Genomic DNA, 114,198 nt, shown 5'->3' with positions numbered 1-114,198 from the left:
AACCCTCGCAAGCGTCCCTCCGCCCCCCTCGGCTGGCCGGCCAGGAGGCGCGGCGCTCGGCCGCTCGCTCGCTCACTGGCTGGGAGGGCGGGCGGGACACTGCGGGGGCGGCCCCCGCTCGCCCGCGGCAGCTGTTGCTGGCTCTGCCTGATGGAGCGTCGCCCGCCCCGGTTTCAAGGCCGCCGACGCCTCGCTCCGACGGCTTCTCGTCCCAGCCCGCCAAAGCCCTCGGCTCCGAAACCGTCAGTGGCCGAGTTGGAAGGAACCTCGAAGGTCTTCCTCCAACAGCCCCCCCCACCAAGCAGGCGTTCTTACCCCAGCCCAGTCCAATGGCCGTCTAATCTTTTCTTGAAGACCTCCAATGATGGAGCACCCTCAGCCCTCAGTTCTCATTGCCAGAAAATTTCTCCTTAGTTCCAGATAGGGCCTTTCTTTGATAAGTTTCCATCTGTTATCCCAAAGGTGCTTTTTCAAAAGGCAACTATATTTTCTTGTTTTTTCCTTAAATATGTTGTGCTGCTAATCTAATAAGCTGCTTCCGTTTTGGAAACAGGACAAACATGATCTGGATGACTGAGAATCTCCATAGACGCTTCCCATCCATTACTTCATATCCTGCTCTCAGGTGCTTTGGAGAATAGTCCAGCCCGTAGTCTCTGTGATAGGCCCTCGAAAACAGTTATCATGTCCTTCCTTTGATAGGCTAGGCCAGGGATAGGCAACCTTGGCTCTTTTATGACTGGTGGACTTCAACTCCCAGAATTCCTGAGCCAGCCATGCTGAGGGGAAAGGGAGAGTTTCCAAGCTGAGCCATGCTGGCTGAGGAATTCTGGGAGTTGAAGTCCACGTGTCATAAAAGAGCCAAGGTTGCCTACTTCTGACCTAGAGGAACATATGAAGGCATAATTAATGTTAATTAATGTAGACTTTATTAGTTTAGATCAGGGGTAGGCAACCTTGGCTCTTTTATGACTCGTGGACTTCAACTCCCAGAATTCCTGAGCCAGCCATGCTGAGGGGAAGGAGAGGTTTCCAAGCTGAGCCATGCTGGCTCAGGAATTCTGGGAATTGAAGTCCACGTGTCATAAAAGAGCCAAGGTTGCCTACCCCTGGGCTAGGCCAAGGGCCTTCAAACTTGGCCCCTTTGTGACTTGTGGACTTCAACTCCCAGAATTCCTCAGCCAACATTGTTGGAATTCTGAGAGCTGAAATCCACAAGTCTCAAATGGGCCAAGTTTGAAGACCCCTCGGCTAGGCAGACCTAGCTCCCTCAACCATTCATCATAAGAATTAATTTCCATACCCTTTATCATCCTTGTTGCTCTACTCTGTATATTTTCTAGGGTCTTAGCTTCTTTTTTAATCATTGTGACCAAAACTGTATGCAGTATTCCAAGTTTGGTCTTATTGGTGCAGTATAAAGCGGTATTAGCACTTCTTATATTCTTGATGCTGTACTTCTGTTGATGCAGCTTAGGACTGTGCTGTTTTTTGGGGGAAGCTGCGACACACTGCGGGCTCCTACCTAAGTGGCTGTCCACTAGGACTCCTTGATCCCTCTCCCAATTACTATTGTTTAGTCAGGTACCACTGTTCTATACCTGTGCATTTGGTTTTTCCTACCTAAGTGTAGGACTTTTCTCACCACTGAATTTCATTTTGTGGATAAGGGGTTCCAACTGTTCAGGTCTGTCAAGAGCTTTCTGTATCTTGTGTCTTATCTTCTGAAGGGTTAGCTATTCCCACCAGCTTAGTGTCACCCACAAATTTGATGAGTTTCCATTCTATCCCTTCATCCAAATCATTTATGAAAATGTTAAAAAGTACTGGGCCTAAGACAGAATCTTGGGATTCCCGTCTGCATGTTTCCCCCCATGTAGATATAATAGTGCTACAGAAGACTATCCATTGAGTGTGGTTGGTCAGCCAGTTACAAATCCATCTGGTGGTGATGCTGTGTATCCTACATTTTTCTGTCTTACCAAGAAGGTGGTTATGGTCTACTTTGTCAAATTTTGCCTTACTGAAATTAAGTATATTGTGTCCACAGCATTTCATTGGCCAATAATCACTAGTCAATGTGTCAAAGAATGAAATAAGATTGGTTTGGCATGATCTGTTTTGGACAAATCCATGTTAGCTTCTGATTATAACTTTGTTTGCTTTTAGGTGTTCGCCTATTAGTTGCTTTTCTAGGATCTTTACCTTTTCTTTACCTTTTCTAGGATCTTTCAGATATTGATGTTGGGTTGATTAGTTGTAGTTTCCTCGATCCGTTTTTCCCTTTGCGAACATTTAAAAGTTATTTTTGACACTTGTTGCAAGGCCTTGGCTTTCCTAATTTCATTGTTGCAGATTTGGGCTATTTGATGGTATTCTGCAAATACGTTGCCATTTCTTTGGGTTCCCTCCTGCAGGCATTCCAGTAGCCAAGGAGAGGGGGGGGCACTAATGTGACTTTTGCAAGGCCCACGCAACGTCCAGCCGGAGGCCTGCTCCGCCGACAGCCAGCCCTCAGCGATTTATTTATTTATGAGACTTATATACCGCTTTAAGTGCAAGCACTCTCTAAGCGGTGTACACCAGTAAGCAATGTATATATATATTTACATTGCCCCCGACAATCTGGGTCCTCATTTTACCTACCCCGGAAGCGATCACTTCTGCCTGGCCCGCCAGCGGGGCCCGACGGAGCGGGAATGGGGAGCTCGCTTGGCGGGAGAAGCACCGCATCTGTAAGAACCCCCCCCCCACTTTGCATCTTAAGAAGACAGAACTCTTGGAATAATTCTTCCAACAGGAATCCTTTATTAAGAAGAAGTGGTTGCAGGCGTGCTAGACAGGACTTGGGGTCCAAGCTCTCCCATTCAAGGTTTTAAGGGGTTCCCCAGCAGTCCCACCCAATCACCCCCCCTTCCAGTGATAGTTTCAGGCATCACAATTCCACCCCTTTGATCCTTTCTTCCGTCTGGATGGAGACTTCAGATAAACTACATGAAAGGTAAATAGCCCCTTTGTCATGGTAAGGTTCTTTGGTGCTATTTACATTCAAACTCTTTGAGGTTGCAATAAACACATTCAAATCCTTAGAAGTATACTGAAGGAAGTGAGGGCCATAAAGCCCCTTTGTTCTCCCCCTTCTCTCCCTCTTATGGCAGAATCCAGAGAAGGCAGAATTGGGGTTTTCTATGTTTGATGATTAAAGATGAAATATAATTGGATTCTGACAGCATCCCAGCGCAATGGCAGAAGAGGGGAAAGCGGTATCTTTGCAGCTGGGAGGCCGCCCAAAGGGCTGAGCCAGGCGGGGCAGAGCGTGAGGCTTTAGGGCCGGAGGGGTCACGCTCAGGCCACACCCACCCCGGCTCTGTAATGGTAAAAACATCACAATGCATCACATGACGCAATGGAGCTTGACCTCCGTGCATGGGAGACATCGGTCAGGCCAGCGGTCGCCTCTGCAGCTGCTGCTACGCTCCCTGTTGCAGCAGCTCTTAAAGGGTTGCAGTGCAGCTCTGAAATTAATGCAAGGCAGACCAAGTTTGTTACACTAGAATAGGAAAAAAATGAAGAAAGCCGTTATTAACTAGAGCCCAGAACTGCAGTGAAACATCAACCCAAGGAATCTTTGCACTTTCCTGCTTATAAAAATAGGAAATTGGTGAATATAATTGAAGAAAGGAAGAAACTGGCAAAAAATATGTGGTCTTCCAAAAGAGGGGGAAAGGTTACATAAAAATGAAAGCTGGACTTGTCCAGAGAAACATACAAGTATTTATTTAAAACATATTGTTTTTTAATCAATATGTTACTCATTCCATATTTAGTATTTTATCTTTGCAGCTGGTTCGTTTAAAAGCTGCTTCCAACTGCAGCAGCAGTATTTTGAAGTGGACCAACAGATGAGACTTCACTGGCAGCAGCCTCCCCTCCCCCCCAATAGGAGACCATGGACAAAATCTGTCAAAATGACTTAATGGCACACAATCAAAAATAGGTAACAAATCTGCTGCGTTCAGATGTCAGATGCCCCAGGAAACCATGTAAAAGGAGGGGAAATTCTCAACAAAGGAAAAAGTGTTTGGTAGAGAAATTAAGAGACTTCTCTAAGAAAAAGTATTGGGAATTGAGGATATTGTGTATCTAAATATATTACAATTTTTCATCTCTTCCTTCCTGGCCCCAGTTTAGGGCAGTGCAAAAAAAGAGAGACCAATACATCAGAATGTTGTCCATATTTATTTTCCATTATTATATTTCTTTTAAAAATGTTTTTGCAAAATCAAAATATATGTACAATATTTTGCCTTCTTAATAAAAAATCCTTTTCTTATTCACAAATAGGGTGGCTAGGGAGAATAATTAATTACAAACCAAGCACCTCCTGGGGGGAAAAGAAATGTTACATCAGCAAACAAAAAACAGCCTTCCTTTTTCCAATCAAATATTTTGATTTTCTCCAGAAGGACCATCTTATAGTACAATTGCATTGTGGTCCCTTGTTTTTGAGAAGAAATGCCTCTTCCAACTTCGATGGAGTTTTGTAAGGGCTGAACCTCTGCACGTGCTCAGACAAGTAGTGTCTGCAACAGAGGCAGCCCTTCCTCCGAGCCACGCCCACAGCACCGGCTCTTCTCCACAACAATCCTGCACAGGCATATGAGTGTCCTCGTCTCCCAGAGCTCCCTCAGCGAGGAGTGGGCTTCACCCTCGGCCCCCCGGGCCTGGCCCAACAATTCCCTCGCTTTAACTACTCCACCAGGCCAGCTCACCCCTCACTTAGTTTACAGAAAATGCAGTCATGGTGACTCAGTGGTTAGCTTTCTTTTGTTCTGTACTTCTCCACAGAGAAGGTCGCAATCCCCTCCTATTCCTCCTGCATCTTCCACTACTGCATCCACTGGGGGGGGGGGGGAATTCTGGAAGGATCCAGAAAGAGGGAAAAGATGCAACAGGTGGATAGCAGGTGCCTCAAGCCTAGACCCTGGACCGTTCCTGGCAACCTCTACCGCATCTGTAGCACAGAAGAGGCTGTCTTCAAGATGGAAAAGGGACCAGCTGATCAGGCCTGGGTAGGGACATACTGCGTGTATTGTCACTGGATGTTATGGTGGGTCCTCCCTGATGCCTGTTTCTAATTCTGACTTCAGGAGGAACTGGCAAGTGGTCTGTCTGGGAGATACGAGTAGCATATTTTTCTGTTCTGGTTTTGCAAAGCACCTCTCTCAGCCCCAGCTCAGAGCACTGAATCCTATCCAGCCTCCTAGAGAAGCAGCAAAGAGAGAATACAGAAACTCCCTCTTCTGCCATCTAGTGGTCACTGGGATTTTTTGCAGGCCAGACAGACTTACTTCCTTTCTACCTACCTACCTCCCTCCCTTGCTTCAGTGTGGGGGGGGGGGTGTTTAGGCAGCTGAGCTCCCTCACTTAGGGAAAGATTTGCCTGATGACCCAAAGAGTTCTACAGGGATCCACCCAGCTGCTGATCAATTCTATTGAGATCAGCCATGGGGGTGATTTTCTGCCTCTCCGCCACATGTAGGTATTTCCGTACGTGAAAAGAGGAACGATTGGAAGATCTCCCTGCTCTCTGGCCTAGGGCCTACCCCATTTCTGAAGGGGCATCCACATCAGGGAATGTGAGCTTGCCAGGCTGTCTGCAATGGGTGAAAGGGCAGAAGCAGCCTGGAAGAGCCAAGAGGAAGTCAAGGCTGATTTCAGGTGAGGCTCTCTGTAAAATGGAGGCAAATCTGCTGTGGGGCCCAGGCCCACCTGGGCACTCAAATGCAGATCTGCTGGGAGCAGGCAGGCAGAGGGGCTGCTGTGCCAATCTCAGGGAGCTTTGGAGCAGCAGATGGCCCTCAGCAGCCTCCAGGAGACCTTGGACTCTGCCCCCTGGAAAGGCCCTGCCCCACATGCAGCCCCTTGGCACCTAAGCCTTTTGCAAAAGAGCTGAGGAAAGCAGGGAAGTCGCTCAGTGCTCAAGAGGGCTCCCTGATGTATGCTTGGAAGGAAAAGCTGCCTCATGGCCTAGACACGGCCAGTGGATCTCCCCAAAGTCCGAAAGGCAGAGCGATTCCTCCTTTGTGGCAAGAGATCCTTGCCGGGGCTCTGCGCGCATCTGTGACATCCATGTGGACAGCATCTGTTCTATTGGACACTAATCCTTCTCCGAGCAGAAGCTCCTCCAGCCCTGAGGGCCACTGGGTGGATGGAAACCATTTTGCCAGCAGGATGAGCATAATGCAAAGGCTTTCTGGTTAACTCAGAGGGCAGCAGCACCACCAGGAACCGGCAGGCCCTGAGAAGGCCAACCTTGACTGGTTGTGTGACTAGCAGAGGCTCCTGGAGTTCACAGGGTCCATTTGGCAGCCAGCTCAGACAGGCTCCCAGGACTGATGGAGGAGAGACTCACACAACAGAGGGAGAGGCAGCAGTGGGGCCCGTGGGGTGCGCCCACATAGCGTGTACTTCCTTCTTTCCAGTCCCAGATTCACAACAGGCTCAGGAAGAACCCCAGCAGTCTGGGGATCCTCTTTCCTCTGGATCATAAAGGGGCCCACTCACATTTAGGGCAACTTCGGTCGGTCCACAGCCCACCACCATGGTGGGCGCTGGGACTTGCAGAAGCCCCCCCTAAAGTTCCTAAGCCAAGGGCACCCCTTGCAATGTCCTCCTGTGACTCCCAAACCCCCAGCATCTCTTCTCGTATCCCACCCAAGGATCAGACACCACCAAGCCCATCTTCCACACCTCAGACGGCTTGGTAGTGCAGCCACTTCTGGCCAGGCCATTGGGTCCTGCCTGCCTTCCCCAGAGGCTTCGTGGTTTTCTGCAGACGTGTCTCAATATCCAGCGTTCAGCTCTTCTGTGTCAGGGAACAGATGAGAAAGAAGCAGCTGTGCTTCATGTGCCCCCCGTGCACTCTGCCCCATGGACTGGGGAGTGGGCCACAGAGGCGCTCTTCTCGGTGCTGGAAGAAGAACAGTCCTGTTTTCCTTGGAGGCCCAGAGACGGCCGGGGCTGCCCTCAGGGACAGTAGCTCCTGCCAGTGTGGGCATCACTGCACCCCCTCCTCCTCCACATAGGTCGAAGGGAACCAGCCGATCTGCAAGAAATCACAGCTGAACATAAGGACTGAGGGGCAGCCACGATGGAGCACGGGACCAGGCCAGTCCAGGAGGGAGGGGGGCTTTTATGACTGCGGGGGCTTGAGAGAGCAGGGCCCGGCACTGGATGCATCGCCAGTCCTTGTCTGGATGCCCCCTCCCCAATTCAGAAAGGAGCGTGAACGGCTGTGCCCAGAGCTCTGCAAGAAGGGCCGTGCACCTTCCAGAGGCCACTTACTCGGCCATTGGCCTCTCCCTTCCACCAGCCTTGATCCCCGCCGATCCGGCTGTAGATCTTCACCACGTCCCCTTCCTGCAGGGAGAGCTCCCGCATGTCCCGGGCAGCAAAGTTGTACCTCGCCACTGCAGTCCCGACGGCCCGAGGAGTGAAGACTGGGGGGGAGGGAGATATAAAGCAAGAAGAGTGAAGGAGCTTCCCGTGGCGTGACCTGTCCAGGTGCCAAGTCAGGCGAGAGCAATGTCAGCACGTTCCGCGACTTTCAGCCTTATTTTTTTCTTTCTGGCTAAAATGGGGTGGTCCAAGTTCTACCTGGGCACCTCTTTGGCCTTTCTGGCCACCAGGAGCCTTTCTCAGCTGCTGTTAAGCTGCTCCGCCAAGACTGGGCTAGGAGCTGGTGGCTGATCTGCCAGCTGTGGGTAGAGGGTCACACGGTCCTTTCTTAGATGACCAGCAGGTGTCGCTGTCCTTCAGCCTTTGCATGCATATAGATATTATTCATCTGCTACGTTTATTATATCGAGAGACAGAGAGAGAGAGCTATATCTACCTGACCAAAAAGGAGTGGAGGGATTCTGAGAAGTGAAGTGGTGGCCCTGAGGACTGAGAAAGGAAAAATTGTAGGAAGCGCAGGCAGCTGCAGAAAAGAAGTTAGAGGGAAATGGAGGCAGCAGGAGAAAAGGGAGGGGGAAGACATTATTAAAGGGGGACATTTATGAAACGGGAGAAATCAGCAAGGCAGGGGAAACGCCCACCCAAACCACACGGCTCTTCACTCTTTGACCCAACGGCAAGACAGAGCTGGTCTGTGTGGCTGGTCAGCCACTCGACCCCCACTGCCTCCCCAGGCGAAGACCCTGCTGTGGGCTGATCTGCGCAGAGGGAGCCAGGCTCTCTCCTGTCTGGAGGGGAGCAAGCAAAACATCACCCTGGGAAGGGTGCCGGTCCCCTACAGGGCCAGGGAAGGCGCCAGGGGAGCAGGCCCAGCAGACTCAGCACGCAGGAAGGATTCAGCCCTTTTCCTTAAAGCACTAAATGGCAGGTTGCTCTCAGATGCAGCTGCCCAGGACTGTGGAGCGTGGCTCAGGGCAAGCGGGCAGCATCTGAAAGAACCACCAAGGACGTTTGGAAGCCCCCCTGCTCAGAAAGCCGGGATGCAGGATCAGCGTTAGCCACAGACTTTATCATCATCATCATCATCAAAATGAGCTTTGGAGATGAAGCCAGAACCACACAGAAACGACCACCCAGCAATCCTGGCCCGAGTCATAAAAAACTCAGATGGAGCTTTCTGGTGCATTTGGTCATGCGGAGGCCACTTGCTTGTCCACACTCAGACCAGCCCCTTCATCACTCACCCCTCACCCAGGGAAGGGGGAGGCCTTTGTGGTCAGCTGGGGAGCCTGCATAAATTTGGATGGAGAATTCCTGCTTTCTCCTGGATGGGGGAGCGATTTACTTTCTCCCAATCGAGGCTCAGATATCTGGCAAAAACCCATCCCCTTCCAAAGCGACTCCTCCAGTGTTCTTTTCATAAGCTCAGATTCGTTAAATTGTTTTGTTTCAGCCTCAGGACAGTTTTAGAATTTCTTCGGCATTTCTGCAGATAAGCTTCCAAAGAGGAAGGTGGGGCATTGCTGTCTCTTTCCCAGCCCCTCCTTGCTGGGGGGGGGGGTGGTCTGCTCAGGGCTGAAAGGAGGAGGCTTGTTGGAACCCATTGATCAAAAAAGCCAACCCTGGTTAGACTGGACCCATCGCCCTGCTTAGCTGAGCCACAATGGTGGCTGCTCTGGGTGGAAAGCCATGGGGCACTGGGGGAGGCTTTGAAAGGTTGGGGAGCCTGGGAGTCCCATCCCCATAGCAAGAGTCTTTCCACTGCGGGGCTTCTCTGCTGGCCAGCTGGTGGGGACTGGTCCTTTGGCTTGTGGGAGCAAAGGTGGGGCTCCTTGTGCAAGCTCTCCACCTGCTCTGTGACCCCCAGCAGGACGGAGACAGGCCTTACCCGGTGATCGAGCTAAGGTTCGTGAGGCAGAGCGTTCCCGGGATTTGTATGGATACTTCAGTGTTGTGTCCAGCTGTTTGAAGCTCTCCTTCAGGGAATGGCCTTGGTAGTATTCCACCAGTTCCTGCAGAAGAAGGGCAAAGCCAATGAGCCCCATGAAGCCCCCAGAAAGATCAGGTTCAAGACAAGACTTGTTTTTTCCAGAATACCATACCAAGAGGCTTTCAAATTTTTTTGCTTCTGTGATGTGGATCCAGTTATCTTTTTCAACAACTTTAATATGCTTGACTTCATCATTAAACCTGCAAGGGAGAGGGCAGAGGTTTCAGGAGATCACTGCAGGGATGTTTCCTACCCAAAAGCCCAGCCCACCATCACCCTCCAGATTTGCCTTGTGGGAGAGGCTGGCAAAGAGCTGGGCTTAAACCGGCCAGACTTTAATAGCCAAAGGTCCATCTGGTGTGGGTGCCCCATATGCTGAAATGCTGGAGGCCCACTTGAAGGCTTGCTCCACCTGAGGGGTAAGCACACCCCCCCCCCTCTTGGGAGCTTAAGATGTGAATGTGGCCTCCCAAGGAGGACCGTGATGCCGACTAATTTTGGACCAATTATTGGAAGCAGAAAAGTTATCTCTGCCAGACTCTAAAACAAGAACTCTCCCTCAGCAAGTCCCAAAAGGGGGAGAGGTTTGCAAGGCATACCAGGCCAGTTGGAAAGGGGTGCTTCTCCCAGGGCCACCCCCCCTTAAGCTATGGGTAACTTTTGGGAATATGAAGACAGGGAAGGTCTGGAAGCTAGCTGGGGTCCAGCGGGGCTGTGTGAACCCATCTCCTCCGTGTGCCCCCCCCCCCCAGGGGTGGGAGGAACTGCCCTTAGCCAGCCACTGACTTGATGCTGATGGCAAAGCGCTCGGCCTCTGCTGGCCTCTCCCGGATCAGGTAGGTCCCACTGACATGCTGCTTCAAGAGGTTGTCTGTTTGCTGCCTCTCCATGTTACCTGCAAACCTAAAATCCACACTCTGGGTTAGGAGAGATCCCCCTTAGATCCTTCAAACGTCCCTTTGATGCTCTGAAGCTGCAGGAGCCTGCAGGGGGACCCTTGTGCAGAGAGAGGAGTTGGGAAGCCGGGCTCAGCCTCAGAGGCAGAAGCAGCCGCCCCTCCCTCTTGGCAGCTGGGTATCCCTGCCCCCAGGGCTTTGGGGAGGGCTCCGAAACAAGGCCTGGCATGGCGGAGCCCTTGGCGGCCCCGATGCCTTTCCTTGTCTGGTAGGGAAAGGCCTGCTAGCCAAAAGCCCAACTCGGGGTGCACAGTTCAACCCTGAGTTGCAGAAATTCTCCTCCATTGATGACCCTTCATTATAGGGCTCCGTATCTCAGCTCTGCCTTGCTCACAAACCCCCGAGTTGGAATGGAAGGCCTGAATCCAACCCATAATTCATGCAGTAATTCAGCCCCTCCTTCAGGGGACAGCCCCCCCCCATCCCTCCAAATCACTGAATTTACTGTCCTTAGGAGTTTCTCCTACCACGGCCTGCACTCTGTAACCAGAGAGAACCAGTTTTTTCCTCCAGTGTGACATATTTCAGAAAGTCGGCTTCCCCCCCCCCCCTCTTAATTTTTCTCTTCTCAAGGTCCAACCTCCCCACAGGATGCTCTACTTAATGCCTTTCTTTGACTCTCTTCTTCTACGCTCTCTGAATACTTCTTGAAGCTCAGCACACAGAACTGGTAGCACCAATGAGTGGAGATCTGACCAAGGAGGTTGCTTCTTGGAGTTATTCTCTGGAGTTATTCCTTCACGGGATCTGTAGTGCTATTGATGGAGCCCAGCACTCGGTTTGCCTTTTTTTTTTTTTTACAGCCACATCACACAGTTGCCTCATATTTAATTTTCAATAAACTATTATTCCAAGATTGTTTCATCAATAACATATTGAATCAGCTACATCAGCTACATCTTCCATTTATTTTTTGTTTCCTAGCTAGTAATTTAGTATCCATCTCCGTTAAATTATATCCTCTTAATTTCAGCCATTCTTTAACCTAGCAAAATCAATTAAAATTTTATTTCCATTCTGAATCAGCTACAAATGGTATGATTGGAATCATGCATCCGATCACGAAGAGGAAAAGGCCCAGGATGAACCTCGCAGCCTCCGCTGGTGACCTCCCTGGAAGGGTTGAGGAACCCACAAGGGTCATCCTTGGGAGAAGCTGCGTCTCATGCCAGAATCCCCCTGGAATCCTTGGTCTTTTATTTATTTATTTATTTATTTATTTATTTATTTATGAGACTTATATACCGCTTTAAGTGCAAGCACTCTCTAAGCGGTGTACACCAGTAAGCAATGTATATATATATATATTTACATTGCCCCCAACAATCTGGGTCCTCATTTGACCTACCCCGGAAGGATGGAAGGCTGAATCAACCTTCAGCCGGTGAGATTTGAACCGCTGACCTGCTGAACACAGTCAGCTAAAGTGGCCTGCAGTACTGCACCCTAACTGCTGCGCCACCTCGGCTCTTCCCCTTCACAGCTCCTGCTTCTCCAATCCCAAGTCTGCTCAGCCACTTCTTCTTCTCCAGCTACCCTCAATCTGCAGTCGTGCACCTCTATAAACTTGGGGGGCAATGAGAGCCTCTCCTGGGGCTCCAGGCTGTGACCTCAGGCAACACCTTCCAGAAGTGGTTCAACCCCCAAATGAAGAGAAGGCCACTTCAAGTCCTCTGCCATCATGAGGACAATAATCCCTTTCCCTTCGGATGAAGAGGCAACAGCACATCAAAAGCTACAAGGAAGCCTTCCCAGCATCCCTTCTGAGAGAAACAGCTCTTTATTCTTTTCGAACAAGACTGGGGGGGAAAAAGCCCTACAACAGGTCTCCAGCCTGTGGGCCGTGAGGGGTTTGCAACTGGGCTGTGGAAATGGCTGGTGAGCCCAAGCGGGCTCCATTTGCATGAGGGGCAGGTGCATGTGCAAGCTGCTTGCATAAAGGGAGTTGCGCGCATGGGCTTGCCAGCCGCTTGCATGAAACCATCGCCCCCCCCCCCCGCCTGCTGGTCCACAAAGCCAGAAACACTGGGGAACAGGACAGGGAGGGATTTTTTCAGATGCCTTTTTCCTTCTCATAGGTGCAACTGGGAAAGTTTTAGAAAACCACAAATATGACTCTCCAAAGGAACATTGTCAATTGGGCTTGGAGAGAAACTATTCACTCTGACGGTCTCCATTTATAGAGAGCAAGAAATTGTCCCCCGCATCCCCCTCACTTGGACTTCCCCCAACCTTTACCAATGAGGAGATTCGAAATGAGGAGCCCAGCCAATCCCACCCACCCAACTCACCAGGGGTACACGGAATAGTCCATCTCTCGCGAAGGAGGGCGGCTGTTGGGAGGCTGCAGCAGAGAACAAAGTTGTGATTTGGGGTGGGAGGGATCCTAATGAAGGCCAGTCTTCCCAAAGGCATCCCCTGCAGGGGTGGTCTGAGCTGTGAGCAGTGGGACAGAAGACCCCCAGTGCCAGGAGGAGGCAATCGGTCCTCGGACTGAAAGAAAGGGGGTTAGCCACTGAACGCAGCAGCTGTTAATCCAGGCGCTCAATCACTGGGGGGCGAGGGGGGGGTGTCATAGCCTTGAAAGTGGTTCCTGCAGCTCCCTGCCTCAAGGACTCTTACCCGCGCGTCCACTGGGCAAGGCTTGACCAACGAGCTGGGGAAATAGCCAGATTTCTTGGACACGACGAGTCTCCCCTGGAAGAAAGAGAAGAGTTCCTGCCATGTGGGGCGGAAACCCAGGCATAAAGGAAGAAGCAGCGCCAGCGACTCCCTTGCCCACCTTGAGCTTAGGTTTCTTTGTTCTCTCCCAAATGAGGCGGTTTTCACTCTCTCAAAGATTCATACAACACCCTTAACGCAAGTCAACAAGACACAACAATGGTGTCTCTGTCATGTGAACAAGCTAATGTGATAGGCTGACTTAGCAAATGTGCTAAGGGCTGAGTTCCCACAACCTTGCTTTGCTTTGCAACCTGGTAAGCTACAGCCTGGGGTGTGGAACTTCTTCAGCCAACGTGCCTTGCTGGCCACCCAGAGGTGACCCAATTCTATGGAGAAGGGGCTTAGCCCAGGCTACCTCCTGTTTGGTGCAACAGCACCCAATGGGGGGTCTGAGAGACTTGAGGCTCAGCTGGACCAGCAAGCCAGGATGCCGGGCTCCTTGAGTTCACCACGGGCAGATGGCAGAGCAGGATCCTAGATTGGCCAAGGGTGCTGGGTCCCACAGGGGCTGCCCCCAATGCTGGTGCTATTGAATAAACCCAGCAGAGGGAGAGAGGGAAGGAGGGTCCTGTCCTAGCCAGCCTCATCTCCTGGGTGCAGTTGAAGGACTTCAGGCTCTTGTTAAAATGCCTGGCAGGTCCAAAGCTGAATTCCATGGATAACGAGCTGAGGAAGGTTTGGTCTTTTCTGCAGATTCCTGGAGGATCCACTCACCTCCCACCACTGGGAGTCCGGTTCCCCTCGGAGCAGCTCAATCACTTCACCCATTTGGAAAGTTAACACGGGTTTCCCTGGTGGAGCTGGGTTCCCATGGTAATTCTGGAGGGCCACCATTTTAGGACCTGGAAAGAAGCCAGGAACAGCAGGGGCCTTGATGGATCTCTTAGCAGGGGTTGGCAGCAAAGGATGAGGCTACATCGCAGACCCCCAGGAGGAGGTTGTGGTGGAGGTTATGGTGAAGGAGGAGGAGACGGAGGAGGAGCTTGTGGTGAAGGAGGCGGACAAGGTGGTGGCAGAAGTGGAGGAGGTGGAGGTGATGGATGAGGTTGTAGTGAAGAGGAGATGGAGGAAGTGGTTAAAGAGGAGGAGACGGAGGAGGAGGACGCTGTGGTGAAGGAGGAGGCTGAGGTGGAGGCGGTGACGGCAGAGGAGACAGAATTGGAGGATGAGGTGATGGAGGAGGAGGTTATAGTGATGGAGGGGGAAGAGGTTGTGGTTGAGGAGGCGGCAGAGGAGGAGGTGGAGGCAGAGGAGACAGAAGTGGAGGTGGAGGTGGTGGATAAGGCGGCAGAGGAGGTTGTGGTGAAAGAGGAGGAGGTGGAGGAGGAGGTGGTGGTGGTGGTTAAGGAAGAGGAGACAGGAGGAGGAGACAGGTGGAGGAGGCGGAGGTGGTGGATGAGGAGGCAGAGGAGGAGGTTGTGGTGAAGGAGGAGGAGGCAGAGGAGGAGATGGAGGAGGGGCAGAGGCAGAGGAGGAGAAGGAGACAAAATTGGAGGAGGAGGAGGTGGAGGTGGTAGATGAGGAGGCAAAGGAAGAGGAGGAGGAGGTTGTGGTTAAGGAGGAGGAGGCAGAGGAGGAGATGGAGCAGAGGTGGAGGAGGTGGAGGAGGCAGACGTGGAGGAGAAGGAGGAGGTGGTAGTGGAGGAGGAGGAGGGGATGACTTACCTAGATTCGGTGTTTCCTGTCCAGAAATAAAAAGAAAGAAGTTTCAGATCTCCTGGGGCGCTTTTGTTCACACCAGGAGCTAGTTTTGCTCTTAGAACTGCCCCCCCTGCCCCCCCCCCAACAGCAAAGGTCTTACAGAGATGCGACAGTTTGGATTCTTCCCTGCAGCCCCTACCCCCTTGCATTCAAATTGGGGCAGAAATAGTAGCAGAAAAAAGGGTGCCCCATCTCAGGACCAACCAAGGACTCGGCCTCACTTCTAAGAAAGGGGGTGGGGGAAAGGGGACCCCCCCCCTGTCTTCCTCGGGCACCTTGCTCCCTGCGTCATTCCCAGAGAGGAAGGAAGAACAGCTGCACTGCTTACCTGCTCAGCAGGAGAACCTGGAAGGCAACATGAAAAAGTGGCTGGTTAACTGGGAAACCGCCTAAGACAGGGGTTCTCAACCTTGGCAACTTTAAGACTTGTGGACTTCAACTCCCAGAATTCCTCAGCCAGCTTTGCTGGCTGAGGAATTCTGGGAGTTGAAGTCCACAAGTCTTAAAGTTGCCAAGGTTGAGAACCCCTGGCCTAAGAGGAACACCTCGGTTCATCAGTTGGTGTGTGCAGGTCTCACGACCCCCTGAATCCCCCTCCTCATTTCTTGCTATTCCAAATTCTTCCTTCTCTCCCTTTTCTCGCCCTTTGACCCACCTTCAAAATTTAGAATGCCCTTTCACATGCAAATATATTTGTTAAGCGATGGTGACGGGGATGTTACAGGAGGGCAAAATGTATTTTTCAAAACCATTTATGACGTGCAAAATACTCTAAACAGCTGCAGAACGGAGGTGTCTCTGCAGCTGCTCTGCCCTTCTGGACGGGTGAGAGGTTGACAGGGACCCCCAATGAGGAAGCTGCCCGGGGGGGGGGGGCTCAGCCAGTCTACCAGGATCAACAGGCGGCCACTGGAGCGAATCGTGCCTTTTATTGCAGGAAAACGTGTTGATTTGGAGAGCACCGCCCCAAACCTGTCCCCATGGGTGGCCCGTTGATTTGGAGAGCACCGCCCCAAACCTGTCCCCATGGGTGGCCCACCAGACTTTCCTGGGGCAGTGGACTGGACAGCCCAGGCTCTCTGTTTCACCCGGGGACACTAACGGATACCCTGGCAGCAGACACAGCCCTGCTCTGTTTTCTGGGCTAGCTGGCCGCAAGGGGCTTTTCAGCCCCCCCCCGCCGCCCTGTGCTTGGAACACTTACTGAATTTGCAGGGTGGGATGACCTCCAGGCACTCCTTGTGGGCACCCGCCTTGCACTTCAGACACTGGTAGCCTTGGTAGAAGGTCCCCCTGCAGAAAGAGAGAGATGCTGCTAGCCCAGCATGCCTGCCTAGAGCTGGACCCCTGAGAGGCTGTACTCCTTGGAGCAGGAGCAGGGAAGACGCCCCGATACCCGGAGGCCCCTGTGGGCTCCATATCCCTCTCCTCAGATGCAGGGAAGCCCTTCTGCTAGATTCTGAGGTCAGTCCCGAGGTGGCGCAGCAGTCAGAGGGCAAGTACTGCAGGCCACTTTAGCTGACTGTGTTCAGCAGGTCAGCGGTTCAAATCTCACTGGCTCAAGGTTGACTCAGCCTTCCATCCTTCCGGGGTAGGTAAAATGAGGACCCAGATTGTTGGGGGCAATGTAAATATATATATACATTGCTTACTGGTGTACACCGCTTAGAGAGTGCTTGCACTTAAAGCGGTATAGAAATCTCATAAATAAATAAATAAATAAATACTGAGCTCGGCCACATTTACTACTGCCCCTCCTGCTGCCCTCCCTCCACCTGACTTTCCTTGCGGTCTTCACCTGCATCCCGTTCCCTGGGCTTAGCATTCTGGCCATGCGTGGGCAGGGGCTATGGAAATAGGCTGGTGATGTCAGGCCCGGGTGCAACAAAACATCCTGGAACCTGTGCTCATGAGAGGCCCACCAGATTTCCAGGGTGGAGGGGGTGGAGGAGAGAGTCCAGGCAAAAGTTCCCTGCTTGGTCTGGGGGACCAAGTGCCAGTTCCTTGGCAGCACACACAGGCATGGCTCTTGGAAGGTGGAGGAGCCTTGGCCAGGAGGGACCCTGGCCAGCAACACAAGGTGCTTTTCTTCCAGTAAGCTGCTGATGGGGCACTGGAAGGGGTGGGCTCTGGAGCAGGTGCTTTTTGCCATACTGCAGCTCAGAGGCTGCTTGCAGCAGGAACTTCAATGTGCCAGGAAGCCTCAGTGTGGCAAGCTGCCCCCGAGCTGTATGGCTCCAAGGGTGCCTGTTGCACGGCGGCTGGAAGACCTTTTGTAATAATGCACCTTTACAGTAAAACTAGCAGCAGTGTTTGAGAAGTCTGTGTGTACCCGAAGAAGGAAAAACATTCACCTTAAAAACATCTTGCAGGCTTTGCAGTTGGTGGTCTTGTCAAAGGTGAACATCTGGAACTGGTGGTTGTTTGCCGTGGCTTTCTCGGGCTTAATGTTGGATCTGGGCAAAGAAAAGGAGCAGCACTCAGCTCAGGCCAGGCAAAGCAAGTGGCAGCTCCTCTTTGGGGACATTGTGAAGAGGGTCCACTTTGCACCGAGGGTCTCTGAGGCTCAGCCCTGCACTCGGGAACCTCTGGGTCAGGGCCAGGCCAGGCGGCACCACTTAGTCCTGCCTGCGCATCACGTGTACCAACGCCTGTGTCAAGACCACCTGCAGGAGCCAGCCATGCCTGGCTGTGTCTCGACCATTCAGCCTTCTGATCTGGGCCTGGACACTCACATGGCCATTTCAAACTGCTCCATCCACTTCCGTTTCATCTCTTCCGTCTTGCAGAAAAACTGGAATCCCTGTTTGCCTTGAAGGTGAGTGAGGTAGAAGCCATAAGACCACTGTGGGGAAAGAGAGAGGAATGGATGGAGCCAGACGCTGAGGCAGGAGAAGCCCATGGCCAGTGCAGGCCAGGAGGGCTGGGGGGAGCCATCGCGCCACCCTGAAACCTGCCCTTAGGAGGCACCCTTCGGCGGCCGAATTGCAGCACCAGAGGCAGCAAGCTTGGCCAATTGACCTCCATTCCTGGCCACGAGGACTGGGAATTCAGTGCCGCTTCGGGGAGGGCTCACCTTCCCTCTCTTTGCCAGCATGCAAGAGGCTGCCTCTCCTTCAAAGACGCTTTAGCCCCATCTGCTCCACTCACCCTCATCGGGCAAGCCTACCTCACAGGGCTGCTTGTAAGGCTTCCTGCAGTAACTGCAGGCCCTCACGCAGCCCACTGGACGATGCCCAATCAGCCCTGTCTAGAATTAGTACAGCAGCAGCAAGACAAAAGGGCCAGAATTGCTAGAGACGGCTTACCATTTTTCCATGCGACTGAGAAGCAGAAGGAAGCGAAGGGGAGACACAGCTGGTTACAACAAGCTCCAAATCCCACCTGTTCAGACTCTAAATAAACAAGGGCCCCCCTTTCCCCCCTCCCCATGGCCCCCCGTCCCAGGTGGCCCAGATGTTCTGGAACTGCACCCTCCAGAGCGTGGGGGGGGAATTACTCTAAATAAACAAGGGCCCCCTTTCCCCCCTCCCCATGGCCCCCAGGAATTCCACCTGCTAAGGCCCCTAGAAGAACAGGGATTCCTTCATGCAGGGAAAAAACTGGCATAAAAGAGGGGCTGGCTTTCCTGGGATTTCCTTCATTGCTTCAAGCAAGAACTGTCCACGTGGGAAGCCTTGTTGACCAGAAAGGGGCTTCTCCTCGTGGTGAACGTGGTGCTAGATGGGCAGTTGCCAGGCCAGCTTGCCAAAGGACACAGCATCCTGGTAAACCCCCCAGTGAGAGAACTGTGATTTCTCTAAAGGGGCCAAGAAGCACATGGATACCCCCTGGCCCCAGGCCAGTGGAGAAGGATGAACTCAGCTTCCAGCCCCTGGACGGCCTGAGCACCCCAGCTCTTTTGGAGCACAATCAGGCTAGGTTGCCCCCAGGGGGAACAACAGGAGGTGCCAAGTGTGCTTCCAGCGGCTACAGCTCTCCCCCCCCCCTTGCAGTGTTCAATGTTGGCCATGAAGGGAGGGGAAGCGAGAAAAAAGAGAGGTATCACCTGCATCACCCACCTTCTTGATATCTTTGTTGTTGGTGGGATCATCGGTCATCTTGTAACAGAGCAGCTCAAGGATATCCTTTTGCTCGTAGCTGTAGCCTTTTCTCTTGCAGACAATCACCACTTTATCAAACAAAAACAAATACCTGTCCCAGAATCAGAAGAGGAAACCGGGACTCAACAACCATGTCTGCACATTCCCCCCCCCCCAGGCCTTGGGGAAGGGGCTTCCATCCTCCAGTGACTGGGAGAACCAGGCCAGCCAAAGGGGACAGCTTGTGCCTAGATGTCCCACCTGGAGGCTTGGTCAAGAGGGTTTATCATCTCTGGCCAGAGTGGTCAATTTCTGGCCCCAAGAAGTGGCAAATGGCTGCCTGCCACTTCCAGTCAAGGGAGCTCCTCCCCTGAGATTCTACATCTCCAACAGACGCAGCCAGATGCCCCCCCCCAAGCCCTCCTGCTCGTCTCTTCCTGGGCCCCCTTTAAAAGCCGCCTCCTCTCCTGCCATGGGGCTCAGCGCTGGGCCAGGAGCACCTGGGGGGCTTGGCCCACGGCTGAGTGGCCAAGGGCAAGCCATCACCCTCCGCGTGCCCCAAGAAGGACAGGCAGCACCCGCCTTTTGCCTTGGGGGGGGAGATGAGCCAAGGCAGGGGTCTTCCCTATTAATGCCGGAAGGGGAGGCAAAGGGTCCGTCTCTTTGAACCCACTTCCAGGGTTCAGCTGATGGCTGCCAGGTGGGCTCAACCCACCTGGCAGAGCAGGGGTGGCAGGTAGGACCCCTGTCAGCTCTCTTGCACCTGCTGCTGCTGCTCTCTAGCAGGGAAAGGGGCTCCTGGGGAAGGAGAGGACAGGTGGGCCGGGCACAAGGGGAGCGGGATCTGAGCTGAGATGTAGAAAAGTGGAATTTGCTTCCAGGACTGAGGTGAGCCAGGGAGGGAGCTGCCTTCAGACAACATGCTAGCCGTCCCTGGTTTGCTGAGCGGAGTGCTGTGGGTGGGGTTCCTGCCTCTGGAAGTCAACCCACTCAAGCCTCCACGTCATGGGAACTCAGCCAGCTGCACCAACGTTGCTCTCAGGGCTTCAGTTCAGCCAGGACCCCTGGAAGAGGCTTTTCCTGCTCCACTGCTTTGCTCACTCACCGATCTTGCTTTGTGTGGTTGATGATGGACCGGACCTTCAGTTCCCCATCAATCTTTGGCCGCCCGTATTCTTCCAGCTTCACCGGCTGTGGCAAAGGTGACAAAGGTTAAAAGAGCAAAAGCTCCAATGTGGCATCTCAGCTGGCAAAGAGGGGGGGGGACAGGGCACTTCGGGGGTTGATGGCAGCGAAGCCTCTTCCGGGGTGCTGTGCGATCCAGCTCTGGGGACCTGTGAGCAGGTAAACGAGACCAGAAGCAGAGGCAGGGGGGCCTAGCCCTAGGACAGTGTTTCTCAACCTTGACCATTTTAAGGCATGTGGACTTCAACTCCCAGAATTCCACAGCCAGCAACGCTGGCTGTGGAATTCTGGGAGTTGAAGTCCTCATGCCTTAAAATGGTCAAGGTTGAGAAACACTGCCCTAGGACAATCTGCCACGGCCAACTCGCCACGGCTCGCTGCGGGATAACTTTCCACTTGTTGCCAGACAACAGTTATATCAATAACAAAGAAATGGTGGAAGAGAATAATTAAGGAAAGGATGCAAAAGGAGGGACAGAATGAAATGATATCGACAAAAATTAAAATATTTATTTATTTATTTTTAAAAAATAAATAGAATTGTTAAATTGTTCCGCCGTGGATTGTCCGGCGGCAAGTTGGCCCGTGGAGAGTTAGCGGTGGAGAATTGGGTCCCGCCCTGGTTGATATCACCTGTGCCCTTTGGCTGGCTAAGGCCATTTGCAATCACTGCCTCGTAACAGCCATTATGGGATGCCAATCTCCTGAAGGAGGAGGAGGAGGAGCCTGTTGCCGGTCACCGAAACGGCTTGGCCTTCAGGAGAGGAGACTGAGAAGGCCTCTCTGCCGCTTATCACCAAGAGCCAAAGGCTGCTCCTTTGATCTTACCAGGTTTTCTATGGAACTCTGAAATTCACTTATTTTCTTCAATGTTTCTTTGTCCCGTTTGACTTCATTGATGAACATGGCCAAGTCCTGAAAAACGAAAAACAGGCCTTTTTTGGTCGAAGTGGCCCATCAGTGGCATAAGAGACGAGGTGGCGCAGCAGTTAGAGGTGCAGTACTGCAGGCCACTTTAGCTGACTGTGTTCAGCAGGTCAGCGGTTCAAATCTCACCGGCTCAAGGTTGACTCAGCCGTCCCTCCTTCCGGGGTAGGTAAAATGAGGACCCAGATGGTTGGGGGCAATGTAAATATATATATATATATACATTGCTTACTGGTGTACGCCGCTTAGAGAGCGCTTGCACTTAAAGCGGTATATAAGTCTCATAAATAAATAAATAAAATAAATAAAATAGGTAAAATGAGGACCCAGATTGTTGGGAGCAATGTAAATATATATATATATATATATATATATATATATATATATATATATATATATATATATATATATATATATATATATATATATATACACACACACACACACACATACACATACATACATACATACATTGCTGACTGGTGTACACCGCTTAGAGAGCGCTTGCACTTAAAGCGGTATAGAAGTCTCATAAATAAATAAATAAATTGCAAGCAGAAAGCCCCGGGCAGGGATCCGCTCCGAGAGCGGAAAGACAGGCCTGCTTCTGGGTTCAGCCTCCCTTGCCCAGCCACCTGTGCAATTCCCAGCCCCCCCACTCCCCCAGGGCAGAAGCAGAGCACAGCCAAGTCAGGCTGAGAAAAACTGGGGGGGGGGGCCTTTGGAGAGCAGTTCTTTGTCAGAGACTGGGCCATGCCTCTGTGCAGTGATCCCCAAAAGGCCTCCCTCAGGACCTCACCTGCATGGCCTCCAATGCTTCCTTCAGCTGCTGTTTCTCTGGCCGGTCGGATGAGTGACTGAGCAGCTCCTAGAAGACAAACCATCATCCTGGGTTACTACAGCCACTGCCGGCCTGCCGGCTTCCTGCTCCACCTCACCATGCCAGGGGTTCAAGGCCTCTGCAGTAGGTGGCAGGAGAGGTCCTGCTAAGGAGGAAGTGTTGGAGTTGTTTGCCCCAAGGATAATGGCCGTTGGGGGTGGCCACGCAGCATCAGATGATTTGGTGCAAGCTTGAGCGAACAAGCCAGAATTAATCAAGGTTTGTGAGAATAACTGCATTATCAATTTCTGGGTGGAATCAAAAGCATTTGCACGGGAGAGAATCTTGGGCAAGGGGGGCACAAGCAGAGTCAGGGGAGGCCCAGGCTGAAATTGTCTGAAAGATTCCCTGCCCCTTGCCTGATGCAGAGGCTCAGGATCTCCCCTGGACTCCAAGGGCCAGGTGGGCAGCGTGGGGCTGGCTGTTCTGCATCCCTTTGGCTCTACCAATCCAACTGGAACCGGCATTAAGGAGATCTGTGCTGTTGTAGAAGCCAAAGCCAGATCATGCCAGACAAACATTAATGCATTCACTGACAAAGTGACTAAGTAAACAGCGAAATGCTGTTTACATAATTTCCTTGGGCACCAGGGAGGCCTTTGACAAAGCAGAACGCAGCCTTCTTGGCAAGACGGGAAACTGTGGGACAGACGGCATCAGCACCAGATGGATTTGCAACTGGCTGACCATCCGCATTCTGCATGTAGTCCTTAATGGAGCTACTTCCATGTGGAGAGAAGTAAGGGGTGGGGTAGCCAAGGTTCTGCCTTAGGCCCAGCACTCTTCAATACCTTCATAAAGGATTTAGGTCAGAGGATAAAAAGGGAACTCAACAAATTTGCAGACGACACCAAGCTGGCAGGAATAGCCAACACTCCAGAAGTGAAAGGCTCAAAGCACAGGAGGATCTGGACAGACTTGGAACACTGGGCCCTATCCAACAAAATGCATTTCAGAAGTGAGAAAAGTAAGGTTTATCCTTAGGCAAGAGAAACCAAATGCACGAGTACAGAAAAAGTGGTACCTGGCCCAACAATAGTAACTGTGAGAGAGATCCAGGCTGCTGCCAAAAAAGTTAACGCAATCCAAGACCACACTTGGAATGCTGCATCTAATTTTGGCACCATGATACAAAAAAGATGTTGAGACTCTAGAAACGTAGAGTGCAAAAAAGAGCAACAAAGATGATTGGGGGACCAGAGGGTAGGTTGTGCAATGAACAGTTGTAGGAACTGTGTATGTCTAGTCTAATGAAGGACTAGGGTGACATGATAGCAGTCTTCCAATATTTGAGGGGCTGTCACAGAGAGGAGGGGGTCAACCTATTTTCCAAAGCATCTGAAGGCAGGACAAGAAGCAATGGTAGAAACTGATCAAGTAGAGATCCAATCTAGAACTTCCTGCCATTCAGAACAATTAATCAGTGGAATGGCTCCCCTCCAGAAGTTGTGGGTCCAGAAGATTGAAGAGCCATTTGTCCAGAATGGTATAAGGTTCCATGTTCGAGCAGGGGGGTAGACTAGAAGACCTCCAAGATACCTTCCAATTCTGTCATTCTCACCTGGGATGCTCTGCACTGAGAGCAACTGAAGCCCACCTGCCCACTGCAGAATGCATCTGGGTTTTTCATCCCTCTGCAAGGTGGAGAACGACTCACTTTGAGCAGAAGGTGATATTTCAGGACTCTCTGCATCGGCACCACCAGCAGGTCCTGGAGCTTGAACTTCCCCTCCTGGACCTTCAGAGTACATTCCTTGAAAGGAGAGCAACAAAAGATAGCCGTGAAGCCCACCTTTGCCTCCAATGAAGGTCCGTCTGTGGCAGCAGCAGTGCTGCTTGCGTAGCTGGACCAAGAGCAGCAACCATCTCTGGTGGCTAAAGACAGACTGTCCAGGGCCAAGCAGCCAAGTGGCCCATGGAGCCATCCTGCCCCAGGACCCAGCCAGCTCAAAGGGCTCCTGGATCTGGCCTTGCAACAGTGAGGGCCCCCTGTGTTCCCCCCAGACCTGCACTGGATGCCCGCTGGATGCCATGACCCCTGCCCCCTGAGCTCCCACCCAGGCCCTGGCAGGCCACAATTCCTGAGAAATGGACTGGTCTTTTCTTTACCTTTGGCTGAGTTCCCAAAATATATTTTGTTGAACATCGTAAGAGAAAAGATATAAACAGAAAAGAAAAAAAAAACCAAGGAGGATAAAACAGTAGAAAAAAACAGAATCAGGTGAATAAAGAAGAGGTTTTAAGGGGTTTAAAGTATTCTCATGATTTTGGATTTTCAATATTTCATTAAGTGATTGCAGATGTTCTTTTAGATGCGTGTATTTTTATATTGCATTTAAAAAACCCTAAAAATTGCTCTTCAGTTCTAGGCAGAATACAAATATGAGGAGCAGCAGATGGTACAATTTGAATCACAAAATGAAATTAAAACTGTGATCAATTCTCTCCATACTGTTAGAAGTCTGTTCTAATTTAAGAAGTCCTAATGAACTGAACCATTAAGGCTTTCTATAGAAAGAAGCCCAAATTTAGGATTTGGTACAAATCCAGGTATCAAATTGCAGTCTAAGCAGGGCTCTCAACTGCAATTCCATTCTGGGCCAGATTTATCTGGAACCAGCACAGGAGGGTCTCCAGACCCAGTCCAGCTGCTGTCCGCTCCTGTTTTGCGCTGTCAAAGAATGGAGACTGTGGCCAGGAGCTCTTTCTTGCAGCGCCATATCTGTGGTACCCAGCGAGCAGTTGTGGTCTGCAAATCATCAAAGTGCATCCAGTGTGGGAAGCAACAAGCATCAGAGAAGTTTGTGAATCCCAACTTTGGCAAAGGGATTAGTCTAATTGACTAATTTCAACCAGGTGCGCCATCCCCACTCCAAGTCTAAGTAAGGAAGGACAGTCCTGTTGAAGGAGCAAAGTATGAGCAGGATTTATTCAGGGCGAGTAGAGCAGATCGCTGATGCTAGATGCTCAAAGAAAGGTGGAAATAGGATGAACCAGGAGCAGCTGGGATCAGTCCCACCATCTGCCAGCCAGGTTGCTCTCACCCCCACAGCTCTCCCCACAAGGGACTCGGACTCCTGGCCCATGAATTGCTCCTCTGTACCTCTGCCACTTTGGCTGCGGGGCCAGGAAAAGCAGCACCCGGGAACTCAAGGAGACCCACTTCTGACCTGCAGACCGAAGAGATAATTCCTCTCCTGACACTGGAAAGGAAGCGTCTTTTATAGACAGGAGTTGCGGGAGTTTACCACCAATATTTTTGATAAGATTTGACACTTTTCCTGACATGGCACCAAGCAAGATGCCCAAAATTATCTCCAAAAAGAGGGAGATTTAATTTCACATTAAATTATATTTACCCGACAGTGTCCCCTCCCCCAACTGTGATAGGTGTTTGGAAAGAAGGGCCAGAGCAGTCTGACCAGGGATTCCAAAGAAGTAAATCAAGCCCCTTTACGGCCCTTCCAAAGGAGAGCGGCAAAACAGCGGCAGGTCCCTGTAATCCCAGAAGGGAGCCCGCGAGAGGGATCCGATCTCCCTTGTGTCACTTGGAGGACCTAGATGACGTTGAGGGTGAGCGTGTCTGAGTGTAAGTCCAATATGCTCAAGTGGAGGCTGCTGGTGGATAACAACACGCTGTGCAAAGGTGGAGAAACACAGTCTGGCCAATGTGTTGGCCTGTCCATTGCTACCAATACAGTGGTTCTCAACCGGTGGGTCGGGACCCCATTTGGGGTCGAACGACCATTTCACGGGGGTCGCCAAACAATGCAGTCCGCCATTTTTTCCCCCTTTTCCTTAGCTGTGCTACTCCCTTTTATTCTATTGGCTTTTGAAAGCCAATAGAAGAGACTCTCTTGAATAGAGTCTAATTCTATTGGCTTTCCAAAGCCAATAGGAATTGTCCAGGCTGTCTCTGCCCTGCTGAGCCCACCAAAAGCCCCAGTCTGCAAACGGTGCTGCACCAGATGAGCAGTCCTCGACTTACGACCGGTTGAGTAGTCCTCGACTTACGACCGGTTGGGGGGGGTCACGGCATTAAAAAGGTTGAGAACCACTGTACCAATAGGATGCACCAAAAGTAATTTGTTTCTGGCCAACGATAAAGCCAAAAAGGCAAGCTCATGTTGGCAGTTTAAGGTTTGATCTGGACACGAAATAAATTAAGAGGCGGGCTCGAGTGGAAATTAGTCAGAGACAGAGGCCATTTTTAAGCCTGAAGACCAATGAGCGACTTGAGGACGGTGGCCCCAGGCGGGTCTGTCCCACAGATGGCCCCTGCGTGCCTGCAGAGATGGGGCGGCCTTTGAGAAGGCAGGGATGGTTCTTCTGTTTCCTATCTCTGAGCAGCACCCTAACGGTATGAAAAGAGCACGTGGTTTCCATTGGCGGATGAAGAAAACCGACATGCTACATTGTAATTATGCTCTAATTATCCATTTCTAATTCCTTGCATGCAAAGTGGTTTGCAGAGGTGATTGCAGCATTTACTTGGCAGTTTTCAAGGAGCAGCTGAGCATCAGCTATGACATAAAACAAAAATTGTGGTTTTTAGTAGGAAAAAGCGATCAAATAAAAGTCACTTGAATGGGATTAAGGCAGTGGTTCTCAACCTGTGGGTCGGGACCCCATTTGGGGTCGAACAACCATTTCATGGGGGTCGCCAAACCATGCTGTCCACCATTTTGTTCCCTTTTCCCTAGCTGTCCTACTCCCTCTTATTGGTGGCCACACCCACTTGGGGTCACTACAACATGGGGAACTGTATTATGGGGTCACGGCATTAGAAAGGTTGAGAACCACTGGATTAAGGCAAACTGTGTCACAAGCTTTAATTACTCAAAGATTAACATGGCAAATCTTAATAAAATTTTGAAAGAGACCGAGCTGCAGAGATGCTTACCTACAGCGAGGCCAGAAGGGGCTTCAGGGTCACCAGCCTGCAAAGGCTCAGCCCCTGGCCTGACCCCCTTTGCCACGCCTTTCTCTGGGGCTCGCTGATTCAGGATTTCAGGGGTGGGGGAGTTTAGGAGAGAAGACAAAGGCTACTGGGGGGGGGACCCAAAATGGCATTGGTCACCCCAGAGTTGTAATAACACCCAAATATGACCCTTGTGGGATTTGGGCTTCTCAGTTTCTGTGGGAAAAGCCATTTCAAAGCAGGCAAATGGCAAAGCAGTGGGAGGGCCGGGTGGCCTGGGTGACGGTGCTGGGCTCTGCTAAAAGGAGCACCCCTGACTGCCCCAATGGGACAAGAGGGCGCTTCTGCCTGTGCATTTATTTGAAATAGCCGCCCATCTCCCAGTCGAGTGACTCCGCTAGAAGACAGCAGAGGGAACTGTCAGGAAGAACAGCGAAGCTGAATGGAGTGGGAATGGACTGCTTAGAAAGCACTGACGGAGGAGAATACTTGCAGCTCAGGGTTGAAATGAGGGCTCCTTGGGGCTCTCTGAGCTTAGCTGCACTGACGATGTTACCTGGTTTGGGTGATGAAACATCTGTAAGAAAACCACCAAACCCGGAGAGCACCAAGGACTCCTCAGCCAGCGAGGGCAGCAGAAAGAAGGAGGGCGGTGGGTAGGAACCAGTTGCAAGCAAGAGGGTTCCATTAGGTCAGCACCAATCAAGTGCTTTTCAAGGCCATGAAGGGAACGGCTGAGCGTCTGTTGACTCGGGACAGACAGAAGAAAAAGGCTAGAATTTAAATTTGGGAGCCCTGACTGATATCTGGGTTTCATTTTTGGGCACTGGAATGAGAAAATCTCATTCTATATGGCTCATCTATATGGCTTCTTCCTTCTGCCAGAAAGAGACTAAACATGCCATGCCACATCTGAGGACGTAGGAAGGAAGGAGGAGAGTGGCAAAGTCAGGGTGGGACTGGTGAGTTAGGAGATCCCGAAGACAATACAAGAAGTGGATTCTCCGTGTGGTAGAAGAAATGTGGTGGAATATGGTTCTGGTGAAAAATAGTTTTAGCTCTATTTCCTTTTCCTTTTTTTTGCCTTTAATTTCTTCTGCTCTGGGCTTCCCACTCTTTCTTCTGTGCTTTGCATAAAGTTGCAGTCAACTCTGCCTGGTTTGGCTTGACGCCTCACAGGCACCCTGACATCAAATGAAGAAGGGGCAGAAGGATGAAAAGGGGGAGAAGGGGGAGGAATTGAAAGGACAATAAAGCTTTGTATGTATGTGACAGGAAATGGGGAGGTGAGAAGGACCAGAGCAGCATCCCAAGGCCAGGCACCTGAGAAATAAGCGGAGTACCCCCAAACGTGTCAGAGTTCTCAAAACGTCTTGGCCAGTTCCGGTTGGCTGGAAATGGACGGGTCATGGGGGAAGGGATGGGCTAGGGGGGCAAACCTACACCTTATTTTTGTATCCAGCAAGCGTGGATTTCAGACCTGGCTTGACTTTACTGCAACTGACATCTTAGTAAAAAAAAACCCTTTGCTCTCACCAAATGGAGTCGAAGGCTTTTCTTTCCTAAGGGATCAGATTGGGGCAGGCCTGACATTAAGCCAGCTGTGCAGTTGTGGTCAACCCAGAGAGGAAACTGCCTCTACCGTGGGGATCGTGAAAACGATGTTGGCTTAAGGGAGCAACCAGGAAGAGATCAAGGCCTGGGGGAAGCATCCTCGAAACCCCCTCCTGGAGGCTAGATCTAGCCAGATGGCTGGAAGAGGACAACCCACCAAGACCCCAACGGTCCCTCGGAGTCTGGAAAAAGAAATGGGAAGAGACATTCACTCGTGGGGGCTGTGACAGCTGCTGGTGAGAGACCCAATTAGAGCTGGAGGAACTGGGGAAAGAATTGAGCGCAGCTGAGCCAGAGCAAGAGGACTAGATGCTGGAGCAAGCCATAAAGTTCCTGAGGGGGGCTTTTGGTAGCTCAAGAAGCCCTAGCCCGGGTAGAACATCCTGCTGACCAGCCAACTCCAGCCACTGCAAGCGAGGGGGCAACTACTTCTGCCACCGCAGTGGCGGCAGCAGAGACCTTCGGCAATTGCCACCCTCCCAGCGCCTGGCCCCACAGCCCAGACTGCCCCGGCTGCAGGAGCAGCACCAGCAAGGCAGAGAGGATGCAAGACACCAGCTCTGGGAGTAAAGTTCAGTGGAGACCCAAAGCAACTGGAGTTCTTCCTGGCACAAGTGTTAGACATACATGCAAGAGTATGACCCGGAAATACCCACCGAAGGGGCTGAGGTGCAGTGTGTGACCATGGCATTAGAGGGGGGCGCAGCTGAATGGATGGTCAACCTCCACAACGATGGCGCCTTGGAGCTGAGAAACCTCGACCGTTTCATGGTTGCACTCTGGAAGCACTTCGAAGCCAAAGATCGCATAAAAGCCATCAGGCAAGGGGGCGGGAGGGGGGCAAGTACACCCAGCAGGTTCGCGACCTGGCCTGCCGACTGACTGACTGGCAGAAGACATCCTGATTGGATGTTTCTGAGACGGGCTAAGAGATGAGGTCTACCACACATGCCTTTCCAGAGGTGCATCCAATCCATCCTCAATCTCCATGGCTGGTATGTCCTAGCAGAGGAAGTGGAAATCAACCTGGCTTGATCTAGATACCAGCAGAGCCATGAATATGTGAAGATTGCCCCTGAAAAGAAAGAGGCCCCCAAACTGGGGCCACGTGAGCAGAGCCCACGCTGATGATCCACTGGCTGCTTCAGGTGTGGGAAGGAGGCGCACTGAGCTGCCAACAGCCGAGCTGCCAGCACAGAAGGCGACCCAGGGTCCTGCCCCAAACCAGCAAAACCACCACAGTGAGCCTGTGACACTGCCCTGAAGGCAGCTGGAAGCTGTGGAGTTCATCCCATCCCCCAAAGAGAGTGGGAGAACTCCGAGTGACCCGGGGAGCAGGTCTACGCACCGGTTTTTCAGTCCGTCATAGTGGTTGACTTCACTTTTCATGGAGTGCCTTCATTCTGCTATTTCTTCACTAGGAGCCTCTTTCTTTCTTTCTGTTCCCCTCTGGGTTTATTTCCTTGCCGTTATTTTGTTTTTTTGTTTCCATTTTTAAAATTGTTTTCCTTTTCAAATGATCTCACAATTGCAAACCACTCAGAGTTGCTGGGAGTTGGAAGGCACATTCATTTAATAAACTACTTTTCATAAACTTATTATTTTGATGGGTTTTCTTCATTGGTTAAGCAGCCACGAGACAGAGGAAACACAGAGAGGACTCACTGCTCAAGAGTCACCTTGTAGGGGAGAGGGGAGGCATATAAAGGCAGTAAATACTAATAAAAATAATTTAGAGGGCCTCGGCAGTTTTACAGAAAGAATGAAATATCAGAAATGAAGCGAAGTGCCATATGGTTCTGCTTCCCAGCCCTCAGTTACCTCAACTTTTTGCCGGACATCCTCTCGGTTGGCCAGGAGATGGTTCAGGGTGCTCTGGGCGTGCTCCATCCGGCTGCAGTACTCGCCATAGATCAGAAGCCTGCGAAGAAGCAGAGCGAGAGGGCTGTTGTGCCTCTTCCCAAGCCCTGCAGCCGCCATGCGTCGCTCAGGCCGTTGAGCACAGCGCTGCTCAGGGCAGGAGTCGAGGGCTCAAATACCTTCGCTCACAGGAAGCCCCAGTGGCATCTGCACAGGGTGTGTGTGTGTGTGTGTGTGTGCTATGTGTGCCTATATGACATCAGGGGCATCACGAGGCAAACCCCCCTCCCCCCATTTTCTACATGCATCGCAACATCTCACACGTGGCCCAAAGGAGGAGAGACTGAAGTGCAAGCTTGCAATGCTTTTGTTTTGGTTGTTTCGGCAAGAGCGGTCGGCTCCCTGGCAAAGCTGCCAGGTGGCGGGTGCCATTCTACGGCTCTTTCCATCAAGAACTTCATCTCCCTCCTTGCAACTGAAATCACTGCTCCTGGCCCGGACTGGTTCCCCCTTCTTTCGGCCCCTCCTATCTCCCCTCAAGGCCAAGCACACTCCAGGTGCTCTTTGGGCTGTTCTGGATCTTTCCTGAAATGCCTCCGTGGACAAGATTCCATGCAGAATCAACAGGAACGTCCTTTCTAAAAATTTGAAAACTGCAGCCTCTGCGATGCACTTGAGATGCACAGCACGGCCTTTTCCAACTACTTTAGGAATGTCATGTCTTTTCCACAAGTACAACTGGCAGACTGGACCTTGTTGCATTGTGTCCCTCATCTGGGGTCTTTTTGTTTCCTTCGGAACTACAACACAGTGTCATACCTCCATCATACCTTAATCTTGGGAACATTCCTGGAAATGGTCTCCCAGGACCCTCTCCACTAGAAACACCCCACTGGGCTCACCCCTTCCAGCCCAGCACCTCTCAATTCCCTTCTTACCTTTCTTTGAATTCAAGAAAAACTTTGGCCAAGGTGCTTCCGCCAGACATCATGGAGACATCAATGGATCTGAGAAAGTTGAAGTGCACTTTAATAAGGTCCTGAAACAAAGAAAACACATTAGGAACATATTTTAAATCTGAATCCTCACCTACTTAAAAAAGAAAGTACAGCGTCATTACTGACCAGGATTCAAAAAACCAATTTGCTGGGGGAAGTATGTATGTATGTATGTATGTATGTATGTATGTATGTATTTATTTATTTGACTTATATACCGCTTTAAGTGCAAGCACTCTCTAAGCGGTGTACACCAGTAAGCAATGTATATATATATATAGATATTTACATTGCCCCCAACAATCTGGGTCCTCATTTGACCTACCCCGGAAGGATGGAAGGCTGAGTCAACCTTGAGCCGGTGAGATTTGAACCGCTGACCTGCTGAACACAGTCAGCTAAAGTGGCCTGCAGTACTGCACCTCTAACTGCTGCGCCACCTCGGCTCTTTTGGAAATACGGCTGGTTCCCAGGGCTTGCTGTAAACCAGAAGCTGCTGGTCTGCAGTGCCCAGAGCCTCGATAGTAAAGCCGAACAGAACCCCAGGGACGTTACCTCCAAGTTGATGAATATGGCTTCCATGTCTTGTGGAGTCAAGATCAGCCTTAATGGATTCATGTAGTTCTGCAAAAGCAAAGTAGAACACGATCAGACCTTCTGCTTACAACGATCCCTTCTGTGTGTGAAAGTGTGACCTTTGCACTCTCAGAAAGCAACTCCACTCCAAGAGTCAGCCGGGAGCCTCTGCCTGCTTGAGTCTTTCCTCCAGAAACAGAGGAGCCCAGAGGCTGACCCAGGTCTGCTCGGGAAGGCTGACCTTTCAGAGGAGCCCCACACTCACCTTCTCTATCTCCTCCAAGGTCTTGTAGTACTTGGCTTCGGTTTCTTGGATTTCTACCAGGCAGCAGTTCCTCTTGTCATCTTCCGTCATGCCCATTTTCTATAGGAAGCAGCACAAAAAATTGGCGCCCCAATGCCCAGGGTGGGAGGGGCCAGCATTCCGATCAAAGCGTTTTCCTCCAAGGACACCCAGCTCTGAACTGGCTCTGGGGACTGCTCCCACCCCGCCTGCAGACACGGCCCTGGGGTGGAGAGGAAGGACTTCCACATGGACGTCCACTGGTCCCTGTCTGCATCACTGGAACACTCTTGGGTGGCAGGCAACGATGCTGGGCCAGCTATCGAGTCGAAGGATCTCCCTGAACCTTGGGCTGCATCTTCTAAAGCTGCAAGACCCAGCAAGGCAGGGAAGATCTAGACAAATGGATCTCCAGAAGCTCACAGAGATCCCAGAAGGGAGAGGCTGCTGCCAAATTACTTTCTACTGAAAGATGGATGGATTCCCCAAGAGGGAAAGAGGATTGGACAGCCTGAGGCCACGCTGGGGAAAGGCTGCTCCCCCCCCCCGCCAAGCCTGAGCCCTGAGAGACCCCTCCTGCCTGCTTGACTTCCTGCTGTGTCTCCCTGCCTGTGGCCTTCATGATGGGGGAGGCACCTATGAGAAGGCCAACCTATATTGTCCTTCTCAGCAAGGACCAAAGCTGGACCATCTGCCTGGGGCTGAACTCTGCAAAGCCACCCAAGATTTGAGGGTGCCACCATGAAACACCGAGGAGGGTGAGAAAGATCAGCTGAGTTCCAAACTCATCCTCAACTGTCAGGAGGGGGGGGGGGAATCAGGTGTTTATTTGTCCACCACAGAGCAAGCTGTGCTTTCAGCACCTTCTACCAGAATGGTGATTCTCTCCCCTCCCCAAACCGGGTTTCCCCCCCAAATTCTTGCAGGCCAGCTGTCCAAAGATGGGGAGAGACCTTGGAGAACAGGCGAGTTTATCAATGAACAAAGCAATGCTCCAAAATATTCGGTAGAGGCCAGTGCTTCTGCTGCTTGCCTTGTCTCTCTGCCGCATATAACAATGATGTTGTGTGAAGGGGAGAAGAGACAGAATAAGGGCCGAGTCCAATTCTGCACACCAGGAATGGTTCTCGCGGCAGCTACCAATAACATCGAGGAGGCGAGTGGAGAAGGATTTCAAACAATCCTTTCAAGAGGGTGAAGTTGACTAGGTGACACCCTTGTGCCTCCAGCACCCCTAATTCTTGAGGCAGGAGCTCACTGGATTCATGGGGCTGCATGAATGGTGGGCACAGAGCTAGGAAGTGGGGCTTTTTTTAGCACCCAAAGACCCGGGAAGGAGAGAGGGACCCTCTTCACTTACAGTGAGAAACTTACCTGCATATACCGGATCTGAAGCATGTATAGATAACAAGCAAAGTGAAGCATGGTTACGTTTGGCATAATAAACTGCCTGCTTACCTTCCGCTTTTTTAAAAACTGAAGGAAGTATAAGAGGTCTTTGTGAAATGCAAGAGAATCTCCCTGGTCTTGCTAAATAAGCCGCTTTCCCTGCACCTCTCCCAGGAACCGGGTGGCGCAGCAGTTAGAGTGCAAGTACTGCAGGCCACTTTAGCTGACTGTGTTCAGCAGGTCAGCGGTTCAAATCTCACCGGCTCAAGGTTGATTCAGCCTTCCATCCTTCCGGGGTAGGTCAAATGAGGACCCAGATTGTTGGGGGCAATGGAAATATATATATACATTGCTTACTGGTGTACACCGCTTAGAGAGTGCTTGCACTTAAAGCAGTATATAAGTCTCATAAATAAATAAATATTCTACCACTGCCAGCTAGAAGTACCTTGGAGGATTCTGCCCCTCCGAAGACCCCCTGCAGCCCTCCTCTGCAGCTAAGTGATGGTTGTGGAGAATGAGAATCAAAGACCTGGTTCCCCATCCGCTGGGGGCAGCCTTTTTTTCCATGCTGCTTTTGGGCCCACCTGCCCGTCAGATGAACGAGAGAAAGAGGGCGAGAGAACCCCCCCCCCCGTGCTCAGAAAGAGAAGCAATCCACCCAGGAGCTGACAGGGAGCACCGTCTGGGTTCATCTGACATGGTGGGTCTGTTTCTCCCCCAACTTTCAGAGCACGAATTCCCTACAGTGGGCCGAAGGAGGGAAGGCTGCGTTTGTGGCCGATAGGCACCTCTGGCTTTCAGGGCTCCTTCTCTAAGCCCTCTTCTGCCGATTCTCATGCTTATTCCAGAGCCACGAAGACAAGAAAGTTCGTTCTTGCCCCCAGTTTTAGATAGCTTTGCAACAAGAGCCTTAGATCTCTTTAATTCTTGGCAGATCGGAGACCCCAGGGGTACGAAACAAACGCATCTTACTCCTCTTGCAAATAATTTGGTTAGCTTAGCCACCGATTGTCCCCGTAGCCTCCCCTACTGGAAGGCAGACGATGCATCAAGGCAGCAGCCTGTGATCTGCTTCCCGTTTGATGCATTCTTCCCAAATTCAGCTTCTTAGGACATTTTTCCTCTGCCTCAGGGATTCCTCCTCCTTGGAGGCACCTTCAGCACTAAGGGTGGATCAGAAGATGGGGAGAGGGCACTGAGCAGGAACTCTGACAACCAAGGGAGCTCTTGGACGGGGGTCCAAGGACGACCTCCCCAGCCCAGCCCGCTCCCAACTTCCAAAGGGGCTGAAGGAGTCCGACTCTTCCCTCGCCCCTTCAGCCAGGCTCCTCACCATGGGCTGCTGCACCTCCACTTTGATGATGTCTTCGTAGATGTCGTCTCCTTCATCTTCACACGGGACACAATCGTAAATGTCCTCTCCCAAATCATGCTCGCTAGAATAAAAGGCAGAGGTTTCAGGCCCTGACGGGAACTGGGGGTGGGGGGAGATCAGGGGTCTCAGAAAGGAGCTGCTCCAGCCAGGCTGTCAAGGCCAGAGACTGGACCCTTCCCACCTCTGGCTTTGGTCAAAGAAAATGGCGGCCACGCAGCTGTGCAGCCTCCAGGGTTCTCCCTTCCGTTTTCTATAATTGAGCCGAGGTGGTGCAGCAGTTAGAGTGCAAGTACTGCAGGCCACTTTAGCTGACTGTGTTCAGCAGGTCAGCGGTTCAAATCTCACCGGCTCAAGGTGGACTCAGCCTTCCATCCTTCCGGGGTAGGTCAAATGAGGAGCCAGATGGTTGGGGGCAATGTAAATATATATATATACATTGCTTACTGGTGTACACCGCTTAGAGAGTGCTTGCACTTAAAGCGGTAGATAAGTCTCATAAATAAATAAGTAAAATAAATAAATAATCCTGAGACTTTAACGCCAACCTGGGACCCAAGAGGCAGGTTCCATCTTATTCCCCTTTAGGTTCATATTTAGAACGTCAGAGTTTCTTATGATGGGAAAGACGTAATTTAAGAATTAATCTGCCTGCTTTTAGCACTGATTATGCCTTGACTAGTTTCTGATCTACCTTTTACTCAGCACTCTTCCCTTATTGTGGTTTAAACTTATGTTCTTCTGGTATTATGTTTCCGCTGTTTTTCTATGATTTATCATTAATTTGTTGTTAATATTTAATAGATCTTAGATTTTTCTTTCTTGGTGCTGTCTTGATTTATAGCCATTCTCTCACTAGAACAACAACAAAGTAAGAGAACAAGCCACTTTTAAATGCACATCCGCGACAATGAAAGATTAACCAGGATGCAAATCTCAAACATGTATTTTGGGCAGAAAAGGGGTGCGGCAAAGTCCAGTGGCTGCATGACAAAGGGGGTTGTCACCTCAAAGTAATCTGCACTAATTTTTTAAAGGATGGAGGGGTTGACCCCCTATTGAATATTGATGCGAAATAAATCTCCTTGAAGTACAGAAGTAGCAGAATCTAAATCTTAAATAAAAACTCACTGATAAATTATGCATATATCCTTTTATATAATGTACCTTTTATAATATTGCCTGTTAAACTGTCTTCCAGATGGACATCACAGCGCAACCACTAAAAACAGCCCCAGCTGCTGACCAAGCAAGCCCCCCCCCCCCGAGGCCGCTGGCGTCCACTGCCATGCAGGCCCCTTGCTCAGTCCCACTCGCCCAGCACCTTTTCCAGCCACCGAATGAGAGCCAAGCTGACCTGGGGAGGGAGGGGCCATGGCAGCCTCTCTGCCCCGTTCTGTGCTGCCCGGGACTGTCAGGTGGCCCTGGGGACACCCCCCCACCCAGGGACCTCTGAGGACTGCCACAGCGCTGGAGAGAGGCCTTCCAGGAGAGGGGCTGATCTCGGTGAGAAAACACAACACTTTGCAGAAGGACACCTGGGGCCAAATCCCTAATCCGGTGGGGACATGGCTGGTGCAGCAGCTATCTTGGCCCCAGGGCCTCCAGGTCACTCTCGCAAGGAGACTTACTCCGCCAGTTCTTCCAAACTGCGGTAGACATCGTCCTCGTTGTCAGTGGTCTCCTCTGAAGGGAAGGGCCTGGAGGAAACAGGAGCAGTGAGTCAGTCGCACTGGTACGAGGGAGGGGGGGCTTCCTTTGGCAGATTGTGTCCCTGGCCTTTTTGGCTTTCACCCTTGGTGCCCTGGCCCCTCCCTGGCTGGACGTGGGCACTTAACAGGCAGCCAACCAACCAACTGAAGTCCCTGCAAAGAGGCTATCTGATGGAGAAAGGCATCCAGCCTCCCCCCCCCCCAGAGACGATGGCGCAAGTGCTCAAGATGCCTCTGGATGTGGGTTCCGCTTCTGTGCTGTTCAAGCAAAGACGCACTTTCCTTCCATGCCAATGAGGACAAATAAAGATGTAAAAATATGCAGACTCTGTTCCAGCTTCCAACAAGAAGCAGCTTTTCTCGGCTTCTTGCTGGCCACCAAAACCTTCCCTCAGGGAGAGAGTGGAGGCTGGGCATCTGCTGCTGCTGCTTTGCTTGGATCCTGGATGGGGCAGAGCCGGACTCCTTGGTTCAAGGGGGGCTTTGGAGTCCTGGTCTCTGTAAAATCCCGAGTGGGCAGCATCCTGAGCTGTGCAGATGCTTCAGCTTTTGGCTGATACGGCAGAAGACATTGTTCAGCCCTATTCACATCTTTATTGTGGAAATGGATGACATAGCAGGTGGTTCGGCCTCTCTCTCTCTCAATGCTTAGTCCTGAAGACCACCCCTGGTAGGGATGAATGTATCCTAGCAACCTTTGCTGGGAAGCCCCTCACTCCCTTGCTCTGGGCCAGTCTGGCTGCAGCAGAGGCCACCCACTGGATAGCCAGGCAGATCAAGGCCCCCCCCCCCAGGCCTCTGTTGCAGGCTGCATGATAGTTTCGCCCCCCCCTTTCTGCAGGAAGAGTTGTGAGTCCTACTGAAGCACATGTTGACTTTCAGATAAAGCTCCAAAGCAGCCAAGGGGCCCTCAGGACAGCTGCCCCCATCCCCCTGCAGAACCAACCTTCTTGCAAGTGCCAGCAAAGCCCTGCCTCTCTGAGCTGCTGGTCCTCAAGATCATTGCTAAGCCAAACTATGCTGGATTTTAAAAAACAGCCACTCAGCTCCAATAAAAGCCCAACCCATCAGTACCAAACCTCTTAATTAGTAAAAAAACAAACAAAAAAAAACCCTAAAACCTTTGGGTGAACCTGAGGTCTGAGTCATTTGCCCTTGCTCTGCCTTACACAGAGCTTCATTGTGCCACTTAAAAACATGCCTTGGGAGTGGGAGGGGGAGAGAAGCAATTGCGGCTGTTGCTGCTGATCCCCCTCCCCAGATTCACATCTGCCCCCTCCTGCCTCTTCTCTGAGAACCCAACCGGCACTCATGCCCTTGTCACCTCAAGACTGGATTACTGTAACGCGCTCTACATGGGGCTACCCTTGAAGAGCGTTCGGAGGCTGCAGTTGGTTCAGAACGCAGCCGCGAGAGCGATTGTGGGCGCGCCAAGGTATGCCCACGTGTCCCCTATCCTCCGCGAGCTGCACTGGCTTCCTGTGGGTCTCCAGACGCAATTCAAGGTGTTGGTTATCACCGTTAAAGCCCTTCATGGCACAGGGCCAGGTTACTTACAGGACCGCATACTGCCGTACAGGTCCCAGAGACCGGTGAGGTCCCACAGATTGGGCCTCCTTCAGGTCCCGTCGGCCAGACAATGTCGGCTGGCGGGCCCTCGGGGAAGGGCCTTTTCTGTGGTGGCTCCGACCTGGTGGAATCAACTTCTCCCCGAGGTTCGAACTACTCCCACCCTGCCGGCCTTTAAGAAAGCCGTTAAAACTCTCCTGTTCCGGCAGGCCTGGGGCTGATGTCCCCGGGGGGCCGGGATATGATCGGACTCGCGGTATGACTGGATTATTTTACTGTTTTACGACTGTTTTTAACTTTGTACGCCGCCCTGAGTCCTTTGGGATTGGGCGGCATATAAATAAAATAAATAAATAAATAAATAAACCTTCCTCCTGTCTTCCTGCATGCACATAGGCCTCCCACACTGGGGAGCTTCAGGCTTGGCTCCAAGGGACTCCTACCACGGGCGTCCCTAAAGGGAGGGGCATCCTTGTCTGGGTAAGGAGCAAGAGCTCCTGGGGGGTCTTTCTCAGGATGGCTCCTTGAGAACTCTCCTGCACAGAAGCAGCCAAGGAGCAACTTCCTGGAGAGGTTCCATTGTGCAGGAGACAGACTGGCAGAGGCAGGAGAAGGAGTCAAGAGAGGAATCAGCTTAGAATCACTACGCAGTCACAAGAGAACAAAGTCCACCACCCCCTTGAGTGCTTTGAACCTTATCTAATTTGACTGTTAGTTTAAGAAGATTCCTTTGCATAGGCTGAGCAACAAAGAAGTAATTTTGAACCCTGGGTCTGTGCCTGACAACTGACATGTTAAGGGACTGAGGTTAGAAATGGATGTTTAGGGCTGATCTATGAAACTTAACCTATTGTCTGTAGAGAACATAACCTTATGTAAATGAAGTATCAATCATCCAGGCCCAAAGTATCTAAAAAGGTGAAATCATGGCAACGGGACCAACATTTATTAAAGCGTATTACTTTTGGACCAGATGACTGAATCTTCATTTACATGTTGCTTTTCATTTTGGGGAGAAACCACCTGCAGTCTATGGCAAGTCGGTCATTCCAACGACTCTTTGACTCTCTGCCTCTCTGCCTACCCAAGAAGTTATTGGATGAGTAATGTAACGTCTCAGTTTTAATAAACTTTGGTCCAGTTGCTATATGATGTAACCCAGTGGTTCTCAACCTGTGGGTCAGGACCCCATTTGGGGTCGAACGACCATTTCACAGGGGTCACCCAACAACGCAGTCCACCATTTTTTTCCCCTTTTCCTTAGCTGTGCTTCTCCCTTTTATTCTATTGGCTTTTGAAAGCCAACAGAAGAGACTCTCTTGAATAGAGTCTAATTCTACTGGCTTTCAAAAGCCAATAGGAATTGTCCAGGCTGTCTCTGCCCTGCTGAGCCCGCCAAAAGTCCCATTCTGCAAACGGTGCTGCACCAGTTAAGTAGTCCTTGACTTACGACCGGTTGGGGGTCGCGGCATTAAAAAGGTTGAGAACCACTGACCTAAGCTTTTTAGAAACATAACCTTATATCCTCTCCACCTCTCCTGCAAGAGCAGACTTGAATCATAGAGTTGGAAGGGATCTGGGAGGCCTTCTGGTCCACCTGGGCAAGAATCCCCACCATCGAGGGAGCCCCACGACCCCAGGAGCCAGCTGGCCACTGCAGAGGAGCTTAGGAGGTCCTCCTCCGGCAGGTCCTCCTCTCAGGCACTACAGAGAATAGCCCACCCCCTCTTCAAGGACGAGAAGACACTGCCACACCTGCTTTGGGCTCCCCACACATACACACACACACACACACACACACACACACACACACACACACACACACCGTTCTTAAGTTCCTTTCAGGCTCCCTTGCAATAAACGCCTCCTCCGAGGCAGCCAACCGAGTCCCTTTCCAGTAAGTCTCTGCACTGCTTTCCCGCTGCAGATGCTCAGCCTTGTGTGGCCACTTGGGGGTGTTTATTTTTCTCATTAAGAAGTTTCCATTCTCTAAGCAGGTCTTAATCCTATTTCTCAGTGGCCTCACTCAGACTCTGCCTACACTCACAATTCACTGGTGGAAGTGAATCTACGCCAAGGCTTGCAAAGTTGAGCCCCCAGGGCTAACCAGCTGCCAAAAAACCCAACAAGCCCTTAGAAGGGAGCAGGAAACTCTGGGTGCCCTGGGGGGGGGGGGCTCGTGGGCATCTGCAGAGCAGAGATCCCAAACAGAGCAGCACAGAGAAGCCATGTAATGAAATGGGAGCTGTGGGTTAAGGAAGTCATAGATCACCCAGAAATTGAGGCGTACAATGGAAAATTGATTTTGTAACATCTAAATGAAATATCATCTCTCTGCATTATTAATAATGACATATTAATAGTTTTGTTATCCCAAATCATGATCCATGCAGGAATGGGCTGTAATTTTCCATGGTGGTCCAGCATGGGTTGGGTCATAAATGTTTTTGGGACTCATACTATATAGGGCTGAGAGGAGGGGGGGCGGACCAAAATCACCCTTGGTCCAGCAACTTCACCATTCATGATTTTCACACTTGGATAATTCAGTTGTTTTACATTTTGAAGGAGATATCTGCAATCCTCAAATAAGCCTCTGTTTAAAGCAAAGTATTCATTTATCTGTTGCGAAAAAGTAGCTTTTTATTAAAAAGGAATCTGGAAGTGGAGTAAGAGGGCGGTGTTTTACCTGATGCCCTTGTTCTGAGCGATGCTGTGGTGAGAAAGTCTGGAAACAGCTGAGATGACCTGATTGAAAAAAGAAAGAGAGAAAGGAGAAAGTTCAAGGTCAGAATTTACAACCTGTTCCTTATCAAAAGACACCTGAAGTGAGGCCTGGGATGCTTCGTTTCACCTATGAAGGAAGTGACCACCGTCCCTCACTCGGACGGCCTTCCTGCCTGAGGCTGTTCCCACTGAGGATGCCGTGGCTTTCATGCCAAGAGCAGGGCCGGGCCCACAAACAGCCGGCAGATATCTGGCTAAAAAGTGGCACTGAACTTGGACTACAACCCCCATCATTAGCATCACCCAGAAACCATGGCTTGCCTCACCACAGAAGTTGGTTGGTAATGCCCCCAAACCCTCCCTAGCCACCAGCTGCAGGGCAATGTATGCGAGCACCTGGCCACTCGGCCCAAGAGGGATCTCTGGCCACAGGTTCACGTAGAAACTCTGAAAATACAAACTGGAACTGGACACGGGTGGGCTAGTGCTGCATTTCTCAACCTTGGAGCTTGGACACCAATTCTCACAATTCCCTGGAATGCTGGCTGAGGAACGCTGAGAGCTGAAGTCCAGCTGAGACATATTCCTCTAGCCTGCCCGAGGATTTAGCCAGGATTTGTCATCAGGGCCTTCTGTTCACACCTGGAAGGCAGCACCAGAGTCCTGTCAGTCTTCCTCCTGCTTTTGTCCATTTACCGGAGGGGGGGGCTCCAAACTCAGCTCAGCCGGTTGGGCTGATAGGAGAGAAGGACACGGCGAGTGAGGGGCTGCTCCCACTTCTCTCCCTGGCTGGGTGGTGTGTCCCACAGAAGGATGACCCTGATCCTGGGCAGGGGAGGGGGGACACCTTGTTTCCTTTAAGGAAATCCAACTGTTCTGACTTCAATGGGGGGCACGACTCTCACTGGCTCCAGGCCCCTCCCCAGGTGAAAGGGGGAGTTCCTGGGAGAGGCTCAACCAGAGGGATGGATGAGATGGGCAGAAGGAAGGATGGTGGACACTGAGGCCAAGAAGAGTGGAGGGGGAGGGAGAGCAGGTTTCCTTCTCAAAAAGAGTTTCCATCCATCCTTTTTCTGAGAGACATTTATGATCTTCCAGGAAGGGAGGGAGGGAGGCAGAGAGAGAAGGGGATGGACAGGAGAGGAGAAGGGAAGGGAAGGGAAGGGAGAAAGGCTACTGTAACGCGCTCTACATGGGGCTACCCTTGAAGGGCGTTCGGAGGCTGCAGTTGGTTCAGAATGCAGCCGAGAGAGCGATTGTGGGCGCGCCAAGGTACGCCCACGTGTCCCCTATCCTCCGCGAGCTGCACTGGCTTCCTGTGGGTCTCCGGACGCAATTCAAGGTGTTGGTTATCACCTTTAAAGCCCTTCATGGCACAGGGCCAGGTTACTTACAGGACCGCATACTGCCGCACAGTTCCCAGAGACCGGTGAGGTCCCATAGATTGGGCCTCCTTCAGGTCCCGTCGGCCAGACAATGTCGGCTGGCGGGCCCTCGGGGAAGGGCCTTTTCTGTGGTGGCTCCAACCTGGTGGAATCAACTTCCCCCCGAGGTTCGAACTACTCCCACCCTGCTGGCCTTTAAGAAAGCCATTAAAACTCTCCTGTTCCGGCAGGCCTGGGGCTGATGTCCCCGGGGGGGGGGGGGATATGATCGGACTCGCAGTATGACTGGATTATTTTATTTTATTGTTTTATGACTGTTTTTAACTTTGTATGCCGCCCTGAGTCCTTTGCGATTGGGCGGCATATAAATATTTGTAAATAAATAAATAAATAAATAAATAAATAAATAAATAAGGAAGGAATGGAGGGAGAGAGGGAAGGAAGGAAGGAAGGAAGGAAGGAAGGAAGGAAGGAAGGAAGGAAGGAAGGAAGGAAGGAAGGAATTTCAAAGCTCGGCTCTGAAATCTCTGGGGTTTGAGCTGAGAGGAGATCCAGGACACATGGAAGGAAGGAAGGAAGGATTTCATACACCTTCCAATATTTGAAGGGCAAAGGATTTATCAGTGGCCCCCAGAAATGGGTGCCAGAGGAGTCGGGATCCTCCGCCCAGCTACCTCTCAGGATAGCCTTGTTGGCTGTCTTGAGACTCCATTGCTGGGGAGGAAAACTGGTGGGGGCTTTGCTCCCCTTCACCTTTTGCTACTTGGGAACCTGACTGTGGGGCAGCTGGGTGGCCTCTGCGGGAGCCATTAACCTCCTCCTACCAGGCTCTTCCCGTTTCACTTTCATCCCCATCTTTTCAAGGGGGTGGATTTGTCTGATGGGAGAAAGGCACAACAGAGACTTTTGGGTCAGAAGGCATCTCTGGAATGTTATTGATACATTAATAAAATGGCTGCATTGATGCAGGCAGAGACGGTCAGAGGGGCAAAGAATCCCTGAGTCTGTGCTAACACTGCAGGACGGTCTGTAGGGTGGGCGAGACAGATGGGAAAATTGATGCCCTAGGAATAAGGGAAATGTACTGGACAGCACCTGAAAGAATAAGAAATAACAGTAATGGTTAAGGCACCAAGCTAGGAACCAGGAGACTGTGAATTCTAGTCCTGCCTTGGCATGAAAGCTGGTGACTTTGGGCCAGTTGCTCTCTCAGTTCAGAATGTCAGATTCAGCCCACAAAGAAGTCAGTCAATTTCTAATGCAACCAATAAATCCGGGTGGGGGGGGGAACTGAGCCTGAAATTGTGGGAAAACAGTAGGAAGAAAAAAAAATCATAAGAGAGTATACTGTAAGAAAATAATCAGTATGAAAAGCAATCCATAAATGGGATCACATCCTGACGTCATAACGTGTAGCATCTCTAGAAGACAGTTCCTGGGCATCACCTGCAGGTATGTTAAAATGCATTGTCAGAAATCAAATATATTTTTACTGACATAAATGTTAGAAATCATGTATGGAGGGTAAAGACAAACTCGTGAGCTTGGTTCTATGTTCCCTTGGTCCTTCTAGGTTCTAGCCACGAGACAACCGACATAAGATGCAGATTCAGACACCACACAGAAACACCAGAACCAATAAGAACAAGCTGCAGGATGATCCAGGAATGACCACAGAAGGAAAATCAAACCAGTGGATAAATGATACGAATGAAAGCCAGAAATGGTTAGTGTAGACACGTCAAACACAAGGCCCGGGGGCCGGAGGCGGCCCACGAAGTGGTTTCATGTGGCCCGCAAAGCCATCCTGGAAATGGTGAGGGAACGGCCCCCGCTGCCTTGGCCCTGGCCCAGGCCGGCCAGGAGCCAATGAACAATTTTGTGGTGGCCATCTATGCTGAAACGCATTCAGTCTTAGCTCCACAAGGCCGTCTGGAAACAGCGAGGAACCAGCCCCCTGCCGTGTCAGCCCCACCCCCTGGTGCATGCTAGGGAGGTGTCACCCTTTGTGAGGAAGGAAGAAATGCACCATCGCCTGGAAGTGCCTCGCCTACTTCACATATCTGGCTTGATGGGCTCTGGGGGAAGGGTCTCGGCAGGCAGAGGGGCGCTCTCCTCACAGCGCCGAGAGGCTGAGCCAGGCAGTGCGAAGCTCACCAGCTTTGCACCTTGCTGCCTGCTGAAACTGGGCAGGCTGGGGGCTAGGCAGCATTGCACTTCTCATCAGATTCGCGCCGCCCGGCTCAGCTCTTGGCGCCCCGCTGCCTGCCGAAATCGGGCAGCCTGGGGGCTTAGCCATATCGTGCTTCTTTCGGGGTTTGCACTGCCCGGTTCAGCCTCTTGGCGCTGTGAGGAAAGCGCCCCGCTGCCTGCTGAAAATGGGCAGGCTGGGGGCTGGGCGGCATCACGCTTCTTTTCAGATTCATGCTGCCTGGCTCAGTCTCTCGGCACTGTAAGGAGAGCCCCTTACTGCCTGCCAAAACCGGACAGGCTGGGGGCTTGTGTAAGTAATGTTGACTCTCACGCCAGAGCCCACCAAGCCAGATATGTGAAGTAGGTGAGGGCCATGTGCTGGCCACTTCCAGGCAATGGTGCACTTCTTCATTCCTCACGAAGGGTGACACCTTCCCAGCTGCCTTTCTTGCCTGTTTTTCTCCCTCCCTCATCTCAAATATTTTCCCACCACTCTGTACAAAGGAAGGAAAGAAGGAGAGGGAGGGTCTGAGAGAAGTCCTGCCTTAGTCCTGCCCTGATGCCCTTTCACCATCCCCTTGCCCCCTCCTCCTGGCCTATCCTGGGGGTCTCTCATCCTATTGCTAAGGAAGCTTTGGATACAACGCTGGGTCTCCTCCCGTGGAGATGGAATGGGCAACCTGGCTAAGGACAGCAAGCATAGCAGCAGCAGCCTTGAGGAGGAGGCAAGAGCAGCTGGGCGCTCCCTTGGGGAAGTGGGGCTGGGCTTGGTGCTGTGGGTGCTCAAGGGCCAGGCTGGGCGTTTGACCTCTGCTGCCCGGGGCTCCTGCAGCCTGTGCCACCATCCAGCCACTCTCCCCACATGGCCTGAGAGGAACAGTGAGGCTCCTCCAGTGGACCATGCCTTGGCACTTGCCCCGGTCCCACCCCCTTCTGCCAGAGACCCTCAGATCTGTCCCACTCCTGCCCAGGCCCCCACAGGCACCCTTGACGTGAACGATGTAGAGCTGGCCACGCCCACCCCATAGGCCACACCCACTCCATCCATGCCCACCCATAGGCCGCACCCCCTGGCCACACCCATCCCCCCCCCAGGGCAACTGCAATGCTGATGCGGCCCTCCATGAAATTGAGTTTGACATCCCTGGGTTAGTGAATCACTGATACAAGTTTCCAGCAGAAAAAAAATCAAACTGAAATCGATGCAAGATAAAATGTTAGAGCTAGTAGAAAAATACTGTCAAATGAAAAACATAAATAAGCAAAACTTTAAAATATAGAACAATCAAAGAATGCTGGGAACTCATGGCATCTCTGCAGAATTATTAAAACTAATGGACAAAGCTGGCACTGAACAAACATTGTCCAACATAATCTATAATCCAAGGGTTGGGCTGACATCAATGGTTATTAAATCATCTAAAACTAAAGCAAAAAATGCACTGAATAGCTTCCAATAAACCTTAAAATAATACCCCAAAGGCAGCTCAGAAGTGTGAAGCTGTTTCGAATCTAATACGGATTCATATATTAGAGTTGCTTTTTTCCATAGACCAAATCTGAGGGGATTGAGTTGAGGCAGGTGGATATTTGTGCAAGTTTAGGAAAAGCGTTTGATCCAGAAAGCTTTGCAAGGGTGCTCTATACTGAAAACCACTGAGACATATCATGTTTATGAACTTACACTGAAGCAAACAGCAGCTGTTAAAGGAGGAGGAAAAACAACAAAATCATTTCTAATATGATGATGAATGCAACAAGGCTGTGATTTCACAATATTATATATTCTGAAACCATTACAAAACTTTTCAAAATATAAGGAAATTTCTTTGCTGCCAAGTTTCATTGGGACTTTGCTGGTGGAACCTTTGCTCTTAGTCTTGCCAGATCTTTGCATGGAGCAGAAGAGCAGACAAAGGCCCCAGTGACAATCAGGAGACCGAAGTCTTTGAAATGCAGATTTACACAGGATGACTTAAAAATGCCAGGGCTGACTGTGCAGAAAATGGCACTGCCTTTCAAGGAACAGGCATAGGATACGACATTCAAGAAAATGAAATTGGAAAATTAGGATAAGTTGTAAGTAATGAGAAATATTACAGTAAGTACTTCAAAGTCCAAGGACAACAGTGCTAGAAGAAGACCCATATCTTGGCAGAAAAATACATAAATGCTGGCAAATATACAATGGGAGGAGGAGGAGGAGGAGGAAGATACCCAGAGAACCACCACCCAAGCACAACATAATTATTAATAATTGCAAGGCTTTACCTTTATTTCTTTAAAGTGATACTGAGAGAGGATGTGTTTCTGGTTCCTATTTTCCATGCAGTCAGATTATCTGACTTGCGCCCTTGTCGAGCAAAGAGTGCTTGGAAGCCCTAAGCCAGCGGTTCTCAACCTGTGGGTCGGGACCCCATTTGGGGTCGAACGACCATTTCACGGGGGTCGCCAAACAACGCAATCCGCCATTTTATTCTCCTTTTCCTTAGCTGTGCTACTCCCTTTTATTCTATTGGCTTTTGAAAGCCAATAGAATAGACTCTCTTGAATAGAATCTAATTCTATTGGCTTTCCAAAGCCAATAGGAATTGTCCAGGCTGTCTTTGCCCTGCTGAGTCCGCCAAAAGTCCCATTCTGCAAAGGGTGCTGCACCAGTTGAGTAGTCCTCGACTTACGACCGGTTGGAGGTCGCGGCATTAAAAAGGTTGAGAACCACTGCTATAATCAGTTCCCAGCTTCACCTATAATCATATCATCTATAATCAATTCCCAGTGCCTATAATTGCCTAGAACCAATTCCCAATATCACCTTTATATAATCACCTACAATCAATTCCCATTATTGCCTATATAATCGTATAATTACCCAGCACCCATAATTGCCTCCAATCTGCTCCCAGTTTCACTTTTAATCATATATTCGCCTACAATCCATTCCCATTATTGCCGATAGTCCAGTGGTTCTCAACCTGTGGGTCGGGACCCCATTTGGGGTCGAACGACCATTTCACGGGGGTCGCCAAACAACGCAGTCCGCCATTCCCCCCCCCCTTTTCCTTAGCTGTGCTACTCCCTTTTATTCTATTGGCTTTTGAAAGCCAATAGAATAGACTCTCTTGAATAGAGTCTAATTCTATTGGCTTTCAAAAGCCCATAGGAATTGTCCAGGCTGTCTCTGCCCTGCTGAGCCCGCCAAAAGTCCCATTCTGCAAACGGTGCTGCACCAGCTGAGTAGTCCTCGACTTACGACCGGTTGAGTAGTCCTCGACTTACAACTGGTTGGGGGTCGCGGCATTAAAAAGGTTGAGAACCACTGCCCTAAGCCAAGGTGAGACTGAGGGACAATCAATTCCCCCCCCCCCACAGCCAGGCTGTTGCATCAGCAGGAAACGATGCTGTTGGTCATGGATGGCCCTGGGCACCTCGCCTGGTCCTGCTTATGACCAGGGACCTTGTGTGAGCCCTTTCAAGGCTGGGGCTGTGGGCAGCTAGGAAGGCAATCTGAACTGAAGGAGCCGGGGAAGATGAGCTGAAGATGCCCTCACCCACCTGGGCTATTCCTTTGCAATTCTGGGCCTCCCACAAAGATACAGGCACTTCCTTCACTTCTAAGCACAGCAACAAGAAAAGCTGCAAAAAAACCCCTCTCCTATGACATTGTATCATTAAATTATTAGCATTCATTGAATGAATAATAGGACATCCTTTGCACAGTCTAAACAATCTTCCAGAAGAGCTTCCTATAGGTCAGTGGTTCTCAACCTTTCTAATGCCACGACCCATAATACAGTTCCCCATGTTGTGGTGACCCCCAACCTCTTATACATCACCGGGTGCCAGGGGCGTGGCCAAAGAAAAGGGGGGGGAAATGGCAGACAGCCTTGTTTGGCGACCCCCGTGAAATGGTCGTTTGACCCCAAATGGGGTCCCGACCCACAGGTGGAGAACCACTGCTATAGATGGAAGCTTGTTTGAAAGATATAAAAAACAGGCTCTTTGGGCAACTGCATAATTCATGGAGACAAGTCCTTCTAACCTTGCCTATCAATGTATTTGCAGCCATAAAAGCATCCCATCATCTTGTTAGTTTGCAAACTACTGGTACGTCTTCACAAATCCCTAAGTCTCCTCCACAACAGAGTCAATATGTGAAACCGCCCAAAATAAGCCATACACAACCCCGAGGAGGCTGCCTTTTGAGCAGCCTTCTCCACTTAGGTAACCAGCCATCTCTTCCGAAAAGGATGTGCAACGATAGCCATTGTACTAAGTGGACTTCCAGGACAAGCAGCTCCGTCTCCTTCCTTTGCTGCCTGCCCTCTCTTCTTCTTCCTGCATGGGGCAGGTCCCCACCAGCTGCAGATGTTCTGCAGAGTCTTGGGGTGGGGGTGGGGGGTGGGGTGAGGCTGCTGCACAGCTCATTCTCAGGCTGGTCAAGATTTACAAGTCTTGATAAACTTCACTAAGGAAGAAAAAAAAAGGAGGGTTTATATTGAATTGTAGACTGGAAATAAGTCATCCTGTGACCCCTCTCTTTCTTGATAATCTTCACTAAGGAAGAAAAAAAGGAGGGTTTATATTGACTTGTAGACTGGAAATAAGTCATCTGCTGGAATTCCTGTGACCCCTCCCTTTCTTCCCAATCAATCTTGCTAAAAACATACTCTGCGAGAGCCGCCACGCTTACAAAACAATCACATTTGGTTTTAGGCAGACCTGGCAGGGCAGGGCTGATAACCGCAATCCCCCCTGCCCCCCCCCGTTGCTCCCCAGGATGCTTCCGACTGAACTTAACTGCCTCCACAACTCAATCAATTCCATCTAGTCTGCTTTGGGGGGGGGGGGCAACTCAGGTAAGCAGTGTTTTTAAGTGACCTTCAGATGCATTTTGGGGGATATGATCTCATCCCTGAATCCAGCAAGCTACTCCCAAAGGAGAAATTATGGAGTATCCCCCAAAATAATTCAGGGTAAGTTCTGAAGAAGTCACTTCATCAGAAAAGGTGCAGGATGTCCCCCCCCCAGGTGATCTCCTTGGGGCTCCCCTTTACAAGAACAACGCCCCTTTTGTTCCGTGCTCCCTCTTTCCCCCTTTCTCCGCTGTTCCCTATGGTTTGGGTGGGTGGGAGGGGGGGAGCCCAGCTTTGCCTCTTTAATTGCCTTCCAGGCACTCCTGGACTGCTGGACCAGGCCCCGCCCCCTCGCAGCTTCCTGGGCTTGAGAGGAGGAGCTGCCCAGGGCCCCCCACTGGCTCTGGCCTCAGACAGGACTAGAACCGCGGTCTCTACTTTCTAGCCTGGGGCCTCCGCCACTGGATCAAAGCGATTCCCCTTAATCTACTGGAGGATCAGTCATGCGGATGATTCTGCCTCTTTCAGATGGAATTAAACTTTTCTCTCCCTAGGTCCTAGGAAGAGAGCCTCCTTTGCAGCTGGCGCTGCCCTGTGGAACACTCCAGGTGAGATGCCCCCCTCCTGGCCTTCCACAAAAGGGGGCTGGCATGGGGAGCCCACAGGGGAGAGCGGCTGTGGGACGGGCTGGTGCCCTGAGAGCCCTCCCTTCCCCTTTTAACCTAATTTCTAATAGATTTTAATTTCAATCATCTTGCCGCCTCCTATTAGCCCAACAGGGAGAGAGATGGGCTGTTGAGAAAGGTGATATAGATAGATGGGTGGATGGAGAGGGAGGGAGGGGGAGGGGAAGGGGAGGGGGAGAGGGAGAGAGAAGACTGCTTGAAATTGGGCCCAAGGGGAAAAGCTAAATTGATTTTAAAAAAAAATCATTTAAGTCTCTCCGAGCGAGGGCCAAGCTCTGTTTCACAAAGGCTAGCAATGAGTACAAAGTTTTGGCAGGTTTAATCCTTTTAAACAAATGTAATTATTTTTAACCCCCTTATTTTGAGTCTGTCTGTGGCTTTTAGCAAGTTTTCTTTGAAGGTAAACAGGCTTAATTTAAGGTTATTGCTTTTTGCAATTGAGCCGTTCAGGCCCCAGTTGCTACAATGTTTAAACTGAGACAGGTCTGAGGCAGTTTGAAGGGGGGAAAAACAGAGTTAGTATTAGTATTTCTTTATTCTGGGAGGCTGTTGTGAGTCTTTCTTGCTTTGTGCTTGATTCCTGTGTTTTTAGGGGTACAGTGAAGGGGCTGGGGGGTGCATTCTTACTACACTGTGGAAGGAGGGGAAAGGGAGAGAGGAAGAAGGGCCGACCAGCCAGCTGGTAGTGGTGCATATTAATAAATATGGATAAATTCATCATACATTTGTCAGTGAAAGGGAAAGTGATTCAGCAAAGAAACTGCCCCACTGAAAAAATTAAAACTGGTACTTATTTTTTTTATGGTTTGTAACATTTTATTAGATTATAGAAGAAAATACAAAAATACAAAAGCAAATAGTAGGACACAGAGGGGAGGAAAAAGGGGGGGAAAGTGAGGGGGAGAAGGGAAAAAGAACAGACTTCCTCTGTTGCAGTAGAAGGAAACATTAACATCAAGCCTCAACTTTTTACTTTTCCATAATATTATAAACTAGCCGTTTCTATAACAAATGAATCTAATCAGTAAAACCCAAAATCCCCCCCCCCCTCTTTTTTAGTCATCAAGTTTTTGACACCTTGCTAAGCACTGGTGGTACTCCTAAAAGTATTACAATCTATGGAAAGGTTGAAAAGCCCTGTTTTAGATGAGCAAGCGGAAGGACTTTGTGTCAAATTTACAGATGATGTAAAATTGGGTGAGACAGCCTACTCTAGAAAAGGAAATTCAAATGATCTTGTATAAGAGAAGTGGCCGAAAGTAACAGAATGAATCTCAAGAGAGGCAAGTGCAACATTCTTAAGTAAGTAAATGAAAATAAAATGCACCGATACTGGATGATGGAGGGAAACTGGTAACAATATTTGTAAAACAGAATTTGGAGCCACAGACCGAAGATGAACCAAGATGAATCAATATTACAATGCGGATGTAAAACAGGCAAATTCAATTTTAGGCTGCAGGACTGGAAGCATGATGTCTAGATCTCAGAAATGAATTGTTTATGATAAGCATTTGTAAGCATCAGGAAGACAATAACAGATTACGTGACACAAATCTCATTTCTTTCTTTGACAAGGTGACCCATCTGAGTGAGGGGCGGAAGAGGGTATCCACAGCGGCTGTGCTTTCTCAGTCTCTGGGGGTCTTTAAGGAGAGGCTGGGCAGCCACCGCTCCGGATGGTCCCCCTGGCTTTCCTGTCCCTTGCAGATGGCTGGAGATGACTCCAGCTTCAACTTGGTTCTGCCTGGTCAGATCCCACACGGACAGTGGCCAGAAAAGCAGACGCTCGCTCACCAGGTCCCAAGCAGGTATTTGAATAACAGGATGTGCATCTGATGCCAGTATTTCTCTTCCCACTACAGAGACTAAGAGAATGGTCTTCAAGCAGGATAGCCTTAGTCCAGGGCTGTACGTAGCTCCCATTGGGGTGGCCTGCAGAGCCCCCCCCCCATAGCCATTTAACATGCAAATATTATAAGGCTACAGCAGGGGAAATGGAGAAATGCGTGGAATTGATCCTCGCAAGCACTACGGCTTTCCACTGCATGACAAAAGTTGACGTGTCCAGCCCACCAAATCACACATGCTGCAATTCAACAATGAGACTTGCTTCAGTCCAGCACAATTGCAGCTGCAGCAATTAAAGGGAACAGCTCCAAATCACGCTGACCCATGGCCTGCCAGTCTGGGGCCATCCATGGCCACCCACCCCTTTGCCATCTCTCCGAGAACAGAACCGCTAGTTTGCAGCTGCTTCCTTTCAAAGTGGTGAAAGGGCCACCTGAGGGCAGGGGATGCTGGGTTCCCACACACATCAGTTCCCCAGCACTTCCCACATTTTGGGGTGCTAAACTGGGGGGAGGTCCTGATGGAAACTGGCAACTGCAGCTCTTAGCAGGAATAAATAAATAAGCAGCCTCAGGATGAGCAACAGCATCTTCCTTGTCAATGTCTTCCCTCTTTCCCCTTCCTGCAGCCACTCATTTTCATTCAGCCTCTGGGGAGCTTCTGAGCTTCCTTGGCTGCCACCACGCCTAAGCCAGAGGATCTGGAAGCAGAGTAGCTCAGCCTGGAAGGCGTCTCCTCTGAGTCTAGAGCAGTGGTTCTCAACCTTTCTAATGCTGTGACCCCATAATACAGTTCCCCATGTTGTCGTGACCCCCAACCACTTATACATCACCATGTGCCAGGGGCGTGGCCAAAGAAAAGGGGAAAAAATGGCGGACAGCCTTGTTTGGCGACCCCCGTGAAATGGTCGTTTAGACCCCAAATGGGGTCCCGACCCACAGGTTGAGAACCACTGGTCTAGAGCCCCATTTAAACTGCAGCAGCCTCCAGCAGTGCTCCCGACCCCAGCCTTGGTTGGGGGCAAAGAGCAGCTGAAGATCCACAAGGGACTAGGGCAAGAGAGCAGCAGCTGACTTGCTAAAGGCTCCATGTGTATGTCAAGCAACGGGGGGGGGGGTGCGCACCACACACTGGAGTAACTCAAGCGCTGCCACCCCCATGATCACAGCCAGGGACTGCCCAGTCAGTTGATGGCTTTGAAGGTAGCAGAGTCTGAACGGCTCCCCAATCCAGGCTACAATGAAGGTCCTCCGGCAGGATGGTTCTAGGGTTCTCTGCAATCACCCCCACTTTCCCACCCACCCCCTTCCCCAAAAGGGCAAAAGCAAGCCAGATCCAGGGGGATCGTCTTCAGTCAAGGACTCACAACTCACAACTTTAAAGCAGACGACAGCTTCAAGGAGATGTTGCTAATCCAGCCACTCAAGCCTTGTGCCCCTATTCCTTCCTCAGAAATAACTATCTCAAAAGAATCCCAGATAGCAGCACTAATCCCAAACTTGCTCAAGATGTCCAAATCACATCCAGCCTGGAGGGACTTGAGTGACCCCGTCTACCCCAGCAGAATCATCCTGTGTCTCTGCCCGTTTCCCCTAAAATGGTCTGAGGGGTAACCCACGAAGCAGAGCGAGGTTGGGCCACTCCTGCTGCCCTGGGCTCAGCTCGGCCAAGTGCTCGGCGGTGCCCATCACTCCGGGCAGGAGTCTGAGCATCCATTTCTCTAAGCAGAAGACCTGGAGCATGTCCTGGCTGCATTAACATGAGGCGCAAGTACATTAAAAATAAAATAAAGGACACAAGCTACAAATGAAGGGTGGACTCAATCCCAAAATTAGCTGCTGGGCAGAAAAGACCCCCAAAGAGTTGCTTTTTCAGCAGCCTGGAAAAGATTCCTGAAACGGGAAGGAATTAATATAGCCTTGATGGGAAACTGGGATGCTCCCCATCCGCTCAGATGCCCGGGGAACCTCCCCCCCCCCAAATCCAGTCCTCAGCTTCTCTCAGAAGAAAGCTTTCTAGGACACACAGCCTGCTTTGTATGGCAGGACATGCCTCCGTGGTAGGAAAGATTCAGCCGAAGAGTTCAGGCCTTTGTGAACAGACGCTTCTTGTTCAGTAGGACAATCCTCCTTCATTTTCACAGCAGGCTTGGATGGATATGGAGAGCGAGCGCTATGATCAGCCCTGATTCCACATTATCGGAATGGCGCAGCAGAGCACCCCAAGGCCCCCATGCAGCTCCCCCCAAGAGTTCTGCACAGAGAGCATAAGCACCTCTGCCTTCAGCTACTGCTAAGCACACCTTGCAGCTCCGTTTGGGGATTGAGGACACAACACCCCCCTTCAACTGCCACCCTTTGGTGTACTCTCTACCACCACGTTGCCCACATGGTGACTGAACAAGAAATGCAATCTCTCGGTCACCCACTGAACAAATACAACTCTTAGAGAGAAATAAGTTACCTCCATCAAGTGGGACTGCTAGAAAGTCCCAAGTGGATCTAGTGCCTGCATAGTTTCCGAAAAAAACAAGCTGTTTATCAGATGACACAATTTTGAAACGACAAGGCATAGGACAGAATGCCAGCACCACAAACCAATCTGGATGCTCAGCTGGAAGGAGAGCCCTCAAGTTGGCCTACAACCCTTTTAAAAGGACAGAAACGCTGACCCAGGAGCAGGACTGGCCCCAACGCGGACTTCAGCTGAGGCTGAAGGCGGGCCAGTTCAGGGAACAAAACCAACTGGACCCTCAGAATGATACTGATGGCTGATAAGGTAACATTGCCCAATTGTTCCCATCTGCCTAAGCCTTCAGACCCACAGATACCCAATACCATCTAAATCCCTCCCCTCAACTAAGGCATCTTTTCCGTCATGGCTCAGCTTCTCCACCAGGTTCCCCAGGTGGGCTAGACTTTCCAATACACGGAAGATAAAAAGTACTGAAGAAGAAAAAAAAGGGGGGGGCAGTGACGCTGTCAGAGGCAACTCCCAGACATATTCTGTTTAGCTTCAGGCACAATCGATCCTTCTCAGGTTGAAAGTAGTCATTTTGGTGAGACAAAAGGCTGTCTACAAAAAGGCTTGCTTAAAGCCTGCTTGCACGATTGATCGCTTCACCTCTGCTGCCACATGAACAAACATTTCTGGACAATCAGGGGTCTTCTCCGGCAGAGATGCCCTAGACCCCAAGATGAAGACCCCCCTGAATCCCCCAAATGGAACAGGAAAGGCACATTCCATATGCAGGGGATAATGGTAGAAATTCTTCTTAGTTAATTACATTTCATTGTAATTATGCTTAGATTTAAATTACATGAAACCAAACTGAATCTCTTTTTTTGGAAGTGAGGCTGTCAGCCTCTGCTCAGTAGCCAAGCGTAACCCTCAGCCTTCCTGCCCTGGGTCTGGGCGACATACGTGGGCAGGAAACAGCTTTTTTATGAAGTTCTGAGATGGTTTTCAAGATCATGAAAAACAGGTTCGCTCAATCAACTCCTAGGCTTAAAAAAAAAAAAAACCCTTCTGGGGTTTGTTTAGTATATTCTGGTTTGTAAGTGTGACTTATTTCTTCAGACAAGCCTGATTTGGTGGTTCGCCCACCCGGTGAACTGAGCCGCAGGAACGTCTGAAGCTTAGTCAGCCGCTGGCATCGGCAGGAGCAGCAGGCCAAGGCACCTTCCCCGGAGCCGCCTCTGGATTCACAGGATGTCCAAGACTAGCCACACTTCTCCGCCTGCACAAGGCTGGAGATTCCCCAAAGAGAGGCCTTCAGAAGATCTCTGGCTCAGCAAACATCGGACAACTTTAAAATGCTGTCTGCAGAGCCCCTGACTGGACTGACTGCTCTTTGTTCAATTAATAAGCCCCCCAATCTTCCAAGCAACTCCAGATCAAGGTATCGGGGAAGGATAAGACCCGAGCTGATCGCACAGAAATAATGGCAAGACGCAGCCAGCAAAGGTCTGCCACGGGCGTGGGCAGGGCTTAGCCGAAGCATGAGCCGGTCACACAAATGCACACTGAACAAGCCGCTGCCCTCATTCATGAGACAGTTACAAAATGGGAAAAGAGAAGTTTATTTTGGCAAAGAAAGAAATCTGCTAAAACAGATGTGTCTCTGTAATAAGTACTTGGTTTTGACAAAGGTCAGCAGTGAACCAGGTTTCCAGGAGAGGGGTGGGGAAGGGCAGACCAGACAGCTGGGCTTCAGACCAAAGGGAGCCATGCAGGGGCTTTTGGAGTGGGGAGCAGAAGGGCAGCTGAGGTCACAGATGAGCTGGGGGGGGAGGCCCAGCCAACCAGTAGGAAGAGGGTTTCAGGCCCAGGGCTGGGATTTTGGCCCCAAGGTCACATATACTGACACTGTGCAGAGCGAAAACCACCTTTTTGCAGCTGGAGAGACCAGTAACTCCAGGTGTCTCCCACCATTGGTCCACGCAGAGTGATAAACAGACCAGGTATAAATGCTTGATGGGTGGCAAAGAACCCAGAAGCTTTAAGGTTCCCGGTGCAGAATTATGAAAGCCAAGAAGCCCTGCTGGGCCAGGCCAAGCGCCCCCTCCCTGCCCCCTCTCTCCCCCAGGGCCTCCAAGGGAGAGATGGAGAGCAACTTCCCTCCTGTCTCCCAGGGGGATTGGCAGACCGGCGGATCAACCCACAGGGGTGGGGTGGGGGCTTCAGATCTGCTTGCAAGGAGAAGGCACTGCCACCTTCAGAAGCAGCAGCCACTGCCGCAATGAGAGGAGAAAAGCTTCAAGGCCCTCATGGGGGTCCTGGGAGTGATTGTTCTGGAGAGCCCCCTCTCCCGGCCAAGCCCCAAGGTCCAGCAGGAATTCAGCTCCGTGTGGTGGTCGTGGTGAGGAGGAAGCCCCCACTTTCTACACGGCTTTGAGGACACTTTCACTGTTGGAGGGTCCCTCTCTCCAGCTGAATTGTCACCCCGACCCAGGAAAGACAGGGGTGGCCAAGGGCGTTTCGTCCTTCCCCTCACGATCCAATCCTGCTTTGGCAGAGCCTCAACGGTAACAGAATACCAGGGTCGGAAGAGACCTTAGAGATCTTCTAGTCCAGCCCCCTGCTCAAGCAAGAGTCCCTATACCAGGGGTAGGCAACCTTGGCTCTTTTATGACGCGTGGACTTCAACTCCCAGAATTCCTGAGCTGGCATGGCTCAGCTTGGAAACCTCTCCCTTTCCCCTCAGCACGGCTGGCTCAGGAATTCTGGGAGTTGAAGTCCACGCGTCATAAAAGAGCCCACCCTTGAGCTATACCATTCCAGATAAGTGGCTTTCCAGCCTCTTCTTAAAAACCTCCCGTGATGGAACATCCACAACCTCTGGAACAACTTCTGTTCCACTGGTTAATTGCTCCACTGATTAACTCATAGCTGCAAGAGGCAACCCCTTCAGCCAGCTGGGGGTACAGCTGGAGAGGGAGGGGCAGCCACTTCAGCAACAGCCAGGCTCTGGCTGTCCACCTTCATGGACCATACTGCCCCCTCCTTTCTCCGGCAAAAGAAGCTGGGGGGGGGGGGAAGGCGGCTGTTCCTGGGCTAGAAAGGGAGGCGAAAAGACTGCCCTGATGAGGACTGGCAGGCTGGCTGCACCAGGTTCTTCAGGAGGCCCCACTGGTGAAATGGAGGAGGGGAGGGGGCAGTCAGAGATTCCGTCAGGACAAGAGGGGGGAAGATCTGGAGGGGGGGCATATCTCCTCAGCTCCAGAGTTGAAAGCTGGTCCTCTTATTAAGGGGGGGGTGTTTCCTGACAGGCCTCTTATTAGGGACAGCTGCTCTGCTCCCTTCCCCACTCCATCTGGGGTCCCCAAAATGCCTCCCACAACTTCAATTCTGCTGTGATTGCAGAAATCCTCTTTCGGGCAATCAAGGCGGTGTCTCCAGAGACCCAGAGGGAGCAGGGAGCAAAATCTTATTTATGTGGCCTTAAGAAAAGGAAACGCTCATTTCTCTTTTCCTGCCGAAGACCAAATAACGGTAATTTCAGGTCACAAAATAGTAACTGCAAGGCAGTAAGTAAAATTCCATTTTATAGAAACATACCTACGAAATTAATTTGGCTTCTCTCCATCCATTAGTGGTTTTTACAGGCCAGAAACCTCACAGGCTTTCCTAGATATTGCTTGACATTTTAATTGGGAGATCAAAGGTGGCAGCCATTAGGAAGATTGAGCTGCCGAAGCCAGGCACAAGGAGATGACCCTTTCTCCTGCCGCTTTAAAGGACCCAGAGGCACAGCGGGCGTGTTAATTATTAATTCTCAGTGCTGGAACAAACAGCACTTACAATCCCATTGGCTCAGCAGCCTCCACACCTTTAAAGACCCATCTCCTGGCCTCAAATGGGGGGGGGGCTTCCAGGCACCCCCTTGCCTCTCTCAGCTCAATTAGGATCCATGGAAACTAGGAGCTCTGGGTGGCCCCTGGCTTCTCTCAGGGAGACCCGTGCCCCATCCCGACTCTTTCTCACTGGTGGTTATTTTGCTCAGAAGACCAAAAGGAGCCCCCCCCCCCAGGTGTCATCTCCACTCGGCAACATCCAGCTCACTGGCCAAGGAAAGGGCCAGCCTGGCAGACAGGGCAGCTCCAGCCCCAGGAAGGAGGTCTCTGCATCCTCTTACCCCCTTTGCTGGAGCTGGGGGTGGGATGGGAGGGGTAGGCAGTTGCAAGGATGCAGATACAGCCTCCCGCCCCCCTCAGCCCGGGCCCTTGCTGCTCCCCCAGGCTCTCAGGCACTGTGCCGGTGGGACCTGGGCGGTGGAGGTCCTCTCCTTAAGCTCCATCTGCCTTCGGAAAGACCTTCCAGGCTGGGTCTTCTCCAAGCTTTGGGGTGGAGTGGGTGGGCTGCCCAGGGACGGTGAGTGTCCATGCATTGTGAATGCTAGCCTAGGGGGCTGGGAATTGGGTTACTTGGATTTTATTCAAATGTTTATCTCTTTTGTCACTGAGCTGCTCAGAGTTATGGTATATACTGGTAAACTGGGCGGCCGTAACCATGCAAGGCAGAAGATTTATTTATTTATTTATTTTATGAGACTTATATACCACTTCAAGTGCAAGCACTCTCTAAGCGGTGTACACCAGTAAGCAATGTATATGTATATATATATATATATATATATATATATATATATATATATACATATACATATACATATATATATATACATATATATACATATATATACATATACATATACATACATACATACATACATACATACATACATACATACATACATACATACATATATATATATATATATATATATATATATATATATATATATATATTTACATTGTCCCCAACAATCCGGGTCCTCATTTTACCTACCCCGGAAGGATGGAAGGCTGAGTCAACCTTGAGCCGGTGAGATTTGGATGGACCCAGCCCCTCCTCCCCCCGCTAAGGTTCGGGAGCAGATCCCAGCAGAAGCATGAGGTGGGCTGGGTGTGAGGGGCTTTGAATGATGGTCAGAGATCTGGCCCTTTGGGGCAACCATCCCAGACCCCCTGGGACATCCAAGGGATGCGAGGGGCTCTCTTCTCTTTTTCAGCTGCTCTTGCTCTTGCAAATGGCCTTCCTCTCCAGGGGAGGCACCAAGGGAATGGCCGGAGGAGCGTGCCTCCGTTTCTGAAGGAGTCTCGGAGACGTCCCGAGCCTTCTGCACCGCACTGCCACAAAGAAAGGAAAGCCTTAGACCGCCATTCAGTATTGTTCATTCGGAAAGCAAACGCCAAATTCTACTTCCACAAACTTTTGGAAAACGCTGCTCAGCACTTGTCTCCCCTTCTCATTGTGGCCAGAACTCCCAAATGCGGTGATAAAAATTACACATGATTTTACATCTGTTAAGTACAAAGACAATAAAATTCTGGACAAAGAAATTCTAATGAACATTTGTTGCTGATTATGTTATTGTCACCAGTGAGCTCAAATTGTTCTTGGCATCCCGCTTCTCTTTGCACAGCAGAGTATTAATTATTTCCAATGAATAATACATATCCAAATATAAACTCTACGGAGTGTTGGGAGTGAGGGAGGCTTTCTGGGAAGCCTTGTGCTAGCCCGCCTCCCCCGAACCCGAGGGAGGAAAAAGGCCCTGGTGAGCAAGGGACATTTTCTCAGCACCCCATAGCTGACCTCCTCACCCCCTCTGTGGAACAAGGCAGCCTCCAGGCTCTGCCCCTGCACGGAAGGCCACCAGTCCTTGGACACCTTCAGGCTGGACAAAGAGGCAGGCGTGGTTCTGCTCAGCGCCTTTATCTCTCGGGGCATTGGAGGCATGGAGAGGAGCTGGCCGACATATCTTCATCTTCTCCATGAGGTCACTGGTGAGGGCCAAGACAGAACATCCCCCTTTTGGCCAGTGGGGAGATTTTGCATTTTCTTCTCTGCAAGGAGAAGAACAGCTAAAGAAAGTGACCCCTTTCTAGAGTCACATGGTCCTTGGGATGAACAGCCACACCCTCCTGCCAGGATTCAGCTCAACTTGTGTCCCATCCTGGCCCTTGCAGATATTGATAAGGGCTTCCACCGCATCGCCTATTCACCTCTGGACGGTGCTGTACAAGAAGATTCTGACATTGCCGCACCTGTCACTAGGGACCATAATGGTGTGGAGGAGAGCATCCCACATCAATATCAACTCTCTGATCAACAGCAGGAAGGAGAACCATTGTGCCCATCACAGCCAAACTCCCAATTTCCACAAGAGAATGCCATGCTCAATTGTGCCAGAAGATATGAGCGATCTAAGAGGGGCACAGACCGCTGCACTCCCACTTTCCAAATAAATAAATAAATTTATCAAACAATCAAATTTATTGGCCACTCACAGGGTAACTCAGGGCGGCTTACAAATCCTAAACATTTACCTGTAAGAGTGACCATGTCATTCCTGACCTACTCCCTGGTCTGAATCCTAACTGAAGGGGATCCACATAATCAGTTCCATGCAGGATCCTTTGCAGTTGCAGGTCTCCAAGATCCTCCTGGGGATTGGGTGAAGTCTTCTACGACTGTGGAGTCCAGAGATGGCTCTTCAACTACTACTTCTTAAAGGTGACACGTGTCTCTCGCTCCCTCCATCCCAAGCCTCCACCATTTCCTCCCCTCTGCCTTTGGCTGCCCAAAGGATCCTGGAGGGTACGCATTAAGTATTATATTTGAAAGTAGCCTTCAACCCAGCATCTTTTTTTTGGAGTTCAAAATGTTTTTGTTGCATGCAGAAATAAAATATCTGTTTTCTTTGTAGCAGTTCATTGATTTCATAAATGCAATACACTATAGTTTTTTTATACATAGCATAAAGGTAAAAATGATATATGCAGTGTTATCTTCATTTGAGATGTCAAAAGAGTTTTGTGGCTCCCAGTGTTTTCTTTTCTGTGGGAAACGGATCCAAGTGGCTCTTTGAGTGTTTAAGGTTGCCGACCCCTGACCTAAACATTTAAGGCTATTGAAACATGTCCTCAGAGGTTTAATTTCAGCTTCTATTTCTTCTAGTCCACTATTTCTGTTGAAAAATTTTGCATGTAAGTTGAAGCCAGTAAGGTAAGATTATGCATGTGTGTATATATGTATGCATGTACAGGATGCGTTTTATATGGTTGCCCATCTCATGAGTCTTAATTCTGGTTGGCTCCTAGCAACAGTGATAAGATCCTTAAAAAAACAAACCATCATACCCAAACCCCAATTTGCCCCCTAAATCAGTGCATAAAGCCCACAACTGCCAGGCTCCAAGCCCCTCCTGTCCCAATGCCAGTGTACAACTTTGTTGCCCTCTCTTTCCGATCCTGGACCAGCTGCTCCAGGTTGCACGAACTTGCCCCCTCCTCTCCCTCGTTGCCAATTCCTCCTGCGGCAGGCAAGGCAGCCTTGTGTAGCTGCCCAGCGCTTGTCCTGGCCTCTGTAGCCCAAAGCCAAGCAGGGGGGGTGCCCCAGGGGAGCCTCCCCTGCTGCCCATGAGCAGAGGCTGCCTGGCTGTGATCCTGGGGGCCCTGGCAGCAGCCACAAGTTCCCCATCCCTGAATTGCTGGGCTCAGCCTGGCCGGATCGTGGCCTTTCTCTTCCACGCACGACAGGCAAGAGCTTTGTTGGGCAGCTCCAGGATCTTTCGCACTGGCCTTTTGGGCACTGAATGATAAATGTGTCTTTTCCGGCCCTTTGGCCACTGCTCCGTTTCCATACTTGCTGGCCAACAGCAAACAGCACTTGCTTTTCTCTGGAAATCAGAAATTTAAATGGATGCCTTTTCCCGCCTCTCTTGCCTTTAGGGTTTTGCTTCTCTTCAGCTACTTTAATTTACCAGCGCTTAATTTTCTGTAGTCGGTTTTTTTGTTTGTTTCATCTTCTGCGATGTCACAAATTTCAGTCCAAAGTTCTTTGGTCACCCCATTTATCAGTTCTAATCCATCTAATCCACTCTTTTCCTTCACCATATAATCCTGTGGAACTTCCTAAGGTTGAGCCCATTTAGTGTAGTTTTTTTTTGTTGTTGTTTTTGGCTTAGGAGGCTCTCTTGCGGGGCGATTGTGACCCTGAGGTCTCCGTCCACCCAGCCCGCCAAGCCCAAACCTTCATGGCAGGCCCTGGGCCAGGCTGAAGTGGGTTTATGCTCCGAGGGTCTTGTGGAAACCCTCGTGAACAAGTGCTAGTTGGTTGGGCGAACCCACCCCACAAGCTAATTTGCCATCCATTCAGATCCATCATCAGGCAATTTTATGCCAAGTGCAGAAAATTTTGAAAAAAGAGCTACCCACAGAACTTAAAGGGCCCAGGAAAAAAGAGAACAAATCCACCTGAATTTCAGTTTCATCCCGCTGTTCTCTGCCCCCTGCACATCACGCAGCCCGTCCTCCTCCTCCAGCACATCCCTGCATTATTTCATTCATTGCCTTTTGTTCCTTAAACTAAGGGAGAAACGGAGAAGGGTCAGTTTGTGTGATCAAAGAGCCTGAGAGCAAACAAATCCTTCGTAACAACAAGGCCCAGATGTCAAGTGGTTTCCCTGCTGGGAAACATCTGGCTCTTGAATATTATCATAAGGTTTGCACAGGAGCAAAAAGGGCATAAAATACAAACTTTGAAACTGTTATTCATAGATTTACTTTAGGCTTATTGGTGTCAGTTTTCTGCTTAATTATGATGGGCCCAGATGATCCAGAAGCCCCCTGACCAGCCCCAATCTCTGCCTCTGAGTCTTTGCATTCACATCCTGGTCTTGGGGAAGGTTGAGACTTGGCCGGGCTCTGAGAAAAAGCAATGGCAATTCTAGGACTCCAGATGGCAAACAATAAAATATATTTGTTTGGATACTTAGAAATTAGGATTAATCAAGAATACGAAATGAAAACATCAAGAGCAGCGGTTCTCAACCTATGGGTCGCGACCCCATTTGGGGTCGATCGACCATTTCACGGGGGTCGCCAAGCAAGGCTGTCTGCCATTTTTTCCCCCTTTTCCGGCAGGTGCCTTACCTCCCTTGGGCTGGGCCAGCTGGTGGCCCAGCCGGTGGTCGGCCTGCTCCGTCTCTGCCGCTTGCCAGCTATGCCTCGGCCGGCGCAGAGGGCAGCACCACGCATGTGTGGTGCTCCCGGGCAGGGAAAGTCCTCGACTTACGACCGGTTGGGTAGTCCTCGACTTATGACCAGTTTCATCCTCAACTTATGACTGGTTTAGTCCTCGACTTACGACTGGTTGGGGTCGCGGCACTAAAAAGATTGAGAACCACTGATCAAGAGAGTCTCAGGTGTGGTGACCGTGTTGGCCAAATCATCCAAATCAATAGATGTAGGTGTTGATGTTGATTGAACATCACACACATAGGAGAGGACAAATGGTTCAACTGCTTTTGACCATCAATTTCAGCCTCTCACACATGAAGGAGCAGAATCACTTAAGACGGTACCATCCACCCCAATACTTTGCAGGCCCACACCATGACTGATGGCTTCAAGCTCCAACAAAGATAATTCACTAAAGTAATCAAAGCCAACTTGGTCTGAGCTCATACACTGGTACCAGTCTGGAAGGGAGCGCGACAATCCGCTTAATCTGGAATTCTCTGTAACTGATTCCCTGTAACCTTCTCCAAAATCTTCCTCTTTGGCCACTGGGCAGAAGGTGTCCAAATCAGACAGATCCAGAGATAGCTTCTCCAGGAGGAAGTGTGCCCCTGCTTCTTTCAAAACAGTGGGCACTGTCCTTTGTCTCAGTAAACATCGCATGGATCCAGAAAGCCACAGTTTTCCTGACAATCTAAAGGAACCTAAAGGCCTAAGGGTCACGGATCTAACTCACAGCTTGCAAAGGTTTCATTGCAGAAAACTGTATATACACCTACCTACATCTACAAGTTCACGTTCACCCCAGATTGTAGCCCAAGATGATGCCCCTGTTACTCCTTCAGATCTGCCCATGTCAGAGACCTTCTGCTCATTCTTCCCCAGCAGAAAACAGGCCCCCCAACCAGCACCAGAACCAGATGACGTTCTCCTGACCGGGTGAGAGCTAGAAAGTGCGGCCCTTCCCCACTCAGGCTACTAGTGAGGGCCCAACCCTGGGCGTCTACCTGCACCTGGTTAACTAACCTCATTTTCCAAGACTGGTTTTCTAGGTGCCATTTTTTCGCTTCATCTCCAGGACGTCCTCAGTCCTCAAGAAGCATCCATGCATCATTATTTTGAGAAAGACTGCTTGGTCTAAGAAATCACACGAGAAGTTCCACATTCCTTTTTGCTCTATTCCACTATCCCAGTTTTAGTTTTTGATTATCAGAAAACATTTTCCGTATTAAAAATGCCTGTAGAATCAGCACTGCACTTTTTTAGTTTTCTGGTTTTGGTTTCCTAAATGTGACTTCAATAAGCCTACAATTTGGAGGAGGAGGAGGAGACAGTTCCAGATTTTAAACAATGCCACTTCCAAGCCTGGCAGAAGAATGTGCACCGTGCCCGGCAGGCAGAGGGGAAATGGGATGGGCGAGGGGGATGGGGAATGTCTCCCCTCAAGAACTGACCAACCAATTTAAATTCTTCCCAAGGATCCCTTTGCCCCTTTCAACTTTCAGAGCATTCCGCTGAGTTGCTTTCAATTTGCTTAAGTCACCAAACCAAAGAGCGATTATACTTCCTTCCCCTTGGAATCAAACCGGACACTGGGGCCCAGCGCAAGCTTTTGAATGAGAAAGTAACTAATTTTGCATTTTTGGAACAATAAACAAATGAAGCCATACGCAGAAGGAATGTCATTGTTCAAAATTCCCAGTTGTCCACATTTGCAACTCAGTTTGCCAGCGTGTGAGTAGTTGAGAAAAGGCTGATGAAAAAGAAATATGTTAATGAAAATAATAAGCATTATATTTAAAACATTGTTTACAAAACTATGTACATAAAGCAAGATTGTCAACAAAAATGTGCATAACAATTCAAATATTAGCAAAAACTTTAAAAACATTTCAAATTCAGCCCACTAAATCTGTGGACTTGAAAGGTACTTGGCCTGAAAGACATACTACTTTGGCTTGGTAGTGTTTAAGGTCCCAGGCTGGAAACCAGGAGGCGGGCAGTTCTAGTCCCTCCTTAATAAGCACGAAAGGTGGCTGGAATTTGGGGTCTGCATTTTCTCTCAGCCCAGCTCACTTCACAGGGCTGTTGTTATGAGGAACTAGGCGGAACACTAGGCAGGTTAGCTGCTTTGAGTTATTTATAAAAATAATAGTGGCTGGGTAAAAAAATATATTAAACAATCACGACTCCTCCCATCAACGGGCAAAGTACCCGCTTGAAGGCGAGGAGGGTCAACTGGGGACCCAACCGGAGGCTGCATCCTTCAAAGGCAGCTGAGCCCAACCAGGGAGCAGAGACGGGCAGATGATCACCCTCTTCAGACCCCAGAAAGATCTCATCAAAAACTCTCTTCTCTCTTCTAGAATTCTGGATTTACCTGACCAAAAGGCATACGGAAAACACATGTTTTTTCAGGTTCCCCAACGTGTGGGGAACCTGAGTATATGCCTACATTTTGAATTTGAGGTCAGTTTCACATTTTGAGTTTTCATTCTTAATTGGCTATTTGCCAACAAATGCGACATAGGCCCAGGCCTAACTTTTGAAGGAAAGGTCGGATACAGAAAACACATGTTTTTTTGGGTTCCCCAGCCTGTGGGGAACCTGAGTATATGCATACATTGCGAATTTCAGGTCAGTTTCACATTTTGAGTTTTCATGCTTAATTGGCTATTTGCAAACAATTGTGATATAGGCCCAGGCCTAACTTTTGAAGGAAAGGTCGGATACGGAAAACGCCACCTCAGCTCTTTTTGATGCTGATGGATTTTAGGAAAAAGTAGAGACAGCGGGATAGAGGAGTCAGTGACCCACCTGGAGAAACAGGGGCTCCCCCTGCCCAATTTGTGGAAATGGAGGCTGGGCTGCACTTTCACAGAGAGGCTCTACTTTAGAGTAATTGGAGTAAGCGACCAAGAAGGCCACTACTTTGGTGGTGGCCCTCATGCTTCCACTGAGCCCACCGGACTCTTCTCTCTCTTGCTCTCTGCAGAGACACACAACCACGTCAAGGCAGGGTCCCTTTCCAAGGTGGGGCACTTGCACCAGGAGGGAGAGGGAAAATGGTGCCTCTGGATTCCAAAGGGATAAATCACCTCCCTCCTTTTAAAGCTTTTGCTCTAGTAACACAACCTTGCATGACCTCCAGAGACATGGCTCCACCTAGCCCCTCCCTCTTGCTCAATCGCCCTTTCCTCCCCTCCAAGGCCAAGAGCAGCTCAGCCATGCCAGGAAGACAGGTCCTCTCCCTCTCTGCCTGCCTTTTTTTTGGGGGGGGGGGCTGTAGCCAGAAAGTTATTGAAGGCAAAACCAGGAAGGCAGAAAGCACAAGAATTCAGCAATCAGGGCCAAGCTACAATCGCCCACCTTGTCCTGCCCTTGAAAACAATCAGATAAGCCAAGAACATTGCTGAAATTTCTTCAGCTGCACAGCCAGCCTTGAAATTTCTCTCCTTTTCTTGCATAGCTTTGAGCTTTTGCGTAATTATATATTAATTCTAGAGTTGGCTGCAATCTTTCTAGTCCAGCTCCCAAACTATGGAGGACAACCACCCCCATCCAGTGGTTCTCCACTTTGCCTAACCCCTCCCCAACCTAGAAGACATGCTATCTTCTGGGGCAGTTCCTTTCTCAGGACATTTTCCCTTATAACAGACCCTCCGGGCTGGATCCTCAGGATGACTGCATGACTGGTTCAGGAAAGAAGCATCTTCTGACTGATTTAATCTCTGCTGCCAGGTGAGGAAACTCCAGGTGTGCTACAGCTGCCAGAAATGCTAATGCAGTCCTGGGCTGCGTTCACAGAGGGATAACGTCAAGATCATATGAAGTGATAGTTCCACTTTATATCGCACTGCAAATTTGGAATATTGCATCCAATTCTGATCACCACAATACAAAACTACTGAGACCCTAGAAAGAATGCAGAGAAAAGCAACAAAGACGATAAGGGGGGGGGCGCTCCTCCAGTCTAAAATAGTATGATGAACGATGGAGGGAACTAGGTATGTCCAGTCTAACGAAGAGAAGGACCAGGGCTGACATGATAGCAGACTTCTAATATCTCATGGGCTGTCACAGAGAAGAGGTTCTCCACCTATTCTCCAAAGCCCCTGAGGACAGGAGAAGTAAGGGGTGAAAGAATTATCGAGGAGAGATGCAACCTAGAACAAAGAAGAAATTTCCCGACAGTGAGAACAATTAACCAGTGAATGGTTTCCCTCCAGAAGCTGTGAATGCTCTATCGCTGGAGGTTTCCAAGAACAGACTGGAGAGCCATTTGTCCAGAATGGTCTAAGCTAGGTCTCCTGCTTGAGCAGGGGGTTGGACCAGAAGACCTCCAAGGTCTCTGAGATCAAGGTAAGCTGGATCTTGGCCAGATATCTGAAAATGTTAATCAGAATTCTTAAAAGAGGCCCATCTCGAGAGGGAAGAGAATAAATAAATTATAAACATCACTATTTGTAAAGCTGCATAACCATACATATTTTATATATTAATTTTATTTAAATCTTTTTATTTTGCCAAATCGAGCCGGATGAAGTCTATGAAGCATATTCTGCAATTTATGTTATTTACTTCAGTAATTGAACAAGCAAGAAAACAACCTCAAAGAGTTCAGATTTACTTAATGCACCATAAATAGAAGCCAAGGAGAGTAATTTTGAAATGGTGACAACCTCCAGCCCTTCTTGCCGGCGTTCAATCCACCCATTTATTACTGAAGGAGGCGGACCCCACCTGCCTTGATCCTCTCTCTGGGCTAAACCCATTTAGACATAGCCCATTCCCTCATCCATTTATTTATCTGCATGTTTACGCTGCTGCATTCCCAAGCAACTTCCTGCCATTTGTGACAATATAAAAAAACCCTCACAAATTTTAATTTCATTAAAACCGGGGGAAACATGCAAATAATATGCACTTCGGGTCCCACCAGGCTAAACAGTCTTCCCTAAACAATAGCATGGAGCCACCACCGAGAAACTGCTGCCTCCCTCCGTCCTGGAGCCTCTCCTAGCCAGAGGAGTGAATGAGTAGGTTGCTTCTTGAAGGAAACTGCAGGGGAGATCCATGCAGACCAGCTACACAGCCCTTGGACCTCAACCTCAAAGTTTGTTGCAAGCCAGGAACTGCCTGCAGAATCAGAACCTGCTAGCTACATCAAGGCAACTTCTGAGTTGTTTTCAAAGATAGCTCCATGTAAAACCCACTGCAGCAGTCTAGCTTCAAGAAAAGCACCCAACTGGTGCACCAGCTGAAGCTGGACAAAGGCTGTTGTAGCTACAATCCCCACCTGTAGGTCCAGCAGTAGCCTCAAGCCCAGAAGGACCTCCAAGTTACAAGCCATTCCTACTCAGCCCTCCTAAAGACCTGAACAAAGCCCCCAGGCACCCGATTGGTGCTCCTCTCGAGACCACCAGCAAGACCTGGGTATGGACCTCAATCAGCATGAAGAAACCACGACTCCCACGAAGGACGGGGGATATGAGGCCCACATGCTGCAAAGGAATCTCTTAGCCCATCCTGACAAAATAGCCAAAGTCCTTCCAGCCAGTTTCATAGATCAACAGTATCAATGCTTTGAAATGTGCACAACAAGCATTTAGTGTAACTCCTAAACTAGGCCCAATATGGTTTTAAAAACACAACTGCCTCTCCAAAAGGGGTAAATAAAACTGCCCTTGGCAATGACCAGCGCAACAGTGCCCTTTGGCCTCTCCTCCTGATCTTGCAAAGGCTGCTAGTTGACCAAAGAGCAGGGCTCCGCTCCCCCTTAAGATGCAGCTTCCCCCTGAGGCCATCAGCACCAACAGCCGACACCATGAAGGAGGTGGGTCTGTTGCGACCCATTCTCACAGAGCCAAACAGCCCACAGTGGGAGGGGCTGGAAGGGAGCCATTCCAGATGGGCGCTGGCACGGCTCCCCCACCAAGGCCTGCAGAGCCTCCTCGGCTGCCCTTGTCCTGCGTCTCCCGTAGAGCCTCGTGCCAGGAGTCTGGCTGCGCTACGCTGCCCTTTGGCCGTAGCTCTGTGGCCCTTCCTGTTTGGTACAAGGCCGGAGCAGCAACAGCCTGAACTGTAAAATGGCGTGGGAGACTGAAGCGACCTATCAGGGGATACTGGGGCCCCAATCCTGGCCCCTGCCTCCCAGCAAAGCACGGGGGGGAGGTTGCGTGCCTGCATGGAGAAAGGGAACAAGAGAGGGCCAGGAACAGGGCTCCTCTGGGGCTCCTTTCAAAAGGCACGTGGGTCAGGCCTGGGTGGGGGCAGAAGGGGCAGCAAAGGAGGGAACAGGTCCTGCTCAGCCTGCCGTCGCAGTGACCGGTGGGCATTTCCCCTGCAGAAGAAGGAGGGTGGCAGGCAGATTCTGCTTATCTTGTGTTGTAGACCCCTCCCCATTCAGCAAGAAGTCCGAACAAGGAAGGGGAGGCAGGAGGAAACTCCTTCCTCCTGTCCATTCAAGGAGGGGCAGAAAACGTGTCACCTCCAATGTGGTGAAAGGCCCAAGTCTCTCTCTCTCTCTCTCTCTCTCTCTCTCTCTCTCTCTCTCTCTCTCTCTCTCTCTCTCTCTCTCTCTCACACACACACACACACACACACACACACACACACACAGTCTCTCTCTCTCACACACACACAGTCTCTCTCTCTCTCACACACACACACAGTCTCTCTCTCACACACACACACAGTCTCTCTCTCTCTCACACACACACACACAGTCTCTCTCTCTCACACACACAGTCTCTCTCTCACACACACACACACACACAGTCTCTCTCTCTCTCACACACACACACACACAGTCTCTCTCTCTCTCTCACACACACACACACAGTCTCTCTCTCTCTCTCTCTCTCTCTCTCTCTCTCTCACACACACACACACACACACACACACACACACACACACACACACACGGCCAGAGGAGGGGCTTCTGCTACGGCAGCTTCATCCGGAACTCCTGGCGTGTGGCGCAGTCGCTTGGCCTTTCTCTCTGCCAGCACAGGGACAGGCCAGATTGCCCGAGGGACCCAGGCAGGCCAAGCAGAGGGGTCTGTTTTTGCAATGCAGAGGATGCTTGAGAGGGGATTTAAGAAGGCAATGAAAAGGGGAGGGGCCAAGAAATCCCCCTGACCAGAGTGAAGATACGGGGCATTGCCTCCTCCCATCTGGCCACAAGCCGTTCCAGGGATTGGTTAGCAAGACTGGCTAAAACAGCCCAATTTCACAGACGTTTGCAGGCCTGCTTCCTCTGCCAACAATCGCCCCCCCCCCAAGCATCCCTTTGGTTGAAATGACCAGCCCAGCAGATGACCTCATTTCTTGGCTATCCGACTTGAGGCTTTCGGTGCCTGGAAAAGAAGTGGACGCGCCCAGCAGGCCTTCCCCAGCCTCCGACGGATTTGTGCAAGTCACCTGGGACTCCCACACCCACATCTGGATCCAGATGATGCTGCACACAAGAGGGCTGGAGTGACGGGGGGGGGGGAGGCAGGAGTCTTTCACGGAGGCATATTTCGGCTTGCCCTCCACTTGGAAAGAGCTGCAGAAGATCCGCTGATATTTATTTTGCTGGACTCAAACAAGGAAAGCCCAACTGAATTGAACCAGCATTGTCTCTTTATGGGGAAACAGGAAAAGGACAATAATATTCCTAGGAAGGTGGAATTGTGAGGCGACTCTGGCCACCGCTCCACGCTTGCTCCCAATGGCCTCTCAAGGAGAAGCGATGCCCACATCTCCGGGAATCTCTGGTCCAAGCAGGACTGGTCTCTCTGAACGCTTCCCAGATCTTCCCAGGCTTTGAAAGCCTTCTTTGCTACTGCCGAGGCCTGAAGTGGTAGCACAGGGTGCTTTGCTGAGATGCCAGGGGCTGTGCCCGTATACTTAGCCCCTCTGGAGAAAAGCATCCTCACCCCCCTAATTCGCCAGGAGCAAAAAAGATTAGGCACTCGGGCAAAGACGCCAGCCAAGATGAGGCTGGCAGGCATTTTGTCTGTAGGTTTTTGTGGGGAGATCTGGACCCTGCAGGCCGCATGCTGGTGGGATCCTGTTAACCAGTAGGCCCGGGGGTCCTTCCAGGATTCTGTCACAAGCAGGCATAGAGAGGGTGGCCATGAACATTGTCCCTTTTAAGGGCAGAGAATTAGGCTTTTGCAGAGCTCCAGTCTGAGCGTTATAAACATCCCCATCCCTTTCCCTGCCCACTGCACAATGCTAGACACAGCTGCCCCACCTATTGGCTCCCCATTCAGAAACCCTGGGGGGCTATGAAGATCTCCCCACCTGCAGGACAGGGGCCAATCTTCTCCTGCTGTCTGTCTTTGGCAGATCCCAACTAAGCAAGCGCTTAGCAAGCAAGCGTTTCACAAAGAAGAGGGGGTCACGTTATTCTCCAAAGCGCCAGAGGGCAGGACAAGAAGCAACGGATGGAAACTAATCAAGGAGAGCAGCAACCTGGAATTAAGGAGAAACTTCCTGACAGTGAGGACAATTAACCAGTGGAACAGAAGTTGCCTCCAGAAATCGTAGGCGCTCCATCACTGGAGGTTTTTAAGAAGAGACTGGACAGTCACTTGTCTGAAATGGTATAGGACAACTGATAGAAATATAAATGAAAGGAAAAAACTTTAATTCTAGAAGACTGCACACTCAGAAGCTGCCACTGATCCTTCCAGGGCACCATTTTGCCTCCTCCAGCAGCTACTCCAGATGCCACCCCTGCCATGATCACTACTGGCCACCTCACATCTAGGCTCTTCTAGCACCCTTCAAAGAAGAGAAAGAGCCCACCGGGTCCTCCACAGCAGGACCTCACGCAGCCTGGCCCTGTTCACGATCAGGTGGAAGATGCATGCATGGCTGCCTTTCCTGATGGCAAGCCACAGCGGTGGGGGGGGGAGGACGAAGCCACTGAATCTCCCAGTCACTTTCTTAAACTGGTCCCACATTAGACTGGAAGGAAAGCAGCATCTCCCGCCTGGCCAGTACGGCAAAGGACGGCTCGGCCATTGGGGCCACCCAACACCTGCTGACCAGAAGGGCCTGCTCACCTGCACCCGCCCAGCTCTTCCCCAGCGCCAAAGGACGTGTCCAAGCAACAAAGGGGCCAAATTAGGTGAATGTGACAGGGGCCAAACTGCTGTGTAAGCAGAAGAGGCAGCACCCATCACAAACATATGTCCTCGGCCTGGAGCAGTTGTGCAACATCTAAAGAAAGAAATGAAACCATTGCCCACCAAAAAGAACATCCACACCCGTCTGCCCAAGAGCCCAGGAAGACATCATGGGAGTTGGGGTCTTCCCCACCCCGCCGCCTCCCCAACAAAAGGCACCCCACAAGAGGTGCCTGGCAGCCATTTTCCTGCCGGGTTTAACGCTTTCAACATGTGTCCCTTTCCCCCTGGCCTTGGTTCCCGCCAAAGTCACCTTCCTTGGACCAGGCCTTTTCTACACAAGACATCAACGCCTTTGGACAGGCTGGCAGGCGGGAGGGCGAGTGGCAGGAAAGCAGATCCAAGTGGGACACGCATCGGTTCCCACCGACTATTCCAAGGTATGTTACAGCTGATCCTTGTGACAACCTTGTCGTGTTTTTGCAAGTCATGCTTGCGAGAGATTCCAGCTACCCTGACATCTGCTGCAAGGCCCAACCAATTCCTCTCCTGTCTTGCTGACAACACCTTATTTGTTGGGAGGTGGGAGGAGGCGGGGGAGGGGGCAGGGGGCCTGCTTCTCTGACCCCAATCCCACCGAAGCGAAGTGCTGTCAAGGGAAGGAGAAGAGCCAGAAAAGAAAAGAATCCTGGAGGAACAGAAGAGCATATTTTAATCAACACAGAGGGAAGGTAGGCCAGATCCTCCATTGGCATCAAATTCTGAAAGAGAAGATGGAGTAGAAAGGACGAGGAATCCTGTGAAATAAGGTGCAACCACAAACCAACAGAATTTCTAAAATGCTGGGGGGGGACATAGAGAAGGAGCAGCATCCAACCAAAGAATGAAGCAAAACCAACTGCCATAAAATACAAGTATCAGAAACAAGCTCCCCAGGGTCTCTGACACTGGAACCAAGAGGCCGCTGCAAGGCCGGTGTGTAGAGCTCCCCTCTGGCCTGGCCCCCTGAGGAACCTCCAGGCACTGCCCCTTGCCAGCCCTTCCCTTTAAGAGCGAGCTGGGGACCCTTTCTTCAAAGGGGGTCCCCCCTCCAGAGCAAGGGCTCTCCGAAGCAGCCTGCCCCAGTCAGTCAGTCCCCTGTGCCCTTCAGGTACCTCCTACCTGGCAAGAACCAGCTCGGCAGTGGAGTTCACCTTCTCCACCCAGGAATGGACATTCCAGTGAGACACGCGTCCTTCCAGTCGGTGCCCCCCCCCCCTTTGTTCTGCAATTCCAGACCACTCAAATACGGCCTGACTTCCCTTGGTTCCCTACAATTTAAATCTCTGGCAGGTCTATTTGCCTTGTTTTGTTTTAAAAACCAGCATGCAGGTTTGTTTGGAATCACAACGAGTTAATAGGCTCTGGGAGAAAAAACTGAGATTTTCTCTAGACACAGGCCCCTCCCACTCCAAAAGATCAATTTTCATTTATCTGCAGTCAGCTCCAGCTGCTTTCAGCCTTCCTAAATAAATGCCAAAGCATAATGAGTTTTGAACCAACTCTCCTGGAAGTCACAAAAATGACAACTGCAGAAAAATCAAGAGCGCTTGGAGGCAAATCCAAATGGCAGCGTTTTAAGGTGACTCCAGAGCAGAGAGGGCTGTGGGCACAGAGAACATGTCTCTCCCCCACCCTCACTTTCCCCCTCCTACAACAAAAAGAGCAACATGGCCCCTTCCTCACCAGGAAGCCAACAGCTGGCAGGAAGAGTAGTGTCCAGCCAGAGTACCACCTCTGGTTCCTGGAACTGGTCAAGTCCCAGCTGTGGGGCTGGACTCCTTAAGCAAAGACTAAGAGGTAACAGAGGGCAATGGCTGAGTCAGTCCAGCTTCCTCTCTTTTTCCTGGCTTTGAATAAACCCTTCACAAGAGGAATTTCTACCAGCCAGCCACCACAGACAGCAGCTGTCCGAATCCAATTATATTTCATCTCTAGTTATTGACTATGGAAAATCCCATTTCTGCCCTCTCTGGATTCTGTCATACAATGAAGGTTGGTGAACAAAGGGGTTTTATGGCCCTCACTTCCTTTGGTACAACTTCAAAGGGATTGAATGTGGATACCACCAAAAGGACTAACCATAACAATGGGGCCATCAGCTTTCATCTACTCCTCTCTGAAGTCTCCCTTCCACCGGCAGTGAGGAAAAAGGGGGTGGAAATGTAACTCCTGGGATTGTCGCTGGAAAGATGGTGGGATGGGGTGGGGCTGCTGGGGATGCCTTAAAATCTTGAACCGTAGGGCTTGGGCCCCAGGTCCTGTCTAGAACACCTGCAACCATTTTCTCTTAATAAAGGATGCCCATTGGAAGAAATATTCCAAGAGTTCTGTCTTCTTAAGATGCAAAGTGGGGTGGGTCCTTACATTAGACAGGACCTCCAAAATTACTCCACCTTGAAGGGAGAACCTTGCTGGGGGACTTTGCAAAAATTACCATGTCAGACGGCGGAGCAAGGAAGAGAGAAAACTCCCCAGAAAGGGAGCCGCTGCCCCAATGAAACCCTGCCAGATGTCGGGATCTGAGAGGTCAGATTCCTCAGGAGAAGAGGTGGTGGAGACATGGGACCACAAACCTCGGTGGTCAATGGGCATTGGAAAGAAAGGCGAGTGGGAAAAGAACTCAAGAAAGGTGACCCTGAGGCGGGGGGCCAATCAACCAGAATGGAAGCAGAAGATGGAGAAATCCCTGCACGCAAGTGAAGAGGAAGGGAGCTGGGCACCGTACTCGGGCTGGATCCTAGAGAAAGCTATCGACCTGATGAAGAGAACTCTCATCTCCCTAGGAGAGGAGAATTCTGAGCCCTACGTCTGCCCCAGCTCCTGGAGCCGCAAAGGGAGAGATACCGAAGGGGAAGTGGAACGTGCAGCCCCGGGGACATCTGCTGATCCAGTAGTCCCACTCCCTGCCGACCCACAGATGGTGATCTGGATGGAAGACACTACCACCGACAACGAAGGCACCGGTCCATTCAAAGACTCCCACCACTGGACATAAAATTCAAGGGGGAGCCCACACGCTTGGGGTTTTTCCTAACCCAAGTCCTCAGCTACATGGAGAAATATGGGCAGGACATCCCCAGCGACAAAGCCTGTATCCGGATCGTGCAATCTGCCCTGGACAGGCCGGCCGCAGATTGGGTGGTGAACTTGCACGACTCCAATGCCCCAGAGTGCAACGATTTCAACCGTTTCATGTCCTCTCTGAGAAGGCAATTTGGGGACCCCCTGGCTGATCGCAAAGCCCGCAAAAGGATAAAAATGATGAGGCAAGGCAAACGCCCGGTAGCTGAACATACGCAAGAATTCCGGGCCATTGCCAGCAAACTGAACTGGCCAGAAGACATCCTCCTTAGCCATTTCAAAGACGGACTAAATTATGACCTATATGACGCTTGCCTGCCCCGAGGGGACCCACACCAACTTGAGGAATGGTATGTCTTGGCAGAGGAAGCAGAGATTGACATATTGAAGAGGCACCGCTGAGGAAAACAATGGAGCCACTAAACCAATGATGGTAGACTCACAACTGGCAGCGCCAGTAACCACCAGAGTCCAAGCTCAATTAAAATCACAGCTGGGCAGTCAAACTGGAATTGAATTCTAGAAAAGTTTGGAAACAGATGAATGGTTCCAGAAAAACAAAAATGTGTGCACAATGAGAGACGGGCTGCCTTGGATGGGAGAAAAGCTATATATACCAACAACCCAAAGAGTCACATTCATGCAGCTTTGCCATGACACAAAATCAGCAGGGCATTTTGGATTTGTAAAAACATTACACTTAATTAAACGGCAATTTTGGTGGCCATCCATAAAAAAGGACATAGAAAGTTACGTGGCCAGCTGCCCAAAGTGTGCAAGTGCAAAGAGGTTGCAAGGGAAATCGCCCGGACTGTTACAAACAGTAGCAAATCCCTTAGCCCCCTGGATGGAAGTAGCATGGATTTTATAGTGGAATTATCAGAAAGCAATGAGAACACTGTTGTCTGGACGGTCACGGACTTGTTTTCCAAACAGGTGCACTGTATCCCTTGCCAAAAGATTCCCACCGCAAAAGCCTTAGCAAAACTTTTCATCCAGCACATTTACAGATTGCATGGGGCACCCCAGCGCATCATATCTGATAGGGGAGTGCAATTTACGTCTGCATTTTGGAAGGAATTTTTATCCCTCTTAGGGACCACTCAGGGACTGACATCTAGCCACCACCCACAAGGGGATGGACAATCAGAACACTGTTACTCAGTACTTGAGCAATATTTAAGATGCTTTATTAATTTCCAACAGTCCGACTTCTTTCGCAGAAGTTGTGTACAATAATGCAGTCCACTCCAGCACAGGTTACACTCCTTTTCCAATAGCCACCGGTCAAAGTTTCAACCCCATGCCAGAATTAACCCCAAACGAACCGGCAATCCCATCACTGAAGGAATGGATGGAGAAATTACAAAACACCTGGTCAATAATTAGAAAAGCCCTAGATGAAGCTAGGCAGACATACAAAGCACAAGCCGATAAAAAAAGGGTTGAGCCTACACCATTCATTATAGGAGAAATGGTGTACTTATCTACAAAATACCTAAAGTCCCTACAACCCTGTAAAAAACTTGGACCAAAATATATAGGGCCTTTTCCAATTAAAAGAATCATAAACCCAGTAACAGTAAAATTAGAATTACCCCAAAATCTCAGGCAAATACACCCAATTTTTCATTGCAGCTTGCTGAAAAGAGAGCATCAATCATCGTTACGGCCAAAAATCCTCCCACCACCACCTCCAATCATGGTGGAGGGCGAACAACTCTTCGAAATAAAGGAAATCCTAGATTCTAGGAGATATCATGGAGCGACTCACTACCTAGTTGCATGGAAACACCTCCCTGCATCACAAAATGAGTGGGTCCATAAACGTCATGTCAGAGCCCCGAAGCTATTAAAGAAGTTTCATACAGAGTATCCTAACAAGCCTGACTAAATTTTATACCTGTTTTGTTTTTCTTTCAGGTGGATTTATCTTATTTTTAAGGGGGCAGGATGTCAGAATCCAATTATATTTCATCTCTAGTTATCGACTATGGAAAATCCCATTTCTGCCCTCTCTGGATCCTGTCATATGATGAAGGGGAAGGGGGGTGAATAAAGGGGTTTTATGGCCCTCACTTCCTTTGATACAACTTCAAAAGGGACTAAATGTGGATACCACCAAAAGGACTAACCATAACAATGGGGCCATCAGCTTTCATCTGCTCCTCTCTGAAGTCTTCCTTCCGCCGGCAGTGAGGAAAAAGGGGGTGGAAATGTAACGCCTGGGATTGTCACCGGAAAGATGGTGGGGTAGGGTGGGGCTGTTGGGGACCCCTTAAAACCTTGAACTGTAGGGCTTGGGCCCCAGGTCCTGTCTAGAATGCCTGCAACCATTTTCTCTTAATAAAGGATGCCTGTTGGAAGAAATATTCCAAGAGTTCTGCCTTTTTAAGATGCAAAGTGGGGTGGGTCCTTACAGCAGCCTTGTCTGAAGATTGGGGGAGAGAAGCCTCTGCCTCCTCCTCCTCCTCCTCTTGGAAAGGACTTTCCAGATGGATCTAGAGAGCATTTCAATGGTTCCCAAAGGATCAGGAATGTTGCCAGCCATGGATCCTTCTCTATGAGGTCACCCCCACCCCTCTGTGCTCCCATTTCACTCTGGGTGACAGCTGGGATGGTCTAAGTTCCAAACAATGGTTTGGGTGTCAGCCTAGACCACACCTCCATTCTTTGCAAAACATCGGAGGAGGAGGAGGAAGAGATAGAAGGGTCTCAAGGAGATCCAGTTTGGTGTGGTGGTGAAGAAATCAGGAGACAGTGAGTTCTAGTCCTGCCTTAGACATGAAAGCCGGCTGGATGACTTTCGACCAGTTATCTCTTTCAGCCCATCCCATCTCACAGGATTGTTGTTGTGTGGAAAATAAGAGAGGAAGGAGTATTAGGTATGTTTGCTGTGTTGAGTTACTTATATGAATTGATAGATGAACATGCGAGAAACAGCAAGCAGTTCTTCATCATGGCCTCCACAATACATAGAGCAAATGCTTTACACCAAGGAGGGCTGACCTCTTAAAAGCTGACCGAATGCCCAATGTGGCATGCAGGTGGCTGTTCAGTCTGCTAAGCTAGAGAAAGGGGCAGAGCTGAGCCTGGCACAATTTCAGGAGGGGAAGACGTCAGAGGGAGGATGTCAAGGGCACCACCAGCACACCCAGAGCAACAGCACCTCAGAGCTTCACACTGGAAAAGCTGAGAATTTTCTCAAGGACCCTCAGTGAGCAAGGAAGTTCTTCATCCCAGGGTGGCTTCTCGGAAGAAAAGGATGTTGGCCTCAGACCTCAAGCCAGGCTCAACTGTAATATTCTGCTGCCCCAGAAACTCAACCTTGTAATCATGACAGCAGCAGCAGCAATTTCAAGAGCTTGTACTGGGCAGGAGGAAGACCAGGTATGTCAGCACCACGTTCTAGGATTCATTAATGGTGAAAGATGATGGGCGATGCTCAAATCCAGGCAGGTAGGCAAACAATGTGCATCACCTGAGCGAGCAGTGCAGGAGGTAGCACACCTATTTAAAGCAATGTGCGAGCTTCCAATCACACACACAGACATAAACACACAACTCACTGCCCTGACTTTACCTGAGGATTACCAGAATTGGAGGGCTTCCCATCCTGATCAAAAAGAGGGGGCTCGAATAGTCAGCTCTTAAGAAGTCCTGGAAGGAGCTCGTGTCCATGCAAGAGCAGAATCCATGCCAATTCCGGAAATACTCGTAAGGAACTATCAACCGGCCACCCTCACATCCCAAGAAAGGTCACTTGACCATCATGCTTGGAGGCTGCGTAGCTGCTTTCTTTCAAGGTCAGGGGACGCAGGATGTCCATAGTCTTGCTAAGTTTTACAGAATAAAACTGCTACCTACTTCATTGGATAAAGGAAGGTTCTCGCATGAGGCCTTGGTCTCACTGAAAAGGAGGTTTCTGTGCATGCACAAAGGGTGCCAGCACACCAAGAAAGTGTGTGCCAGACGCAGAAGTTCTCCTGAGGACTGTTAGGACCCATGGCAGAAGGGGCTACAGCTACTGCCTCAGGGTTCCCAGGCCAGTCTTGGGGGCTCCTTGTGCTCATTTTAATGGAAGGAGCCAAATCACCCCAGAGACAAACCAGAAGGGGCATTGTCTTACCTGAACGCCTTTTCTCAGCATGATGATGTAGAATCCACTGATGGGTAATCTCAGCCTTCCTGCTCAGTTAAGACTAAGTCAGAAACTTGCCACGCCTCCTTGTGGACTGGATCTTCCCCAGTTTTTGACCAAGGTGAAGCAAAACATGACGGAGTCCGACGCATTGGCTCCTCCTACTATGACAACGGCCCAGACAGCCTCTAAGGGTGGGTGTGGATTCTACATCATCATGCTGAGAAAAGGTATTCAGGTAAGACAACGCCCCTTCTCCAGCATGATGAGTGTAGAATCCACTGATGGGACATACCAAAGCCACTCATGTCCCTATGGGAGGGAACTAGTCTGGGCTTGTATCTCATCGGAAGAAAGTACCTGTTGTAACACCCTTCTGCCAAATGAAGCAGCCACAGATGCACACTTGTCCAGTTTGTAGTGCCTGATGAAGGAGGAAGGTGATGACCAAGTTGCTGCCTTGCAGATTTCCTCAATGGACGCCTGGGTAGACCAGGCAGCTGATGTAGCCGCACTGCAACTGGAGTGGGCAGTGATGCGGCCAGGGACCAATAGGGATTGAGAAAGGTAAGCATGGGCGATGCACGCCCTAATCCACCTTCCAATGGTCAAAGAAGAAACCTTCTGACCCATGGAAGCAGGTTGAAAGGAAACAAACGAAGCTTCCAATATACAAAAGGCGGATGTTCACTTCACATAATAATGCAGAGCCCTGCGTATATCCAGTTTATGCCAGTGTCTTTCCAGTCCGTGCAATGGATTGGGACAGAAGTCCGGAAGCACTAGCTCTTGAGACGTATGGAACCAGGTATTAACCTTTGGAATGAAAGATGGGTCTAAACGAAGCACTACCCTATCATCGTAAAAGGTGCACAGGTCACTCCTGACTGAAAGAGCAGCCAACTCTGAAATACGCCTGGCTGACATGACTGCAACCAAAAAGGCTACTTTCAGGGAAAGTAGTCTTAAGGAACAAGACTTGAGAGGTTCAAACAGCGTTGAAATTAGTGCTTGTAGCACCCGTGGTAGGTCCCAAGAGGGATAGCGACGGACCGCAGGCGGTCTATCGTTAGTTGCCCCCTTGAGAAAAGAGCTTACTGCCGGATGTTGGGCTAAGGCAGCGGTTCTCAACCTATGGGTCGCGACCCCATTTGGGGTTGATCGACCATTTTTCTGGGGTCGCCAAAGGCGGCGATCCGCCATTTTTCGCAGCGCCGCGCACGCGCGCTGCACATGGGGCCGCCGCCGCGTATGCGCACCGTGCATGGGGCGCTGCCGCGCACGCACGCCGCGCACGGGGGCGCCACGCATGCACATCACGCATGGGGGCGGCGTGCACGCGCGCTGCACGAGGGGGGCGGCGTGCATGCGCACCGTGCATGGGGGCCACCCCCATGCGCACGGTGCCGCGCATGCGCAGGTTTGTGTTACGGGGGTCGCCATCACACAAACGTTGAGAAGCACTGGGCTAAGGGGACCAGATTGTCACAGGTGAGGACCGGGGATAAGGCCACAACCTGTCTGCGGATAGTGTTAACCCCTTATCTATACCCTCTAACAGATAATCCAAGATGTTAGGAATGGTGACAGAAAGTGGTTGGAGGTGGTGCTTAGTGGCATCATATATTCTATTAGTCAAGGGACATCTGGAAGCTTGGATGACAGAAATCACGCTGGACAAGTAGGATTGTCTAGTTAAATTTCTCCGCTCAAGTGCCAGGCGGCTAACTGGAGCCACTGGGGATCCGGGTGTCATAGTGCCCCCTGGCTGAGGGAGGTGCGGTCTGGAGGAATCCTCCATGGCGGTGAGACAGAAAGTTCCACGAGGTCGGCAAACCACGGGCATCTCAGCCAGTGTGAAGCAATCAAGATGACTTCCGCCTGCTCCTGAAGCAGCTTGCGGACAGTTGCCGGAATCAGTGGAAGGGGAGAGAATGCGTACAGCAGCCCCTCGGGCCACCTGCTGTGAAGAGCATCCGTCCCCTCCACTCTTGGGGATGGGAACCTGGTGAAGTACCTGGGCAGTTGGGAATTGTTCAGGGAGGCAAAAAGGTCCAACTGTGGTTGGCCGAATCTGCCCGAGATTTCTCTGAACAGAACTGCCCAGGCGCCACTCTGAGTGGTCCACCGTAGACCTGCTCAGGGAGTCCGCTTGATCGTTCGCCTCCCCCGATATGTGTTCCGCTTTGATGGAACCTAAGTTGAGCTTTGCCCAAGAGCCCAGACTGTGGGCTTCGAGCATAAGGGACCTGGAACATGTCCCTCCCTGTCTGTTCACATGTACCTTCATGGCCACATTGTCTGTCAATACCAGAATGTGCTACCCCACTACTACAAGGGAGAACTGGAGAAGTGCCAGGTGAATGGCCCTGAGTTCTAGCCAGTTTATGTTGTGGCTCAAGTCCGAACTGGACCATTGACTCTGGGCTAGATATGTCTGGAGGTGAGCACCCCATCCAAATAGACTGGCGTCTGTGGTCAGGGTGAACCTGGTAGGCTCCTTGAAGAAGGAACCCTTGGCCAGTGCCACTGAGGTCCACCATAGAAGAGAAGACAATGTGTGTCGTGGGACCCTCACCCTTCTGGTGGAAGAACTTATGTTCCGCTTCTGAAATGGAAGAAGGAACCACTGGAGTTCTCTGGAATGTAGTCTGGCCCATGGAACAATCCCCATGCAAGAGACCATCTTCCCTAGTAGTTGTGACAGTTGGACTGGGGAACTACCTTTTCTCTCCGTACACGGTGGACAAGGTTCCTGATGCTGTTTCGGCGTTCCTAGGAGAGGAAAACCTCGCACAGACTTGAGTCTATGACTGCCCCCAGGTGGAGTAAGCAAGTTGAGGAAACCGTGTGCCTCTTCTGGAATCCGTGAACCTGAAGAGTCCTGATGGTGATTTCTAGGTCTGATTGGGCCGACCGGAAGGAATGGGATTGGATAAGGATATTGTCCAAGTAGCATTGAACGTGCACCGGAATCATTCTCAGATGGACGGCTAATACCGCTAAGATCTTTGTGAATACCCGTGGTGCCGAGGAAAGGCCAAACGGAAGCGCTTTGTACTGAAAATGCCGATGCGCGTGACAAAACCGGAGGAATTTGCGGTGCTCGGGGAGGAAGCTTCTGTTAGGTCTATTAGAAGGTAAGCTTCTGTAGGGTCTATGGAGGATAGAAAATCCCCTCTTCTGACACTGGCGAGAATGGACTTGAGAGTCTGCATCTTGAACCTTTTGTAGGTCAAGAAGCGGTTGAAACCTTTCAAGTCCAATATCGTCCTCCAGCCCCCCGAGGCCTTTGGCACCACAAACAGGATGGAGTAAAACCCCTGTCCCTTCTGTTCGGTGGGCACTGGTTCGATGGCCTGTATTTCTAGAAGATGGGAGATGGCCGTGGACATGAGTTCTGCTTTGGTGGCGTTTCTTATATTGGGACAAGCTAGGAAACGCCCTGGAGGTATTGATAAGAACTCCAGGGCAAGGCCATGATGGATGGTATCTATGACCCATGAGTCTGTGGTGGTGGTCTCCCAAGTGTCGCTGAATAGAGCCAGATGACCCCTATGGGAGAGAACTCCCTGGAGTCATTTGTTCTGTCCATATGGACGGCCTCCAGACCCCGAAAAGGGCCGCTTGGTTTGGTACTGGGAATGGGCTCTGGGGTTTTGGAGATTCTGTTGGCAATCCTGTCTAGGGGGAAAGGTTCGCGAAGTACGGGACCAATCCCAGGATGGTGCGGCCCGGAAGGGCTGTCTCCAGTCCCAGGCGGCCCCAGCACGAAAGGACTGCCTTCGGAAATATTGTTGTGGTTTCCTGTCTGCCCTCCTGGAAGGATGTGCAAGCACCTTGCATTTATCTTTTCCCTCCACCAGATATGGTTCGAGAACTGGGCTGAAAAGGTGAGTGCCGCTATAAGGGGCGGTTGCCAAGCGCCACTTGGACTTCAGGTCAGCCCGCCACTGCTTTAGCCATAGAAGTCTGCGAGACGAGACTGTGGCTGCAATTGATCTGGCTGAGTATCTGGCAGAGTGTAGTAATGCATCTGCCACGTATTCTGACGCCGCGACCAATTTGCCTAATGTCTGATGTGCACGCACCTGGTCCAGGGGAATAAATGACTGAAGCGCGCTGAGCCACATGATAGACGATCTGGAGAAAAAGGAAGATGATGTCGCTGCCCTGACCGACCATGCTGAGGCTTGATGAGCCCTGCGGAGCGCAAATTCAAATCTTTTCCTCCGCCTTCAGGGCCTCTGCCATATCTCCTGGAATGGTGGAGGTAGAGAACAAAGAGGTTAGAGGAGTGTCCACAAGCGGCATCTCCAGGAGGGTAGAGAAAGAAGAAGAAACGTTGAACAGTTTTTTCTCTGTCCCACTAGGGTTGGGGAGAGTACCTAGGGAAGCCCATTGCTTTTCCACCATAGTGCGGAAGAAATGTGGGCAGGGAATCCGTTTTTCCTCGACCACTGGCTCAGAGAACAGAGGGTTCAACTCCTGAGGGTTTGTGGTTGTCGGCTTAGGATCCTGTTCGGGAGTGATGTTGGCTGAAGTACAGGCCTTCAGCAAAAGTGACCTGAATAAGGAAGGATCAAATAAGCCAGAAGCAGGGGATGGATCCGGAGCCGCCTCCTCATCTTCGGACATGGGCAAGTCCGAAGTTTCGAAGCTCAAAGAATCCTCCTCTCCCACCTGAGAAGACGTGTCTGAATTGCCCGACCTGGGAAACAAGGCAGGCCCTGTCTGAGGCAGAGGTGGGGGGGCGGAGGCATCTGTAAGGGCCGCTGACTCATGGCTGAGGCCATGTATTGTGAGAAGGCTTGGTTCATAAATGACTGAAATTGATCCTGCCACACTCCCTGTTGATCTGTTGGGCGGAGGTCAGCTGCCGTAGGTGTATATGTGGCTTCCAGGCCCTGGTTAGTTGAAGGGGATGAGGAAACCCCCTGAGTGTCTGCAAGAGATGAAGGAGGGGGATCAACCTGTCCAGTTTCCCCCTGAGGAGACCATGCTCTAGGGGCATAGCTGGGAGGCGCAAATTGAGGCTCAAATGGTGAGGGGTCCAGTGGAGCGGGGAAAACTTCTGCCCCACTGGAAGTGAGCCTTTGTACTCTGGAGAACTCCTTTTCCAACTCCTGATGTCTCCTCGAGGCCTCTCTCTCAGCAGTTTTGGAGTGCTTCTTGGTGGACAATTTAATTTAATTTAATTTAATTTATGAGACTTATATACCGCTTTAAGTGCAAGCACTCTCTAAGCGGTGTACACCAGTAAGCAATGTATATATATATATATATATATATATATTTACATTGCCCCCAACAATCTGGGTCCTCATTTTACCTACCCCGGAAGGATGGAAGGCTGAGTCAACCTTGAGCCGGTGAGATTTGAACCGCTGACCTGCTGAACACAGTCAGCTAAAGTGGCCTGCAGTACTGCACCCTAACTGCTGCGCCACCTCGGCTCATCAAGGCCTTTGCCTTAGATTTTTTCTCCCCCGCTGCTTCTGAATTTTTTTCTGCTGGGGGGGAAGAAGAGCCCTGTGATGGCTGAGTAGTTGCACTATCTGCCATTGCCACCTGGATATTCCGACTAGGAGATATACAGGTAAGGGGGGAGAAAACAACGCAGATCTGGTTGTCAGAGAAGGAAATCCCGGGCTCTGAACAACAGCAATGGCAGACAGCCAGATAGACACCTAAGACTATCTGTTAGACCCTGTGACACAGTGCCACGCAGCTAGATAGAACAGGTAGTGCAAATAATACCCCCTCCTTGTGAATGGGTGCAATGAGCAAAGATTCAAACCTCTGAGGTAAAACCTGATTGCAAAGATGTATCCTGGCCCAATACTCAGGTATGAAAAGCCTGAGAAGCCTTGACCAGTCTGATAGATTGATCACTAAAAGCCAGAGGCCTGACAACAATTTTGTAGATAGGCCACGATGCAAAGGAGAATCCAAAATGGCGGCCGCCTCACAGATCCTCAGTCCTGACTGAGCACATTGATAAAATTAGGCCTATGTTATAGGCCTGGAGCCAAATATCAGAGGGGCCCAGTGTGATAAATTTACCCTTTACCGAGGACTCCACAAGGCTGAAGAATTCCCCTTTACTGAGGACTCCACAAGGCTCTCAAAATGGCGGCCGCGCCAAAATTAATGGTCATTAAAGGCGCAGCCTGCTTCCCCAGCCTTAAAAACTCTGAGGGAAAACATAGTTCAGTTTAGGCCCCTGCCTCTGTACATGAAATTAAATAACTTGCGATTTGCTGTCAGGCTGGTGCAATCCGAATCGCGAGGGAAGCCGGCGATGGCCTCACGGTGATGGCACGCTCCTGCAAGGCCGTCCGGACTGCAAGGAAGTTCTCCGTGCCCACGTAGTGATGGTGCGCTCCAGAAAGCCATCCGGCCACCGAAATTAAACTCCACGTGGAGTATCAGGCTTGGGGCAGCCGTCCTGAGCCTCCTGAAAGGTCTGCCTCCGATATGAGGCTTGATCAGCTCGAGGCCAGGAACGGCCCAGGTGGAGCCTGGAAAGCTCACTGGGCCCAGACAGAATTCCTTGCTATCAAATTTAAATTTGTTTAGAATGGAGATTAAGATCAATTTAGAGCCAAATTACATAAAAAATTTGAATAAATCTATATAAAACTGTTTTCAACTAATCTAATTTCAGAGGAGCCAAAGGAATTGCGTCCTGCTGAGCGAAGACTAAGTCAAAAACTGGGGAAGGTCCAACCCACAAGGAGGCGTGGCAAATTTCTGACTTAGTCTCAACTGAGCAGGAAGGCTGAGATTACCCATCAGTGGATTCTACACTCATTATGTTGGAGAACTACGGGTTTTCCCAGGTCCTCACCTGGATAGCTCAGAGAGCCTCCACCTGCTCAGCCACCTACACCCTTCCTGGGTTATCAAGGAACTGCAGGCAATGCAGGATCTTAGCAGATGTCTGGAGTGACAAGAGCAGAAACTAAGCAGCAAACATGATTGAGCACAGCTTAAGTTTATTGGGAATGTTTTGCTGTGACAGTGAAAGAAAAAAAGGGGGAGGGTCCCTGCCTCCCTTGAACTTGCTGGAACTCGCTTGAGGGAGATGCTTTGGTTGACATGAGAGCTGCTCCAGACCAACAGGGTTGCAGAAGGCTTCCTTGACTCATTTGTGGTGAATTGTGAAGGCTTTGTGGTTTTTCAGATATGTTCCTCAAATCCATTTCCAGACTAATTACTCTTTTAGCACACAAGGCAAGAAGAGGCCAGCACAGCAGTTTATTATACATTTGCTTGATCAGTTTCAACTTCTTTCCCTGGGGCTGCAAACAGGTTGCCGGTATAAGAAGGGGCTCTCCCAGTAATCTAGAACCAGCTCCCTTTGGGCTAACCCTGCCCAGGAGGGATCAATTAAGAGAGAGGCTAATTACAATAATTAATGCTTCCCTCCAGTGGGAAAGATGCCTTGAAGGGATAGCAATGTGTCTGCCTTCTCCAAATTATAACTCCTTATTTCCAATTATAGGTATTCTATTTATCATTTCCAGCAAATACGGTAGCAGAAAAATCAAGCGTTTCTAGATGAAACCGATTTCCCAGATCTTATTCTTACAGAATAACAGTGTTGGAAGGGACCTCGGAGGTCTTCTAGTCCAACCTCCTGCTCAAAGCAGGATACCTTATACCATGCTGGACAAATGGCTGTCCAATCTCTTAAAGACCTCCAGTGTTGGGGCATCCACAACTTCTGGAGGGAAGCCATTCCACCAATTGTTCTCACTGTCAGGAAGTTTCTCCTTAGTTCTAGGTTGGACCTCTCTTCGATGACCTTCCATCCGTCGCTTCATGTCCTGCCCTCAGGTGCTTTGGAGAATAGCTGGGCCCCTTCTTCTCTGCGACAGCCCCTCAGATACTGGAAGACTGCTCTCATGTCCCTCCCTGGTCCTTTTCTTGGTTCGACCTAGACATACCCAGTTTCTGCAACTGTTTGTATGTTTTAGCCTCCAGTCCCCTAATCATTTTTGTTCTTCTCTACATTCTTTTTAGGGCCTCAGCATGTTTTTGTATCATGGTGATCAAAAGTGGATGCAATATTCCAAGTGTGGTCTTACCAAAGCAGTATAAAGCGGTGACCTGGATAACATCCCTCTGTGGATGCAGGGCTGTGTTGGCTTTTTTGGCAGCTGCAGGAGGAGGAGACCAAGCCAAGGGGACAGAGCAGACTGAAATACTGTACAATAGAGATGCCAACATCGAAGGTGTCTTAGAAGAAATTCCCTCCGGTGCCAGAAGTTAAATCAGGACTCTCGACAGCAGCAAGTTAAAAGACTACAGGGGGGGCATGGAAGGCAGCAAGACATGGAACTGGAGACTCGTGGAATGCAGAAGCAGCACTAGAAGGATTTGGCCAGTTCTGCCAAGAAATTCAGAGGACGGGAAAGGCCCGTCAACATGCCAGTTCAAAAAAAGGAGATTTAACATACAAACTATCGTTCAATACCCTTTATTTAACATATTAGCAAAATAATGATTAAGATCATTCAACTCAGATTAAAGAGTTCTGCATGGAAAGAGAGATGCCAAATGTTCAAGCTGGTTTTAAGAAAAGGACAATGGATACAATACTTGTTGTGACTATGATGAAGGAGAAAGTTGTTTTTTTATTTTGCTTTTTATTTCTGCCCCACTTTCACCATCTTTACCAATAGCTCGAGGTGGCCTGTATATCCACCCCACACCCCCTCCTTCTATTTTCCCCACAACAATAACAACAACAAAGAGGGGTTGGGCTGAGAGACAGAGAGCAACTGGCCCAAAGTCCTCCAGACATCTTTCATGGTTGGCAGGGTTTGAATTTATGGTCTCTCTACTTTCTAGCTCAGTGCCTTAACCACGAGACCAAAGTGGCTCGGATACATTTATATATCTTTCAATTTACTGTATTCTTTTTTCTTTTTTGTTTTTCTATTTTTTTCTTTTCTATTTTTTCCTTTTTAAGATTTATAGTAGTATTTATAGTTTAATTGCAACATTTAATAAAATTACTGCTAGCAAAAGAACTGACAGTGGTGAAGAGCAGCTGCCTTTCAGGATCAGGCACAAACACTCAAGAATGACACGGCAGAGCAGCCACAAAGACCTAAGACAAGCTGTGCAAACACCAGGATGGGTCACCGTCATGCAAGAGGGCTGCTCAGGCTTGCACAAGGACAACTGGGGAGTGTGCAAACCCGTGGGCATCCGAGAGAGAGAGGGAGAGGGGGAGAGAGAGAGAGAGAGAGAGAGAGAGAGAGAGAGAGAGAGAGAGAGAGAGAGAAGGGGGAGGGAGGGCTTCCCCCCTCTGGCCTCCAGGGTCTTCCCAAGGGACTCCGCAGGACACACGGAGGAGGGAGGTTTCCTGGGGCTGTAAGGAGCCCAGCTCCTCTTAGCAGCAGCAGGCCTCGCTTCCCACGGGAGCACCGCATTCATGTGAACGGCTGCCAGTTGCCTCCAAGGACAAACAGAAAATGTCCTGTTTGTGGAAGTGGAGGGTGGGTGAAGTCGGAAGCACACGGCCTCTTCTGGGGCTCCTTTTGCAGACCCTTCTTCCATTCATCTCCCAACCGTGGATATTTTGCTGGCATCTCTTCTTCCTCAGGCACCAATATTGTTTTTACAGAAGATCCAGCCACAAAATGAAAGGGAACCTGAGGGGGGGGGAGAGCCGGACCTTTCCAGCTCCAGAGAGAGCCCTGCTGGGAACCCCGCCAGCCGGCTGCTCCCAACTTTGATGGGCACAAGGTCTGCCTGCCACCAACGTGGCCCTCCTGTTGTATAAACAGAGGGGATGCTCAGAGAGAACAATGGCATGGCTGCCTCCGCAGGGGCAGTGAGGCATCAGTTGTATTTTGGCAACAGCCCCCTTCAAGAGTGCTCCGGCAGACACCTCCCCAATTGGGCAGGATGGGGCTAAGACTGGGAGGGGGCTTTGGTCCTCTACCCCCTTCTCTAGGGTCAGCAGAACTGGACACACGTCCTAGAAGAGGGTCCCCAGATGGTTGGGGTCTCCGAGGAGAAACCACCTTCAATCAAACCACCTTTCTCTCTCCTTAATGGATAAAGAAATGTAAAGAAATGAAGTCAATCAAGGTTGGGCTTCCTCCTGGCCACGGGTCATTAGGCTTCCTCGCTTCTTCTCGGTCCAACAATGTTGGCCTGGCTCAGTTCCCAGAGATGCTCCCAAGCTGAGAAAAAGCAAGACGGGCATTTCTGGCTGGATCCCCAGGAGAAAAACGGTTACGAGAGAAAGGCCTCTTCTGTTTAATACAGAAAAGTTCTTTGTGGAGCTACCCAATCTCCCAACTTCCTTTTTCAGCGAAGATTTTGGAAATGGGCAGGGGGGCTTCAGCTACCGAGGACCCCAGTTGTCAGGGCTGACCAGGAATCAGAGCTGGTCTCACATGGAAGCAGCGCTGCTTGTACTGATGGACGAGGGATGTTGATGGTTCCTGGAGGGGGAGGAATGTTCAGTGCCATCAGGCAGGTATCCTGGACCATCTGTGAAATTGGCAGGCACCATTTCAAGTGGCTCAGCTCCTCCCTAGGCGGGCATGCCACTTGCTATGTTAGGGAAGAGCATTCAAGACCTTCACACCCACACACCCACACTGTGCAACTGCAGAGGGCTCAGCTCTACCCTCCATTCTACTGAATGCCTCCCCAAAGCCCGGAGAGATGATCCACGGGTGGCGGACGAGGAACCGTCCACATGCTGGAGATGCTGCACAGGTGGGAGGCCTGGCTCGGTCAGACAAGCCCAAGGAAGCCTCTGCAAGACATCTTTGCTGACAGCCTTCTCTGGAGCCACGCTGGGGAAGACGTTCTTGAACAGAGCAGTGGAAGCGGGGTGGGTGGGGTGGGAGGGGGGCACCCATGCCACTCCTGAAGGGACTCCAAGAAGCCCCAAAGTCTTGTTGTGATTCTGTGCCAGCCTGTGCTCCCAACAGCGGAGTCTGAGGAATCTGAGAAGGAGGTGGAGGAGGCATTTGGGGGGCCATCAGGGGCAGAGGGAGGCTCTGATGAATTACAGGACTCACTTCCCCCTTCTAAGCGTCACCTGTTTTAGAGGAGAATCTTGACTGGTGAGATTTTCAAGACTCCAGGAAGCACGAGAAACACACCTAATGCTCCCCCCTCCCAAGATTCCCCAAGAAGAAATGAAATGGACCGCCAACTTCCTTCTTTAGTTCACAACTGGATCTAGACCAGTGCTTCTCAACCTGTGGGTCGGGACCCCATTTGAGGTCGAACAACCATTTCATGGGGGTCGCCAAACAACGCAGTCCACCATTTTCCCCCCCTTTTCCTTAGCTGTGCTACTCCCTTTTATTCTATTGGCTTTTGAAAGCCAATAGAATAGACTCTCTTGAATAGAGTCTAATTCTATTGGCTTTCAAAAGCCAATAGGAATTGTCCAGGCTGTCTCTGCCCTGCTGAGCCCGCCAAAAGTCCCATTCTGCAAACGGTGCTGCACCAGTTGAGTAGTTCTCGACTTATGACCGGTTGAGTAGTCCTCGACTTAGACCGGTTGGGGGTCGCGGCATTAAAAAGGTTGAGAACCACCAATCTAGACTTTTGGGGGGAAGCTGTGAAGTGCTTGAACCCAGTTCTGCCAAGAGCAGCACAGCCTTCCAGACCAGCGTTACAGGATCCCTCGCGGACTCTGTAGAACCAGCCCAAATAGAAGAGCTTTCAGCTGCCACCAGGGCAGAGGCAACTTCGGCTCCTCTCTTCTTCCTCCTCCCTCCTGAGATGTGAGCAGCAAATTGTGGATCTCCAAAAACAGCCAACGGGCAAAGCAGCCAAAGGGGAAGGCCACAGGAGGTAAAACTTCGCAAAATGGAAACGGGGAATGGAATCTGAAAGTCAGTTTGCAGAATTCAATTTTTTTTAAATTGATGACAGTGCTTAAAAAACACCAAGACACATGCGAGATGAAGCCAGCCTGCTATAATTTCAGTTTACCTGCATCCCCGGCCTCCCCCATCCCCACCCTGGTTGCTTCTTGAATGCTGGAGCTGCTGTTCTCTGCAGGCTGCAGCTCCCACAACATCAACAGATCACACTAGACAGAGTGAGCGCGTTCTGGATGTTTCTCTGCTGAAAAATGGACCGGAGCAGGCAGGCTGCACCTGTCCCATCCTGCCCCGGTATGCTCCAGTCACCGGCCTCTGTTGCTGCAGCACCTGGGGCTCAGCATGCCATTGGCAGCATCCCAGCCCCTGCACACCTGGGAACATGGCTTCCAGCCACTGGCTCTCTGGATGCCAACCGCCCGCCCCCCCCCCAAGTTGCTAGGATGCCCCCTCACCAACCAGGAGCCTCCATTGTTTAACCTGGGACTCCTGAGGTTTTCCCGCACTCTCTTCTTCGGGCATTGGGTCAGACCTTCCACAGAAGCGTTAAAAAGGAAATTGCTGGACTCTCGTGGCTTAATCCTCCCAGAGACCCTCCTGCAAAAAAAGATGATACGCGAAGCCATAAAATTAATGGAGCCCTCAGCCACTGAAGTGGAAGTGCAGGAGGAAACTGCATTTAAAAGGGAGCAGAGAGAGTGAGAGAAGAGAAAAGAATACAAGGACCCAAGGGAAATCACACATTCAGTCTCCAAATATTCCCTTTCAGGGCTATGAAATAGCAATTTAACTCTGGGAGTCTCCATGATCAAAAGGTCTGCCTGACCATGCCAGTTGCCCTTAGGCTCCAGGGCCACTCAGAGAAAGGATCATCTGGACAATCATCCACAACCAGTCTGGTTCTCTCTCTTCCCGACTGTCCAAGGGAATGCCTGTATGAAGGTAGGCCACAAACTGGGGGCTCCCCTGGCTCAGAGATTCACTCAGCTGGAATCTGACCCTCTCCATGGCTCTCCCTCCACCTGGCCTACCTCTCAAGGCTGTTGTGAGAACCCAACTGCAATTAAAGAATACTAAGGACGACAGTCTCTGGCCAGTTGCCCTCCCCCCCGATGGGACTAGAGAAGCAGACTCTCAACTGCTCAGAGGGCTCAAGGCACTGAGAGAAGTGCAGCCCCCCCCTCCAATTCTCTACCTCTGTTTTGAGGGACCTCTCTGGAAGGCCCACCCTTCCTCCAGGGCATCCAACCCGCCCAAGATACTAGGGCAGTGGTTCTCAACCTTTCTAATGCCGTGACCCCATAATACAGTTCCCCGTGTTGTGGTGACCCCCAGGGGTGTGGCCAAGTGGGTGTGGCCACCAATAAGAAGGAGTAGGACAGCTAGGGAAAAGGGAAAAAAATGGCGGACAGCGTGGTTTGGCGACCCCCGTGAAATGGTCGTTCGACCCCCACTGTACTAGGGGAAGGGAACAGCCCCACAACCTCACCTCTTCACAGCCCTCCCCCAGGCCCTGAGCCAAGCTGAGCCTTTACGGGGGGGGGGGGCAAAATCAAGACTGTGCTGATAAATACAAGGTGGCAGCTGGAGCCATACACCTCCCCCCACCAATAAACACATCAATAATTCTGCCGGCAGCCAACAATGGTCCCCCGGTCACTGGATCCTGGGCTTTTCCTACGGAGGGGCCCCGGAGACTGCTCAACCTTCCAGCTCTCTTGCACAAGGGCAGTTCTGCCTTTGGGTCCAGCTTTGGGGCTGCCCCAGGTGTCCGCTCCCCTTCTTCTTTTTTCTTCCAGAAACTCAACTGTGGCCGTGGGAACCAGATGTCAGCAGAAGATTCGCAGAAGCTGCTAGATGAGTGGCTTCACTGCAGACAAGGAAAAAATGCCACCAAGGGGAGAGTCCGCCTGTTGCAGACGCAGAGACCCTGCCCAGTCCAGGCTTCCGGCCCAGGACTTCAGCCGCCCGTGGTCCTCCTCCCACTTGCGGGGGAGGACACAGCTGCCCCAGCTTCACAGAGTCATTCGGTCAACTCCACAGGACTGGTGGCAGTGCAGACCCAAAGCCTTTTCCGGGTGCCACGGCTGCCACTCCCGCCTCTGCCTTTGCTCTGGCCCTTGTTGCCCTGCTCCTCAAAGAGGGGGGTCAGCCAGTTCCCCCCCCCCTTCCACCTGTCTTTTGCCCTCCAGCGGAGCACGAAGACCCAGACTTTGGGATGGCAGACTGACCATTGTCCCTCGCACCCTGAGGATCTCCCTCCCTCTCCAGGCTGAAAAGGTCTTTGCTTTCCTCCTGTCCTTCTTCCTTTCCTGCAACTGACATTGTCTGGCAAATGTTCCAGTCATGAAGTATTCAACAGTTCAATTATTGTCTCATAGCCTTGAGAGGGAACACAGGGAGGCTGGAGACGCCGGGTGTCTTTCTGTCTCCATTCTGAGCAGCCAAATTTGGCCAAACCAACCGCTAGCAGGTGCAACAGTCCCTGAGCAGATGTTTCCATTTTCAGATGAATAAAATCCCTTCCGAGAATCATGAATCAATTCAGATTCCCTGCTTGCTCAACCGTGCAAGAGTGAAGGGCTGCCTCAGAGGGCCTCCCTGGGTCTGTTCCTGCCTCAGCCGTGTCCCTGCAGGCCGGGCACATCTGGCCTCCTGCAGACATTTCGCCCCAGGCCAGGGAAGGCTTCCTCCGTGCCATGGGGAGGGGGTGGGGTGGGGAGGAGGTCGTCTTGTGGTATTTGTAGCCTGGGGGATTCCTCACAGCTACAAACAGGGGGTTCCCACAGGGGATTCCCAGACCAGCCCACTCAGTGAGAGGCTCCCAATTTCAGCCCCACCCAAGGGAAGGCCTTCCTAGCTCTAAGGCGCCCCTCCTCCTTCCCCATTGCAATTTTCCCTCCAACTGCGGCGGAGCGACTGGGAATGGTGAATGGTGCCCCAATGGATTTGTGCCTGGCCCTTCCAGCAGGAGCTGAAAGCATCGGGGGACTTTCCAGGGGACAGAAAGAACTGCAGCCTCCCTCCCAGAAGTAAAAATGCAAAGTCCTGGACTCCAGGAGGATCCCACACCTACAGCCACTTGGTCTTCCTGGGGCTGAGCCCCACCACAGCCCCATGGCAGATGCTGGGGAAGGGCCTGCATGGCGGACCCGGACAGAGGCACAACCATGGCCACCCTCAGCGCCTGATCACGTCTCCCCACTCGTCACGGGACGGTTTCCTCAGAAGCTTCACTATGATGGGAGCAGGAAAAGCCCCTACGGCTGAGTCTCAGGCTTGACCTCTCCCCCCAACACTGCCTGTAACTGAAGGGCCGCTGAGAAGGAAGACCACCCTGACCCTAGCACAGGGCCTTGCAGCCCTGACCCCCTGAGGGGGCAGGAGGACATCAGGGTCAAGGTCCCAAAGGTGCTTTTTTAAGAGGCAACTGGACTTTTTCTTTGAAAAAAACAATCATGACAGTCAGGACCTGGATGATTGAGAACCGTCATAGACATCAGGGTCAAGCGTATCAAAAGCTGCCAAGAGGCCAAGGTGGGTCAGGAAGAATGCACCAGCCCCAGCCAGAGGCCCCTCCAAGCAGGATCCTTCTTGTCCCAGGACTTAATTACGGTTGGGGGCTCTCTGTGAGAGCCCCTCAGAGCAGTTTAGGGTGGCAGACAAATCCAACAGAATTATTCTCTGCTTGGCCTCATTTCATTTTCCGTGACGCTCACTTCTAGAGAAAGCAACGGAACTTCTGCAGCTGGCCGTGGGAGTGAAGCCTCGCCCCCATTCTAATTCAAAGCAAGTCTATCCCAGTCATTAAAATCAAAATGGAGGCTGTTGAATGAAAGGGTGTTAGATATGGGCTAACAGGAGCCTTCAGCATCAGGGAAGGTGCTCTTGCCCATCCCGGCCTGGTGCAACTGTACAGCGCACAAGTCTCACAGTCTAAGGCAGTGCTTCTCAATTATTTTCTGTCGTGCCCCCCAAGGAAGAAGAAAACATTTCGCGCCCCCCGCGCGACTGTAAAAAATTTTTTTCTGTACAGAGGACCGATTTCTGGGTCCAAAAGTCACACGGGCGGGTTTGGCCAATCAGGATAGAGCATCATGTCTATCCAATCGGGTCCTTTGCATGTGTCACGTGTGTTGGCAGTCATGTTGTCCTCCGCGTCGGGCTGCCGCTTGCGAGTGAGTCGGATGATCCGATCTAGAAATCCAATATGACAGTATTTGCCGAGGTCAAACGAGCCCCCCTTTACGGAGCCTCGCGCCCCCCCTGGGGGGCACGCCCCACTATTTGAGAAGCACTGGTCTAAGGAGACCATCTGCTCAAGAGTGCCACCTCTGAAAGGGGATCTGGGCCTTCCTCATCTGCAGGAACTAACCTGGTCCTTTTTGGATGCCCACCAGCTGACAGACAAGGGCCCTTTTACCCCTGGTGGGACTCCTGCGTGCCCAAACTCCCAACCTCTGACCTCAAACCCTGGATCAGCTGCTGAATGTGCAACCACGGAGTACTCGACACCGAGTTCCAGCCAATGATGCAGCATTGTTTGCACCCTGTGCATACCCGAGAGAAGACCAGGAACTCCTCTCCACAGCGGGCAGCAATAGGGACCCCATTCAGCTGAACCGCTGGCAGGCATGCCAGGCACACGCTGCAGCCAGCTGCACAATGACTTAAGATCCATCATTAAAGGTCTAGAAGCTGAAATGTGCTTTCTTGCTAAATGAACTCTCAGATTTCGGAGGAATTATGAAAACAGCGCCATTGCCCACATCCACACCTACGTTTCCGTGAAAATATACACTCTCTGGTCCAGGCACAAAACTAATGAAAATAAATATAATTCTCTTTAAAAAACAGGGAACTCCAAGCGCTTTGAGGACAGAGTGACTTTGTGTTGTGCAACATGCTCAGCCCGGCTAATGTGAAATAGTAGGTTTGTGGTTCAGGGAACTCAAGCTATGCATCACTGAGAAGTAGAAATCAAGAGATAAATGCAAAGAGAAAGAATTTAAAGCATTATTACAGAGCCACAGCCACACAGCCTGATCGCTGTGCAGTCAGCCAGTGAACCTCTTAATTCTTCTCCCGAGTCCACACGAGTGTCTACACGCATCGCTTGCAACTGTTTCCCCTGAAACAGCTCCTGGCAGGTTTGGACCTGGAGTCAGGCTGAAGAGAGGCAAGGGGAGCTCAGCGAGGCCCCTTCCAATTTGGGTTTCCCAACAAGAAAACACAGGCTGAGCTTCTTTTCCTCTCTCACCCCCCAAGGAGCCCAGCGCAGCACATATATTTACACCCTTGCCCCTCCCTGTGAAATGTAAAAGCCTGCAATGCACCAGCTTCAACGTCACCCGTTGGGGAAAGAGCTTGAGCCAAAATTGGGAGCTCAACGGGCGAGAGGGAACATGCCATATTTCATTTCAACCCTCCCCTCCACAACAAAGATTTCTTTCTTACATAATACAGTTGTGATTTTGGAAGGTACTTAATGAAAAAGCTACTGGCCGGTTGATATTTGCAAGGATTTAGGCAGCACGGGTCGTTTTTCCCTAAATGTGCCCAACCTTCTCAACGTGTAGAATAACTGCAGTTGTTCTATGAATTGCAAAAAGAATTCCGTTCACTCAACAATGCAACTTTCTGTGATTCTTGTCTTGAAAGGTGAAGGCAACGTAACAGCTTCAACCGGGATTAACAAGATCTCTCCAAGGATCACCAGCGGCCTCTGGCAGGACACGGAGGCCTCACTGTGACCAGACCCCTGTCCAAGCATCAGCAGCAGTGGGGGGGAGGCTTCTGCGCTGAGCAAGAGCACCCCCCCAGCGCTGCACCTAACATGGAGACGCCTCTCCTGAGGCCTGCTTGGGCCCAGCGTTGCCAACGGCTGCCTAAAGGGACTGCCAACCCCTCAAGGGTCTTCTGGGCGGTTGCAAAAGGTGCTTCTCCTCACAGCTCCAGCCCCTCTTCAGAGGCCTTTTCCTCTGGGGGGGGGAGCTTTAGAAACTGGAAAAGAGCCACTTCGCGCTTGCCCGCCCCCAAAGCCCCACCTACTTTTCCGAAGTCCCGCACGTCAAAGAGGTCGAAGGGGTCGAAAAGTTCACTGTTCCGGAGGCCGAACTTGTCGTGACAGACTTTGAGGAACGTCCGGATGTTCTTCAGGCAAAGGAACTGCAAGAAAAGGGGAGCCCTTGAGAGCCTTTCCCACACAGACCCACCACAGGGGGGGGGCTGAAAGGACAAAGGCCACTCCCTCCCCCTGCGGCCTCATCCCTAGCGCTTTTCCCAAGGGGAGGCAGTTTCTCGGACATGGAAGACAGCAGCCACACAACACCCTCAACCCGGGTGGACATCCTGGGTTCACACAGCCCCCTCCGCCTAGGGGACCCACCCAAGGCGAAACAATCCAGCTGGCCTTCAGCAGGCTCGGTGCTGAAAGGAGAACCAAAGGTTGGTCCAGGGAAGCCAGCGAGACCCCTGCCCCTCCCCCTCTTGCCCGGACTTGGTGGCCGGGGTGCTGAGAGATGAGGTCTTTGTGGTCTTGTCAGACACACCAGAGGGAGCTCCAACTTCCCCATTGGCCACTCCATTTTTGCATGGGTACACACACACACACACACACACACACACACACACACACACACACACACCATTCTGTTCAAATCCCTGTGTGTTCTGAGGACTAGTCACTTCTCAGCTTTTGGTGGAGGCAGAAGAGGCAACCCTGCAAAGGGGTTATTAAACAAGATTATTAAAAAATCAGGACCTGCATTTTTGTAGCTGAAAGATTGAATTTGGCAGAGCACAGATGTCCGGGGTTGGGGAAGCTGTGCTGTCCCTGGACAAGGCACTGCCAGCCTCTAGTACAACCAGGATCCCGCTGGGGCTGGGTGGGGCAGTTCTGCATAGAGTCAGATGCGCCTCCTTCACTGCCCTCCCCCCCCCGCCCTACAGCTGCAGAGAGGGAGGGGAGGGGGCTTTCTTTCTTACTGCCCCTGGACCCTGCGAGGGAGCCTTCAGCACCAGCTTCTGCCCTCCAAACACAGAGCGAGCAGTGGGGAAGCCAATGGAGCAAGGTCTCCTCGGAGCTCTGGTTCAGAATTGGGGAGACCCCTGGCGGGCTATCCCCGGGCACACCAGCATGGTCTCTGGCCCTCAGGTCAGAGGCTGTGTGTGCCAGGTGGTAGCCCGCCAGGGGTCTCCCCAATTCTGAACCAGAGCTCCGAGGAGACCTTGGCCCATTGGCTTCCCCACTGCTGCAGGCTTTTTCTGGGCAAGAGAGGCAGCGACGGATGCGGGAAGACCCTCCCCTGAGTGCGTTCTGGCTGCGAGGCAGGGCTGGGCCGCTGCTTCTCTTGCGGCAAGCACAGCCAAGATGTCACTGGGCTAAAGAAAAATGCCTCTATGGGGGGGACGACAATACAGGAACGGTTGCTGCAGCTGTGGGGCTGGGGGACAAAGTGAAGGGTGGAGCCCAAGCTGATACTTGCCCCCCCCTTGCTCAAAAGCCCCAGAGACAGGCCTCCCCCCCCCCCCGCCGCCTGCTGGTCCTGCTCTGCAAAGTCTGCATGTGTGTTTCTCCTCTGAATGGCTCCCTTTTCCTTGCAGGAGAGAAGGCCGCTCTTCAAGGGGCCTTTGCACACTGGAAGCCGCCCCACCCAGAAGAGAGCCCCCCCCCAAAGACAGACTGTTCTCCACAGTGGGTGAGCAGAAGTCTCTGAACATTTCACAAAAAGAGGAGCATCTTTGAAAAGCCAACAGCACTGAAATCCTGTTTCCTAAGCCTGGGGGAGCCTGCCCATCTCCCAGCCTGCCCAAGACAGCCCATTCCACAATGCCCGTCCCTCCTCACTCTGCTGGCCCCTTCCCCAAGGCTGAGGACAGCCCCCCTTTCATTGCCAAGCCGGACTACTCACACAAAGCAGCCCTGAAGACAGATGGGGGGGGGCAACCTGCCCAGTGACCCACCTCCTGGTCAGGTCATTCGGGTCCCTGAAGAGGCTGCTCCTTCTGCCCCCCCCCCCTTCATGACCAACACAACTGCAGCAGGATAGCAGGAGAAAAAGAGTGAAACGTGGGGGGGGGGTCTGGAGTGTGTTTGGCCTGGAGGAGAGGCAATTGGGGGAGACCAATCCTCTCTTATCTGAAGACTCAGCTGATCCAGAAGGCTGGGCAGAAAATAAATTAAACCCCAATGACAGGAATTAGATTTTGCTTGGGCCTCCCCTGATGACGAGAGCTCTTCCCCAGGGGATCGCCCCCCCCCCGCGGCCACTGATGGGGTGCCGCTCTGCTGTGACCTGGGCTGGGGGCTCCTCCTGCACCTGCCTGGCGAAGGAAGATGGCCACCCCGCTGCCTTCCTCTACCCCCCACCCCACAAAGCCTCTGCCAACGGGCGGTGCCAAGCGTGAATCTTCTTTGCGGGGACAACTGAAAACCAAAACAAAGACAGATCGATTAGCTCTCTAAGCTGCAGGTGTCACTAGTGGGGAGCTACAAACACCACACTACGTCAATCGTGGAACTCACCCTGAGAACCATAGCAGGATTATGGTGAGGGGGGGGAGACGCCTGGCAACGAGATGGTGAGCCCAGCCACCCAATTCCAGGAGCTGAGCCACGATCTCTGCTTCCACGGACCCTTCTTCACACAAACACACATAAACCCCGGCTGCTGCCTCACCTTCTTTCTCTCCCAGAGGACACAGGAGGTCCTAAGCAGGACTAGGAAACATTCTTGGAAATGAAAAATGGCTGCATTCATTCAATCACTTGTAAATTTATCAGGCTAGAAATGGGGAAAACCCGAGTTCTAATCCTGCCAGAGGCAGGAAGCCAGCAGTCTGACCTTGGGCCAGTCTCTCCCTCAGAGCCCTAATGGGTTCTGAAAAAGCTTGCAAGAAAATTGCCGGGACTTGTGCAGGCTCTGGCCAGGAGCCGACACTGACCTGGAGCTCCCCACCAGGTCTCTGCTCCCAGTTCATCACAGCCAGAAGCTGGGCTTTGCTTCCTCCTGACGCAGCTCCCGTTACTCTTTACTCAATGGAAAGAATACGAAGCAAATTCAGTACAAACAGTGAAGCACGGATGGAAGCCTCAAAGCAGCCACCGCGCCAAGCCAGAGAGGGCTCCCCAAAGGCAGAGAGGCAGACGCAAGGAGGAAGCCGCTACTGCCGCCACCCACAGATCTCCTGGTGCCAAAGCAGGGCTGCTCGTGAGTAACTGACGGGGTGGGGGTGGAATCAGCCAGTGCCTGGACCAGCTCTTTCAATAGGCTTCTCACCCAGGCCTTGAGAACCAGCCAGGAAAAAATGCTGCAACATTTTCCCTCCAAAATCAGCACTTTGGGGAGGAGGGCCTTTTTTGCAAGCCGCCATTTGAAGCCCCAATGCTTGGTAAAGAACGAGAGCAGAGTCCCAGTTACACAGACACATAAAGTATTTTCGGAGGAAACTTCTCTAGAATTTGTGTGATTCCTCAGCAGGCACTTTTCCTGCCACCCACCCACCCACCCCCATTTCTAAGTATCTCAACAATGCAACAGTCAGAAAAGAATCAGGGACTGGAGCACAAAAATCTTGCAATCTGCACTAAATCCCAGCTGCTCAGTTTCAGTCAGCAAGGACTCTGCTCTGCCCTCCCCTCCTATGGAGATGCAAGTCGGCCATTCCACCCCTTCAGAACCTCTAGCAACTGGACGTGCCCCCAGGTGAGGGAGTCTCAGCCCTGCCACTCAATGTGCCAGGGAGTCCCTGGGCCAGTCCCTCTCCCTGAAACCGAGGAATGCCCCAGCAGGCATTGCCGCCCAAAGCCTCCGAGTTGATGATGGGGGGGAATGTGGCAGAGGGGCACGGACAGTGAGCTGGGGCGGCTGCCGTGACAGTTTAATTAAACATTAAACTGAGGCTTTTTTGACATAGATCATCCAGCCCTGGGAAAAAGTACCTCCCACTGTATTGCTACCCTTGAGAGGGCAAAACCAATGCGGAGCCTCATAAAAGGATTTTAATGAATTTCACTGCATGGCTTTGTTTGGTTCCTGATCCCTAATACCCTGCAAGCTGAAGACTCACAACTGCCAAGCGCAGATTGCATTCAGGGGCAGTTGCAGATTTTCCACAAATCCCCAGACGGCTTAAATTCTCCTTCCCAAGTCATGTGGTGGGGTGGGGTGGGGGGAGAAATGGAGGGCTCACCCGACAGGTCAGCCATCATCTCATCTGCCCTTTGTTAGCTGCCAATTAGTGATTGGTGGTCTGACATGTCAGCTCAAGCAGGGAACATACCAAATACTCCTCCCTCCTCCTGTTTTCCCCACAACCACCCTGTGAGGTAGGCTGGGCTCAAAGAAAGTGACTGGCTGAAGGTTCTGAAGGCAAACGTCTCTTCACTGTACAGGCTTCCCTCTCATTCCTGGGAAATACCACGACTCTGCCAGGAATATCAGAGTCCTTTGCCCAGCTGGGCATAGGAAGGACCAGGCAATGGGGGAGGGGAGGCACGAGACCTTCTGGGCATTTTCAGAGCTCAGTGCTCTAGCCTCCCACCACCCATTCTCTTTTCTACTTGAGCAAAATTTCTGGGGAACAGGCCCCTCTGCCCCCTCCACTGGGAAGGCAGCTCTCCCAGGGAGGCGAGGGAGAAACAGCACCCAGTTCCAGGTCCTGGACTGGAGCAGTCCCAACTGTAGGTGAGGATCCAATGATGGGAAGCACTATGAAGAGTCTGAAGCCCCCCTCCCAAATTAAAGGGCAGTCTTCTACTAAAATATGGGGGGAGGCTTTTCTTGAGGCTGCAGAGGAAAAAAGCACTGTGCTGTCAACTCTGAAACCCGAGAGGTCACAGGGAGAACAATAACTGAACTCCAAGTCTGCCCCACAAGGGAAAGCTGGTGTAAGGACCTGCCCCACCTGGCCCCCTCAGGAAAGCACGACTCTTGACACTATGTGGTCAGTCAAAAGAACTTTTACTGAGAAACAATGGTTGCAGTTGGGTCAGGTGGAATCTAATGATCCCGTGATTCTGCGCAAAGCATCAAGCTCTTCTTCTCATTCTGAAACCCAACCCCCCCTCCAACCATCCATTGGCAGCCAATACAGTGCCACAAGTTTGTTTTGAGAGCGCTGAGTTACAGGACAGATAGCGGGTCATCCTCAGGGCGCAGCAACCTTGGAGTCAGGCTAGAACTGGCAGGGAGAGAGTCCATCCCATCTCCAAAGACAATCCCCCTCCCTAATTCCCATGCGGTCACAGCAAAAGTGAAAGCTTGCAAAGAATGCTCCCCAGAGCCACCTCCTCCCCCTCCAACTGACTGGCAGGGCACCCAAATGGGGACCTGACATGCTGCCACCCCAAAAGGGAGGGATTAAGCCTGTAGAGCACAACATAACAAACATGGGAGAGAAAAACAAAGTTAGAACATTCAGTTAGGTTTGTCAGGATATTGATTGTGAAAATGTTTCACTAATCTAGGGGCCCTAATATGTCACTGATTGACCCATTCATTCTGACCTGTGGGGAAATCTTTCCGTTCCACTAAATATTAGAGGTTACCCCTATGCATATGAGAGTCCAGAATCACCTCAAAATGTTGTCCCCCCTATTAACATTAGTTAACAGTACACGTACGGGGGGGGGGACTGGTCTAAGAGGTGAGGAAATTTCAATTTTCAATTAACTGCAGTGAAAGACCGGATGGATCCGGCGTAGGGATTTTGGCAAGTCTAATTCTGCTGTGACTAGGTTAATAAAATGTTTGATGGGGAAGGGCCTCACAAATTTAAGTCCCAATTTTCTGGAGGGTTGAAGAGACTGTAGATAACATGTGGAAAGGTAAACTCGGTCTCTCACTTTGAAAGGTTTTAGCTCAGTTCTCTTTTTGTCAGCTTGTGCTTTATAGGCATCGCGAGTTTCTGTGAGAGCCTTTCATACTACAGGCCAGGGATTTTGTAGTTGGGAGACCCACTCCTTCAAAAATGGCACCATTGGGTCGTTGACAGGGAGTTCAGGCATGGGTTTGAAATCTTGACCAGTAGCCACCTGGAAAGGAGTGAAACCAGTGCTGCTGTGTATAGTTATTGTATGCCACTTCAGCAAATGGCAGGAGAACAGTCCAGTTGTCTTGTTGATAATTAATGAAACATCTGAGGTACAGTTCCAATCCTGAATTTGCTCATTCACACACCCCATTCATTTGAGGGTGATGACTGGAACTGAGTCCTTGGTCAGTGCCCAGTAGGTCTAGGAAGACCCACCAAAACTTAGAAATGAATTGCACTCCTCTATCTGAGATGATGCATTGGGATGCTCCATGTAGTTGATAGATGTGATACAGAAATAGTTTGGCAAGGTCCCAGGTGGATGGGATCTTCTGACACAGGATAAAATGCACTTGTTTAGAAAATAAATCAGTGACCACCCAGATAACTATATTTCCTGAGCTTTCGGGGAGTTCCGCAATAAGGTCCATAGAAAGCTCAGCTACTGCTTGAAGGAGTCCCAGTGTTTTCCCTTGCCACTGCCTGGCCAAGGCACACACAGGACAATTGGCTACATAGCTCTCAATGTCCTTTTTGAGGGATTTTTGAATTTTTGAATCATGAACAGCTCCCTAGAACCATGAGTCTCTGATTTTCTGAAACATAAGAGTTTCACCCCACCCCCACCCAAGCCAGCCTATCTTGGATGAAGCAAACATTGCTGTGAGTTTGGAACCATTTATCATCTTTTAGGACAGCTTTAAGGGAAAAAGTCACGTCACTGGCTATTGGGGTTTTTCCTCTTGTCTATGCCCGAGTGGTTACTTGAGCTGCCAGTTGATGGGACGGGAGAACTGGCTTAACAATTTCTGCTTTGGACTGTGTGTGACAGTGAGTCAGCCAGGAAATTATTTTCCTCTGAAAGTTAGCACAGGGTGAAGTCAAAACGGTCGAAATATTGTACCCGTGTTTGTTTAGGGGAGAGCTTATGAGAAGTTTTCAGGGCCTCTAAATTCTTGTGATCAGTCCACACTTCAAAATGTATTTTACTCCCTTCTAAGTGCCTCCAGGCCAGGAGTGCCCATCTTACTGCATAAGCCTCTTTCTCTCATATTGCCCAACGTTGTTCAGTTTCAGAAAGCTTCTAGGAGGTGTAAGTGCAGGGTTGCAGATGTCCGTTCTCATTTTCTTGCAGCAGTACTGCTCCCACAGCCACATTGCACGCGTTGGCTTGTATGACAAAGGACTTTGTCGGGTCAGGATGCTTCAGAACTGGTTCAGCTGCGAACAGGCGTTTGAGCTTCTCAAAAGCAGCTTAACATTCCACTGACCATTTTAGTGGTTGACTAGGCTTGGCTTTGTCCCCTTCTTTTGTTTTTAGCAAGTTCGTAATGGGGAGGGCTATTTGAGCAAATGAAGGAATGAATTGCCTGTAAAAAATGGCAAATCCTAGGAAGTTTTGGATATTCCCTCCTCACCCAGCTTCTCCCATCATCCTGCAGAAGCCACCATCGGCATTCATATTACCAGCCCCCAGTTCCTGGGTCAGTCAGCTGGGGCAGAGCCTGCATCCGTTCCCCAATCTTAGGAGAGCAGCTGGCAGTGGAAGAGGGGAAAGGGCTGCCAAAGCCAGCTCTTCCTCAGGTGCTTTTTAGGAAGGAAAAACCCCCAAACTCCTGCATGGAACCCATTTGAAAATAGCCACATCCCCAAGGATAAGGGGACCCTCAAAGACTCTCTCTTCAGCAGCAAATCCATGCTGAATTGATTTTCAGAGGGGCCTGGCAGGACCCCAAATCCACGTTGCCTGAGACAGAGAGGGTAGTATAATGCCTGGAGCAAGATTAAAATCTTCAACAAGGGGAGTTCCTTTGACCCTCACTTTCCAACTGTCATTCTGTAAGAGCAGCTGCATTTTACATGTTACACAGCTTCATATTCAGATGTGCTATCTAGAAAATATCAACGTGGCAAAGAGTGAGGAACTTCCTGCTTCAACCAACATGGAGATGTCCCCGAGCATTCAACCAGACCATGGCAAGAACCAGCCTGTGTTCGCCTCCCAATCACTTGTCCTATCAGAGATGCTTGCTGACCCACCGAGCCGTTGAAGTGGGCCATCCACCCCTGGTCAAGCAAGAGGACCACTGCCCGGTGCTCTGGGCGGTTTCCAGCCCTGGCTGTAGGGATGGAGGGTGGACGCTGGTTCTACTCAACAGAGGCAACCACAAATCTGCAGGAATTAGTGCCAAAATCTGCTTAGAGCCTTTCAGACAAAGCCTTCTCTCTTCCAACAGAGCTATGGAGATGTCAGGGAATGTAATTCAAAGGGGGGAGGGACCGGGGTCCGTAAAATTCTTCTGGTGCACGTGCAAAGAACAGCCTGGCCTTCCCCAGGTTTTCATAGCTGGGCTCCTTGTCTCCTTCCCCCGGCCCTCATCAGTCAGTCCTGGCAGAAAAGGGGGAGGTGGGCTGCCCTTGACCAGAGGTTGGGCACAATGGATCAGATAATGATGCAAAACGGATGGGTTTGATGTGCAAAGGGGTACCTTCCTCTCATATATTTATTTCACTGATCAATTTATACCAACCCAATTCCAAATCTTTCCTTGAGGAGTAGCAGTTTTTCTTGGCTTATGCAGAGAAGCCTGGCCCAGAACTAAGACTGCAGTTCTCCACTGTACACAGCCCACAACCACTGCCCTGACCCTGACTGCTGTTTCTCCAGACCTACACAATTCAAATGTCATTGTGGCAACCTAGGCATATTGACACACGTCTTTCAAGAGACGTCCATTCCTCACAGCAGACATACAGTATTACCAGATGCTACTTTTCTACCAGAATTTATAATTTCATTATTAGTAAATATTTTTACCAAAATAAGAAAATGTACCCCTTTGCACTACTTTCCACTGTTTATGTGTCACGTGCAATCATTTGTGTTCTTTTCCCCGTCAGGAACGACGTCCCGACCTTCAGTCCAATCATATCCAGATTCGGCCACCTGATATTTGGGACACGCCTGGCCTTCCAGATCTTTTGCCAGGACATGCATGAGACGGTAGCCAGAGGAATTCCCGTCTTAGTCCGGAAGCGTTTCTTAAGCATCCCACTTGTCCAGGCTACACCCTCCTGGGTCCATCTTCAACTCCACGGCCAGACATACCACCCATCATCCCAGCCTGATCGCCATCGTAAGTTTACTGAACAAAGATACGCTAAGCTGACTTTCTCCCATTCACATGTTTTTTTCTGTAACCTGCAGTTAGTTGGTCTACACAGAAAAGCTGCCCAGGTCATGCTCTTTTAATTAGATTTTTTTTCAAATCCTGTTCCAGCCCCTCCTTGTTGTGTCTGAGTCTGCCTTCTGTGAAGAGAACATAATTTCACTTTTCTAGTCCTCGATATAACCAAAGATTTAGCAATCTGTAAACTGCCTTCTTATTTTAAGGTTACTCCAGTTTCACTTTGTCAACCTGTCCCCCTCGTGGCAGCCTTTCTGTGTTTTTCCTTGGGCCTTCACGGCATTCCTTTCCGATCTGTTCCTTGGCCCAGCTGTCTCCGGATCGCCCCCCATCCATTCCCTCTGCAAGGGGCTCCATTAGCCCTTTTCTCTCTCCCACTATGGTTTTGCAAGGATAGGCAGTCCTCAATTTACAACAGTTCATTTAGTGACTGTTCAAAGTTACAACGGCACTGAAAAAAGTGGCTTATGACCCATTTTTCACACTTGCAACCGTTGCAACATCCTCATGATCAAAATTCAGGTGCTTGGCAACTGACTCCCATTTATGACGATCGCAGTGACCCGGGGGGGAAGGTGTCACATGATCCCCTTTCGTGACCCTTTGACAAGCAAAGTCAATGGGGGGGGAAGCCGGATTTGCTTAATAACCGTGTGACTAAATTAACAAATGCAATGATTCACTTAACAATTGTGGCAAGAAAGGTTGTTAAATGGAGCAAAGCTCACTTAACGAATGTTTCCCTTAGCAATTTTGGCTCCATTGTGGTTGCCTGTGTCTGTCCCGCCCATCTCCCCCACCAGCTCCTGCCCTCCCCCCTTCATCGGTCTCCCCATCCCCAGAACTCCACGCCCTGTGCTCACATTTGGTAGCCCAAATCTTCCCCCCCCACTTTCCTTGCTGCTCCCCCCCCTCCTTCCCTCCACTTTCCGTTTCTCCTGCTGGGAGACCCATCTACTTCTGACACTGCAACTTCCTCCTCCTGCAGTCCTGCATCCCCCGGTCATTTCCCAAGATTCACTCCCAACACTCCCAAATCAGGGTCTCTCCCACAGTCCCTCAGCCCTTTACTACCCCTCCTCAAATAGCTCTGACTTTCCACATCAGCCATCCATTCACCGTTTTCAATGCAGGCCCTGTATGTAAATGCAGGGACAGAATTATGCTTAAACAGGACACTTATGCATCTGAAGCCCACAGGTTGGGCTTTTTTCCCCTCAGCAGAGAGCCCCCCCCTTCTCTTTCATTCTTAAATTGCTTTTCTGTCCTCCTTCCTCTCATTCCCATCCATCCATCATGTCACCAGTCCTGCCATGTCCTTCTTTCAGAACATTTTATAAGGTTTCCAAAACTGGAATTCAGTCCTTCCATGATCACTATTCACTGCGATGTAAAGATCCTAATGTATGAATTCTTGCTTTTCACAAGCACCCCAAAAGCCCAAATTCACCCAAATCATCCTATTTCATTCAAAATTAAACCAGATTCTTCAGCTGCTTGCAGGCATTCATCTCTTCACTTACAACATGATACCCCTTCAGTTCCCGGACATTGCAACCTCCATCTTTTTCTTGTTTCACAACAACATACTGTAACTTTGCTCATTAATACGCGCTAATTGTCATTTCCTCTTACACACTGAGATACAACCCTCCCTATGCCAAGGGCATCACCAGATGCTGGCCTCCACTGCTTCTCCCGGCTTTTGTCAAGTGTGGACTTTTTAGTAATAGGCAGAAGGGGCAGGCGAGCTGTGAGCCTCAGCTACATCCCTGCCACGTGCTGCATTTGGTGCAAATGGTGCGAATGAATGCCAGACCAGACCATTTTGCCCAGTGTGTTGCTCACCCTTCTCTGCAAGGCCTTCTAGAAACTACCTTGGCAGTCAACCGACAGTTGTCGAAATCCCACACATAAGCGCAGGGCCACGGCATAGTCAGAATATGACTGCCAAATCTAAAATTCAACAAAGAGAAGATGGAGGGGGTGGAGGAAGAGGAGGGAGGGGCTAGGAAAGGACGCCTACCCACAGCAGGATAATAGGGAGGGCAGAGCCAAGCAAATGAAGATTTAAAGAAGACTTCTAGGATAATTGAAGTAGGTCTCCAAGGGTTTTGACTCTCAAAAACTTAATAATTCCACTTACTTTTTAAAGACATCTATAGATCTTGTAGCATTTGCTTCGAGTGCTACACGAGTTCTGGCATGCATAAAATATGCAGATCTTTGTCAATATTTTCACATAAATCCAGTGATGGAGTCACACACGTTTGAGCAGGCTCAGTTAACTCTTCCTTTTGGTCAGTCCTGGCTAAAAGGATCTGATCCGAGAGTCTGCAGCAGGGCGTGGAGCCCAGGCGAGCTGCCAAAAGCCAAAGAATATTTGGACTCTGAGAGGAGCTTCCAGGCCAGAGATGTTCACTGCCTTCCTGGAAGCCAATTAGCTTTGAAGAAGCCCCACACCGGCAGCATTTAGCAGGGATCTCCCCCCCCACACACACACACACACCTCTGTTGGGATTAGGAGAGTCCTCAGTCAGTCAGGACGGATCTTGGACAGATCAGCAGCAGGACAGACCAAAGGTTCTTACAGCCCAGCCATTATTTACTTATTTATGACATTTTAATCAGGGCAGCAGCCGGTTTCCAGCACAGCGGGGATGGGGAGGGGGGCATGAAAATAGCTGCCCTCCTGGCTTAATCCCCAGCAGGAAGAGAAAATTTTCTGACAGGCGAAGCTTCTTTGCTCCTGAAGGCTCAGTTCTGAGAGCACAACATTTTTCAGCTGTGCGGCTGCACTTATACAAATACTATTGTCATTATTACTACTTCCAGCCAGAGAAGTGCAGGGAATGCAGCATCAGAGTTGGCACGGGAAAGTGCTCCCCACAGGCATTGGGCATTAAATGTTCAAGCTTAACTGAACAGGAAAAAAGGCAGAGGTGGCGCTATTAAAATTTAGCATTTTGCTCCAAATTTCAATGTTGTGACCCACAACATAAGTGACTCACCCCGCCCCTGCTCCCCAACCTTTAAGGAAGTTCAAAGGAATGTGCTTCTACATTCTACATTCTACAACCTGCCTCCAGAAGCGGTGAATGCTCCAACACTGGAAGTTTTTAAGAAGAGAGTGGACAGCCATTTGTCTGAAATGCTATAGGATTTCCTGCCTAAGCAGGGGGTTAGAGTAGATAACCTCCAAGGTCCCTTCCAACTTTATTATTATTATTATTATTATATACACACAATCACAACAAACCATCACAACTGTGGCCACTCGCTCCCCATCTGGGGCCAGGGAAATGACACTCACGCAAAGGCTTCCATGTGTGCCAGCAACGACATGGCTGCCCATGACCGTGAAGGCCGTCGCTCACTGCGGGCATCAGGCAAGGGACGAGAGCAAAGTGTTGACTTAGTTGCACAAAAAGTGCAGAGGCTGCTCTCAGACATAGACACACACACGTATACAGACACACACAGACACCAGCCAACTGCCATAGCTGAAAAGGGAGGAGGGCAGCCTGGGAAATGAGGCAGAAGCTTCCCAAACAAGTAACAGTCAGCTTTGGGGGAGAAGGAAGGGGCCAGGACATCTTGGGACCCCCAGCTGGTCCCAAAGCAGGCAGTTCTTCCACTGGCCCGGCTCTCCTCTCACAGATTTATGCCCTTTTTCTGGAGAACTCCTGCAGCCCCACCACCCACCCGGCACTTTTATAGTTTCAGGAAACCTCGTGGGCAGCAGGGTTGCGCTCTGCAGCCCTTCTGAAGAAAAAGTAGACACAACTCTGAAAGCGGCAAGGAACCGGATGCCCCTTTTGGAAGCTGTAGGGCCAATGCCCACGTCCGGAGGGGTCCACGGATGCCCCTTTGCCAAGACGGAGGGAGGGAGGGAGGGGCAGGGGGAGGAGCCAGCCGGATGTCACCATTTTGGTGGCTGAGAACACAGCAGCTCTGCCAGACTGGATGGGCCAGAAGTTGAGTCCTGTCAGTGAACTGAGTGGCAATCCTGGGCTTGAGGGCCCCCCCCCCGAGGCTGCAGGGCATCCATCCCCAGGTTGAAGAAGGGGAGAGGGACCGGTCTAAACACCAATCACCATTTCTTTGTCTTCCGCATTTTTAATTTCTAGGGAAATTCTAGGAAATTAAAAGTGGCTATAAACCTTTATCAGCCTTATAAAGTTAATGCTTAATATTTCATCATGGAGTGCAGGGTGGGTTATCTACAGCTGACGGCCTTGGGAGTGTCCTTCTCCACCACCCCCACCCCTCCCCCCTTTCTTTAAAATATGAATCCCTCTTAGATTGAGGGCCGGGAGGGAAGATTGCCACATTCACTGGGCAGAGCAGGAGGCTGACCATGGACGGCGACCACGAAGAAGAGCAGCAAAGAGGCCCGAGGCTCCTTTGACTTCCATGCAGCAATTCCATCGTGCCAGGGCTGCCACCCCCCTCAGGCAATTCTGCACCCACCTTCGACTCTAAGGCAGCCAGGCAGTTGTTCATCGGCAAGGCTCACTTAACAGCTCAAATATTACAACACCACACAAACCAGGCAGACTCCATCAGCTGCTGCCAAGGGCTCCCTCACCATCCCTGCCTCCCTGGGTAGCTCTCAGGGTGACTCCCATCCTCTACCTGCTCCCCCCTCCCAACTTCTTTCAGATGATGGGCTGCTTTTTGTTTAGTCCCTCCTCTGCTTGGACCGCCTAGCCCAGAATGCGAGTTCTGCTTTCAGACAGTCTCTCCCCATCTTTTCTCCATCAAGGCTTGGCTGGTTCTAGGAACGCAGAGGAGAAAGGCTGACCACCTCAATACTGAACCCTAATCTAGTTTTCAGTTTTTTACTTTCCTGAATTAGCCCTCCTACGTTTCCCTTATTTTCTGTGCACAAGAGATACAAATGGAGGTCTTTAACCCAGCAAACACATGGGGAAAGCAACGGTGCCAACACACGGATACATGGACTCCCTGAGACCAAATGCTGAGTCAGCAGCACCCCACTTTGACGCTGCATGTCCCTGAACGTGCCTTCCTAGGCAAGAAGCCTCTGCCCGTCCAAGAAGGGCCAGTTCTTCCCAAAAAGCAGGACTCCCCCCTCAGGACAGAGTGACCACTCCCTGCCTTCCTTTCTGCCAGGCTGAAGGTGCTTTCCAGCAAATTAAATTCCCTTCAGAAGCAAAGTGAATGAATGGGTGGCAGAATTTATCTGCACATCACACAGACACACTTTTAAATGACCTTCACTTCCTCCTTCCCTGTCCACAGTCCAGGGCACCAATGCAAGCTGGGGAGCTCTGCAGCTGCTCCTAGACCCAAAGCACACACACACACACACACACACACACACACCCTGCACCCTCAGAATCTCCTCTGGGAGGATGCAGGGCTTTCCCCATCATATCCTCCCTTGCAAGAAATAAGTCTCCATTAGAAAATTCGCTCCACAAAACTTTGTGAGGTTCAGATTTGTGCTCTCAGGAGCAGCGCACCCCCCCCTCCCTCCCACCGGTATTTCTCCTCCCAGCCAGGCCTACACGGACCATCCCCTGCCTGGAAAGCAGCCCCCCCCCTCCGTGGAGTCTCACTCTGTGAAACAGTCCCGGGTGGAAAGCCCCACGGGCTGCAACTCCTCCCGGGGCTCGAGGGCCTGAAGGCAACACCTCCCTCGTCAAAGGCCCCCCAACCTGTTCCCCCAACAGGAGATGCAAGCCCCCCCCCGCAGCCCTGAGCCAGAAGCCTGGCGTGAAGGGAGGCTTCAGCAACCGGCCGTTCTCCGGGGCGGCCCCGCCGCAAAGCCCCACGGACAGCCTGCCTAGGCAGCGAGCCGCCCAGCCGCTTGCGGCCGGTAGACCCCGGCCCTGCGCAGAGAGCGCGGACGGCAGACGACGAAGCCAGCTCGCTAAAAGTCCCGACCAAGGAAGGGGCCACCGGCATCGCGCATCACCGATCCCCGCGAGAGGAAGCCGGCAGGGCGCCCTCCGGGGACTCTCGGGACGCGCTTCCCGGACCCCGCGCGGGAGGTGAGGCGCCGCGGGAGCTCCCGGGAGCCCCTCCGGGATAGAGGTCGGGGTCCTCCCCGCCGCCCCTCTCGCTCGACCGGCGCCGGCCCTCGAGAGGCTCTGCGGGCGGGCGGCCGCGCCTCGAGGTGGGGGCGGCGGGCAGAGGCGCCGCCCGGAGCGCGACCTACCTGCGACATTTGCGGACGGAAGTTGATGTCCTTGAGGTCGACGGAGCCGGGCGAGAGGTTGTGCAGCAGCTGGCAGAGCAGCACGCCGTCCCGCAGCGCCTGCGCCAGCTCGAAGACCACGGCCGAGGGCCAGACCACGCGGTGGTTGGCGGGCAGCACCTTGCAGTCGATCAGCCAGCGCCCGCACTGTCGCCACTCCGCCATGGCGCCCGGGGGCCGCGCGGCCGCGCGCGGGGGGCTGCCTACGCGGACGGGCACCGCCATCCGCGCCCGGGGGCCTCCGCCATGGACGGCGAGGAGGAGGAGGAGCCGCGCCGCCTCGGGGGCTGCCTGCCGGCCCGCGCCGAAACTCACTGCGGAGGGCGCCGCTGGAGGACGGCGGAGCGGGGCAGGGCGCCCCGCCGCCGCTTCATGCCCGCCGGCCGCCCCCGGCCCGCCTGTCCGCCCGCGCCGCCTGCTCCCGGGCTGCCCGACCGGCGAACAAAGAGCCCCGCCGGGCCGCGACCGCTCCAAGGCGCCGGGCCGGGCCTGAGCTCTTTTGTGGAGAGGCGGCGCGGCGGGTCCCCTCCCGCCCCTTCCCTCTCCGCCCCTTCCCCGCCCCTGCGAGCCGGCCGTGGGCGGGGAGGGCGAGGGACGGGGTCGGCTCCTCCCTGGCTCCGGAGCGCGCGCCTTTCCCCGGGCGACGAGCGGCGAGCTGAACCGGGCTCCCGCGACGCCGCGGACTCCCCGCCAGCGCCGACCTGAGAGCTGCCGGCAGGCTCCGGCCCGGCGAGGGGAAGCGGAGGGGCCGGCCGGGGAAGCCTCCAGAAGAGCCTTTGGTGGGGCGCGAAGGAGCCCGAGGTAGCGGCTGGGTTTCGGCCTAGCCCTGGGGACGAGCCCACCTCCGTCTCGGCCGAGGAGGGCGCCCCGTTTGCACCTCTCCTCTTGGGGCTGTGGAGCCCGAAGACGAGGGCCGCCCTTGGGGGCCGCCTGTCCCCGCACGGCGCCTGGAAGGGGAGGCCGCGCGGGGTGGAGCTGCTGTGCCCGCCGC

General features: G+C 51.1%; 1 protein-coding gene across 7 annotated transcripts; it reads right to left on the bottom strand.

Moving 5' to 3' along the window:
* Window positions 1–4,216: 4,216 nt before the first annotated feature.
* Window positions 4,217–113,728, bottom strand: VAV2 (vav guanine nucleotide exchange factor 2). Of its 7 annotated transcripts, XM_039348350.1 has the most exons (30): window positions 113,169–113,727; window positions 97,806–97,922; window positions 40,893–40,951; window positions 36,554–36,622; window positions 34,884–34,986; window positions 33,533–33,547; window positions 32,141–32,239; window positions 31,855–31,923; window positions 31,240–31,340; window positions 30,263–30,362; window positions 23,564–23,659; window positions 21,826–21,894; window positions 20,928–21,014; window positions 20,020–20,105; window positions 18,894–19,026; window positions 18,141–18,155; window positions 17,568–17,677; window positions 17,187–17,288; window positions 16,037–16,125; window positions 15,161–15,177; window positions 14,797–14,812; window positions 13,846–13,973; window positions 13,030–13,104; window positions 12,699–12,751; window positions 10,238–10,354; window positions 9,564–9,651; window positions 9,350–9,473; window positions 7,898–7,984; window positions 7,348–7,502; window positions 4,217–7,108 (listed from the first exon to the last, which is right to left on the bottom strand). In XM_039348350.1, exons 1-30 carry the CDS (start codon window positions 113,430–113,432, stop codon window positions 7,061–7,063), a joined length of 2,691 nt encoding a protein of 896 aa, XP_039204284.1. In that variant the 5' UTR covers window positions 113,433–113,727; the 3' UTR covers window positions 4,217–7,060. The 7 variants fall into 7 exon arrangements, with proteins under 7 accessions (XP_039204284.1, XP_039204290.1, XP_039204286.1 ...); XM_039348356.1 differs by lacking the exon at window positions 97,806–97,922 and having other exon boundaries at window positions 113,169–113,728; XM_039348352.1 differs by lacking the exon at window positions 18,141–18,155 and having other exon boundaries at window positions 113,169–113,726.
* Window positions 113,729–114,198: the final 470 nt, after the last annotated feature.

The sequence above is a fragment of the Crotalus tigris genome, unplaced genomic scaffold (assembly GCF_016545835.1).
Source record: "Crotalus tigris isolate CLP2741 ecotype Arizona unplaced genomic scaffold, ASM1654583v1 scf7180000018142.649072, whole genome shotgun sequence".
Taxonomy (NCBI): Eukaryota; Metazoa; Chordata; class Lepidosauria; order Squamata; family Viperidae; genus Crotalus; species Crotalus tigris.
Note: the sequence above shows the minus strand (reverse complement) of the source record. Positions and strands in the feature narration are given on the sequence as shown.

What these genes read in the sequence shown, in the direction of transcription:
- VAV2 (XM_039348350.1), bottom strand. Translation starts at nt 113,432, where the DNA reads ATGGCGGTGCCCGTCCGCGTAGGCAGCCCCCCGCGCGCGGCCGCGCGG. An exon ending in ACGTGCGGGACTTCGGAAAA is followed by an intron (nt 40,952 to 97,805) that starts GTAGGTGGGGCT and finishes TTTTTCAATCAG; the next exon opens with GTCATCTCAGCTGTTTCCAG. An exon ending in AATATCACCTTCTGCTCAAA is followed by an intron (nt 21,895 to 23,563) that starts GTGAGTCGTTCT and finishes TTTGTCTTCTAG; the next exon opens with GAGCTGCTCAGTCACTCATC.